Raw genomic sequence first — 144,179 nt, 5'->3', positions numbered from 1 at the left:
GTCGTAAGTATTTCGGTATATTCCAATCGAGATGTTTTCATATATTACGGTTTAGAAGCAAACACAAAAGCAAATTTATTTTGTTGTTTTATATCTACTGAGTTTTCGGCATGTGAAACCTACGATAACAGTGTTCCAATGTAAAAGTTTGGCAATTCATACGCGCCTTTGTTTATGTAAATTTACCTTTTAATTCAAAACTGTCTGTTTAGTTACTGAACACAAGAGAAAATTTTTGTTGCAAGTCATCTTGGATACAAAAACGTCTACAATCATTAGTCTTTGAAATTAGTAAATTGTCTAATTTGTATTTCCGAATGTTGTAAAAATTGTCGCATAAGAAAGTTATCGTAGGTTGGGATTCGAACCCAAGCCAACTAGATTCACTCAAATCTATAAAAGGCTAGTGTAGTCTTTGTACAGACTCAGCAACCCAGACTTTCCGGTACATCGGTGAAATCTTAAGCATTCGATGTATGCAAGATTGGTGCAGACAGTAAAGTAAGTGCTTAGAATTCAACAGGTTGTTGGTTCGAATCCAGGTACGTGATATGATATCCAACAAGGTAATACAATGTTTCTCTAATTGTAATGTAACACTAATAAAAGTATATGGCTTCCAAAGAGATTTATAGCGTGTGTAACTTGAAATAAATGTCTTTTCTAATAATTTTTCTATGATAATTTTCTCAGTTGAATAGCGTTAACGAAAAGGTTTATTGATAAAGCTGAACTATGATTTCCTTCAGGCTGTATACATCCTGAAGAATTGTTCCTTAATGTGTCTTAATCAGACAAGCTGAATAAATTCTCCAAATCCCGGATGTTTAAGGGTGGAATAAACGATATATGATTACACGTATACCTCCAATGTTCAGCTAGAGCTGAATAAAGCAATAATGTTAATACGAAATGCTCGGATAATTTTGCGAGGACACGTTTTAAGCTACCTGTGGACTTCTACGCCAAAGTCGACAGCAAGTGTCACGGTGGTTAATGGCTAAGTTGCTGCCACACAGACCAAGTAATCACTAAGCTGTGAAAATGGCATCAATTCGGTTCTATAGTCGCTTATAGATCAAGGATAGCAGAGCTTATAGGTTCAATATCGTACTTTAGTGCTGCTTAAAGGCCACTTTTGGTGAAATATTCGGCTGATATACTGCCTACTCCTACTTTTTCCACCGCGGAGATATGGAGATATGTCAAAACAATTTGTGGTGGTTGGAAAAAAAACGAAACAAAAACAGGGTATAAAAAGTTTTTTATCTCGTTCTTTCTTTCAAGGTCTTTCTGTCGCATGCGCCGTTTCATTTTCTTTTGCGGTACGGCATACGTTTCAGACTCGAAATTCTGCCTTTAGAAGATTTGGAAATAACTTTGCTTCAGCGCGCTTGACATTTGATCCATTTGGGAGTTGGCTAATCTAACTGATATTTGGCGTTCTTAAATTGAGAAATTTCTGTTGTGATTATATTTATAATTGGGTGCAAGGTTTTGATCATATTTTTTTAAACTATTTATTTATTTATTTATTTATTTATTTATTTATTCATATTTTTCATCTGACCTATGTTGGTCTACATGAAATGTAGTTGAATGGGAAAAGCCCATTTCAGGATATACTTCAGAAGCAATCCTCAAATGGGCGTAAAAACCCATTATCTTTTCATATATTCACACCTGATTACAATGGATTCACACTACAATAAAATATAATAACATAGTACACAGCATTACATAAATAAAAATACAAATATTACAAAAAATGAATCTTAAAATCTAAGTCAACCTTCTTAGTCTATTTTTGAAAACATCACAAGATACAGAAAAGTCAAAATGGCCATAAACACTATTAAAAACATTACACATCGCCCTAATGGGTTCGTTTTGACCGTACTCGGTGCGTTGAAACTCGAGTCTTAAAAAGTTATGCGATCTGAGACTTCTCGGGGGCACATTGACATTTATTTGTGAGAGAATATCTGGAGCATCTATTTGGCCAGTTAATATCTTCCCAACAAATACTGCTCTAAATGTGTTCCGCCTTTTGGCTAGGGTTTCCATATCGAGCAGACGACAGCGATCGATGTACGGTGGTAGCTCTGTTGGGTTACGCCACGGCAGAGTTCTAAGAGCAAAACGGAGGAATCTTGCCTGCACTGCTTCTATTCGGTTGATCCAAATGCTTGTGTAAGGACACCAAATGGGTGCTGAAGCTTCCAAGACAGATCGCACAAGTGAAAAGTAGAGTGCCCGCAAACAATATGGATCAGTGAACTCTTTGGCGATTCTTATAATGAAACCGAGATTTCTATTTGCCTGTGCTGTAACATGAGAGTAATGATTTCTGAATGTCAGTTGTGAGTCCAGAAGTACACCGAGGTCTCTGACAACTGTCATTCTCTCTAGCGATTCCCCGGAAATGGTGTAGTTCCACAGTATTGGATTTTTTCTACGTGTAAAAGATATTATGGAGCATTTGGACACGCTGAGAGCCAGCAAGTTGCGATTACACCAACAACAAAAAGCATCTAAGTGTTTCTGTAGTTCCTTGCAATCTTCTATTGACCGCACAATAAGAAATAGTTTGAGATCATCGGCATATATAAGTCTACACCCAGGAGGTATAACAAAACAAACGTCATTGAAAAACAACGAGAAAAGCAACGGTCCTAGATTGCTCCCTTGAGGCACTCCCGACAAGTTGATGAAACTGTATGACTCGTTATTTCCTAATTTTACACACAGAGAACGATTTACGAGATATGATTTAAGCCACCCTATAAAATAATCCGAAGCGCCCAGCCGCTTCATCTTTGCCAGTAGAAGAGAGTGATCTACACGATCGAATGCAGCCTTGAGATCCGTGTATACAGTATCGACCTGAGATCCAAGTTCAATATTTTTAATACAGAGCGAAGTGAATTGGGCTAGATTAGTAGTTGTCGATCTACCAGGAAAAAAGCCATGTTGGTCCTTCGATATATATGCTCTGGTCTCGCGAAACAGCACATTTCCTACTAATATTTCAAATAACTTTGAGCCAGCGCAGAGTGAAGTTATGCCACGATAGTTCGCAACATTTTGCTTATCACCTTTTTTAAAAACCGGAAACATAACTGATTTTTTCCAACAGACGGGGAACGTTGATTGCGACAGCGATTGGTTAAAAATTAGTCTTAAAGGCGTACATAATGCGCTTGCGCATCTTTTGATTATAATGGAAGGAATACCATCTGGTCCTGCCGATGTTGAAGACTTTAGCTTTCTCATAGCAGTTAGAATATCTTCGTCAGTAAATTGAATAGTGCCTAAATTAATTACATCATGAGGGACATCCTGAAGACTATATTCCATCTGAGAGGAGTTGGCCGAGACTTTTTTAAACACACTTGAGAAATGCTGCGCAAATAGGTCACAGGTGCCGCTTGGGGTACTTGATGTTTCATTTGCAAGGAACATACTGGAAGGAAGCCCATTTTCTTTACGTTTCCCGTTAACGAAAGACCAAAACTGCTTTGGATTTTGTTTCAGGTTCGATTGGGTTTGTGCGACGTGTCTTGAATAGAGAAAGCGATTATATGCCTTGTAACTGTTGCTGGCTTCGATAAACTCTCGTTTTGTGAGGGGATTTCGTCGGCTGGTGTAATGCCGAAGTGCAGCTGCTCGCAGTCTTTTCAGTTTACGTAATTGACGATTGGACCACGCTGGTTTTGGTCGGGGACGTGGTGCGGGAACATGTAGTTTGAAAAGTTGTTTTAGGACCAGTGAAAGTTTTTCTACGGCAACATCTACATCGATCGCGGAATTTAGCAAAGTCTCCCAATCGATTGTTAGATGTATACTAAATTGAAACAAATCATCGCAATGTACCATGTCATTTTATGGCTCGAAGGTTTTGTGTCCTTTAATTTGTTTACGACGACAGGCCCAAACCTGCTTACAATGTGTCTCATATCATATTTGTTTTGATTTGGAATTTTTTATTTAGAGTACAGTCGTGGTTCGCTGGTTGGACACTTTTTAACTGGACCGCTTTTTAGTTGGACCTCCGCTAGTTGGACCATTGTCCAACTAAAAAGCATCTTAACGTCAAAATCTCGTGTCAAATTTACTTTGACAATCAATCTGACAATATTTAGAGATGTGAATAGATGCATTTACACTGCTAACATCTCCTTTGGAGAGTTTTTGACATTTGTCAGTCGGTCCAACTAGCGAATCAAATTCGTTAGTTGGACAAGGCTGTGGCCCAACCAGCGAATCACGACTGTAATGGAAATGTCAACTATAACAGGCATTAAAATGGCATCGGTGATTACCGTATCCGGCTTATAGCTATAAGGTTTATAAGCTTTACATTAGAGCCTCATATACCCACATAGGACCTGTTTTAATTCTTAAAATTCGTAGTGCTTATAAGCATTGGCAAAGCTTGTATAAAGCTTATAGATATTTGCAAAGCTTATATAGAATCTATAAGCATCGAAAAGCTGTTATAAGGTAAATATAATGCTTGCTTTAGTGCTTAGTGGTTACTTGGGAATCTTGTGTGGCAAGCTACGGGCAGATCACTTGTGATGCATTTTTAAAAATCAGCGAAATTAAATGCATTTCTTACCATCAAAATAGAAATTCGTAATGCATTTTGAGTTGCGTGCAATGTATTTTGCGTTGCGTGTAAGACGTCAAAACTCTATAAAAAACAGCCCTACATTCAACAAAACATCGAACAAAGTGGATCGGCGTAGGACGATTGTTAAGTAATCTTTTCTGCGAGGGAGTGAAAAGTTGATGCAAAAATGGAAATTAAATGCATTTTTTCTAAGTTGATGCAAATTTGTTATACATTCCTAGAGTGATCTGCCCCTAGAACTGAACACTTTAGACCGCCATTATGGCACGTAAAAAGCTGGATAACAAATTTGCATCAAATTAATAAAAATGCATTTGATTTCCATATTTGCATCAACTTTGCACTCCCTCGCAGAAGTTTGTTTAACAAACGTCCCACGCTGATCCACTTTGCTCGGCGTTTTGTTGAATGTAGGGTTAGTTTTTTTGCTAAGGGTGAAACCAGAGTGGGCGCGATGCGTAACGCGACGCGATGCGATGCGAACTGCGCGCGATTTCCAACGCGAAATGATAGCCAGAGTGAACGCGACTGGAAGCGATGGCCATATGCGTTATACGTAAACAAAAGTTGTGACGTGTCAAACGGATTGCGAGTTGAAAAGTTTCTATGAAAATAGGCTCAGACGAAAAATATTTCATGTTCGAAGGCGTACGCGATTTCTTTTTAAAAATAAAGATTTTTAAATTCATCCGATCCATAGGAAAAGAGGAGGATACGGGGAGTATCACCATGTACCAATATGTGCTAAATGATCCATACAAATGTACCCGTATGAGCATTGAAACGTTCGATTACAATTTAAGTCATATTGAAGTTGTTCTTACTTAAGAGTGGGCCAACGTTATTATAACTCCAAAAGAACCACAAGATAAGCTTAGAATCACGCTAAAGTAATGCTATACCCCTACCTTCCCCGTCGTAGTATATCTTCACGAATTTCGGAACAATCTGCCCTCAAAAATGATGTTGAGTTTGTAGAATACCACAAATTAATTCTACAATCCCTACGTTCTATCGTGACAACATATTAGCAAAATGTCATAAACTGTTTTTGGATTGAATTATTAAATATTTTTATTTAAACATCAATACAGTGTAATATTTCTAGGTTTCAGGCGTTCAACGCACTATCCTACACGTTTCGCAGTGGAAGATCTACGGCCGCTGAAATCGTTAAGGCACTATGGATAAAGCTTTAGCCAATTCATATGCCATTGCCAACCCAACATTTATTTAACCAAAAAGCGCAAGATTTCTGGATTTTGTGGAATTTCCCCCATTGTTGTGGCAAGCATAGTCGAGTGCAATGTCCACCACACTCTGGGACAATGTTCCACAACTACAAAAAGGTTTTTTGTAGTACTTGATGGAACCGGGACAACTAGGTATTCCACCAGATAGTAATTTCCCCGGAACAAACATATTCATGCCATATGTTTTCCTAGCTGATGAAGCTTACCTGCTGTTAAAACATGTTTTGCGACCATTTGCTCGACGAGATATCACTGTTTCAGAAGAATATTTTAGCTCAAGACATTCAAGAGCAAAGAAATCGATCGAGTCTGCTTTCGGGGCAATAAATGCTAAATGGAGACTGCTATGAAACCAATCGAAAGGAATGACCGTAGATATTACCAAAGAATCAATGTTGCCCATTGTTATCATTGATAGGGAAGGATATAGAGGTGTTATTAGCGAGGGGGAAGATTTCTTACAAAACATTCCTACACATAATCCTGTCTATTGTAGCACAATTCGAAATCGAAGCTTCTCTGGGGTATCTAATTTCTTTACATGGGTAGCAGGCTATCAAAGAAAGCTTCATCTTCATCCCTGTCGCGAGATGAAGCTTTCTTCGAGCAGTTCTAGCTTCCTCTGCTCAAACTCTAGAAGATGTTCTGCTTGAGCGTTCTTTTCGTTGCTCTTTTTATATCGTTTGGTGGGAAGCGGGACAGGAGCACTTGATGATCGCCCAGTGGAGCTATCAGCTGCCTCGAATGCTTCTAGTTGACTAGTTGGGATTTCCAATGCCTCGACGTTCTCAAACACTTTGCTTTGCGGCTTGAGATTGCCGCTTGAGATTGCCACTTGTTTGCCGGGGCTTCATTTGTTGACGCAAAAGGTAGACTTTTGAAATGCGGTCAGCTAGAGGAAACGATTTAGTGGCCAGCATCCCCGGATCTCAACACCGGCAGCTTACGCAGTTCGTGACCAAAAGTGTCACGCAAGTTTGTACAGCTTTTCTTTGCAACATCACCTGAAATTTAAAAAAATATAGGCTTTAGAACCAGTATAACATTTCAGAAAAATCAACTCGGTCACTCACAGTACCCATTAAAAGCAATTTAAAAATTGTTCATGAATTTTACTTACCAAGTATTCCCAATTCATCCGAAGCATCTTTCCAACATTGGTCCACAAGTTTCCGGGAATGGTGGGATTGTTGGTCCCACAGCGCACACCTTTGGAAGACAGGTCCAATGAGTGCTGCGACATCGGCAAAAACATCCTCATCCGTCATAGTGAAATCAAATTTTGAAATTGATCGCCTCATTTCGCGCGAAAAACCTGTGCATGTACTGGTTGGTCGCGCATCGCGCAAAAAATCGCTTGGCGCATCGCATCGCGTCGCTTCCACTCTGGCATATACTGTATTATTTTGCAGGAATCAAATGAACGGAGCTCGTTCGCGCGTCGTCGCGCGATGTGTCAAAAATCGCTTCGCATCGCGTCGCATCGCGAATCGCGTTCACTCTGGCATCCCCCTAAGACAAGACGCGACAACTGGCTTTTTATTTTTGGTTTTCTTGCTATTTTCGTGCCCTGCTGAATAATTTATGACAGTTGACTGTATGCGGCTAGCGATGTTGGCAGTGCAGCCAATTTCTTTTTCATATTTGGATGTGTTCTAACGCACAATGTCCGTTTCATTAACAAACATTTCGTCATATCGAATACTATATGTTTCTAGCAAATCTGGCCAGCATAATATCATGAATGACCGCAAGAACAAAACTAACATTCATAAATATAATCGACTCATCCTTCCGCCATCTTGCCATGTGAACGACTCGTCAAAGAACAGTCTGCAGACTACACACTTTTTATTTAGTAGATTTGCATAAAAACGTAGAATCACTGGATAATGACTCGACATCTCTATATGTTGCTTTCTTTTTATACATAGGTCAGTGACATTCTAATCGAGAATAGTAAATTTAAAGATTATAAATACGCTAACACGCTAACGTCACAAATATACAAACAAATACAAATGTTCGAAAAGATTTTGCTTGATATGAATTCTATCGACAGGTATTCGTGAAATCGATCGGAAGGAAACACACACACACACACACACACATATATTATATATATATATATATATATATATATATATATATATATATATATATATATATATATATATATATATATATATATATATATATATATATATATATATATATATATATATATATATATATATATATATATATATATATATATATATATATATATATATATATATATATATATATATATATATATATATATATATATATATATATATATATATATATATATATATATATATATATATATATATATATATATATATATATATATATATATATATATATAAAAATGGTGAACAAATAATTGATATGTCACGTCTTTATTCAAATATTCAGCGTTATTTGATATCAATTCATAAAGGCGCAAATCATTTATTTAGAATTTGGGAAAATTGTCTCACAGCTATATCACGTCAATGCTATAATTTTTAGACGATTCAGGATGTTGTTCTAAAGCAACATTGCGCATTTAAGTGTTAAATATTTACGCTGCAAAATTAACGAATTCCAATTATTTTATTAGGCAACTTGCACTGATCATGATGCCAACACTGCGAAATGAGCCCTGTGGTAACGAAAACAGTATCCCATTAGTCAAATTCGAAGACGGCATTTTGGCTCCACGCTGGCTCCAGAAATCGCTTATTAGTTGTCTAACAGCGATACCACGTTTTTTTGAAATGTCTGTAGAAGAATAACTAAAATGTCTGTAAAAGTCTGTAGATGGTTGTGTAAATCCTAGTTACACTAAAATTTTACTTTAAAAATAGATTGAAAGTAGAATTCTATTGTGAATGAATCACTCGTATTCGAAAACAGTTATTCTAGTGCAATTTTACTAAACATTATTACCCTTTTAAAAGTCTGTAGATTTCTGGCTACGTCTGTAGAAGACATCAAAAGTCTGTAAAATACAGACATGTCTGTAAATCTGGCTGTCTTGTCTTAGGTTTTTTGTCGGGTTTTGACCAGCCTCCTGGCAACCCTATACCAACATATGGAGTTTGACAGCGACCTACATATATGGAGCGTTATAGCTATAAAGCCCCAAACAAAGAATTTTGTTCGGCGCTATGCACAATATTGAAGCATTCCACACGACGTTTTGCATCTTGCGGGATGATTGGATACCATATCATTCAGAAAATCGGCACTTAGTAACCAAATACAGCTTTTAGTGATTCGATCCAAAATTATTGTTTTGATTTTCATGGTAGTGATGCTGGCTGTACAGAGACGCCATCCTTGACAGTGGGCTGGTTTTGACGTCTTACACGCAGCGCAAAATACATTGCACGCAACGCAAAATACATTATGAATTGCTATTTTGATGGAAAGAAACGCAGTTTCGCTGATTTTCAAAAGCGCGTCACAAGTGACCTGCTCCTAGAGTTATATTGAACACAATAAATATCTTTCCAAATAACATTGTAAGATACTAACACGGACATGAAAAATGAAGCCTACTGTGAATCGCTATACTTATTCTGCTTGTTTGCATTGTATGACGTCATGTTCGTTTGTCTCCGGATTTTGACAGTACCGATAAAAGTACTTTCGCTGGTCTATTACTATAGAATTCTATGCAAATCATTTCACTCACACGAATGGGTGGTTTGTTTTCATCAGCTGTCCTATACAAAACTGTCATCTAATTTGTATATTTGAAATAGCTAGTCTAAAGTATTTATAATGGTGTTGAAATGCTCTATGTCGCTGTAAAACTTGTTCCGGAGTCGTACAATAGAGTACTTGACAATCTGTAACTGTATTAGTGTGTTCAACGATTTGTTTTCCTCCACCTGTCATAATTTCTGATAGGTGGAGGAAAACAAATTGAAAAAAGCTTTTCGGTCAGATTATTTTCATGGTGGGTCCAACCCAACCGGTATTGTAGTCTCCGAAATAAGTTTCGTAGTGACACAGAGGATTTAAAAACTACAAGGGGCAGCCCTATGGGGTTGCACGAGGTGTAGACGTAGGACTATACTACTTAAGGTTGGACAGAGAATGCGCAAAATTTGCAAACGAAAAAAGCAGTTTTTTTCCACACCGTACGTCAGATCTTCATAAAAATCAATCAGCGTATGTAGAATGTTGTTACAGTACTGCTGATTGATTTTTATGAAGATCTGACATACGGTGTGGAAAAAACTGCTTTTGTCGTTCGCGAATTTTACCCTTTCTCTGTCCAACCTTAATGTAAAATATTTATTTTCTTATTACATTGATAGTAATAATAACCCAACAAACATTAGGAGCTGAACTATAAGACTACGTGTTGATTTAAAGTAGATTAAAGGTTATGTAAGCTGAATAAAACTTTCGCTGAACTATTTGAACATTAACAGTTTATTCAGCCTATTTAAAATCCAGTATTCGCCAGTTCCAACTAGGCTGAACTATACTGCTAATAAATGTAATAGCGACAATATTAAAGCTTTTATTCAACCATCTTAATTAGACTGAATTGCGAGTTGAATAAACGATGCTGTTACCAATAGTATTACCTTTAATCATTAAGCTGCACTACATGTCTTCAAAAGGTTGTTTCTACCTTTACATTTGCCTTTATACCACCTTTGACTTTTAGCTGAATTATGTGTTTAACAAAGGTAATTGTAACTACTACCAAAATTGGCGCGATTAGCAAATCATGAGGAATGGCAACCGACCTGGGTTCGAGTCCCAATACACACACAATTTTTTTTTACTATTAAGTGAAGGATTTTTTTATTATTTCGGTATATTCCAATTGAGATGTTTTGCATATATTACAGTTAAGGAGCAATAGATCAATAAATGAATAAAGAAATAAAGAAAGTTTATTTAGTTTTTTTATATCTACTGAGTTCTCACCACGGGAAATACACGATTTACAGTTTTTCAATGTACAAGCTTACCAAATCATACGCGCCCTCGTTTATGTAAATTTACCTTTTAATTCGAAACGGCCTGTTTACTTGTGAAACATGAATATTCTCATATTGAACACAAGAGAAACTTTTTGTTCCAACGTCGCTATAAATTTTTGACACCAGCATTGTTACCATGATTTTTTTCTATCCATCGTCTTGCAAACAAAGGTACAATGAAATGATTATTCACGCTGGCGAACTTAGTTGATATAAATAAATAAACTATTGAATTCGAACAGCGACTTCCGCTTACAAAAAAAATCACAATGGAAAGAAAATCATTTGGCAGGGAGTGGTAAATAAATTGAGGAGATTGCCACCTTAGAATTATAAATGACTTCAATCCATCATTCAGTTACCATCACTTTCGTATAACACCCATTTTTACTTATCTAAATGTTTTGTGACAACCATAAATCCTCACCTTGGAAACAAAAACGACTATAATCAACATTTTTGAAATAAATAAATTATCTAATTTAAAGTTCCCGAATGTTCTAAAAATTATTAATTAAAAAAAATTAAATAAAAAAATTATCGTAGGTTGGGATTCAAACCCAAGCCGACTAGGTTCACTCAAATCTATAGAAGGCTACTGTAGCCTTTGTACAGACTCTATTCAGCAGCCTAGACTTGTCGGTACATCGGTGAAATCTTAAGCATTCGATGTATGCAAGATTGGTGCAGACAGTAAGGTAAGTGCTTAGTATTCAACAGGTTGCTGGTTCGGATCCAGGTACGTGATATGATATCCAACAAGGTAATACAATTTTTCTCTAACTGTAACGTAACACTAATAAAAAAATATAGCTTCCAAAGAGATTTATGGCGTGTGTAACTTGAAATAAATGTCTTTTTTAACAATTTTCCTATGATAATTCTCTCAGCTGAATAGCGGTAACGAAAAGGTTTATTGATAAAGCTGAACTGTGGTTTTCTTCAGGCTGTATACGTGCTGAAGAATTGTTCTTTCATGTGTCTTAATCAGACAAGCTGAATAAATTCTCCAAATCCCGGATGTTTAAGCGTGGAATAAACGATATATGATTACACGTATACTTCCAATGTTCAGCTAGAGCTGAATAAAGCAACTGTTAAAACGTTTATAAAACCGCGAAATGTTTGTTGGGAAATCAAACATATTTCTTACTTATGGTTTATCACAACCAATCAACATCGAATATTACATATTGAACCAAACCTTCTTGGTTATCAGGTCATTTCTTTTGTAGTAGGTGATCGAATCCGATTAAACTTATTTAAGAAGATCTCAGATATAATCACATTTCATGTATAGACCAAGCATTCTAGTTATATTTTGCCATTATTGTAACTTTCCTAGAGTACGCATACAAATATAGAGAAGGTCTTAATCATATATCGAAACTATACATATACAAGAATCGAAAACAATTTTGTATATGGACAAGATGCGTTTTTGCAACGGTTTTTCAAGTGGCAGTGTATTCATTCATAAATAGGCTTTGTAGTATGTACCTATTATACTACTATAGGCTGAGTGTAAATGAATCTATGAATTGATCGAACGTAAATAATAAACTTTCGTTGTGCAATTTATTAGATCTACCTACCTACGCATTCGCCTCAAACATTAGCACAAAGCAAAATGAATCAACGCTGATGATGATGGATAGAGCGAAAGAGACAACTAATACCACGATACTATGTTAACCGTGTTTGCAAATGGAGCTCGCATGTACAAACTATTTTGTGTACGAATAATTATACATAAAAGTGTGCTGGAAACGAGCACAACACAAAAGATAGCATATGGACAAGCTCATTCGCATTCACTGGGTAGCGTTCCTCCACAGGCAGTGTAACTGACTTCTAAATCAGCAACACTGGCTGTGGAAACACACAGCGCAGTGATCTGCTTCGCCTGCTGTTCAACAGGCAACTGAGCTGCTCTGGCGAAATCCGTCCGTTTAAATAGTCGATGATGATGTAATTCATAGAAGCGTAGCGCGCTAGGTACACAAATCTGTCGTGCTGGACTAGGGAAGCGCTATCTTCTGTGTGTAAATGCGCGATATTTTGACTAGTTTGTTCATTATTTAAATTTTTAATGCCATGATATCAAAAATCTTTGGGTTTATCTATTGGAATCTATTCTTAGAAGTATTTCGGGGCGATATGCGCAAAAAAATTGAAAATTTATCGTGAGATGGCTGAATTATATTCGTTTAAAATTGGACCACTTTTCGTTACATACCATTTTTGTAGAATTTGCAACGTGCACCCCTATATCGAAAACAAAGACGTAGTCCTACGTCAAAACACCATTACAAATACTTTGGGCAAGCGATTTCAAATATATCAATTGACTGACAGATTTACATGACAGCTGGAGGAAAACAAACCCCCAAGTAGTGTGAGTAAATTCATTTGCATAGAACTCTATACTGGTTGGTCAGGTTCCATCATGAAAATAATTCGACCGAAAAGCTATTTTCGATTTGTTGTCCTCCACCTATGACAGGTGGAGGAAAACAAATCGTTGAACACACTAATACAGTTACAAATTGTCGAATACTCTATGTTGCTCTATAATTTTACAAAAAACATTATAATTCTCGACAAACATATGATTACGGCTTAAAAGCCAACTGTCAAAATTCTCTTTGAAAGGAAATTCCAGACAAACCATTACTGGCTAAACACAGTTCATAGCAATGAGGTATATATATAGGTGTGGTAGAACACACGGTTTGCTAGTGTTGGCAACCAAAAATATGTAAACAATCCAGAAGCACAACGGGTCGACGTCATAGCGTTCACACGATTCAATGGGAGCGGAACGAACGGTATGACGAAAGCAAGTCGATTTATTCTGCGATCACTCACACCACTCATGTAAGATTCATCTTACGAATACCAAAGTGCCATCTTTGCCATACCTGTATATACTGCATTGAGTTCATAGCAGTTAAGGTTCAAGTTACCTTTTTTGAGCATGTGTTAGTTTTGAACGCTGGGTAGTATGGGTAGGAAAAATTGTGTTCAGCTTTGCCACCGGATTATACTTTTAAACCTTTCCAAAACTCTAAAAGAAGAATATCAGCCGATTTATCAGATCACAACGATTCAAATCATACAAAATAGCTGCTGGAAAAACTATCGGTTTCGCTAAATGGTGCTTTTGAAAAAGCGGCTGTGATTTTTTGTCACACTACCACACCGTGCTGGGGTACGCAACACAACAGCGCAAAGAAAAAACCACAGCCACATTTTCAAAAGCACCATTCAGCTAAGCTGATGGCTTTTCCGGCAGGTATTTTGCATGAATTGAATCGTGATGATCTAATAAATCGACTGATATTCTTCTTTTAGAGTTTTGAAAAGGTTTAAATGTATAATCCGGTGGCAAAGCTGAGCACAATTTTTCTTACGCACACTACCAAGCCTTGAGGTAACTTGAGCCTTAATGAAAGAGAAAACTTTTTTCTTTTGTTTACTACCAACATCTGTGATTGGCGAGTAACGGTTTGTCCAGAATTACCTTTCAAAGTGAATTTTGACACTTGGCTTTTAGGCCGTAATCGTATGTTTGTCTAGAATTGTATAATATTTTATAATTTTATAATTTATTGGAGTTGTCTTCAAATCTGGCATCTCTGGGCGGGTGTGCAGATAAATGTATCCCATCATTCATAGCGCAACCTTGCATCTGCATGATGGCAGATGAATAAAATGTCATTGTCAAAAAATCGCAAACTCAGAATCAGAAGCGTTTGTAGTCATTTTTTGCTGGCAAGAATTTTAATTCTTAATACTTCTTAATATCAGATTTTCTTTATGAGATCTGCTTTACTTGGATTTTTGTGTAATCGATCAAATTATCGTCTTCTGGAAAATTTTCACATTAACTAAATAGTGTTTCCCAATAAAAGAATATGGCAGACAGTGCTGGAGAATGGTGTTTAATTGAAAGTGATCCTGGTGTATTCAGTGAGCTGATCCGAGAATTCGGTAGGTTATGGAACGACCGGCGTAATTTATTTAACATAAATTTAATGAATTTTTTGTGTAGGCGTTGAAGGAGTTCAGGTGGAAGAATTGTGGAGTTTGGATGAAGAACATTTCAAGAACTTGGAACCCGTCCACGGATTGATCTTTCTTTTTAAGTGGGTCAAAGATGACGAGCCAGCGGGATCGATCGTTCAAGATAGTCGTCTGGAGAAAATTTTCTTTGCCAAACAGGTAATCAATAATGCTTGCGCGACTCAAGCGATTCTCAGCATTTTGCTAAACTCCAAGCACTCGGACATTCAACTCGGTTCGACGTTATCCGACTTCAAAGAATTTTGTATTTCGTTTGATGCGTACAGCAGAGGATTAGCCTTAAGCAATGCATCGCAGATTAGAACGGTGCATAATTCGTTTGCCCGTCAGACGTTATTTGAGATGGATAACAAGCATACTAACAAAGACGAAGACGTTTTTCATTTTGTCGGTTACGTACCGGTGGATGGACGGTTGTACGAATTGGATGGTCTTAAGGAAGGTCCGATTGATTTGGGAGCCGTTGGCGCTGGTGAAGACTGGATTAACGTAGTTCGCCCAATTATCGAAAAACGCATTCAGAAGTACAGTGAAGGCGAAATCCATTTCAATTTGATGGCGATTGTTTCTGATCGGCAGCAGATTTACCAGCGTCAAATTGATCAACTGCTGCAGTCCAGCGGAGATGATGAGATGGAAACCGACACTAAGCAGAACGAAATCACTAGACTGCGCCTCCTTATTGAAGACGAGATTGCAAAGCGTAAACGTTATAGGGTGGAAAACATTCGCCGAAAGCATAACTACTTGCCATTGATTGTCGAATTGCTTAAGATTTTGGCGCAGAACGGGCAACTGATGCCTCTGTATGAGAAAGCGAAACAACGGGCAACCGAGCGGGAGTCTGGCAAAGCGGGAACACAGAAATAAGTTAGCAGTGGAGAGAAACATGAATTCTGTTGAATACTACTGGAGACATGTATCCGTAGTTAGTTCTAAGGACGGTAATAAAGCAAACTTATTCTGTAGTACCGTGGTACACCAATTCTTTTTTTTCAATGTTCCAAATTTCAATATCAGAATAAATGTGGTACTAGATGTACAATAGTTGTAACTGACTATGACGAGTGCACTATTTCATTGTATTGCGCATTTAGTGAAGGCAGGAGACGTTGATGTTTTACACAGCCGCCTCTTTTAAGTCTATAGCTTTAGTCCGCAAATCCCGTGTGGATGACAAGACTATCGCTCATCTTGCTGCTATATAAACCGCGATTGTTACACAGGGGGTCCAACAAACATTTTTATTTGTGTTATAACTCCGTTTTTTTGTATTTTCCGATGCACGTGAATGAAAACTAGTTTAACGGCCAATTTCTTCACTGGATGAAAACCGGTTTTCACTAAAAACTAGTTTTCAGGTTGCTGGTGACCAATCAGCCAGTTTTCCTCCAAGTGAAGAAATTGCCCGTAAGAAATTCAGTTATCATGGGATACCTTCTCTTAAATCATCTTAACCGTAGTCATTTTGTAGCGGGTTAACTGTCAGAGATTCGGAATCCTGTGGCAGAATCCATTTTCAAGTAAGATCGATAGTGTCGAACAATGTTACATTTCCTTAAAAATTAATTATAATAGCTCTGATGTTTTATTGTGCACTTCACATCAAATTAGAGTTAGACTATCGTAAAAGTGTGCATTTTGCTCATGTGCCCGTTTGAAATGTTATCGTAGTTTTTAGGTTGATTGAGCGTAAACATAACTTTTTTATCCTCGTGTTGGAGCGTACTAGTTTTGTTAAAGGGAAAAAAGATAGAACCACGCGATGAAATATGCTCTGGAGAAGGTGACAAAATGTTCCGGTCGGATCGGTACCCTAAGTGGTATTGACAGGTTGCCAAATATCAACCTACGAACACCGGCACTGGTACTACATTCCAAGGTACGATGCTTTAATGATTGTCATTACATTTATTAATCTCCACATTGAAAAACAAATTCAGGGCGGCAGCATACCTCATCTTTCGAAAGAAGTCCTCCAATACATGAACTTGGAGCCCACAGTTATCCAATACTCTCTGGCAAACACAGAAAACATGGAGGAAGCAATCAGAGCTTCAGGAAACGGTATCTCTTATTTCGTTGCACAACCGGAAATGATTTCATTGCTAACCCTCCAGGATCCGGCAGAATTTTGTCAACCAAATTTTCACGAGAAGGACCTCGTACCAATCTACTGTAGAAGAGGAAGGAGAAATTTCACTGTCGAACAGTATATGGAACTTGTGGAAGCTTTCCAGCCGGACGTGTTCGTTCCACTTTTTGATGGATATACCGACGAGATCAGTTCTAAGAAACGTGTACAGAAATCGGTGGAAAGGACGGAAACCTTGGTGGAGCAGTTTTTGGAAGAACGTAAAAAATCGGGCAAACTTGGACAATCAACTATTCTAGCTCCACTAGTTGGTGGTTACAACATTAATCTAAGAGAAAAGTACAGCAAATTCATATCCCGATTCGAGCATGATTTTAGTGGGTACTTAATCGCTGGCCTTCATTCAAATGGTTCAACAGCTTCTAAAATAGAACAAAAATCTTTGTTGGAGATTGTCTCCAAAATATGCGAATTATTGCCATCGGGAAAACCCCGTTTCGCTTTCGGGGCTTTTAATCCTAATGCCATTCTAGAGATGATAAGTTGCGGAGTTGATGTTTTTGATACAAGCTATCCTTATCTCAAGACACAACAACATCGTGCGCTGGTTTTCAGTTTCAATGTGGACGAGAAGGAGGTAGATGATCGGGAAACCGAGCTAGACTTGACAGATTCTCGATGGGCGCAAGATTTCACTGGATTCGTAAGTTCGTGTGCATGTTTAGCGTGCACTAAACACACGCGGGCTTATTCACAACACCTTTTCAACACACGGGAGATGCTAGGACCAATTTTGCTTATGATGTAAAATTCTTATTTTGAATATTTTAGCGTTTACGTTTACCTTGTATCTTTATTCCAGACATAATCTACATCATTTCTTCGAGTTCTTCAAAGTTATCCAGAAACACGTTGTCAACGATACGTTACCAGATTTGCAGAATCATTTGAAAAAGCAAAAGTTAGTTCCCTATGAAGAGAAGGAAGCATCTAAAGATTCCAAAGCGGATGGTAAATTTGTTAAGTCAACAGAACTAAATCCTGATGAGTTACGACCGAAAAAGCTTAAAATATAATGAATGAAACAGTTTTCCTAGGATTTTGGTCTTGGGCATATTATATTTTCAGTTTGCAATTGCGAAAAAAAGACTTGTAGACACCCTTAGGCCTGCTTTGCAAGATTGGAAAATCGATTTTTTACCACATTATCGCGATCGGAGGATCGAACAATCCAAGTACTCCTAATCATGACCGGCAGGCATTCTCCAGTTTACTGGAACGCCCACCGAACTTGCGTCTTCCTCAATTGCACACAACCAGCGAGGACGGAGTATGTCCTGAAGTGGAAGACCTTTTCCCGACGTTTTATTGAGCATAATATTAGTAAGTCTCTTTTGGTATTCGTGCTACATGTTCCACTAGTTTGCCGTGTTCGATTAGCATTCCGATGTCAGCATGTTTATATGCTTGGTATCCAGAAACATGTGGTTTATGCATCTGTTCCATTCCCAATTTTCTATTGTTCCCAATTTTCTATTGTGTATTAAATGCAGAATTCTTTTCTCAAACACACCGAGCAGTCTGCAATAGGGAGTATCAGTGATTTGCATGCATTTTGAGCGCGTCTGTATGCTACGGAACTTTGGCGTTGTCTACGCAAATCATAGAAAGCCTTATTCATAGCCGAGACACGGCTCTAGTATTCCACGATATATGAATTCAACTACAACTTCTTGCTGCACGTCGGCGAATTCTCCCACGGAACCAATACCGATCAGACTGCCTCGCTCTCTATCAGTAGGCAGTTCGATTCTCACAAAATCTCTTATAAAAACACAATTGCCTGTTCTGCGATTAACGCGACCGATGTCGATGTTGGCCTCGAAGATCTCGTGATGATGGTTCCGTTCCGTTGCACATCAACTCTTCGCATGACACCTTCGAGCGCTGTCTTGAGCAATAAATTAAGAGTTTTTCAGTTCTCGGATAGCCTTTCGCACTTCGACTACAGTTTGTCCAACATCTCCAATTCTCATTCTTTTCAAGCCTCATCCACTCGTGGGTTCGTGCAATAGTAATTTAATGTACTCCTTCCACCTGGCCGCCACTCCTGTGCTATATGTCACCATCTTCCCGTCTCGGTCGTGAGTCATGCTCCAGTGCTTTTCCTCTTCATGTTGTTGATCGCCATGTAAAACTTTCGCAAGGCGTTCTTGGCAATGCTTTGATCTGGTTCAGCGAGTACTGCTATTGGAACTTTGGAACTGCAAGTCACTTGACTTCCAGGGAATCGATCGAATTCCGTCCTCATTCTATCAGAGCGGTAGCACAGCGGACGAGCTGGGCTTTACAGTGCTGGACAAGATTCGCCCAAGCTTGATCAAATAAAACTATCGTATCATCAACATTCACTGCCCACACAAAGCGAAACCATCCGCTTTATAGGCGCAGCTGGAGTGTGTCTATGACAGCTGCTTGCGGCGGGATGTTAACCTGATTTACGGTCAGTAGGCAATGTACAAATCGGTCATCGATCCGCACAGTGTGCACTTCGTTACGAATGACAACGGCTAACGATGCGTGAATTTCACAGTCTTCCGCGAAATGCTAGCTTCGTACATTCCTCCCCACACAATGGCCACCCAAAGATCACTATGTTCTAATCAACGGAAAACTCTTCTTCGACATCATAAGTGTTCGCGTCTACCGTAGTTTAAATATAGTTTGGGGCACCTAACGATCTGCACGCCCTCAAAACAGTCAATGGTATACAACACTCGTCGAGTATGGACTCCGAGGCTTGACATCTAGCAGTTACGATTACGATCGTGCTGTGGAAATACGCACAGCAGCTGGAGACGGCACTACCACGGATGAACCGCTTGGCGTGTCTACTCTTGAAGATGCGTTTATCAATCGTACGGTGACTCTCGAAGCGACCAGTCGTTCTTCTCAGTCCATGCAGTGTATAGGGATTAAGAATAGTGCTAATCCACTTTCAAGGTTATCTTGTGTATTCTTCGCCTCTTCGAGGTTTTGAACATTTTTCTTCTTTTGTGTGTAAACATTAACTGTTAGTCGACCGGCAAAGCAGTAGCAGTGTTTCGTTTTTCCTATGAGCTGCCTAGATACCGTTATCCAAGATAAGCATCGCTATTATTTTATTCCCCTTTCTAGTTTGTCGTGCATTGGGCAATGCCCGTGCAAAAACCCAACAAATAATTTCGTTGTATAATGGCCTAAACAGTTATTTTTTCGTTGCAACGACTTGTTCTGCTTCCGTTGTATTAAGGAATGACTTCCCTCGACAATGATTGGTCTCAAGGTGAGATTGATGTAGAAAAAAAATCGATTCCTCGGCTTAAGGTATGTTCAAGTTCGGTCACTGGGCCCTTCGTGATCTTCTTCTGGGCCAAAGACAAAAGGTTGTAAAGGTCAGAAGGTGTCTCTTCAAGGCCTTCAAAGACAAGGTACTCGAGGAAGTATTGGTGCAAAATCGAAACAAGTCCCACCCGGACCCAGCACTTCTTGCAACATCAGCGCTGGATTAATACGATTCTCTGATATTGCGGATCGTATTTCTACAACTTAAAATATTTGTGATCCTCTTAAAAGCATCTTGATAAAGTTTCTCCTCGCGGCAAAAGCATTCTTGATCTTTTTGGATCTTGACTGCAAAATGGCTCCTCCTTTCAGCGATCGTATCTTTCGATGACCAATTCATCGAACGAGGTCACGGATTTGATCACTTTTACAGTGGAATTGTAATTTTAATTAATGACTGGAAATACATTATGCGAAACATGGCTTACTACATAAATAGACCTCAACTTTCACGATTTAATTGTTTAATTTAATTCGCTTGGATCGAGAGTAGGGGACGGTGGGGAGTTGTGAACATAGTTTTGTGTTCGGGGCATAGATACCATAAATATTGGCCGATTTTCAATGTTAGACCTGGTATTTGCTAAGGACACCTTAATACATCCGCAGGCTGAAGAAATTCAAAAAAAAAAATCATTGTCTTGTTTGAGATATGACAGAATGCGTGAAATGCGTTGAATCGGCATTTTTAGTTTGGTAGGGAGTTGTGAACCATCGCAAAAAGTAGAAGAGATGGAATATTTTTGCGATTTATTTTTATTAGGGCTAGAGAAGATAAATTTTAAGATGCTTCTAAACTTAAGATGAGATGGAAAAGTGATCTGAGTCGGCGACAACATGATTCGCGACAAGCCACTTAAATTCGCGGTTGTGGCGCGGGGAAATTAAAATTGTGGCAGAATCCTGTTTTTCGCATAAAATTGAACATTTTTATATCATAATATGTATGAATCATCCCTGATTTTCGAATTATAATACTGTTCTACTTTAAAACAATACTATAATCCACTGAAATGTACGGTTCACAACTCTCCACTTTACATATCTTCGAAAAAAAAACGTATCTCCATCGACACACTAAAGGTTCTTCCATTTTTTTTTGTCGGTGAATTACCCAAGGAATGTTTTGCACTAGTTTACTTTGAAAACAGTTACATAATGGGACTCCACATACCACAAATACAACCGAGTGTTTGGTATATTTGGTCTCTAGTTACCTAAACATAAAGAACATGAGTTAATGCAATATTTGCTAATGAGAAAGTGACGTCATGACTGTAGAAACATTTAACAGTAGTTACCATATTTTTATCATCTATAGCTTTGCGGGAATCGACGGTGTTCACAACTCCCCATGGTTCACAACTCCCCACCGTGCCCCGCATTTGGAGATCAAAAAGTGCTATTCTTTCAATCGAATCGACCTCCCGTGGACACCAGGTATTGACGTTGTCAGTTGCCAAATCAGAATTAAAGGCAAAGACCAGTGCATTGCTTCCATTTACATCCTCCCTAGAGCTTCAGTTGACCACCGACGGCTTTGCTATATTGCGGAACTCCTCCCCGCACCGAGGCTAGTTTTAGGTGATTTTAACTCCCACGGTACGACAAGGGCTTGCCTCCATAACGATAATTGATCTACCACACTCCACGAGCTTTGCGACAACTTTAATTAGACCATTTTGAACACGGCTGAAACGGATCCTGGATTCCCCAGCGCGCTCGAGCGCCTTAGATTTGTCCCTCTGCTCGACAACGGCAGCGACCATCTGCTAATCGTAATTACTATTGGTAACGTTTCAGGGCTACCGAATACAATCAATGTTTCGTATGGCCCTAGGGGGAGATCACTTGTGATGTGATTGTGATTTTTCAATCAAAATAGAAATTCATAACGTATTTTATGTTTGTGATTTTTCCATCAAAATAGAAATTTATAATGTATTTTGTGCTGCGTGCAATGTATTTTGCGTTGCGTGTAAGACTTCAAAATCCTACAAAAAAGTAGCCCTTTAGGGCTCTTAGGCAGAGATGCAAATTTTCACCAGGTTGTTTTGAACTTGAAGGAAGAACAAATCTCAAATCATGCCCTACTATGTTCAATTCGCCTTTTTTCGTTTGCATCATTCATTCAAACAGCCGGGCTGCTCAATCATTTTCCATTCATTTTCGATTTCATTGACCCTGTGAATATCTCTGTTCTGGGATACTGACTAGATTTTTCAAGCAAAACTACTCTAGACATTCTTCTTACTGTTCATGTAAGCTTGAAAATACAAAATATGTCAACATTTAACCTAAACTGGCCTCTACAGAGCAGATGACAACTTTGGTTGGTGAATGAAAATGCATCAATTTGAAATGACGATGTACGGTTTGGTTATGAAAATCCCGCCAACTTGAAAGTGAATGATTAAGGGAGGCTTTGAATTGGAATCATGCTTGGGTTTGATTGAGCTGAAAGTTGGCATTTGAAAATGAAAATTTGCACCACTGCTCTTAGGAATGTATAACCAATTTGCATAAAATTAGAAAAAAGGCATGATCTGTCCCTAGGTATGGCCTCACACGAAATATTGATTGGAAGAGCAACGCGCTCGTGATAACCGGCAAAATCGAGTCCACACAAGAGCTTCCGCAGGTACGGGTTCCTGGCTAACTTCATTCTTGACAACGCGATTCAAGTTCATTAGTACCAGACGCGAACTCTCGTGGACGGTCTCCCAACCCATGGTGGGACAAAGAGTGCTCAGACGTGTACACAGAGAAGGCCGCCGTATATAATACCTTCCGAGACGACGATATCGTTATGTTAGATATCGACAGTACGTGACGTTAGAAACGCTAATGAAGAGTTCGATGAAAGCCAAGAAACGTAGTTATTGGCGCCGGTTTGTTGATGGCTCGGCGTATGCGAAACCGAAACAGTACTAATATTCGATTTCGCCAAAAGGTTTGTCCAGATTCTGCCACGGAATATCACCTTTTTCAATGGTGAGGTCCTTACTTGCTTTCTTATCATGTAACAATAAAGCCCCAGGGCCACACATAATCAAATTCAACTTGTTGAACAATCTGTCAGACTGCCAAAAGACGCTTGTTGAATTTATTTTATATGTTTCTTGGGGGAAACATTTTCCCTCATGACTAGAGGCAAGTGAACCATCCATAAACCAGAAAAACCAACCTCCGACGACAATTCGCATCGACCAATTGCAATGCTGTCCAGTATCCGAAAGGTGTTCGAGAAAATGATCCTCGACAATTGGGTCGAGGCAAATGGCTTACTGTCAGATACACAATTTGGTTTCCGCAAGGCCACGAAAAGACGAACGACTGTCTTGCGTTGCTCTCAATAGAAATTCAAATAGCATATACTAGCAAAGACCATCGATTTTGAGACCTATCATATCGAATACTCATACGATACGATATGTGGGACCCGATAGTGCAAATATCGAGAGGCTTGTCGAGCTCAATTCCCACACCCGATTTATCCCAAGCAACCAGAAGTTCGTATAATACTTAAAAAGCACACTTTAAAGTTCACGTAAAGTTCTTAGCGAACTTTCAAGCTGCTTAAGCTTTAATGGAACTTGAAAGCTGCTTAAGCCGCTATTAGAACATAAAACGTACTGAAAAATTACTTAAAACGAGAAGCTTGTGCAGCTCCCTTATACGAACTTTTGGTTGCATGGGATGTCCTTGTACTTCGATCACATAGCACAAAATAACAATTCTTCCTAATACTGTGTTAATCTCTCGCTTGCTTCTGATTCAACTGTGTTCTTTGACACATCCATGAAAGCTAAGATTCAACCCTCCCCCACATAAATATTTTATTGAAATGAAAAATCGAATATGTTCGACAAAAATGTGCTCAATATTTTAAATGGAAGTTTCTTTTGAAAAAGTTATCTTCTGAGAATATTTCCTTGTAAGGAAAATTGGCGATAGACCTCGGCATCTACCGGTTGGCTCGATGAGGAGGCTGGGTGTACTGCCGATGACTATATCGAGTTGATCGCGTTGAAGCGGAGAGATAAATGTCTCAGTTGCATCGTGACGGAACTGGCAGCAAATTGGTTCACGAAACTGACATCGGTACCAAGAAAAATTCCGCACCCGAGCAACTCTCAGTCGGAGTGGGGTAGTTTCATCACCCGGGAGCGAAATGCCTGAAGGAAACTGTTTCGAAAGAAATTTGCGACAAAGCTGAGAACAAAATGGCTCATGGAAACCGGAGCTAATTGGATCACTGAGACGAAAACTAAGTAGCTCACGAAAGCGGAAGCCTAACGGCTCACAGAAATGCCTTGCGGTAGCTCACCACTGGGTAATATCCGAATTGCGTTCGGGGCTAAATGGCGCAAGTACGTAGATGATCTATATTGCGTCATAGAATCTATCATCGACGTCACATTCTGTAGTCCTGCACTGATGGCGAACAGGGACTGGAGAGTGTGAGGAACCCTGCTGCAGCATGGAAAATGCGGCTGATCTCATAAGAAGGATTGTAATAGTTTGTGACATAACAATGCCGCGAAAACTGAAGCCACGCTGTAGACGGCATGCAGCCCCAGGTCCGGATGGAATACCAACCGTGGCGCTGAAAGGTATAATCCTAGTATATCCGGACATGTTCAGGATGGTGCTGCAGAAGTGTTTAGATGGTGGTAACTTCTCCGAAATGTGGAAGGTACAGAAGCTGGTGATACTACAAAAGCCAGGAAACTTACTGGGTGATCCCGATTTGTATATATCTGCAGGATACACCCAGAAAACTTGGAATCTCATCGACGATCGGTTGAGCTTCAACAACCACATTGATTACGCCTGTGGACGGCCGACGAAGGTAACGAACGGGAATACGAGGATTATGCCAAATGTCGGCTGTCGGAGAAGCAGCACGAGACATCTGCTAGCTACTTTTCGTCATCGATACTGTGATATTCGGGCTTGGGCTGCAACAGCGCTGAAAACCCTAGGTTCGAAACGATACGCATGGAGATGCTTGAAACGGTAGGGTCGGATAATGTTGTCCACAACATGAAAAGTGACATAATGACATGAAACGCGGAGTGGTGACGCAGATCATGTCTGCCTTACAGCGGATGAACAGCGGGCAATAGTTTCGGGAGAGTAAGCACCGCCGGGAAACTCTGTGCCGGAATAGGCTAGAAAAAGAAGGGTGGATTGCGATAGAGCACCGGGTATGGTTCGTCGGGACGCCAGCGAACTGGACGCTACTCTCCTGCCGCTATCGCCGGGCTGACCCCGACCCTACCGGTAGTCCCGAGAGTAGTATAGCGAAAACAGAAGGAGAATCGGTGTCGGGAGAACTTCTTCCGCCGGAAAACTCTCCGTCGGCGTAAGCACGATTCATCGTTGGGAACTAGACTGTGTTGATCGCAACAAGATACCACCAGTTGGGGGTCGTCGGGGTACTTGCGGCTTGATCCACTAGAATCACCTGACCGACCTTGGAGCCTGGCTAGTTGGCTCGGTTTCGGGAGAAGATCTCTCGCCGGGGAATTCTCCGTCAGAGTAAGCTTGGTCCATCGTTGGGGATTAGACCGAGTAGTTTGCGAACAAGTTAGGAGCTTAACGAGGAATTGGTACTAAATGGCACAAGAAGGTAAAAAATCGCAACAAGGTCAACCGATCATCGTAATATTTGAGAGATTAATACAGAATAGATGGAAGCATAAATTTTCTTCTTTGGATTGTTTATACCATTTATATAATGGCGCTTGTAATAAGATAGCACAACAGCGACGATTTGTTGATGAATAAAAAAATATCGATTTGAAATGCAGACGTTCGCTTTTGCATGAAAATCTCGCTAACTTCAAAGTGAATGAATTTTGGATGCGGTGAATTCAACTGGAATTTGACATATTCTGAAAATGAAATTTTGCATCGCTGCTTATTACTCTAGTGCCCCTAACGGGTTGCTATCCACTAGTTTTTAAAAATTGATCGCAGACACGCAAGCGTGCGTTTCTAGATTTCGAATGCAGTTGTAGTTAGTATTTAGAATTCAATTGTAGTTTTCATAATGTTTTATTGTTTTTATTAAATTTTATAACATTTAATATTAGCTTTTTCCACCAATGCTTACACTATTTTCCATTCACTCCAACAAATCGTATGTCACCGCTTGAAATGAATAGTGTGTCTTAAATATTTTGATAACTGTGTATAAAAAGCTGCATGGACTATTTCTCTTTCCGTTTCGCTTCACTATCTTCTTATTTTTCTGTTTTTATTTATTTAATAATATTTATTTATTACAAAGAATTATAATATACAAAAGTAATATGATTTTAAACTTTTTCCAAAGCTTTTCCTTTTGATTCAATTTCAGGAAATATAGGCGGTTTACTTATTGTTTCGCGATTTCAAGGCACTCCCTTCGTATATTGATTTCCACCATTTAGTAAGAGTATTCGCAATCAAAATTATCGGCTGTTTATTACCATTTCTTTTTTGTTGTTACAAGAGATTCACATTTCTTCGTACCGTGACCTTGGCACTGTTGTTTATTGGGTTCACTGTGTTACTAATGACACCTGCTTATGTATGATGGCTTATATTGCTATAAAGAGATTATCGTTGCTTCGACAATGGTTTTGGGTGAAACAAATTACACGTGGAACTAATAATAACAAATAAAACGACGGACAAAAATCAGAGGATTTAACTAAAGACAAACGGAAATTATAACGAAAATGAAAGATCATTCTGTTCGCATTGCCCACATCTTCCGGATGTTATTGGATCACATGACATAGATGCCTTACGGCACTTCTTCCTCCACAAATTTAGGACGATGTCGTCTCGTTGATGGTCCTGGTGGTTTCTTGAACAAGATACACCTGCGATCCGGGCACAGTCGAGGTGGTGACGAATGTGCGGTGTTTGGCACGGACCAGATTCAGGTTGCTCTCAGCTACATCGGCGCGATCTTCGGCAGCTTCCAGTTCGCGTTGGAAACGACGCACCTTGGTGACGGACTGCTGCGATGTTTGTTCCTGAAAATAATTGCCAAGAGTTACCGGCGAGTGGCGCGCTAAAGTTTCTGAAAACCTACCTGTTCTACCAGTTGACGTTTATAGGCAGCAATCTTCTGGTTGGCCTTCTCCAGGGCATCTTGCAATATCTGGATATTTTTCTGATCTTCTTCGATCTGAATATACACTTCCTTGACAGAGCGTTCCTTTTTGCGCAGAATCTTGATGGTTTCGGAGTGTTTCATTCTTTCGCCTTCAAGCTCTGATTCGATGTCTCGTAGACGGGCCTCCAGTTTGCTGATGATGCGACGGCTTCCGGCGACTGCATTAACCTCAACCTCTTCAAGACGAATTGAAAGTTGCTGTTGGAGAACGTCTAGGGTTAAAAATTTGGACAAATAACAACATGTACACAAACCATACCTTAACTTCGACTTCCAAGGACTTCTTGATAGTTTCAATCTTGACAATTCTTTCCTGTTCTTCGTGGAGTAGTTCAACGGTATGCTTAAGCTCAACCTAAGAGATAAAGTGTCATGATTGAAGGGATTTGTTGTGGGAAATAAATGCTAATTTCATACCTGAACCTTCTGGTAGCGCTCATCACTGACACGCAGCTCACGGGAAACTTCCTCGTAGTCGCTAGCGAGAGTTTGTAGTTCCTGTTCAAGCTTAGCTCTGAGTGAAGAATAGTTAGCATTGCTGACGGCGAGTTCGTTGATGCGCGACATAGATTCTTCCAGCTGAACCTCAACCTGGCGTTTCGAGCGAAGGGAAGCATCGTAGTTGATGCGAATCTCCTCCAGCTCCCCGGACAACGATTGGATGCGGCGCTGAGCGATACCGTATTGATCAACAGTAGACTGCAACTGACGTTGGATCTCTTCGTAGTGGGCCGTAATTTCGGTCAACTGAGCCGACTGTCTCTTGATCGTTTTCTGTAGCTCAATGTTGGTGTGGTTGGCAACATCCAATGACATCTCCAGCTCGGTGATCTGGATCTGCAGCTTCTTCTTGATGCGCATCACCTCGCTCTTCAGCTTCGTTTCGGCCTCGACGACACGAGCATTCAGCTGTTCGATTTCAATGCTGGTTTGCTTGCTACGCGAGGGGAAGAAACAATGGGAAACTCACGATTAGTCACCGTAAAAATGCGTCTGTCCTGGGGCCTTTGGCTAAAAATAAAGGAAGCATCAACACTAGCCGCTTGCAGCTAGGTTAAAGGGCGCTTGACCGAGCGTTCGATCGAACGACACTAGATTCGTGCACAGATTTTGCAAATTCTAGAGCAATTGTTTCAACATTGTGATCGTGACATCAGTGCGGTAGTGAGTCATGTACTTCTGGGAGTGCTGTAGATCGTGGTTTCGATGTTCAATCTATCTTTGAGTCATGCGGGATGTATTAATTCGCAAATAACATTGACCATGAATTTAAAAAAAAAAATAACGTTTTAACATTTGATATCAATTCACTGCATGCCTGCCAGTATACACCAACAAGAAACATGTTGACGAACTCAAGAAATGTAGGTGGACATTGACGAATGACTTCGAGTAATAACTTTCAAATGCGCTGATAGGTTAGCAGTTGGGAGAGGTACGAAAAGAAAGGAAAATAATTGAGTTTGAAACGAAAAATAAACATTTCAAGGTATGGTGGGAAACTCGAAAAAGAAAACGAAAGAAACGTCCTGGGAAACAAATTCAACACCCTAGCTTTGTATAAATTTTGAAACCTGTCACCAACAGGATCATTCGTTAGTTAAGTCACTGATGTTGTGTTGTCACATCAAATCGTGTGCATTTATGGAAAGGTTTGATTTTACATCTGTTTCCATACTGAAAATATGTGTATGAAAAAATGCTAGATTGCAAAATAATTTCACTGCAAACGGTTAAAAAATGTTTTTTTTGCTTATTATCCAATTACTCGAATCTATAAACAGGCTCGACGTTATACATACGAGTGCCAGTTCTCTGTAAAACTTGTTTGGTGTGTGTCACCGACTACTGGGGTCTTTACTTTTGTCGTTTGTCAGTGTGTACCCTGATATTCTTAGCTTTGAGCTAACGTCCATTGTGCAGTTCCAAAACACGACATAATGTAGGCTGGACTATTCCCTGCTTCTTACTAACAGTTCGGTAAGAGAAATCCGGATCTTCTATGTACGCGGGAACAGAATTGATTTATGCCACGGATGTGTTTCTGACTTCATGTTTGCAACCGTTGCACAATGGCTAGTCAAACTTACAAAATGTAAACAACACCAATTGAACTAAATTAACCCAAAATTTCTATAAAAAATACTTAATGAATGAAAAGTTACAGCTATTTGAAAGTAATGCAATTTGATTCCGTACACCTTTCATTACCGATTTTGTCCAGGCTGGCCAGTGGGAATCGGTACCGAATGTTTATACAACCGTTATCACAAATCACAGATTTATTGACAGAATACTAATATTAAACACAAATAAAACAAAAATGAGCATGTACCTATAAATTTTGTACACGGTACGATCGATCATAGAGGTTCAGGATTCCGATTCCGATTCCAGCAGTACAATACTCATAATACTGAACAAGCAACAGTATGGTCAAGCAATGGAACTGATCCCAACATTTTGTATGGCTTTAAACAAATATTCTCATGGTAAAGAGGAACAAGTCTGTCTTTGCCGGGAGACATGTTGGTAGACTCGAGCGATTCGTAGTAATGCTGCCTAAGCTCAACTTCTGCCAGCAGAACACAAAAGATTAGTCCTTAAGATTTTAAACCTGTTTCTAATGACCCCGCCACTTCTAGTTTTTCGATCTGTATATTTCACATCCTTCCTCTCACTTGAGTATTGTTCCTCTAAATTTTCAAAACTCCTACTCAGTAATCTCTAGCTAATTGAATGTTGTTAGGAATTTAAAAAAAGGAAAATGTGACTACATATTAGTCGAAATAAAAAAGGAAAAAATGCAAGAACATAGTTTACAGGAATAAACAAACAGTAGGGTAAGGTGGGGCAAATCCGACCTAGTAAATGGTTTTGGCTGTAAAATGCTTATTTTACATCGGATAAAGTCGTTTTATATACCAAATTAAAGGCAACTTTATATGTATCGCATTTTGAGGATATTTTAGACTTCTGGGCAACTTTATATGTATCGCATTTTGAGGATATTTTGAAATACAAGCGTTTTACGAAAAAGTTCATTTTTGCTGCTTTCAAAAATGGTGGGGTAAACCCGACTGCCTATGTTTTTGGTTGATTTAGTACAGATATCACCCAAATTTTATGGTTTTTCAACGATAAATCAATGTATGTTATGTTATTGAATTGTAACACGAAAAAAATTGAATTCAATGTCAATCTTGGAATGTCAAACCCACGAGCAGTAGAACGTAAAGATATTCTTATTTGCATCGGAGCAATTGCACGACAAATACTATATTCATAACGTTTTTGTGTCTTTCGGTTGTAATTATCACCATTGTGCAAAAAAGTAATAAAAGCACTTTACCATTGCACTAAAAAATAATAAAATATATTTAAATTAGATAAATAAACATTTTCTTAGCAAAAAAGCGGTCGGATTTACCCCACTATTTAGAGGTCGGATTTGCCCAACCGCGTCATTTTTCATTACGATGCATTTAGAAAAATATATGAAAAAAGTTGGAGTAAATTCATCTATGCACTTTGTAGGACTTTGATCAAAGAATTTAAATCCACCTACATTTTTATGCATTCACTTTAACAATCAGAAATATCCTGTAGTCAATGATGCACAAAAATCAAATCAAAAGTTGTAAAAGCACACTTATTGTCGTTTGAACATCTCAACGTAGTCTAATAAAATGCTGTCATGCCACTATTATGATTATTTTCGATGCTCTAAACGACGACATTGCTATTAGTTCGCGTAGTGCTTCCGATTTTCGATAATAGAGGGGGTTTGGGTTTACCTAACGGTCGAATTTGCCCCCCTTACCCTATATTATTTCACGAACGAAATGGAAGTGATTGCTGAGGTTTTGAACAGCAAACCGTTCGGTAATCAATTCAGTAAAACAATTCGGTTACCGAACTCTCCGCTATCCGTTCTATCCAAACGTCAAAAAATACTGGTCAGTCAACAGTTTCTTCTGAAAATGGCGACTCGACAGATGATTTGCTGTACCTGTTTTGTAAGTTTTTGACGGGGTTCGGTAATGTTGGTACAATTTTGCCGAACAATCAGTCAGTATTTTACTGGATATTGTGCTTTTCACCGAAGATTAGCAGGCGACGGAATCAATTCAAAATAGCGAAAGAATTGAAAATATACCCTGTTAGCTCCATCTGCCCAGTTTAACACAAACATCTAGCAATATATACGCCCTGTTGGTCAGGTATCGGACGGTCATGAATTGACAGTTCATGGATTTATTCACCCCTTCACTATCTGTTGAGCGAAAATCGGAAATTATTTGTTACTATTTTTTGGTACCCATTTAATTTATTGTTTAGTATGCCTTTTTGATGCCTAACTCGATTCTTTTGCATCCAAGTTTTTTCTTGGTTCAAGAGCAATAGTCGCTCGAACACTTCATATAAAAATCGATTCAAATTACATTTTTGTAGCTTTGCGGAATTGAAAAGGTTAAATCTTAAAAATGGCGGTTTCGCAATCTTGTCGCGATCTTGTCGCTATCTTGTTTTTTCGCTATTTTTGCTAATTTCCAGTGATAACCACAATAATGTTAATGTACCGAAAAGAACAGAAGTGCTGATAAAATCAGGTATCTGCTACGCCGCCATGATTTCAAAGCCAACATCTAAAACGTCGCGTTAGGGTCGATCCACAATAAACAGAATCGATTTCATTCGACACAATTTTGTAATAGTCGAGTACATTTAATTTGTTGGTGCCCCATGGTGTAAAGTTTTTATTATTCACCGACATCTCCAAAACAACTCATTTCTTCAATTGGCTGGCCAATATTTTCGCTTTTTAACAAATGTCAAAAGGTTGAGTCATGCCGTACGGTATCTGACTAGTGAAAATCGATCTTCGAGCAAAACGAGCAGAACAATTTGAACTGTCAGTGGGGCCCATAATTTGTGTGCCCGCTAAGATGTTGACTTATGTCAGTTCAATACAAATGGGATAGGGGTGCCATATACGTGGATAAATTCAGTTAAAAATATTGCGGGTTTGGGATCATCCATAAATGACGTAGCATTTTTTGAGTGATTTTTAACACCCCCCTCTCCCATCGTAGCATTTCGTCACAAACCCCTAAATACCTCCCCTGGTAATTACGTAGCTTGACGGTAAACCTCCCCCCCCCCCCTTGACCCGTAGAAAATTTAAAAAAATGAAAAAACGATGTTAGTTAGATGAAACGGGTAAAGCTACGTAGCATGACATGACCCCCTACCCCCTTTGTCGTCACACATCATCACAAAATACAAAACTCCCCCCTCCCCCATATAATGCTACGTCATTTATGGATGATCCCTTTCAGCAAATTATTCGCAAAATTACTGAAAACCCCTAAAAAATGAAAAATTTATTGCATTTTTTTAAACAATTTGCTGACAGCTCCGTAAAAATTTCACTTTACTGTGCGACTTACTGAAATTACTGAAAAAACTTTTGGCTGGCTCAGTGTGTTCGCTTACGTGCATTTGGAATAAATTTCCTAATAAAGTTGGAGAAGCTTGTGCTAGTTTGAAGTAAAAATCCTGTGAATGATGCAGAAACAAATTACACCGATCAACTCCCGAGATATTCTCCACGGTAAACACTGAGCTCAAAATGTGATTTTGTTTAACTATGGATTCTTACGTCCGTCGGCACATTTATGTATCGAGCGTTTGGTTTCTAAAACGTCGCGTTAGGGTCGATCCACAATAAACAGAATCGATTTCATTCGACACAATTTTGTAATAGTCGAGTACATTTAATTTGTTGGTGCCCCATGGTGTAAAGTTTTTATTATTCACCGACATCTCCAAAACAACTCATTTCTTCAATTGGCTGGCCAATATTTTCGCTTTTTAACAAATGTCAAAAGGTTGAGTCATGCCGTACGGTATCTGACTAGTGAAAATCGATCTTCGAGCAAAACGAGCAGAACAATTTGAACTGTCAGTGGGGCCCATAATTTGTGTGCCCGCTAAGATGTTGACTTATGTCAGTTCAATACAAATGGGATAGGGGTGCCATATACGTGGATAAATTCAGTTAAAAATATTGCGGGTTTGGGATCATCCATAAATGACGTAGCATTTTTTGAGTGATTTTTAACACCCCCCTCTCCCATCGTAGCATTTCGTCACAAACCCCTAAATACCTCCCCTGGTAATTACGTAGCTTGACGGTAAACCTCCCCCCCCCCCCTTGACCCGTAGAAAATTTAAAAAAATGAAAAAACGATGTTAGTTAGATGAAACGGGTAAAGCTACGTAGCATGACATGACCCCCTACCCCCTTTGTCGTCACACATCATCACAAAATACAAAACTCCCCCCTCCCCCATATAATGCTACGTCATTTATGGATGATCCCTTTCAGCAAATTATTCGCAAAATTACTGAAAACCCCTAAAAAATGAAAAATTTATTGCATTTTTTTAAACAATTTGCTGACAGCTCCGTAAAAATTTCACTTTACTGTGCGACTTACTGAAATTACTGAAAAAACTTTTGGCTGGCTCAGTGTGTTCGCTTACGTGCATTTGGAATAAATTTCCTAATAAAGTTGGAGAAGCTTGTGCTAGTTTGAAGTAAAAATCCTGTGAATGATGCAGAAACAAATTACACCGATCAACTCCCGAGATATTCTCCACGGTAAACACTGAGCTCAAAATGTGATTTTGTTTAACTATGGATTCTTACGTCCGTCGGCACATTTATGTATCGAGCGTTTGGTTTCCTCACATTTTGAGAATTAACACATCCATAATATACCTAAGCTCCATTCACGCCTGGGAAGCACTCCTTTCGAGTCACTGGAAGCTTGACGATATCGAGAAACATTTCCCAGTTTATGGAAATCGAAGGTTCCTGTCGACAGAAACCAAGTTGAGGAAAATTTTGCTTTTTTACCGCCGGTTCTATCCCGAAGCAAAGAAGTTCGTTATTAGGGGACACTTTGTGTCGGCCGGATACAGGCTAGCGCCCACATACATGATCCAGACGTTCCTGGAGAAAGGTGAGAGCCACGAGCGCAAATAAGGTTCCGGTCATCCGACGGTTTATGCTGGTGCAGGAAGGCCGGCGCGACAGGTTGGACAGTGAAAAAGTATTTGGACATGTATTGGGAAGGAGTGGAGGTCGACATCGCCCATGTCGCGAGCGCAATCGGCCACTCATATCTAGTTATAAGTTAGCTATTATAAGATGCCTTTTCTGTAAAACGTAGTTGTGATCATGGACGACGAAGACGATGTTGTGACATAAAGAACACCTCCCACACAAAATTACCCAGTTCTCCAAGTGGCTGACAATCAGTGAGAAGGGGATGTCAAAGCCGATCGTTTTTTCGTCGTAACTTGCGATCAATGGAAGGTGCATAGCACGAAGTGCTTACCGGAAGTTGCGACCTTCATTAAAAAAAACCTCCCGAGGAACGATGCCGTGTTATGGTCGAATCTGGCTTCGGCACATTATTCGAAGCTGGAGGAGACTTGAACAATTTGTTGGCGAAAGGAACTGATCACTTGGGCGACCAGAGAGTTGAAGAATATGCCAACATCTTGCTTTTCGACAGTTATGACCAAAGTTCTTGTCACCTGCCGCAAGACGGAGTCATTTTCGTCAACTCATGAATTGATGCAGGAATCAATGGTTTTTTTATTCTGATGTCTGTTATCGATTTATTTTTCTATCCATCGGAAAATGTGGTAATATGCGGTGAAGGCGGTATTCAACTATCGCGTAGTGTTCTGGATGCTTTTGGATTTATTACTGATAGAAGTAGAAATAACGCACGCGAACGCCACACAGGATGGTAGCGGCATGAGACACATGTTAAAAATATATTTTAGGGTATATTTTACGACTTTCTTTGCAGGTCCGACGGCGTCGGTTGAGGTCGACTCGAGTGGCTGGAGTAAAGATGAATCACATTGACATAACTCAATTTTATCAGTAGTTACAAAAAATCCAAATACAGTGCCCGAAAAGACTTATTCGTGCCATGAAAGGGATTTCATTAGTATCTACGGCTCAATGAGGTTACTGGCATGATGAAGCATAGTAAGCCACGAAGTAATACGAAAATGGTTCAGTCTACAGAGATAAGCTCGTGACAAAAAGCGAAGGGGAAGATGATGAACCATACTTGGGAGTTAGTTACTCTGTCTCCACTGCACTGACTGCAGCCTCTAGCTGACGATAACTTAGTGTACAGTTCGAATCGAAGTTACTTTGTTATAAAACAAGCAACATAAGTCTTAAATAAGACGACCGATCAAGGGGTGAGTCGCTTAACACAAATCGAATTGTGCTCACAAACATACAGCGTGATAGCTTGTGCCGCAATGTGCCATGGTGTTCAGTAAACCAAAGCAATGGTTGCTATGATTATTTAACTACACTTTGTTGACAATGTTTGAGTTGTCAGAAGTGTGCCACACATTGTGGTAACGAGTGAAATGATCGTGTAATACTGTGAATCGTAATCTTATATCGAGTTATCGTAAGTAATACTGTGTGAATGGCACATTGTTCTAAGCGACTCATCCCTTGCGATCGATGGAATCTTCGAATCAAATGAAGACTCGGTTCCAGCCCCCAGACACAGATTCGAGGTTTTATGTCCGGAATAAAGGAAATATTCTGCATCTCGGAGAATGTGTATATCAACATTCGGTCTGTATTAGAGAAACACATCAAAGTGTCCATTTTTCCATTTTCGACAATTTCTGGGGAGAGTAGAAAACTCTTACACCCTATCAATCGCTGGTTGGAAGTTTTTTTTGTCATCTATTGAAGCACAGTTCGTGGTCCTATAGGCGTGTTGTCTTTGGACAGTTTGACACCATTGAAAGATGATTTAGGATTCAAAGCTTTCAAGATAAAAGGTGAATCCGAAATAATTGTACTAGTTGTAACTATTACCTAACTGGACAGAATCCAAATATGTTTTTTTGCTACAAAGACGGAAGGGAGTCAATTGGAGATAAAATACTAAAAAGGTTAGGGGGTTGGTTGAAATTGATTCATCAGCAGGGGTTGGTTAGGAACAGGAGGCTTCATGTAAAAAGATGGAGGGAATGATTGGAGGTAAATCGACCACAAATACCAAAATTACGATATGATATGCATTGCCAATCGATTGGTGTTTCTCAAAGTTATGTATAGAAGGTCAAGATCAGAGTTGACTTCCCAAACCAGCGATTAAGCAGAGTGTCGTCAAGACTCGTATTCGAGAGAAACATGGATAAAATATGAAATCGAAAATAATAGATTAATATAATCAAGACATATCAAATAAACAAAGGATTTTTTTTTATCAATGTTCCTGAAAGATTTAATTTTGCATGTCACATTATTATGGCACATGCAATACAATCAAAGATATCACTGATAATAAGAACAGACAGTTTCAAAAACATAGTACATTTAACATATATTGCTAATCGCCCTTAAAATCTGTTTTGCAGTTGCACTTGCAGATAGATAATTGGATACCTTATCCAGTTAAGATGAATCAACGCTACACAGTGCCGTTATTCCTAGCGATGAGGTGAATGATTAAATCAGCCATGAAAAATAACATGCAACCAGATACAGTGCGTTGCGGTAGTGTTCTTAGTGGTAGGTTTGCTTAATGTCATGTAGACATTTACGATATTTATAAAATGTGGTCTAAGATCGCGCTCATCACAATCGCATTCGCATAGACAGACACATATTCAACAATTCGAACAATGTGGTAACAATAAAGCACAAACGAAATAATGAGCTTCCTTGAGCAATTACATTTGATCGTGCTGGTAATAGGAATACGACAGTTTACGGTTGACCTCAATTTAGGATGAAAATATTTAGAACATACACACAGTAGATACAGAAATCAGTGGTCTCGTCGTTGGCTATAGTTCACCACACGATGAGTTTAATTACCTATGTCAGCGATTTCAATGCCACTTCAGGAGTTGATTGAGCGCACCATTGCTCCCTTGCTCTAGCGTTGGGAGAGGTCTGTATTGATAGGAAGTTTGACGAACAAGAGAGGAAGACTACGATGGATCTGACGGGCTAGCAAGTGGTTACGGACAAGCGCACAACCATCATTGCGCACCGATCTCTCCCGTGGGCACAAAAATAGATTATTTTTCCTCAAAATCGGTGTAGTTTTTTTGTGGCTTCTTTTTCACTTGAAATTTTTGCTTTGACGTAATAGATCGAATTCACGGACGGAGACAAGTTCACGGATCGCAAAACAATATGTTGAACGACAGGAAGAAGGACAGATTGCGAGCGGAACAAAAGTTGGTATTGCTTGCCTTATTTAGAATCGAATATTATCATCACTACCAACAGGGAATATACTGTACATTTGAACACACACATCACTCACTCATAATCCTTAGGCACTAGGAATTTTAATGATAGGCTGAAAGCATCACCTTGTATCGTGCAAGAATTCCTCGGTCTTGGTGGCAAAGTTTTTAATTTCACGTCGCACATTGTCGACCGAGGTATGAACGGCTTTGTACTGCCGGGAGGACTCCTCGGATGTATCGTTCAGGTTCACACTGGACGACTTGATGATGTAGCGGACTTCGCTGTTTGCGCGACCTCCATATTGACGAGCTACCGACGAACTCCGGGTGGTCTTGCTCGAGGAACGCTCCTCGGAGGCACGGTTCTTGGCACTCTCGGCAAGCAAAATATTGGAGATTTGGTAGGCCGATTTACCCCGGACAGCTTTCTTCAGTTCCGGTGACAGCACATCCTCTTTGAGGTCCTTAAAGAATTGAGTTCTTTTGCACAAGGCCATCCTCTCTTTAGTTTCCTGCTGGTTTTCCTGGGACGTACGCTGAGCGAGTTTACTTCGGTAACGGTCAAGTACACTATCCGGTGTAACGTGTTTCTTCAACCTGGCTGCGTCGGCGGTCGCGGTTACACTGAGTACTGAACGTTTTATATCGAAACGGTAATCAGGCAGATAGCTTTCCGCTTTATCGACTGCTTCTTCGGACAGGACCGCGATCTCCTCGGCAGTATAGGGCCGAAAGGCGAATCGACTCGTGTGAAATCGCTCTAGTCCGCGCTCCTCGGTATACGGGAGATAAGGAATCCGCTCCGGTGTCCTGCCACGACGTTTTTCATCGAGATAATCGATCATGGGCTGGTAGTAGTGCATTGCGTTGGCATAGTTCGCATCCCAAATCTGGGTGGGGATGAGCCTCTCGCGCCGCTCGCAGCGATTACTCAGTACTTGCAACGGTGCCATTGAAAATTATTTTTAAATTGCTTCCCCTCCTTTGCAGCTACACACAAATGTCAAGCAGATCTCTCTTGGCTGTTTTCTATGTTTTTGGTACTGGGAAAAATTTGAGTGTCTTTCTTTACTTTAACCAGTCCCACGAGCTCGTCTGTGAATTTAGTAGCTAAATGAGTGACTTGCTGCTGCAAACAAATGCAATTATAATTAAATTGGTAGTGGTTTTGTGTGGTACCTGGAAACGAATGCTTTTCGGTAAAAAAATCATTTTTTAACCTTTTGTGTCAAACTTACGATTAGGTCAAGTATAGTTATTCAAAAAGCATCTTCGAGAGTTAATTAGAGTCTGGTGTTAAAAAACTAGTTTTGGTTTACATCGATGATGTCAAAGTGCTCGAAACTATTCAATTAAGAGGCTACACACTAGAGTGAAATAAACAGTTTTGTGTGCGACAATGCCTCAACCGAATTTTGAAAATGTGAACAAAAACAAGAAATTTGGACTGTTTCTTTCATTAAAATTCCAACTGACGCACACTTTCACCGAATTAACAATATTCCATTTCGGTAAAATATAAGACACTCTATATTTAGCACAAAAACATTTAATTTCACCCCATGAATCTATGTATCATCAACGTTCATATTAGAATTAACTTAATAACTTCCTTAATAATGGATTATTAATACATCCCAAAAGTAGTTATTTTCAGCCATTTTTTAACGTTATATTTTCACTGTTGGTAGTTTATAAACATAATTAAGCGAAAAGCATGAAATTACTCGATTTGAAGCCAAATAAATTTTCATAGGTACATTTCATATGGAGAAATTGACCAATTATTTTTATTTGGCTTTAAATTGAGCAATTTCATTTTTTAGCTTGAAAAATGCTTAACTCTACTATATGGGGCTGGGACTGGGTGTAAAACTAAAATCTGATTTCGAACAGCGTCACGAAAATGTGGCATAATTTTAAAGGACTGTAGCGTTGTTAATTGTTGATGGATCTGCGTCATTTATACACTAATCGATTCAGAGAATTGTGTATTATTGTGAAAACCTTGGGAAAATGTAAGAAAATAGACAAAGTTTTTTCTTCCGTTTTGTTAATTGTTGTCGATTCCAAAAATTGCCAGGAAAAAATTGTTATCAAATTTATCTGTGTATTTTATTAGCACATTATTGAAAAATCCGTAATTATGGAATAAATAGGGATGGACGTATATAATTTTCACAAATTTGCGCAAGAATTTTTCCCTAACACGGACCTTATCTCGACATTCATAAGCATTCTATACATTTCATCGCTTGCGTGACAAATGAAAAAAAATTAAAGTCACGTTAATAAAAATAAAAAAAAATCCATCACTTGATATAAAATTTTTTTTGGACCGAATTCCTTCATTGCCATGCCTGCAGAACTAATTAGATTATCGCTACTGTTAACTGTTAGATCTTTTATTTGACACGAGCTACAGAAGGGGAACGTTTATCTGTCCGCTGCACAGAGGAGTAATTGGGGTCGAATCCTGGACAAAACTATTTGCTGCTGTAATTGTTGTTATTATGCCTTAATATGAACTAAAAATAGACAATTACTAGTTTTTGGAACAATTTGGCTTCTACTCACCTACCAGTGCAGAGGCCAATTTTCTATATCCTTTCGAATACTAGTAATTTCTATGTGATCTTTGTGATTACTTTTGTTTTTCCAGTTGCATAAACATTTGATCAGTGGGAAAGGGAGAAGAAAAGGGACGTCTGTGCATATTTTCATAGAGATACATTTTGGCAAACATAATATTTGGCCCTACAGCATTTTGGTGTACCTCAAATTAGTAAAAATTTCAATATTTTCAAATCGCTTGGGATTGGTGGATCGGACAAGATCGGAAGAGTTCGAATAATTTTTGTATAGCTGAAATCTTGTTTTGTAATACTGTTTCTGCAACTTTGCCGGATCTAGCCGTATAATGTAACTTTTTTATCATTCTAATTTGGAATAAAATGTTTAAAAAAGGTATATTTAAAAGTTGGTGCAATATACAGCAAGTCTAGTCTTTTTTAGTTAGTTTTAAGCTGAAGTTAAACAAACGGTTGTGTTGAATTAGGTTTGTAATAATATTGTCTTATTTAATACAGTCATCATCACTAGAAAGCGATTTTGCTGAATATATAACGAAAATGATTAAAATATGCCTTAAAATATCACCATTAGGCATACATGCAAAAATTCTTTAACAATTTTTGATATACATCCTAATTTTGCCACGGAATACAGTAGGTTCTTAGGTATGTAAAAAAATATAACGAAACAAAAAAATCGAAAAAAGATATTTTGGTTTTTGGCCAAGGATTTGTTCTAGTTACTCCTTTGTGCGCAGGAAGGATTTTGTTTGCAGTTCTAAATGGCGATGGCGGAACAGAAGCGAGATGGCGAATTGCTGGTTCATACCGTTAATATTAGTCGTGCAGGCAAGGCTCAAATCGTTCCATAGGATTTTCGTCCGTAACCCAAAACATGGTTATTAGCAAACCGTCCTTATTAGGACGAATATATAAACGAATATATATCGTCCTATGCTGATTTGTGCGATTCTCTGAGTCCTGCCACTATCCCATGTAGTATGCGTTATCAAAAACATCACGAAGCATCAAGTTCTAAATGTTCTCAATCGATATAATACCCGAAGAAAGCGATAAGAGTTATAAGAAATGTATCATCACACTGTTAGGTGGATTAAAAGCGTTTTTATGCAAAGCTGTTTTAAATAGGTTTTTTTTTGCCAAAATCCTAAAGTGTGAAAAATTATTATTTGGTTATTGTGCTGATTATTACAAACGAAGTCAGCATGAAAAATGTTCAATGAAATAATACTCAATGCAACAAAAAACATTTGTAATCGCAATATTTTCAAGTAATTTGTGCCAGTGGTTCCGGTTGGAATTTTAATGAAAGAAGCAGCTTGTTTTTTTGTATATTATATTATTCAGTTTAAGGGGCTACATACCTTTTTGTGCGGAAAATTTCAAGAAAGTTTGAATTTATGTAAACGCATAAAGCAATGATTTTATTAGATCAAAGTTATAGTATTTTGGTAGCACATTTTTCAGTGAAATAAACAAGCACAATTTTATGAAAATATATTGATAGTTTACGGAGTTATGACTTTTTCCTCCGAAACCCTATTTTTATTTAAGAGGTTTGCGGTGATCACAATTGAAGACCAATAGAGCAACCAAAATCCCAAACTCAAAAAATGCCATTAGTACATGAGTATTCCTCGTAGCTTAACGATTAGTTGAATAAATAATATTTTTTCCTGAATTCGGAAACGTTTTTCCTAAAAAATCGCTGCTTTTAGATCTAAAAATTGTATTAAAAAATTCTCATCTACTAAACAAAAAATTATGCATAAAAAAGGAATTGTTAAGGCTCGAAAAAAATCTAATTACGATCAAATAAAAAAAAAATTAAAGAAAATCCGTTGAATGGTTTTTCGGCAATCGTGATTACGGAAAACCCATTTTTGGACAAACGACATTTCGAGAAAATCGAGTTTAAGTGGGGCGTCTGGTGTAAAATGATCAAACCGAAAGTTATTTTGTTTTAAAATTTTGAAGGCAATGCAACAATGGATCTTTTGTGTAATGTTAAGATTTATTTATGTATTCATTGTGTACGAAAAAAAATATTTTCGGTCACGCAGAGCCACACATACGAGCGTTCCAAGAGTAGACGTCCAACCATTTCCACGTCGAGGAGCGCCGCAGCGAACACGATAACTCTTGCTAAAATTGCCATTCGGAAAATGTCGTCATGAAAACCGAAAAAATTCATATTTTACTGTAAAATTCGCTCACTTTTCTACAAAATAATATAGGGAGAAATTTTTTTTTATTCAGTTTTTTGTGATTCATCGACAGACTACACATATTGTGCATTCTCATAAAAAATGAACTCAATTCGTTGATTAGTTTTAGTGTTATCGTGTTCGCCTATTTGACAAACGCGTTTTTGAGAAAACGCATCACGGAAAAAACGCTGTAGAAAATAACCCATTGGATATTTTCACTTGGCAATTTGGGTAGAGGTAGTTTTTTTTGTTGGGTACATATTGCACTGCGACCAGTGTTTTGATCTATTGTGGCAGGCCCCTTTTTATTGTATGCCACATCAGGGTGTTGTATCACTATTAATCTGGGTGATTCTTACTTGCTGACTATGGGCATGGTCCCAGTAAGGTATTATAGAACGTATAAAGTTTTTTGCCTTACTGGGTGTAGTCGTCCATACACCTAATGGTTATATTATTCCCTTATCGAAGAATTTGCTCCTTTTGTGGAAAAGTGCTACACAATTACACAATAAATGTTCTCAGTTCTCCCTATCTAGGTTGCAGAAGCGACAGGTATCATCTTCTATTTTGCCTAACAGCTTGAGGCAATATTTACTCGGGCAGTGCCCTGTTACTAAACCACTGAAAGTACTTAATTTTTTTTCAGACATATTAAGCAGCCGTTAAGTTATTATTTTATTCAGTGAGATAAATCTTTTAGATTGTCAGGCAGTAGTATTATTTTTCCAAATGTCATCTATAATTGAATTTTTCCAGTTCTTCAATTCCTTTTTATGGTGCATTCTGAGACCCCACAAAATGGTTCAGGCCCTAGGAATAATTTTGATGATCCATTTCTTGCTAGCAAATCTCCCTTTTCATGGCTAGAGGTAGTTTAGTGTACACTGTATTTTTATCGCTGTCAGTTTTTCGAAAATTGTTGCCGATAGATTGAAGTCTGCGTGTGTTACAGTAAATACGCGCGCATTGCTGTTTGAAAGAAAGCATTGCTGTTTGAAAGAAAAAAAGTTCAGTGTGTCCACTAGACTGCCCAGAAAAATAATGAAATTTTGAAAACTCAATCAGTCCACCCCTGAGTCGATTCCTAGTCCCACCAGGAGTACTTGCACCAAATTTGAAGCAAATCGGACAAGTCTAGCTACCGGACCAACGTGCCTGAAGTTTGTATGGGATTTTTCAACAATTTACATGGAGAAACCCCACTAGCTCGAATTTTCGCCGCTAGGTGGCACTGAATGCATCGTATTATCACTATAAGTGAAAATAAGATAGAGAATTTAATTGTCTACAACTTTGTCGAAGTGCTAATCAATTCGGTTTTGTTAAAAGAAGTTATTAAACTTTCAACGAGGTGATGTCTGAGTCAGTTTTGCATGGGGCCTAACAGTGCATGGTTGTGTATCAGTACTCGATTTCCACGAACTATACAGTAGTACATAATGAGAGTTATGTTTCGGTTAGAAAATTTTAGTTACACCTTCGACCGCATAGAGGGTGCCAACACTAACTTTTCATAGAAAAGAGATAGAATATCAAAATGTTCTGATGAATTATTAAAAAATGCTTGTTCTACAACTTTGTAGAAGACACCTAATTTCTATCTCTCTCCATTAAAAAGTTAGTGTTAACTAAAGCAAAACTTGTATTATCGACTACAATTATTATACCAGTTTAAATACTGGTTGTTTTACTACGTAAGTAGCAATTAGTATTATATATTCGTTTTTAATAATTTATTCAATTAATTTAATTTAATTTTGAAATAGAAAAAAATCGTTCTCATTTTTGCTGATTTTTATTGTTTTATTGTTTATTTTTAATAGTTTTTCAAAATAATGATTCGAAGCATAATTTGCGCACAATATCTGCTGTAACAGTAACGTTGCTTGTTACAAATGGATTACTGATCAGAAATATTTTTTTCATTTCAATTTCAACCCCATTTAGCGGCATTTTCCAAAACCGGATTTTTGAACTTTCACTTTTCCAAATAATTGCACTTTTTCAAAAAATTCAAAATTCCATTTTATACCGTTTCTTGACCATTCTTTCAACTTTTAGAATCATTTTTTTTCAAATCGGTTGAAAATTCGCAAAGTTATAGTAATTTTTGCGGAAAAAGTCAAAACCACGATATTTTCAATTTTTTTTGTTCAAATTAATTTATGTATCATCGTTTGAATAAATTCCGTACTTTCACTCATACATCTGTTTTTGCAATCAAAAAACCTATTTTAATCCACCTAGCGGTGCAATTGTGCCTTTCTCAATCATGAATCACGAGAATGTGTGCGTTGTTTATACTCATTAAAAACTTTTAAATGCATATATTACATTTTATTATCATACATCACATGACAACTATATACAGGAAAATAAATCATTATTCGAGTTCTAAAATTTTGAAAAAGAAAAAACAGCCACGGTAATATTGAACTGAAAAAAGGTGCGAAATCGACAAAGTCCCAAAAAGTCGATTTTTATAAAAAAAAAATTTTCGAGATAACATTAAATCTCGACGTTTCATGCATTTTAAAGATATTTGGCATCAAAAATACGAATTCGATTTCTGAAATTTCATGGGGTCCCCCCTTTGAAAAAAAATTTTGAGTTCCGGCTTATATGGGAATTTCATGTGTGACCGGACCGTTCAGTCTATATTTCCGGAACCATACAAGCGATCCGTGCGAAATTTGACAGACATCTGTGGGGATAATATAGCTATCATTTGGGACTAAGTTTGTGAAAATCGGCCCAACCATTTTCGAGAAACTGATATGAGTTTGCTAGTTATGAAAGATGGCCGCTTTTCCCGGGCACTTCTGGAACCGTCTATGGTGGTCAATGTAGTCAACGAAAGTTTGTTTGGCCGTCGGTGACCTAGAACTGCAAAGTTAAGTTATTTGAGAGACATTTTAGCGAAATTTTTACCTTTTTTGCTTCCATCGGGGTATCGGTTTGAATCACAATTTGCTATGTGATCGCACGCCACAACCCGTAACTCCGGAACCGGAAGTCGGTTGGGGATAAAATTTAATAGCCACTTACGGGGACGCAATACCTTTCATTTGAGGTCAAGTTTAGTCGAATCGGTCTAGCCATCTCCGAGAAACCGATGTGACTGTAACTCTGAATTTGGATACTTCCGCCGGGGCTTCCGGAACCGATGATGGTGGCCAATGTGACCAAAGAGACTTTGAATGGCTGTTAATGACCTAGTACTACAAATCGAAGCAGTTGTGGTCACATTTTGGAAAAATTTTCACCATTATACATTCATTGCAGAATTTCTTAAAATCGACGTTTTCTGCGTGATCGTACTCATCACCCTGTAATTCCGGAACCGGAAGTCGGATCCATTAGAAATTCAATAGCAGCCTATGGGAACGTTGCACCTTTCATTTGGGACTAAGTTTGTAAAATTCGGTTCATCCATCTCTGAGAAAAGTGAGTGAGATTGTGTTCGCGTACACACACACAGACGCACATACACACACACATACATACACACACACATACATACACACACACAGACATTTGCCGAACTCGACGAACTGAATCGAATGGTATATGTCACTCGGCCCTCCGGGCCTCCGTTAAAAAGTCGGTTTTCAGAGCAATTGCAATACCTTTCTATTGAGAAAGGCAAAAAGGTGCAAAATCGGCAGTCCCAAAAAGTCGATTTCCAAAAAAAAAAAAAAATTCGTGATAACATAAAATCTCGACGTTTCATGCATTTTAAAGATGTTTGGCATCAAAAATGCGAATTCGATTTTTGAAATTTCATGGGGTCCCCCCTTTGAAAAAAATTTTGAGTTCCGGCTTATATGGGAATTTCATGTGTGACCGGACCGTTCAGTCTATATTTCCGGAACCATACAAGCGATCCGTGCGAAATTTAACAGACATCTGTGGGGATAATAGAGCTATCATTTGGGACTAAGTTTGTGAAAATCGGCCCAACCATTTCCGAGAAACTGATATGAGTTTGCTAGTTATGAAAGATGGCCGCTTTTCCCGGGCACTTCCGGAACCGTCTATAGTGGTCAATGTAGTCAATGAAAGTTTGTTTGGCCGTCGGTGACCTAGAACTGCAAAGTTAAGTTATTTGAGAGACATTTTAGCGAAATTTTTACCTTTTTTGCTTCCATCGGGGTATCGGTTTGAATCACAATTTGCTATGTGATCGCACGCCACAACCCGTAACTCCGGAACCGGAAGTCGGTTGGGGATAAAATTTAATAGCCATTTACGGGGACGCAACATCTTTCATTTGAGACTAAGTTTGGTTGATTCGGTCTAGCCACCTCCGAGAAACCGATGTGACTGTTAGTCTGAATTTGGATACTTCCGCCGGGGCTTCCGGAACCGATGATGGTGGCCAATGTGACCAAAGAGACTTTGAATGGCTGTTAATGACCTAGTACTACAAATCGAAGCAGTTGTGGTCACATTTTGGAAAATTTTTCACCATTATACATTCATTGCAGAATTTCTTAAAATCGACGTTTTCTGCGTGATCGTACTCATCACCCTGTAATTCCGGAACCGGAAGTCGGATCCATTAGAAATTCAATAGCAGCCTATGGGAACGTTGCACCTTTCATTTGGGACTAAGTTTGTAAAAATCGGTTCATCCATCTCTGAGAAAAGTGAGTGAGATTGTGTTCGCGTACACACACACAGACGCACATACACACACACACACATACACACACACATACATACACACACACAGACATTTGCCGAACTCGACGAACTGAATCGAATGGTATATGTCACTCGGCCCTCCGGGCCTCCGTTAAAAAGTCGGTTTTCAGAGCAATTGCAATACCTTTCTATTGAGAAAGGCAAAAAGGTGCGAAATCGGCAAAGTCCCAAAAAGTCGATTTTTATAAAAAAAATTTTTTTCGAGATAACATAAAATCTCGACGTTTCATGCATTTTAAAGATGTTTGGCATCAAAAATACGAATTCGATTTCTGAAATTTCATGAGGTCCCCCCTTTGAAAAAAAATTTGAGTTCCGGCTTATATGGGAATTTCATATGTGACCGGACGGTTTAGTCTATATTTCCGGAACCATATAAGCGATCCGTACGAAATTTTATAGACATCTATGGGGATATTATAGCTATCATTTGGGACTAAGTTTGTGAAAATTGGCCCAACCATTTCCGGGAAACTGATGTGAGTTCGTAAATTTTGAAAGATGGCCGCTTTTCCCGGGCACTTCCGGAACCGTCTATGGTGGTTAATGTAGTCAACGAAAGTTTGGTTGGCCGTCGGTGACCTAGAACAGCAAATTTAAGTTGTTTGAGAGACATTTTAGCGAAATTTTTACCTTTTTTGCTTTCATCGGAGTATCGGTTTGAATCACAATTTGCTATGTGATCGCACGCCACAACCTGTAACTCCGGAACCGGAAGTCGGATCGATGTGAAATTAAATAGCCATTTACGGGGACGCAATACCTTTCATTTGAGGCCAAGTTTAGTCGAATCGGTCTAGCCATCTCCGAGAAACCGATGTGACTGTTATTCTGAATTTAGATACTTCCGCCGGGGCTTCCGGAACCGAGGATGGTGGCCAATGTGGCCAAATAGACTTTGAATGGATGTTAGTGACCTAATACTACAAATCGAAGCAGTTGTGGTCATATTTTGGAAAATTTTTCACCTTTATACATTCATTGCAGAATTTATTAAAATCGACATTTTCTGCGTGTTCGTACTTATCACCCTGTAATTCCGGAACCGGAAGTCGGATCCATTAGAAATTCAATAGCAGCCTATGAGAACGTTGCACCTTTCATTTGAGACTAAGTTTGTCAAAATCGGTTCAGCCATCTCTGAGAAAAATGAGTGACATTTTTGGTCACATACACACACACATACACACACATACATACATACACACATACATACACACACACAGACATTTGCCGAACTCGACGAACTGAATCGAATGGTATATGTCACTCGGCCCTCCGGGCCTCCGTTAAAAAGTCGGTTTTCAGAGCAATTGCAATACCTTTCTATTGAGAAAGGCAAAAAGGTGCGAAATCGGCAGTCCCAAAAAGTCGATTTTTATAAAAAAAATTTTTTCGAGATAACATTAAATCTCGACGTTTCATGCATTTTAAAGATGTTTGGCATCAAAAATACGAATTCGATTTCTGAAATTTCATGGGGTCCCCCCTTTGAAAAAAAATTTTGAGTTCCGGCTTATATGGGAATTTCATGTGTGACCGGACCGTTCAGTCTATATTTCCGGAACCATACAAGCGATCCGTGCGAAATTTTACAGACATCTGTGGGGATAATATAGCTATCATTTGGGACTAAGTTTGTGAAAATCGGCCCAACCATTTTCGAGAAACTGATATGAGTTTGCTAGTTATGGAAGATGGCCGCTTTTCCCGGGCACTTCTGGAACCGTCTATGGTGGTCAATGTAGTCAACGAAAGTTTGTTTGGCCGTCGGTGACCTAGAACTGCAAAGTTAAGTTATTTGAGAGACATTTTAGCGAAATTTTTACCTTTTTTGCTTCCATCGGGGTATCGGTTTGAATCACAATTTGCTATGTGATCGCACGCCACAACCCGTAACTCCGGAACCGGAAGTCGGTTGGGGATAAAATTTAATAGCCACTTACGGGGACGCAATACCTTTCATTTGAGGTCAAGTTTAGTCGAATCGGTCTAGCCATCTCCGAGAAACCGATGTGACTGTTAGTCTGAATTTGGATACTTCCGCCGGGGCTTCCGGAACCGATGATGGTGGCCAATGTGACCAAAGAGACTTTGAATGGCTGTTAATGACCTAGTACTACAAATCGAAGCAGTTGTGGTCACATTTTGGAAAAATTTTCACCATTATACATTCATTGCAGAATTTCTTAAAATCGACGTTTTCTGCGTGATCGTACTCATCACCCTGTAATTCCGGAACCGGAAGTCGGATCCATTAGAAATTCAATAGCAGCCTATGGGAACGTTGCACCTTTCATTTGGGACTAAGTTTGTAAAATTCGGTTCATCCATCTCTGAGAAAAGTGAGTGAGATTGTGTTCGCGTACACACACACAGACGCACATACACACACACATACATACACACACACATACATACACACACACAGACATTTGCCGAACTCGACGAACTGAATCGAATGGTATATGTCACTCGGCCCTCCGGGCCTCCGTTAAAAAGTCGGTTTTCAGAGCAATTGCAATACCTTTCTATTGAGAAAGGCAAAACGAAGAAATGTATAATACATATTCTTTTGTTTGCATTTTTACCTGTTAATATTGTGATCAAACGCGTGGGGTACCCCAGTGCAAGGTTGTAGGGTGGAAAACGCAAGTGCAACGTTCTATGGTTAATGAAGCGGATCGATGCGCTAGCTTACAGGAGCCGTGTGTCTTTTAGATATTAACATAAAAAAGTAACAGAAACCTTGTTTGATATCGGCTCATAAATTTTCAATTTTATTTCCATCGAAGTATTTTCTCTTGATTACGCTTCAATTTTTCAGAAAGTCTTTGTTCGAGTGTTCAAATATAAAGTCAAGAACAAACAAAGTTTTGAACAAGCTAACATAACCGCAGTTATGTTAAATTCATGAAATCTTATTTCTTATGCTTATTTTAAACAGTGAACTTAATCTTTTTACCCGTAAACCATCATTCCGACATTTGAATATATTTTCAAAACTTCTTTATAATGTTATGCAAAAACTTTATCTCTTGATTTTGGCATGTTAATATTGTTATCTAACCTTCTCTCTGTTATTTAATGTAGTAAATCATTTTTCTGATTCAAAAAAATGCTTCACTCGTACTACATCTATTAAATATTATAAAATGTTCGCCAGAAGTTTTTAGAAGTTTACTGTGACGTGGGAAGAAGATGCATGATCATTATACTCAGTTTAATGGGTGCAATAATATTATCCCTTTTATACAACACACAAACCACACAACTGCTCGTTACAGAGGTTAAAATTAATCCGAAAAGCCGCTTCGATTCATCCACAACCATTCGCTAGTTCACTCTATTGTATTTTGTCTGCCTTCTCACGAAATGTAATATACATATTTTTCCGTGATCCACCGTAATCTTCTCTCGAATCTTTGCTACTTCACGAAAATTGTTATTGTAGTCTTGCTATGAACTGCACTTCACCTTGATCAACCAACGACTAATTTTGGGTTAGATAAGATTACATCAGGTACTTAAATGCAACTGTAGACGGCTTCCTTACGTTATGGGGACTTCCACAGATCAGGTAATGCATGACCGGATTTTGATAGATTAAAGTCCAAATCGTCTTCGCGGGTTAGTAAATTTGTAAGGGTTTTGTGATACCGCTGCGAAGCTGTTTCGTAAGTTGTGGTATTCTTTTAAGATGAAACTACGTTATGCGATCGATTGTCATTAAACCGAATGGTTGCCAAAGTACGTTTGATTCTATTTTTAATGATTGCGATGGGAATTCGTTGCGAAAGTATTTTGCTTGGAGCATTGTACACATAACAACATTGACTGCTCTGCACATATTTCATTATTATTCAATTATTCAGAACGCAATCGTTTGCAATTAGTGGCTGCATTTTGCATTGTTTGCAGTACATGATTTCGAAAACATGAAATAGTAACCGCATGATATTGAATTTATTTTAAAACTGTTCTTCCCGTACAACATGGCGTCGGAGGTGAAAACAAAACAAAACAATCGGAGCTGACCTTGGGACCATTAGGATAAATAATATTAAGTGGGACTACACAGAAACAGATCAAGATTTCGAAATTTGAATGTGGAAAAATATGCCACACGCCGTATGAAAATGAAATAATGCGTCAAAAACATCATGGTCTGAAAAATTTAACATATTTTAATCTATCTTCCATTGCTACATATAGCAACATGAAACTCTCCGAAAAAAATTACTTCTTTATGTGATACATTATATCGTCTGAAGTATGCTTTGTTGAACATGCTTGCTTATGATGAAGCGCTCGAAAATTGGAGTTTTATATATTTCAACCTGTACAGTTTTATTTAAATCGATTGGAAATACTATAGAAAATATCATGAATTAGGTTTTAAATAAAGTATAATTATAGTTTTCCGACATTGAATCGGACTACAAATAAGCATGCTAGAGACTACCAGTTTCCGCTATTCACTCATAGAGGGACTTTTTGGTAGCATTTTGTCATGAAGAAAATCTAAATTCAGGGGTTATAAATATCATGCTGGAAAAACTAATTTGCTTATGAGACCTTTTGATAAAATATATATTTCTTCGAGATTTGAACATTAAAACCTAATAAAAGCTAATGAATTTACAAATGTGTTTCTTACCCTTTTGGGATACCAATAATTCTTTTAATTTTTTAGATCCATTCAAGATAAGCACATGCTCAATTTTCTTCGGTCAGTAAAACTGTTATTCTGGTTTCAATCACAGCAAAATATAAATTCCAATCCATAAATTATCATAAGTATTTGTTTTACCTCTTGTCTAATACGTGCCTCATGACATATTTTCCTAATTTTATGCCAAAATTGAGGTATGTGTCGACGATACTGCAGAAAAAAACAACAAATATCCCCCTTCAAGAGCATTTACCCTATATGGTGAGACGAGTCAACTTTATAGATGAATCATATTTTTATTGTTTTCATGCAGCTTTGAAATGGTTCACAATATCACCTTGATGTCAAAAGAAAATTTTATGCGCATTCTAAAAAATCTATGGTTCTTACTGGAGAAACGCAAATAACTCACCTGTGAAAATGTGGCGTAATCAAACGAAATACCGTGCAGGCACATATTTCCGCTGAATTATACAAAATTTTCAAAAATGGAAGATGTGAAGACTTTTTTTCATTAGGTACAATCTGCAAATGAGAGCCCTCTTTTTTCGCTTTCTCTTTCGATTATTACTACAAAACCACAAAACTTTTCGAATATTTATGAGTATGTTTCGAAAGACCACTAGACTTTTACTAGCTTGTTACGCAAACAGTTGAAGGGAAATCAGAATGGTGACCGAGTAATTGGCGGAAGAGAAAGTAAACAAAGAGAGGCTCTCTTTTGTAGATTGGATCTATTGAAAAAAAGTCTTCATGTATTGTACCAAATTCCACGCATCATATATATGAAAATCCGCGCACTGGTGCTTAAAATGTGGAAAATCATCTACTTCTATTGGATTTTTTATGGACAACGTACCGTTCAAGAGTTCGAAAAACTACCTGGCGTTTGATTTTTACTCTATTTTAGGGAAACGTTTGAATAAGATAAATTTTGGTAACCGCGGTGAAGATAATTTCCATTTAACCGACGGTAAAGAACCTATTCTTTGGTTTGTTCTTTTTACTAGAGTAGAATGGGGTCAAATAGGTATAGGGCATTATCTTTGCTATGTTATTGCAGAGGTCGCTCATGTTGCGTGAATTAGATACAGGGTAGAGAACATTGTTGACGTCTGTTGTTTTGGCTGTTACAGTGGATCAACTTTATTAATTACAGCGTCGTTTATTTTTTCGCGTGTTGTGCTGCTAAAACGCATTGTCTTTCGTCCTCAGTACAGTTCATTCAATCAATGTAAAAAAGTCAATTGAGTTTTTTCTTACGTAAAAATTAATGCTGAACACGAGTATTGTGTTGGTTTTTTCGATATTTTTATAAAAAAAATATGAACATGAATCACACGCTTGGGGGCACGATGGGTTAGTCGTTTGAGGCTACTATAGAACACTAGTATAATGTAAATTTGAATTCTTTCGACAGGGAAATTGTGCGTAATTACGTGCAAAAAACGCCAAAAACGAAGTGAAGATGATATAAAGAACGCGATTGCCTCTGTGCAAGATGGTGCCAGTATTCGACCAGCATCTAAACAATTCAAGGTTCTGCTCGTGTAAAAGGAAAGTGCTCGTCATCAATGAAAGCGCGTCAGATATTTCGTGTGAGTTAACAATTTAATAATTTTGAAGTAGATAATCGAAACACGGTTAAAAAAGATCGTCGCATAGCTAAGCACGTTAGCCGGAATGCACAACTTCAATTCCACACTCTGGCGATGACGAGGATACTAAAGAAGTCATTTGCAAGTGCAAGACTAGACGCAACTGCTGAAAAAATAGTTCCATCCGCGGTTTCATGATATTTCACCTCATTAGCCACTTCCTCTTTTTGTTACCTGAATGACGTCAACGGATTGCATTTATTATTTGCGTTATTAATTTTTAAATGATCTGTAGTATTCATACTCCTCAAATAAAAGTTGAACAGCTGATTTTGTATGTATGTACATTGTTTTATTTATCCTCGAATATATTTACCTATCGTACCTCCAGATTTTAAAAACATCGAAAAAAGTATATTCGCCTTATTGGATTGTGATTGAAAAATATTTAGCCAGGCAGAAAATCATTATTGTGTGTTTGTCAAAATGAGTGCAAAAATACCATCGCAGGAGCTCACCAAAGAAAACTGACCTACTTGATCCCACTGTACTCTATGTGTACGCATTGTGGATTAATTCATTACATTTACATATTTTTTATTCAATCTAACTTCTCTTATTCAATCTAACTTCTCGTCTTTTTTGTAAATTTATTTCAATATTTTGGGTAAATGGTTTTTTTCAGTGCCATGCATTCATTGTATGTAACCTCATCGAAATATTACTGATGAGCTTTATTAGTCGCAACATACGATGTTGTCGATTCAGCAGGTTCTGTAATTAAATCATATTAAGTTGATATGAAGTGAGAATGGAACATCCAGAACGGCTGTTTCGGTTTACATTTTCTCCATAAAATAAAAAAGTTTGCAACCATGAATTTATTTGACCACGTAATAAAATGTTGCTTTTAAACCGCAGATTATCAACGACAGAAGAACAACCTCTTTCCTTGAAAAATGAACGAATTGCTGTCTCATCTGTATTGTTAACTCCAGAAGGCTCATAAATTGCTTCCAGTGACCATTTTTTTTGTTGGGATTTGGAACCACCGCGACCATTGAGTTGATCTATTGTGGTATACCCCTGCTTAATATCACACCGGTCCAGGCCGACGAGTTACCATTGAGGGTAACTGTGGTTGTCTGATGGTGCGAAGTACCCCTGTCTGGCATAATTCTTAGACTGAATTTAAGTACTACGTGGGGATTTTATAACCAGATTTCACAAGGACTTAGTATGACCTTGTTGAAATATTGTTTTCTATGCACTAATAGTGCTGAACAGTCGCAAAGCAAATGTTGAGAGGTCGCTATACCACAGTCACAAAACCGACAGACTTCTGATTGACTTCGATTTATCTTTTCCAAATGATATGTGACCGGGCAGTGCCCCGTAAGTACTTAGTAGGTACCCAGTACAGATAAACCTGATTTTTATCAGCCAATTGTAGTGTCATACATTCCCACACCAGTTTGGATTGGCAATCGTAGGATTTTAGTGCATTCAGAGCTGCCTGACTTTCAGAAAATATGCAAATTCGTGCGTGTCTATAGTTCCTTTTTAAACATATAGATGCATACTCTAAGATGGCATATATTTCTGCAAGGAAAACAGTTGTCCATCTTCCCATTGGTGCTGCTATCGTTCATTTTTGATCCATCTGTGTAGAAATTAGTCGATCCTGGTAGAATATTTGGGCTTCCTATCTCCCAAGTTCGACGGTCCATTTCGACCACTTGGTACGGTATGTCTAGGTTTGGGCTTTTTCCCATCCAGTCTTCATTCATTGCTACTAGTGGATTCATGAAGAAATCTTTCAGTATACTCAGATGCCCCAAAAGATTGCCTTCAAGAAAATTATTGTTTCTTCGCAGCCATAGTACACTCTTTTTGGCTTCCATTTGTACGTATTGATGCAGTGGAAGCTTATTAAGAGCTGCCTATATGGCCTTTGTTGGTGTACTATACATTGCTCCTGTTATGGCCATGCAGGCCAAGCGTTGTAATTTGTCTATTTTTTCCGGGCCGTACATTGCTTCGTTTTCGGCCACCGTACTAGTGCAGTATACACTAGCTTGGGTCTTACTATAACCGTGTAGATCCAATGAATCATTGTAGGTTAAAGCCCCCATTTTTCCAAAAGCTTTCTTACTTACCCAGAGAGTATTTGTGGCTTTGTCTATTACCTGCTCTAAGTGCAAGTTCCAGTTGAGTTTGTCCATTAATTGTCAGACTTTTGAGCGTCACTTTTCTTCTGCGAGTAAACGGAACCAAAACTGCTTTAGAGGGGTTTATGTTTAACGCTTTTCCTTGGCACCGCTGGAAAGTGCAGTTCAAGGCAGATGGCATTCGATCTGTGATGATGTCGTCGAACTTTCAACGAACTATTATGACCACGTCGTCAGCAAACCCAATAACTTCAAAGCCCTTTTCCGCAAGTTTATTGAGTAGATCATCTTCTATAAGCGACCATAGCAAGGGCGACAATACACCTCCTTGAGGACATCCCTTAGTGGTCGTTATTGTTATGGACGATTCCCTCAATTCAGCAGATACTTTTCTGTTATTCAGCATTTCCATGATCCAGACATTAATGCAAGGATCAAAGTTTCTTTGCTCCTTTGTTTTTTTATCGATTTGTAAGATGCGTATCGAAAGTACCCTCTATATCAAGAAATGCTACTGGAGCAATTTCCTTTTTCTTGAGAGTGCTCTCTATTTTGGTTACTAATTTAAGTAGAGCTGTGACAGTAGATTTATTTGATTGGTATGCAAATTGAGATTTACTAATGGGATTTAGTTGTAAATATTTTGATTTTATGTGCTCGTCAATTATCTTTTCCTTGACTTTTTTGCTAGAAGACAATGCGAAGTTGGTTCCATATTTTTGGTACGTGACCAAGTTTTAAACTTGCTTCAAAAATTGTTGTTAAGGAATCAAGCAATGCGTCTCCACCCTACTGTAGAATTGCACGAAAAATACCATCCCTTGTAGGAGATTTGAGCAGTTCAAAGGAATTAACGGCCCATTCAACTTTAGATTGTGTGAATATGGTGATAGGTAGGGATGAGTTGTTGCTAGTAGCCCTAGCTGGCATCCTACTCTCTTCAGCTTCTACACCTATTCCCTCGTCTCTCGGTACAAAATATGACCCTGGAAAGTGTGTTTCCATCATTATTTCAAGAGTTTCTTTTGTATTTATCATCTGGTTTCTTTTAATTTCCTAGGCCATTTGAATGGTACTTTTTGTAGCCAGCCTATTTCTGGGGTTTTTTCAATGTTCTCACAATAGGACCTCCAGCTTATTCTTCGTGATTTTCTTAACTCTTTATTATAGGTTGTCAGGGCCTTTTTATTATCCAGTAACCATTGGAAGCCGGAGTTTTGGAGGATTCGAACTATGCCAACGAGATAAAAGAGTACGTGATAAGAACACGTACTCTTATCTCTTTAGTTTAGTTTGAATCTTCCAAAACTCCGGCTCGATGTTTGAAGTCAAGTTTGGTACACTCCTAGATGTGTTTGCATGGCACTGAAAAAAACCTTTACCTTCCCAGAATTTTCGCAACTGTTTAAGTGGAATGTCCTTGCCGGGCCATAAGCAATGTTTTTGATGTTATGATGAATTATTTGTTTTTCTTGTGTGATTACAATATGAATTAAGTTCACCCAAATACAGTGTACCTTTTTCCGCGCACTGTAATTTCAGCGATAATATGAATTGGTGTTTACAAAGTTGAAAGTATGCCTCATATCTAAGGGGTAATTTTTATCATGTTAAACAAAGGATAGTCACTGTAGGAAAGCGTACGTTATCGTAAAACATAGAGTTAGCATTTTTTGAGGCTATACACTAATATTGGAGTTGTGCTAATCATGAGGGCATACCATCTAGAACAGTGTTTTTCAACCGGGGTGAATTTAGCCCAGGGGTATGGCAGATGGTGAATTAACCCGGAAAAAATTCAACTTGCTATCCTAATATTTCCATCGAATTATTGTCTCTATATTATAGAGTCAGTAATTCGAAGAAAATATTAGGATAACAAATTGAAATTTACACGTCATAATTCACCATCTGCCGTACCCCTGGGGGTGAATTCACCCCCGGTTAAAAAATATGATCAATACGGTAATGGGGTGTTTTCTTCTGAAATGAGTTGTTGTGAAAGCATTGATTATTATAAAAGCAGGAGCTTTTATATTACTATTAGCACTGAGAACTGACCAGGATGGCCAGATAGAATTCCTTAATATCGGTAGGGTCACTAAAAGTTTATCGGTAGTTATCTGTAGGCCGGGTTGTTGTCCCAAAAACGTAGTATTGACATAGAATTGTAAAATACTGACAACACAGATCTCTGACCAAATCCAATCCAAAAAATGAATGTTGAGTAGGATGTGTCCAAAATCAATAAAAATCGGTAGTTTTCGGTAGGAATAACAAAATATCGGTAGTTTTGCCTTGGTCGTCTGGGAATCGGTAGGGAAGACCAACATCGGTAGGACTACCGATAAATCGGTAGGTCTGGCCACCCTGGAACTGACATACAAGTAAAGTTTTCAACTTGTGTAAGAAATAAAACTGTCGCTTTGAAATGACAACAGCAAGTAGCAACTTGCCACTTGGCGGCGCTTCGATCGGCCAGCAATCGCTGCACTGGACTTGTGCGCAAGCTTGGATACAATGATGACTCATGCATGCGAACCTGTATGCGATGATGATTTTCAACGTATTTTCATTTAAATCTATACACAGGTTTTTCGGGAATGTTTGTTCCAGCTTATATGTCTGTTCTCTGTGCTATTAGTAGCTTACAGAAATATGGTGGAAACTCAAATGTAAAGGTCTGTTTTGCAACTTTTGTATATATTTTTGCATAATATTGACATGCCGAACTAGCTTCGTTCATTGGTTTTTCGTCAAGGTACTAGGTTGTCATGGCAAACAGGTTCGAATGCATGAATCACTATTGTATCCAAGTTTGCACGCAACGCCCATATAGCGTTTGCTGGCTGCTCGTAGCGCCAGCTAGTGGTTAGTTGCTACTTGCTGTTGACATTTCAAAATCACAGTTTTATTTCTTACACACATTGAAAACTTTACTTGTATGTCAGTTCTCAGTGGTTTTACCTCGTTGAGGGCGAATAATACCCTCTTACACTACGAGTCGCAATATTTGATGCTGTATCTACGAGATGAGATGAATAAAAGAGCTTTCTGTACCTACTACGTGTGTGCAGGAAGTAAAAGTTTTTTTTTCCATCGTACGATGAAAAGCGCTCGGTCAAGCCCCAAGGAGCTGAAAATAAATTAGTAAACAACTTACCGGATGACCTCGATTTCTTCATCCTTCTCTAGCAAACGACGTTCGGTGTCGTGACGGAACTGGCCATACTCACCAGCTAAAGCCTGCGCACGTTTCTCTTCCGCTTTACGGCCCTGAAACAGAACGGCTCGTTAGTGTCATTCAGCTGTTTTTAGTCAAACATCAAAAACAAAACTCACAGCTTCTGCTTCCTTGTAGGCGGCAGTGAGCTCCTCGCGTTCATTCTCCAGACGACGGAGCTCGACTTCATAGTCATGAAGACGGCGTGTCAGTTCGGTGACGGAGCTGCGGGTTTCGTGCAAATCCTTCTGCAGTTTGTTGTTGTCCCGAGTCAGCTGATCTTTCTGTTCACGGGTAGCGTCTAGCTCGTGGCTCAATCGCTGGTAGTCTTGGGTCCTCTGTCTCAAATCGCGCTGAGATTGGTCGTACAGGGTAATGGTTTCTTCCAGGCGGGTTTTAATTTCGATATTGGTTTTCTCGAGAATTTCGATACGTTTGCTATATTCTCGAATGCCATTATTGGCCTTCTCAAGATCGATGATAAGGATTTCGATTTCGCTGGACAGGCGACTCTTTTCCTTCTCCAGTTTATTCAGCCTGAGCTGGAGAGATTCAATGTGCTCTTCCGATTCCTGAATGCGAATGGTGTACTTCCGGCGGATTTCTTCGATTTCTTCGTTACGAGCCATAACTTCGGCTTCGTACTTCGATTTGTAGGTACCTGCTTCCCCATTTGCCTTCACCAGTTGTCGTTCCAAATCCATACGAGCCTCGGACTCCTCTTCCAGCTGTAGCCGAACGGATTCAAGCTCGGTTTCAATCTGATGCAGTGTTGACTCCAGCATTGAACGGCGGCGATCATCCTCTTCCAGGCGACGTCTGGCCTCCTCGAGTTGAGAGTTGAGCTGGGTTTTCGAAAAGCTGATGCTTTCGATGTTGATCTTCAGATCCTGAACAGTTTTCACCAGATCAATATTCTCCTGGGACAGACGGGTTTTGTGGGAGGTGATGTCAACAATAGTGTGATTCAGCTCCTCGATGCGAATGTTCAGTTCTGTCACTTGCACTTCTAGCTTTTCGATCGTTTTAATACTGACGGACCTATCTTTGGAAACGCTTTCAATCTGAGACAACAGTTCGTAGATTTCGGTTTGGAGTTTGGATTTCTCCTTCTCAATTCTGTTGGATAAATGAAAACAAAAAAAAATCAATGTAGTACAAGTAAGGAGTTATAGTATGCCGAAGCTCATAGAAACTTCAAATTGACCTTCGACTGAGGTTGGTAGATTGACATTCGTGAAATCGTTTGCTCTAAAACGAACATTTTATCAACAATGCAAATCTCCGTGTAGGAGGCAACCGAGCACTTTGAACGATCGGCTAAATTTAGACGAATTTTTCCACAAAATACCACTCGCTGTGATGTGTTTACATGAATGTTGCTGCGATGATCATGATGACAGTGATCATTATCAAATCTAGGAATCTTTTTAACCTGTACGTGTGGAAGTGAAATGAAATAATTGTGTTATATGTATACGTTTATTTGAGTAAAAAATAGATGCCGGGATTTTTTTATATCACGCATAGAATATTTTCACGCTGATCAATCTTAGTTCGTGAAACACGTTAGTGACGTGCGCAACGGAGTTTTCCAATAATTTCGCACTGCAATGAGTCTTTCGACCGTTGATTGAAGCGAGAGAAAAGGGGAGTTTAGTTGGATGTGGTTCAAATATTTCCACCTACACGGTAACCGCAGTCAGGTCTTAGTGAAGATTTGTGCGTGGGTTAAGAGCTTGCGTTTCATGTGGTAAATCTAGGTTGTGATGATGAATGACATGATTAAAAGACTTTCCATTATGGCGGGTGCCGTATGTTAGAGTTTGTACCTTTGTTTCGCCTTGGTCACTGATTCGATTTGCTCGTTGAAATCATTTACGATTTCCTGGTGTTTCTTTTTTAGAATGTGAGCAGTTTCCTCCGATTCCAGGTGCACATCTTCGAGCAGCTTGCGCAGTTTGTTCAGTTCGGCGTCCCGTTTGCGATTGATTTCCAACTGAAGGAAAAATGGATAGTAAAAAAAATAGCACTTTTAATTGTCGAGTGTTTGTTGTAGCGCCAGCAGTGCCTATAACTAACCTGACCTTCAGCTCCACCCTCGGCCTCTTCGAGGCGCTCTGACATCTGGATGACTTGTACACTGAGGTCAGCCCTTTCGCGCTCGATCTGCAATTTAAAAATGAGAAAGATAGCTGTCACGATAGATTCTTTTTGCATATCAATTATTTGTATGACGTAAGTCTATATGGTATTTGTATTACATTCTGCGTTTGATATTTGTGAATCCAACAATTTGGTCTATGTTAAGCTTATATTATTCTGATATATATCATGTTAAATTTTGGAATGTTATCGGCTAAATCTATATATATATATATATATATATATATATATATATATATATATATATATATATATATATATATATATATATATATATATATATATATATATATATATATATATATATATATATATATATATATATATATATATATATATATATATATATATATATATATATATATATATATATATATATATATATATATATATATATATATATATATATATATATATATATATATATAAAAGTCAATGTTTGTATGTATATGATTTATAGACTCCCAAACGGCTTAACCGATTTCCGTAAAAATTTGCACACAGTAGGTATTTGGTATGGGGCGTGTTTGTGTGCTATTAGTTGGAGACTATATGCCCGCCCGATTGCGCTTTGGAATAAATTGTGTTTTCCTCCTATTTTGCAGAGTGTCGCAGCAACGCGCGATGGGTATTGGCTAGTCAGTCATAAAAATAATCGACGTGTTGTCTCTTTATCCGACAGTTTCGGTGACTTTATTTCAGCTTTATCAAGGAATAGTCACCGAAACTTTTTATGACTGATCTAGCCGACAACATCTCAAAATTAAAGTTCTACAGTCATCAAATAGCTTAATATCATGTTAAAGTTTTTTAGTCGAATACTTAAATATAATCATCAAGAACAAAAAAATTAAAGGGTTGTGTACAGGACACGACCACGGTGACATTAAAAATATAGCTTTTTTCAAGAGCGTCCAAATGAATTTTATCCATCACACATATCGACACACGTTCTTGTTCACTCGCCTGTTTTCATATGTTACAATTTGCTATATAACCTCCCAATTAAAACATAATTTATTGAAGGTCTTTTAACGGTAATCTATTAATTAATCAAGTATCTCACTAGGTGATTGGCATTATTTGGCTGATCCATCTAGTAAAAATAGGCTGGTCTGTCCAGAAAATATATTCAAAAGAAAAGTTCCATATTGAGAGCTGTGATGAGGAAACCCACGCCCGCCAACGGAAATATTCAGATTCTCCATAAAATATGAAATTTCATTTTCCATTTAATTTTCAATAATGTACTAATGAACTTAAGTAAACACTCTTAAAGTTAAGTATTTCTTGATCGATTAGTGGTGGAAAAAATGAAATTATTTGATAAATTACATTGTTATGCAACGTTCGCACTACCAGTTAAAACGGGTTTTTATGCTATCTTGGTGACATTTTTCTTGTTGCTAATTATTATAACGTGTTATAACTCTGTAGTGTAAACATTGTATTATTAAACCAATTCTGCAGCGTTTTATGTTATATAGGTGCAGAGATGGGAATTATCATTCATTCGCATGATTCTTGGCGAATCTGTTCATTGCTTTGATAGCAGCCAGTCGTTCATTCACGATCCGACTAAAACTCTCCAAATAACACAACTGAACGTAGGTAGAGATGAGCTTCCGAAAAAGTGATCCAGGTAAAAGAATGACACATACTATGTTGAATGAAGAAGACTGTGGTTCTTTATTCGCGGATTGAATCGGAAGATTGAATTGTAAACATTCACAAGTGAATCAACTTTTAGTTCACAACTGAATGTGAGATTGTATTCTCCAGTTGGGTTAGGTCAACTTTATACTGCAAATGTACACTATAATCAATATTGGAAAGTATATAGCACTAGAATCCACTTGGAATTGATATTGTTATATGCACGGAATCGTTTTATGGTTATTTATGGGCAAATGCGTGCTTGTACATGACATACATGAAAATTGTATAATTAACAATTTCGTATTTTTCAAACAATCCATGTTACGGCTCCGCGGTTAGGTTTTCTCGTTTGACGGTGCTGGTAAATTCATTACTGCCTAGACAGCAGGATACATTTTAAAAATGTTCTTTTTGAAATTTTCGAGAATTAGCGATGCTTGCTTATATTTGCAATTCTCATCTGCTTTGCAGTGGAATTTTCTGCACTCCTCCTGGATAATTTGCAACAGGATCTTTTTCTGGGTACAGCGTCGTTTCATTCTAAAAATTGTTGTAATGAAACCCGCGTAAATTTCAAAATCCGCGTAAAAAACCTGAATGTACTCTCCTATATAAAATACTACGCTGCTGAACAGTGCAATAACTACAGAAGCACGTTGTCAGATGCCTTACTGATAAAAAACATATAACCGAAATATGAAACATGAAAACCAATAGGCTCTTTACCCTACGCAGCTACAAAGCGCCGTAAACATGGTTTAACAAGTTACAACGCACACGCATGCATAAAAATAAATATATTTTTTTCAAACGCAACACTCTTAAGCAGCACACACCGTACTGAATTAAATCCAAACCACCCCACCCACCCACTTTGCAAATCATTCTGTGACACCGTGCTGGTAACCGAAAAATCCGCACACGGCCACCGCTGCCGAAAATGCATAGCGTATACCGCTTATTGTAGTGCCCAGACGCTGCAGCCATGATCTTACCCGTTCGACATAAGAACAAAAACTGATTCAAACGGGTACGCGTCACCTCTATTTATAAACTAACCGTATATGGTTTAGTCACTTAGGTGCGAGTGTGTGCAAATGCCAACGTTACCGAAAATCGATAGCGCTTATTGCATCGCCCGGAGACGACGTTGCTCGTGTGGGATAAGAGCAACGACTGATGTAAACGGACATGCGTTGCTTCTATTTATGACTTTTCGTGTTTCATTGAGCAACTAAGCTGCCCTCTTTTGACGGCTGTGTCTGAGAAATCTGCGTCACGAATGGTATTTTTCCCGTTTTTCGTGAACTTTTTAATTTTACCAATTTCCAAAAGTCTACTTTTATTGGGGAGATATTAAATTATTACCAATATTTAAGTTAGGTGTTTCTGAATCGGTTGGTGTATGAATGATTAAAATCCATCTAGTAATATCGGAGTTATAAGCGTGCAAACCTTACATAGTTTCGTTACATGGGAGATAGTTTAGATTTTAGAATGACACCTAGCCCCAGATAGTGGAGTAAGACATTTTTAATGTCAAAAAAATGTTACGGTGCCTTATTCTATCAGCTTTTCAATTATTTTTAATGAATTATTTTTTACAGATTTATTTATAGTATATGAAAAAATTTCATCGCCAGTTGAAAATCATTTCGCAGCCATTCTGTCATTGTAATGAATCAGAAGAAATTTTATGTACCTGGAATCATTTTTGCTTATCGAAGAATGTCACAAACACGTGTATTGTGAGAACCTGCGGACATGATTTCAATGCAATCAACGAATTTCGAGTTACAATGATTTGAAAAACATTTGTCAAAAATACATAAGCCCTTTTCAAAGGTTATTGTTGGGTCAAGTGGGCCGTGCCATTTAAGCCAATATATTCTGATTCCTGATTCTGGGTCAAGTGGGCCTACAGACGTTAAAAAATACAGCATCTTTCCTTTCCAAACATGCAACATTTTTTAACAAAATCGAATAGAGTCGTGCTTGCTTGTTATACAGATTTCCCATGGAAATGTGGATGACGATTTAGTGGCGTGGCTCGAATATTTTGCCAGCCTAAAATATATTAAAGGGTTGATTCAACGGGGCTTTCTTGTACTTCTAAAAAGTTATGCGCAATATACAAAAATAAAACATTCAATAAGTTGAATGAGTTACTTCGTTAATTTCCACTTTGCCTTTTAGGAAGGGGTTAGAAGTAGGTAGGTCGTCTATCTCATGCCTCACGCCATAGTAGAAAAATGATTTGAAGAATAAGACACATTTTCCTTGGTTTGTACCATTTCGCGCTATCATAGCTGTTTGTCTATATCAAGTGTTTTCATTCGGTGGTTTTTAACCAAATAAGTAATTGTAGAGAAGAACTAACAAATACTAAATACTGTTAGTGATCAGGTTAATTACGTAGATACGATCAGCTTTTCCCGGCAACACTGACACGGCTGGATGCTTGGAGTTCAAATTGCTATTTTAGAAAACATAGGGTACTCTCGGTAGCCGGCTACTCAGAGATAAAAAACTTTCAAAAGTGAACAAATTTTTTTCTTTTTCGAGTGATTGTGTACTCGTAGACTAACGTAATAACTACATAATAAGTTTTGCTTTACAGGCCGCATCGCTTGCTTGGAGCGAATCCTAGACCTTATACCCTTCTAAACTGCGAATTCCGAAGAGTCTCATGAGTCGTCATTCTTCCGTTAAGTAGGTGAAACATCACACTTTGCTTCTACCTTATCCTTGGTGGCGGACGGCAATGGTAGCTATCATGCTTTTAACGTAGGTAAATTATTACTTACCATGTCCTAAGCAACCCTTAACAGGTGTTCAATAAAAATGAGAATGATTTCAATACCCTTCTTTAATTAAAATAAAGAGTTTCTTTTCTTTTCAAGAAAATCGCTCTCTGGACTCCTTAGAAATGGTTGGCATGTTTCTATTCGCTCGGGTGCTGTCAGTTCAATCAACGATGGCGTCAAAACAGCAAGCACTCAGCGAGCGTGCTGTACCGTTTTACGAAACGCATGGTCATCGCGGAAAAAAGTTAACGGTAGACCACTTTCGAGACGGAAACGTGCCCGTGAGTACAGTTTACCAGATCCTGGCATGCCCGAGCGTGGAGCGGAAGGCCGGTAGCGGCCATCCGGCGTAGATAAAAAGCTTTTCGACAACAAGGACGGGACGAGTTTACGTAACGCTGGCCGAAAATATCACAAAATCTCACAAATATCACGCCGGCCGAAAATATCGAAAATATTTACAATGACGTAATAGCGACGCCCATACCTTGATTCACCACACCACAAGATGGAGGACATCATCTATCGGAAGAAGACTCGGTCCCTTCGGGTACACGGACGAGCAGATATCGATCGTGAAATCGCAGTGCCGGTGGATGACGAAAAACTACGCCGGAACGTCGTTTGTGCTGGACGCAGGCATGTCCAAACACGCCACGGCACCGTGTGCTGCATTTTAACACCGCAACCGAGTGTATTGAAATGAGCATCCCAAGCCAGTGCTCGATGCGAAGCACCGAAGCATGATAAACGAAGCACCTGTGTCGGTGGCGGTGTTAAATTTTCGATCCGGTGCTTGGATGCTTCGGAAAACACTCGGGCCGGGTGCTTTAAAATTTCTGAAGCACCGGAGCCGAGCGCTTTCAACTTCGGATAACACCTCGGAAACTCTTTGACTTTGCACCCGTATCAAAGCGAGAATGTTTAAGCCCGCTAGCATATGCACAAAAAGAAAGAAAAAAAAGTCGGTGCGACGGAATAAAAGAGAACAGCAAATATACTTCTTTTATCACAGCAGTTTGATTTTTAGTTGGATATGTAGTTATAAAATATCCAAAGTCGATGCAAGTATAGATCGCGGATAGTGGATTTTTTTACTTTTGCGTCTTGGAAATACTAATCAACGAAAATTCGATTTCTTTATCTTCTTGCAAATGTATATCTAATTGAAAGCAAAAGATATGAACTTTGCCATCGATAAACATCTTTTTATTTTATTTATGATCCCAATGGTGCTTAGCTCAATTTGAATCTATTCCTATTGCCGCCATTTAGTTGGTATTTCTATACAACTTAATCTTATTATGGCGTTAGAATTGGGCACACGTTTCGAATTTTCGATCAATCAATCACAAGTATTTCACTGTATTTGGATAATTTTTATTATACGAAACTTTGGCACCAATTTTTAGACATTCTATCTATTGCTGGTCGTAATAATAAAGTATTGAGTCATTTCATGTCGCAAACTCTATTACCGTGCAGAGCCCATCCACCGATAGGCCTCCATTTACCCATCAATTTGACGGCGAAATTATTTTGACTCGAATATTGCACGGAATTTAGAAATCATAAATAAATTGAAATATGGAAATAGTACGTAGACAATCAATATAATATACACTTTCATTATTCATCTTTTCATATTTTTCCAAATAATTATATTCGAATGCTGTATTCAATCCGTTGCCATTTTACCGCTTTCTTTCTCTTAACTCAAAGCCAACTGTTAATAAAACTGTGTAAGGACAATATTTCTAAGTGAATTATACACAAACCGAATGAACAAAGTCTGCAACACATGTTTGGACCTAATTTGTCGGTAATAAAAAATTATAAACCTAGTATTTTCGGCAAATGGATATCTATTACTTGTATTATATTATTACGGTGAATGGCACTCTAGAATTGTTGGGCTTTTCGGATATTTTGCACTGTCTGCCAATTCATTTACAAAATTGCGTATTTTTTCTTGATAGTTGATTAAATATTCTAGTTGAAAACGAAGATCGAATTGAAATGCCTTTTATCATTGTTTTTTAAAGAGCGTTGGAAGTAGAAATCGCCGTTAATTGATCGGTAGATGGGTCTTGCACGGTACAATATTTAGCTAAAATAGTGATGAACTGCCTCATAGTGCTTTTTAGGCTGACAAAATGGAAACACTGAAAAAATCAGTTTATCCGGTTACCAGGTTGTTTTGAAAAAAGAATTAATTTCAATTAGAATGTCAAATTACAGTACTAATTTTATCATTGCGGTCAATAAAACGTATTTTCAGAGGAGCTAATCTAATATAAAATACCTTCGCTAAAACAAGGTCATGTATAAGGTGATCATGTTTCTCAAATATTTTATATTCATTCCAAGCACCCCGGCCTGGTGAGTTAAAAGGGAGAGAGGCTTTGCTTTACTCTAATGGAACTGGAATTGTTCATATCATTTGTAGCAAGTTACCTACTGCAGAGAATTTCAATTTTCAAAATTACTTGAAACACGTTATCGTATGTAAAGGCGTTAGGGCACAATCGAGGTGCGCCCATACGATTTATTTCCGCATTATACGTCATTACCAGTGCCATTACAAAACTTCTATCACAGCACAATGCATAGAAATGAATTTTGGCCGGACTTCATTACAATTTCTGGCACATCCAACGACGTTCGTGTGTTGACGTGCCGTTTGGTTCGCTGTACTATAGACTTATAGAGCATTAATTTAGAAAAAAATCTACGTTATCATAAATATCGCTAGCTAGTGTCCTAGTCCTTATCAGTTCTTCGATAGTTATACTATATAAGCTATATTCATTATTCCGCATGTAAACTCAATAAAACAAAGACAAATTTAGTTGACAAGATGGCAAGTGATCAACCAAACCACATTCTGAAGTGATGCAGTTTGAAATCTGAAGACTAGATTTTTGCCTTGCTATATTCTGCATTTTTAATAATTGATCCGATACCTTGTCCTTTTTATATCTATTCTGCTTTAAGGTATAAAAAGCCATCTTCAAATGGGTTTTTTACAATTTGATCGGCAAAATTTAATTTCTGCATGCATTTTTGATACATACAATTTCATTTGACTGTCTAAGGAGATTTCAATTCTTGCACAGTATAGTGGGTAAGTAGACTTACCAGTCATAGAGAGTATAACTGTACTGGAAACAGTGATCGATGTAAGGGTATGCGATGATTTTTGCTGATACGGTCGGGCATCTACCATCGACATAACTTTTTATAGTCCGCCGGAGATGCAGATGGCAAACATGAGTTGGAAAGTTTGTGAAAACTAAAAGCATATTGACCACCAGACCATCCAGTACAATATTAGTCAATGAAGTTATGCTTTGTGTAAGCACTACGCACAGGAAGAGACTCCTCTCACTTGAACATCGAGAAGTTAGCTAAAGCATGTAACACCACAACACCAACGAACAGCTCATTAATTTACTTTATTTTTTAGCAGTTGAAAAAATAATTGACTTACACCAGAAAATCGAATAACAGATAAATGATTTCCTGGATAATGCGACCTGTAATGCATTAAATACACCTTAAGTTTGTTTGAGAATTCATGCACAAATAGCTATACAAAACTGAAATATATCACGAACCCGTTAACAATATATTAAACTAGCTAATACCCATCACGCGTTGCTGCGACTTTCAACGAAATAAGAGAAAAACACAATTTGCTTCGAAGCGCCATCTGGCAGATAATCCCCAACTAATAGCACACAAACACAAATTGGTTAAGCCGTTTGGGAGTCTATAAATCATATACATACAAACTTTGACTTTTATATATATATATATATATATATATATATATATATATATATATATATATATATATATATATATATATATATATATATATATATATATATATATATATATATATATATATATATATATATATATATATATATATATATATATATATATATATATATATATATATATATATATATATATATATATATATATATATATATATATATATATATATATATATATAGATAGATAGATAGATAGATAGATAAATGAAAAGCAACTGAAAAGACAAATCACACCTTGGAATTTTCCAAATTGAATAGAGCCAAATTGATACATTTACATTTAACATATTTTATTTTAGATTCGATTACCCGGGGTAAGATTTTTTAAATCCCCGGATATTCGAATCTGACCTATTTATTATTTGGAATAAATTTCCCTTATTCCATAGCAAAATAAAAAAAAATATGTGTGCATACTTTGCATCTATAAGATGTGAACAACATTCTTAAGAAATGATACTTGAATTTGGCTTGGTTCGTCAATAGACCATCGGTATAATTTGTGTTGGGTTTGTGTAAGTCATAGAAATTTAAACGCGTATGTAAATGATATGTTCCCACGCGAATTGACTTTATTCGCTTGCGTATTATCATATGATAACTTGTTTCTTTTTACTTTTACTGTAAATTTTGACAAATGAACAGTATATTTGATTGAATTTCTTAGAATGACAAAATAGGATGATTTGTATTGAACAAAAACCAAGATCTAAAAATTGCAATACAAACTAGTTGGACCCACTCACATTTGCCCGAAAGGTAGACTGAAAATATTGGTCCTAAAGTTTTTGTTTAAATCATACACGGCACTCATGAAGTCATTTGATGGTAGCTGAAGCCGCCAGTTTAGAAATTTTACTAAAATACTACAATTTCATGTTTGATTTTACCTATGCGGAAACCAAAGAGAATTTCCACAGGTTTTAAATATTGATCTTTCTACCTAGAGTTAAAAACTAAAATGTTTTCTCAATCAGTGACATATTCACTTTCCAGACTGACAGCTGGAAACATAATTTCTTTTCGAAGTTATGACTAAAGCTGAATACTTTACAGGATACTTAGCGACCTTGACTTATACTACTTTTTCAGAAATCATATTTTTATTAATTTTATAATGACGGGACATTATTTTGAGCATTTCACGACAAATGAAAAATACAACCGTCAAACTGGGAACTTGCAACACTTCTGACTTCCTCTGTTAATGTAAATTTGGCAAGAGTAATAATAATTTTTACAATTTGGAGTCAAAAGTCTTAAAATTATTCAAAACATATGAAAGGTGTTGATTGAATAAAAATATTTAAAATCAACATTTTTTTTTCTATCACGCATTCCTATTTGCTTTTCAATTTAATTTGGGCGCATATGTATTTCCATACCTGAATAAAATTTTCAAACTGAGCTATCTAGTACTAAGTAGCGGAAAACTTTGACACTTTAGTCTTTCAATGATACTTTTAGTAATACAAATGTGGAGGTTACAATCCAATCGCTATTAATCGTTAAATAGTTAGTCTCAATATTTTTTTTTTAGTTTTTAGAAGAGAATTTTCTCTTATTTTTAAAGAATACAAATGACCGAACGATATTTAAATTTCGAAGTGCAGAAAAATCTTTTTAATTTTGATACTGAATAAAGGTCAGTTATGGTCTTCAAACGTAATACTCGGCCTGAGGTTGTTTGATGTAAGAGTTGGCTAAGATGTACAATTCGACTACAGTACCAACGCCAAATTAAATCCATTCATTCATCCATTTATAATTCCTCCTTGCATACCTACTTAATCCTTCCTTGCTGTAAAGTGCATTACAGATTCTTCTAAGTACCAAGCTCGTTCATGCATATGAACGCACCAAATTGCTTTGAGCCACTTACCAAGCGACAGCAATAGCGCGGCGATAATCGCTACCGAAATATAAGCTGCCGTGTTTTACGAATTTAAAAACACTCGGTACGGTGCCTGCCGATGCCAGAAACACCTCGGTTGCGGTGCCTGCCGATGTGAGATGCACCTCGGTTACGGTGCCTACCGAAGTCAGAAACACTCGGGTCGGTGCTTTGCCCAAGCATCGAGCACGGTGGTTAAATATCATGCGCTGGCACCGACACCCGTGCCTTGGTATCGGCGACCGGTGTCTGCTGTTGAGCACCGGTACGGCGTGCCAACTTCAATGCTCTTGGTGGCGTGTTTATTGGTAGAAGTGGCCACCGTGCAGCACCGTTCGGTGCTTTTGCCTGGCTGGACGACAAAAGTTACTTTCCGCTCTCGAATACTCGCATTCCAAGAAATGACAGCTACTATTCCAGCGTCAAGTCGGCCAAACCCCCCGAAGTAAAATATAAGTTTAAGTTTAAATTTAAAGTAAAAGTTATGCTGTTCATCGCCATATCGGACAGAGGGATTTCAATCAACAAGTGTACCAGGAGGAGTATCTTGAGAAAAAATTTCTGCCGTTCTTAAAGGAGCATCATGCGGATGGGAAGTACGTCTTTTGGCCGGACAAGACGTCTTCCCATTTCGCCAAGACGACGCTGGAGTATCTTGAGCAGAAAAAGATACCGTGCGTAACGAAAGAAAGGAACCCGACCAACTTGCCCCAGTGCCTTCCCATTAAGGATTTTTTAAGCTTCCTCATTGCCCTAGTGTGCAAAAATAATTGGCGGGTCAAGGATACGAAACCGTTGACCACCAGGATCCGCAATTGTATCCGGAAGATCGCGACTAAGTTGCGTTGTACAGCTGACCAGGGCCCCATCTCTGTTTTTTGAAGAATAAACATTATGTTTTTTTTATAAAAATACTGAATTCGTTGAAATTTATTTTTAATCACATGACTGAAAAAAATCTCATTTTTTATTGAACACCCGTTATTAGTTAATCATTATCCGAGCCCTGCGTCAAGAAGTCGTGAGAGGGTCTTCCGAACTCCCTTCTCAGGCGAGTATTTTGCTGCATCCGCTTCCTGGAAACCTTGTGGTTTCTAGCTTGCCATCGAGTACATTTCGTTTGGACAACATGTCGGGATACCTGACTGGCGTTGATGGCTTGCGGTTGTACTACCAAAACGTCTCAGGGCTAAGGAAGAAAATCGAGGACGTGTACTTGGCTGCAGATGACGGCGACTACGATATTTACATTCTGACAGAAACTTGGCTTGCTGATCTAATTACATATGTGCAGTTCTTCGGGGTTACATGGTTTATCGCGCGGATCGATGCGATAACAACAGCATTCATGATCGCGGTGGAGGAGTTTTAATAGCTGTTTCTTCCGCACTTGTCTCCTAAGAATTTGGTGTGGATAGTTCATCATGCATCGAAGCTGTTTAGATGAAGATTACCACGTCGATAAAGTGATAGTATTTGGTGATTTCAACCAAACAGGACTTATGTGGGTAGCTTCTGGGCGTGGATACGCTTACCCTAGCCCGTCATCCTCGGCAGCTAATGCTGCCAACCGCTTGCAACTGGAGGGGATGGCTTTCGACGGACTAAATCAAGTAAGCACGATCTCCAATCTCGTTTTCTGGACCTTCTCTTCGTAAATGGGAGTGCTCTGTCTGAGTGTTATGTGAGTGAACCTTCTAGTGTGATCGTTCCTTTGGATAACTATAATCCCGCTTTAGAAATACCAATTTCTACCGGCACACTGCACTATGAGGAAGCTTTAGTTGTGGATCGTCGTAATTTTCGCAAAACGGATCTAGCTACATTGCACCGCTCCCTGCTGCTGAATGACTGGGGTGTACTACATGATCATGTGGATGTAGATGCTGCACTTGACTGTGTTGAAACATCCGTGCCTAAATATCAGCCTCCTATGAAGCTTCCTTGGGCTAACGCAATGCTTCAGAATCTGAAACGTACTCGTGCCAAAGATCTTCGTGCGCACACAAATCGACGAAGTTCTTTTCTTTGCAATAGCCAGTAATGAGTACTGCTATACAAAGGATATGTGAACCGTATCCAAAAAAACTCGCGAATAAATCCGAGAAGCTTCTGGTCTTTCGTTAATAGGAAAATAAAAGAAGCTGGCCTTCCATCTAAGATGGTTTACAATGACGAAAAAGCGACTACGACTTCCTGAGTGTTTTGACAACTGATGTGCCATCTGCTATCGAGCTCGAAAATGCGATTCGTTATGTTTCCGTTGATGCTGTGGACATGGATGTATTCACAATGTCACAACAATAGGCTCTTTCTGCTAACGTACACCCATCACTTCTCAGCGATCATTGGCAAAGCAAATCGTCTACTAGGTTTTATGTTCAAAATATCCAACGAATTCTGGGATCCTTCATGTTTCAAAGCGTTATTTTGTTCACTGGTGCGCTCACACTTGGAATTCGCAATCGTCGTCTGGTGCCTCTGTCATGCATCTTGAATTGAAGCCGTCTTGCCTTGGAATGATCCACTGAACTTGCCACCATACGAAGACCGTTGACGATTATTAGGACTACACACCTTCAAAGTTCGTAGGCACGCCTCGCAAGTTACCTTCGTATCTAAGCTTCTTCTGGCTGTATATGAGTCCTTCGTCCTCGAACACTGTTACAGACTGAAATGTGCAACACTAGCTACGCTGCCAACAGCCCAATATTAGCAATGATCTGTCGCTTCAACGATTTTACCGACATCTTCGACTTCGTCATTAGTTCTGCACAGTTTCGAAACCGTTTGTTGCCTCTTTAGGTTAATTATGTATTGTTTAGTTATAGTTCAGTAAGACTCAGTGTCAGTTGGACTTAAATTGTTTCAATACAAATACAAATCAGCAGTCAAACACAATGAAGCCAGTGTGCGATGAGCCAAAGTCATCGTCACAATGCAACTTAACGCAATGCAATGAAGGAGGTCGAACATGTAGTGAACCAAAACAAATTCATTGTAACACCAAAAAGAAATAGGTCAAGGTCAAGCTCACCGTCAGTTATTAAAGGTTAACCATGAAAATGGCATTTTAAATTTTTGGGAAATTTAGAATGTTTCGAATTGTTACGTTTTGTTACATCATGAAATATCCGTAAGAAAGTACTTCATACTAATACTCGGTGGGATGTCAAAAAAGGATGAAACACTGATTTTTTTTTTAGTATATCGAAGAAGTCATATGGTTTGCTATTTACCGATAAGTTAAATAATATTGATAATCGATTGGTCGTCAGATTTTTTTGTTGAACTGTAGTTATCAATATTAGTATTTTTATCAGACAACGTTACTATTAGTTGTGCATTGAACAAAAATTATCGAGTTCTGATGAATATGGAGTGCAGAACAATGGGTATGTTTATATATGTATTCGAATAATTTAACTAAAAATATTGAACTTGGCTTTAACTATCTTTTTTCTCTCGATATCTCTCGCGATTTTTACTTTAAAATGGTTTTCAGATATTCAGTTCCACTTAAACTAGGCTTCGGTTGCGCAAGTCTGCGTCCAGAGTACCTAGAGAATCTAAGATATTGTATATTTTGACGAGGTAATACAAGACGACAAAATTTATTTCACATTTTAAAATTATATTATTTTATTTTAACTTCAAATCTTGAAATTTAATGGCCTAATTATTATTTTCCCCAAATTTCTTTTCAATTGGATCATTACAACTTGAGTTATATCAATTTATTGGACGCTACTTTTTGAAACACAAGTAGGTACGGAATATTCGATGTACGAGGCAAACGGCTCCCTCCACTTCATACCACTACGATGTTCTCGAATACTGATTTTTTTTCAGACAACCCCTTACGATTCATATAGGATAGGATATAGTTCCAATTTACAAATAAATTTAAAATCATGAACTGTTGCTCCTTTTTGAAATAATTAGTACCCTAACGAGGGTATTTTTTATTCATGCGGACATTTTTATTTTACGGTCGGAAAACTCTTTGTATTCATGAAAACTACTTTTGGGGAAAAATTAACTATTTCAAATCTTGTCGTGAACTTTTTGAATAAACACGCACAACATTCCAAAATTAAAGATTGGTCTGTGAGTTGAGTATCGAGAAATCATGCTCACTGAAAACAATATAAAAAAAATATTGGCGTTCAAGCACAAAAACTGCAGTCGATAATTTTCAATGAAAAATAATTCTTATTACAACCATATCAAAACATGTACTATTTGATACTTCAAAATTGTTAGAGCAAAAATAGTAAAAATTAAATGTGAATGATTAGTGTAATAAGAAACGCTGTGTCACACTGTTTGGTGGATATAATCAATTTTTTAATATGAAATTCGGATTCAGTGACCCAAAATTTACTAAAGAAATATAGTTTGGTATCGACATTGGCATTGCATATATTTATGACCGCCTCTCTTAAGGAATGGGACCACTGTGGGGCAGCGCTAATAAAATAATTAATAAAAATAATAAAACGAGATAGAAAGGTGGTGTCTACGATAAAGTTGTATCTCAGGTATTGTAAGTATATCTTCTGAAGATATTAACTCGAACTCGAAACATACAGGACCTACAAAGTTTCCGCCTTCAGAAGATATATTTAAAATGATAGAACCAACAACTTTCTCGAAGACACTACTTTTCTATCTAGCTTTATTAAAAAGTTGATAACAGCGCAGCCTTAGTGACTGAATTCCCATTTAGAATGTTTTAACGAAGTAAAGCGCTATGTGCCATATAGCGACTTTTCCGAACACCATAACTATATCATGAAAGCCCTTTTGGACGCCAGCCAGTATTGGGGTTACCTCCATGGTCAATTTTGAATGCTAATAGCAAAAAAATCTAAATTATTCTCAAATTTCTCATCCGACAGTCTATGTGAATCACTTAGAACTATTAAAAAATGCAAAAATATCCATTTCGGAAAAAAAATGTGAGTTTGCCCCTTTTGGATGCCAGCCATTCATTTGTGAATGGTACCTTGCTGTTACGCTCCCTTTCATGAGTTAGGAGGCGTCTTGCACTGTTCCGAAGCCGATACTAATTATGTCGAAAAGAGCAAAAATTAGCTATTTTTTCAGAACGAAAGGATGTTACATTTGTTCTAATTAACAAACTTTCTGGGGCTTCAACGGAATTATTATTCAGGAAATATTAACGTTGAAAATATGAAGTTTCACAATTTAAAATGAGTATTTATATACTGTCCATTACTGAAATGCTTGTATTTTACGACTTGTGCAAAACCAGGTTGAAATATTCCCTCGCAGACTCACTGCTGGGCGTGTTTATATTTTCGAATCCAACTCAGGTGAGAAATTATTTTCGAGCTGTGCTTCAGAAAAGCCGCTGCTGATGGTTATATTTAGCACAATTATTTCGCGAGTTTGTGCTGCCACTGCGTTAAACCGTGGAAAATTTCAGCTGGGCATCTATTCGCTTGCAACTGGTAATAATTAGTAAACCCACTTATTGTTTGAGTTGGATGCAGCAAGATGCAAACCATTGAAGTTGATGATTATTGTCAGCTTTTGCATTTGCCGTTGGATCTTTTCGCGAACAGCTTATTGTTGTTATTGAAGCGTGAAAATAATCATTTGCCCGGCTTACATATATCGTTCGCCGACTTTGAAGCTAAACAAAACAGATATTAAAGGTCCATACTGTCGTGAATTGGTCAAAATTGGTTATTAAAAATTAGAAAAAGCTCTGAAGATCTTTTGTGGTTTCATTGTAATCGACAGCTGAATAGAGGGAGAATCTTTAAATAAACTGATTTTAGACAATATCTAAGAACCTAATGAATTGTCGTGGTGAATGACGCAGTGTCTTTCAACGGAGCACTTCAGATTCTCCGGCAATGCGCGACGCGAGGTGCAAATATCATGATATGCAGGCATACCTTATCGAACAACCACGCCGTCGATCTTAACGTTGTTAGCAGGCATGCTTAACGACAGTAATGTCATTTACGTGCTTTAGAGAGGATTGCACAATTCTGAAGTTTCGGGATATCTGTTAACGCTGAAAATTTCTGCGTTAGTTTTTTCGAAACTTTTAGACCGAAAAAATTAGATATGATTTGACTGAGTTTAAAGTGTGTGATATTTTACGAAAACTTGGAGTCTTTAGTAAAGAATCTTGTTCAGGAATTTATGAAGAAGAGTCAAGGGATAGCAGAAGAAAAATAGGGTCACCTATTTTTAATCCTTGTACGGCTGGATGCTACCGATTTTCGTAGAAAGTGGCAAAATAATGTGTAAAAACAAACAGATCATAAAAGCACCTCGTTTGTGCAAAATAATGGATGGATAATGTATGGGACATAACTGGAATGTTGTGACGACTCTGAGATAGGTAAATCGCATCTAATGACCGTAACCAACAATCCACCAACCAGATCACAGTTTCCAAAAATTGTCTTGATATGCAGTATCCTGAACAGTGTCATCGACCGTTGTCTACAAACATGAAGTCTACTGTTCATGATTTGCGATTGTAATTTATACGAAATGAGTGACAGTCAAATACGAACGAGTGTCGATCAAACCTTTGGGAAATCTGCTTTAGCGGTGTCATTTTACAAATTTTCAACCTTCAGAAATAACAATTGATGGAGGAACAAATATTGCAATAAATTCATCGGAATTTTGTAGGATCAGGGCGGGTTAAAATTCTTCAATAAATCGTCTTCTCAGTAAGCGTCAACTGATTTCACAAAGTTTTCCAAGAAAATGTTCTGTAGTGAGCTTACTTTTAAGATTTTTCAAAAAAATATCGAAAATATCGGCAATTTCATTTTTGATAATTTAAAATATTTCCTCAAATCTTTTATTACTATTAGCATGATTTTTTAAGTGCTTGCCGTGATTTTATAAACTATTAATGTGTATTTAAAACAAAATTATTGGTGCCTAAATTCATTCTCAACCCAATTACAAACTGTGGGGCTTTTTTGAAATCGGAAAATATTTCAATAACGCAACGTACCATAAACCAATCCACGCAACACGCGAAGAGTCGGCAAATGCTCAAAATATGATTTTGAGGAAATAATTATGTAATCATAACTATCCTTGTTTGCGAATTGACATGCTCTATAAAAGCGTCGTCTTTTGGCATTTTAACTTTTAAAATAAATTGATCGTAGTGGAAAAATCTATCTTTTGAATGGAAAGAGATAACACATGAGTGTCTTCGAGAAAGTTGTAGAGAAGAGCATTTCCATAAATTTTGATGAAGATATCTATTCTCTGTCATTTAGGTTATCGATTTACAGGACGTTTTATATGGCGAAAGCGTCTTTGAATACCAGCGCCTATTCAGTGAACCATTCACGCAACTTCTGGAGAGCCCGAAACAAAGGTTTCAACAGTGTATAACTTCTGAACAAGCGCTTACGGAACAAATATATTTGAAGACTTTTTTCAAAAGGTCCAATCTACAAAAGAGAGACTCTTTGTTTACTTTTTCTTCCGCGATTTACTCGGTCACCTTTCTGATTTTCCTTCAACTTTTTGCGTAATAAGCTGACCAGTAAAAACACTGGTCTTTCGAAACATGCTGATGAAAGTTTAAAAAGTTTTATGGTTTCGCAGTAATAATCTAAAGGGACCGTTCATGAATCACGTAGAACGATATTTAAGAATTTTTGACACTCCCCCCCCCCCCCCCAGTAGACCTTAGTAGACTTTTACCAACCCCCCCCCCCCCCCACCCCAACGTCAAAAGTCTACGTAGACTTTTATTTTTTTTTATTCGCGGGAAATATAAAATTAGCAAGAAGCACATTATAATGTTCAATTAAAAATTAGCATTCATGTTTACTTCAAGCTTTTTAAATATTAAAGAAACGTTTTTAACATTGGTTTTTTGTCTATGACTGATCAAATCAATTAATACCAATTCAAGGTGCTTTCCAACGTTTGTGTAGCGGAATACTTCTTTTCAAGGTTAGTCACTCAAGTATATGTAAAAAGATATATTGCTATAACTAGGTCAAATTTTGCGACCTACACCAACAATGCAGAATTGCTAAACACTTTTTGAGCCTTACTGGTGCATTCAAAATTGTTAAATTATAAGAAACAATTACAAAATAATACTGTCGATGTGTATTATCATCTAGACTAAAATAATAAACCAAACATGCACACAAATTTCCCTTTTCGTGAACAAATTTCAATATTTCTAAGATAATAAGATAATCTAAATTGCCTTATTTGATTAAGGGAACGGAACTATTTAAATCTTCCCAAAAATGTTTATTTTTCATATGTAATTAATAGCCATCTGAGAGTATTGTCGCAAAGTATCAAAGTTTAACTCCGAATATTTTCGAAGATAAATATAGTAGAACCGGTTTGCACTGAGTTACGTAGGGTCAAGACGTAAAATTTAACGGGTGATTAAATTGAGTAAACACTTTGTTGTTGAAGTTTAACTACACTACTGCTTTAACCACCGAAATCATTAAATAAAAATAAAAAAATTAATCCATTTATTGTTAAAATTGTTGGTGTTTTGTTGCTACAATGGTGGTTTAATGCTTAACTTTGACCTTTTTTTAACTTGTTACAGTTCATGCATTTAATGGTCCATGCATGTCTGCTAAATAGTGGTGTCTCAGATGATTTCACAGTCAAAATCTTCCGTCGAGAGGAATTTTGGGCGACCATCTTTAGAGCTGCCATTTTGTATTATTCCTAGATCAAAACTATATCAAAATATACGCAAGAAACAACAACGTGTGAAGTTGTCCAAAAAAATCGTGGGTTCTGGGTTGAGTGGTCGCTTAACGAGTAGTTACCTCAATAGTATACTAGCTTTGAAGTGTCTGCATAAATACACCTAGCTGAATAGACCGATATTTTGAATACAACTCTCTTTAAATCCCATTTATAATAAGTAATACGAGAATAACAAAAAATAAAAGTCTACCTAGACTTTTTCAAAGGCCCCCTCGTAGACAAACGTAGACTTTTACCAGACCCCCCCGTCCCCCCTATGAGTCTACGTGGTTTATGAACGGCCCCAAAGGGAAAGCGAAAAAAGTGCAGATTGAGCCTAATGATAAAAAAGTCTTCATTTTTCATCGTCTTGGAGGAAAAATCCAGCACTTTCAGAATAAAGAGATTCCAACATCAAATTGCATCACGGAAAAACGCTGTAAAAATAATCCATTGGGTATCTTCTTTTGAAAATTTCGGTGGAAGTAGTTTAGAGTGTTTTGTTTACACTGTATTTTTATCGCCGTCAGTTTTTTAAAAATTGGAAAAAAGTGCGTTGCGTAACGTCGCGAGTTGATTTTGGGCAAGCACCAGAAAAATCCTCAAATCTCTCATCGGGACATCTGAAAACAACTCGGAATCGTGCAGTCAACGGTTAGTCGTCTGATTAAACGTTACTACCAAAGTCTGAGTATCGAACGAAAGGAAAAATGCAGTCAGAATGGATGTTTATTAGTGATTAAGATCACAAGCGTGTAGTGAAAGAGTTTAAGCGGAATCCTAGTACTTCGATCAGGGATGTGGACAAAAAGTTGAATCTGTCCAAGTCTTTTGTTTAGAGAGTCAAGGACCGGAAGGGACTGCATACATACAAAGTGCAGAAGGCTCCACATCGTGACGAACGGCAAAATACGGGGGAAAGTCGATGACCCGGAAACTGTACACCAATATGCTGACGAAGTCTTATTACCTTACTTACGTCAAGGCGGACTTCCGGGGGTTACTGTTCTTCATCGCAAACTTGTGCTAAGTTTGATGTTCCGGAGGAAGTAAGGAAGCAAAAACTTTTAAAGTTTGCCAATAAGTACATGATTTGGCAAGTGATTTACTCAAGTGGCAAACGGAGTGCGTCGTTCGTGACTACCGGGATTGTAAACATCTACCTCTATGAGTGAATACAGAGGCGTCTGCTTTCTCTGTTAAAACAACACGAGAGACCTCCGATTTTCTGGCCGGATATAGTTTCTTCCCATATTTCTGAATATTGCAATCGTGAGTAATCAGAAATAAAAATATTAGGTGTAATTTTTTTTATTTAAGTAGTTCGCTATAGAAAACGTCCTATAAATGGATAGTTATAAGCAACAGAGAAAATATGTTTACAGAAAAATTTATGGAAATATTCGCTTCTACAACTTTCTCGAAGAAAATCATGAGCTATCTCTTTTTGTTTGAAAGTTAGATTTTCAATAGCCTGCTATGGTCAATTTCTTATAAAAGGAATATTGAGCCATTGTGATCGTAACAGCCTGTTTCCACAGGGTGAAATTTTGAAATCTTGTCTCATTTAAAAGTTATTCAAAAATAGTGCGGACCGTTGCCTAATAGGGTAAAAATAAGCTTTTTCGTGGCTACTCATACAATTAATTACATGCGTTAAAAGCCCCCGCTAAATATAACAGTTAAAACATGACCGTTTCGAGCGCTTGAGTAATATATAAACTAATGGTCTACAATGATTATATAGTTATTTTAAAATGGCTGATAGTTCACCCTCCAATTTGTGATATACTGGCATGACAGCGCTAGCATTTTCACAAGTATTTTATCAAAAATGATATAGTACAAGATAACCCACTGCAAAACTCCACGAACAAGTTCATTTTGGAGGTTCCAACAGCATCTTCCGAGTTTTCTTTGAACTAGCAGCACACACTCATACACATTTCTGCCAGCCTGTAATTATATTTATATTTGACTTATGAAGTTTGTGAGAAACGCTGTGTCCATAGGTGCCTACTTTCCCCTATATTTCGTTGCGAAATTCGATTTGCAGTGTTTGTAGATTTCGTAAGCGAATTCTGGCGTGCATACCCTTTTCGTTTTTATGCAAATGTTCTACTGATATTAGAATAATTACAGATAGGGTTCTAACAAACACGGGTGGGAATTTTGCCCAGTGCCTTACTAACATTCTAGTGACGTCAAACCTGGAACCTGGCAGCATGTGCCATTCATAACATTCTCGGTTATGTGGTTATTGAGAGTAGCTCTCGATCTGGGTTACGCAGAGGGAAACTTCGTCGAACGTGAAGACTTTTGACAAACTAATCTATTAATAGATCATGTCTCATAAGCCGAGATTGGTACACTGTGTCAATCAGAAACGTCGTCTCGGTGGTCGCGAACCACGGTAATGGTAGTGGGAACCCAACCCACCCGTAAATTTACACCCATTCAGCGGCTGATGATGGGATTTAAAAATAGGCACTTTTTCAAAATAATATTATTTTTCGCACTTAAGTCTGTAGGTAAGCTCTTTACAGTTCGCTCTTCGTTCGGGTATGGATCCTAGTCAAACCAATACCCAGACTAGGATCAAACGTACCATAAATCAACAGGAAGCCGCTCTCACGAGATAAATGGCGAAAATTTTGCTTACTCAGAAATATGCAGGCCCAAATATGATTCAGCTAGATTTTAATAGCTTCAGTGATTCATTTGGTATGTCCGCTGTTTCTGCCACCCACACATGCACACATCGCTCACCGGCTGCCGGCGCGGGAATTGGAATTTCGAAAGAGTGCAGCGAATTCCTTTCTGCACGCGACACTTTTTCCTGGCGGTTCGTTTTATTTTTCGTATGAGAACCACCAAAATCAAACACCTCGCGATCGGGGGGTACGTACTAGTGTTGGGCATAAAAGATCGATTCAAGGCACACCGGCTCGATCCCTGCAATCACTGGGTACGAGCTGTGAAAAGAGGAAGTTCAAATTGAAAATCCATTTGCACTTAAGTTTTACGACCTCTTCTTTGGGAAATTCGTCTCAACCAACCACCGTTGGATCTCCGGCATCGATGCAAGACAGTTATTTTTAGCCTCTGTGGGGAGATCTCACGTACGGGTGTGCTATTTCACTCGGTACAAGTGAATAGTCTGATGGGGTTCCCGATGAGCACCGTTTGTTTGAATTTTTCTGGTCTTGGAAGTGTGGCATTTGCCAGAATATGATGTAATCCAGGTTGTGCTCGCTGCTTGTTTCTTGCAGGCAATATATTATATTTAAGTAATGTTCATAAACATTACCCTGAGGTCAATCTAGTTGCGCCATTTCGTGTATTGCATACCTGTTCCAAACGGATTCTGATTCTGCTACCTTAATTCGATGCGCTTAAGACGTGTTGACTCGCTTCAATCAGTAAAAGATTAATCGCTCGTCGTTCACTTCTACTCAAAGCTATTCAGTTAATCAATTCTGGATTTAAAAGCATTTTTTCAGAATAGAACGAAAGTTATTTGCTGTTTCAAAATGTTAATTGTGAATTTATGTCGTTGGCAAAGCTATCGTGCAACATGAGGATACCTACGGGTATCCCGAATCAATATTTGGTAACCAACCAATTGTAGAATCTTCGGTCGTCTGCTGACAGGTGACAAAGAAGTGGGATCTCGAATAGCAGCTGTTCTCCATGTCAAGAGGGGTTCGAAACGGCGGCTGTCCCGGAACTGGCGGTTGATGTAGAATTTTGGTACATCGTCTGCTAAATTGAAAAGTCTCAGTATAAGGATCGGTATCGCAGTCCTGGTAAGGCGACAAACTAAATCTTCAACCAATTATTACTGCAAAATGTGATGGAAGATATAGGATGGAGCAATCTGCACAGGACATGGTAATGCTTATTGAAAATAGATTGGAAACTAGGTACTTGGAATATCAGAGCTATGATGGAACCTGCGAAAACCGGTCTACTTTCAATACCGTATATGCCACAGGTGCAGCGACAAGGCAAAGCATGGAGTGAGCTTTCTAGTGCTTGGTAAGCAGCAGCGACGAGTCAGAGGTCGAAGAGCGACCGTATCTGCATGATGAGGATACAGGACAACTAGAAATTATTATACTTTAGCTGAAAAAATACTTTATTGCTGTTTTAACCAGTGGCGGGGCTTGCGGATAGATATTTTTCTTTTCTTTTTTCTGTTCATTTTATCTTTCATCTCGCATTGCTTCTCATTCTACCTCACATATTTTAAAGGTACACTGGCTGCATTGAACAATCCTCCCTGAACAGTTATGTGCATCTTGCGAGATGTAAATATTTTTAAGCATGTAGTTTTAACAATTTTCAACCGATTTCAACCAAACCACTGGCAAATGATTGAGAACATATTCAAGCTTCATATCCTGTATTTGTTAGTCGTGTCCGATAACCGATTCCGGATTCATACGGATATTCCCTGGGGCCTGTCCGAGTGCCATTAACGCCATTTTCATTAATTTCAACTTGGTACATTTTTTCATCGTTGCATCTGTGTCAGAGTCGAAAAATGTTTTTTTCGTTTACCAAAATCAGGCGAAAATGACGAGAGAGCGATGCTACTCTCCAAAGCACCAGAACTTTGCGAAAGCGAAAATGAGACAACGGTCAGGACAAAGAATACGTGATAATTCAATATCATTATTAATCTCAATTTCGAAGCGAAAACGAGTGTGCGGAAGAAATTTTCTTCCGCACACTCGTTTTCGCTTCGAAATTAAGAGCGACATTGGTCCCTTCGATACTGGACCTAATGCTGGGCGCACGAAAATACACTATTGACGATATTTGCTTGTCATTGTTCGATTTCGTAGAATTAGGAGCTAGGCGATGATATTGAGCGACTGAAGCACTATTGGTGTGTATATTTTCCGTTGTTGCTGCGTTCTAATTGCAGTGCTATGATGTACATTGCCATAATTTCATTTATTGAAAATTAAAATGAGTATCAAAATTGCTGATTTAAAATTAAAAAGAGATTGAATTTTCGTATTGTCATAGGAAAACGAAAGTCGCTACTTCTGCCACTCACTTTCATAGAATCTAAAGAAGAAGCCGGTTTTGTCTTTTTTATTTGGCTTTGTATGTATATAGTAATGAAAGAGGCAGCAAAAAGACGAAGGTGAATCCAGTGGGTTTCATCGTTCATTGAAAGTATATGAGAATTTTAAGCCCTGATCTGTGTATTTTAAAGATGAATGTGTATGCCTACTGTTTGATGTTGACATTTTGCTCGCACATCGCGAAAATCCGAACTACGCCAAGTTGATAAAATTGTTGAATGTGGTCAAATAAAGTTGTCGAAAAACGTTTTTTGACTGCCCGGGAGACTGGATCGGAGGGAGGCCGCAAAAGCGACGAAAAAAATGGTCAGTTGTTTCAAGAGGAACCCTAAACTCTCCGGCCGAGATGTCGCAAGTAAGGTTGGGGTATTGTTTACAACCTATATCAAGTTAAAAAACTAGGTGGACTGTCGACTTACAAGATAGTTAGTGGTGAGTCTAGATCGTGATGATAAGCAAAACTAGTCGGTCAGAGAGCGATCGGGGAAACTGTACGTGAAGATACTGACGAAGCTTGATTGCGTGGTGCAGGATGACGAAATCTACCTAAAAGGCTGATTTTAAACAGCTTCCTGGACAGGAATATTATACGTCGACTGGAAGGGGAAATGTGGCAGAAATTTTCAAACACATCAACCTGTCGAAGTTGGCAAAGGAATATCTCGTGTGGTCTGTTCTTTTAGCTTGAATAGCGACACTCACATTGCAAGCGCGACCATCAACCAGGAAATTTACGTAGCATGTAGCCTTTCCTCAGGTTTAGTTTTATTTTTTGCAATATTTGGTATCTTGCCATTAAGGAAAAAGCCATGGAGTGGTATATCGCGAGCAACGATTCGATTGTAACACCCTTTATTATAGCATAGACATAAACAAATCTTGTATGCGAATCTTTCGATCTCATTTTGGGGCCATTTTGTCTATACTCGGGAACCCTGAAACCGGATCTAGGGGACCTAGTTAATCCGAAATGCGCAATATATACCGTACGGCATATCAAACTTTACAGATTCTCGTGATTAATAAATGAAGATGCAAATTGAGTGTCCAAAGACTATTCTTGGACATCTGGGGGCACTTTATGACCGGTTATTGCGGAATCCGGTTATTCGGACGAATGTTTGCATAAAATTACAACAATTTGGTGATCTATGAACGATGTAATCACATTTGAGAACCTCCAGATACGCGGGGACACTTTATAACCGAATCCGATTACTCCGGCATCCGGAGCATTTTTTGAGTATATTTCCATCATGCGGCACTTCAAATGACGTGATTTATGAGCAATGGCATCGCATATCAGGTCATTCAGGCGCACGGGTACACTGCTGGTTTTGGTTGTTTCGGAATTCGACTCATACGACAATTAGGCTTAATGATATAGAAGCAATGCTATCCGGTGATCCGAAGAACCGCTATCCGGAAGAACCGGAGCTGGCAGTAACAGGAGCGGATCGAGTTTCGGGAGCGGTTGGAAATTTCAATATTAAAATGAACATTGTACAATTCGAATTACGAAAAAACATTATTTAATGAATATATGTTTTGTTGGTTTAATTTGGATTGGAATGATTTTGAGTTTTTTTTAGTCAGGGCCCCCAGGATCCTCCCCCTGGATCCACCACTGGGCAGTAGAGTAACCCCTTGTGTCGGATGACTTTTGCATGGATCACCAAGTATTTATGCATTCTTATATATTATCTATGAAAATCTTCAAGGATATGCAGTTTAGTATGGATTGCACATTCCGGATTTATCAGGTCTCCTAGAACCGGTTACTAGGTGCCCGAAAATGGCCATTATGGCCTTAAAAAGAATTCGAACGATTCTCATGCAAGATTTGTAATGTATATGCTTAAATACATAATATCAAAGTTGAAATATTAATGAAAATGGCTTTAATGTTTCTTGGACATCTCTCATTATCGATTTAATTTCTACACTCAAAAAAAAGTAAACGTTATGCCTATTGATTTTACACATAGATTTTTGCAATTAACGGAGGCATATAGACACTATTTGCTGGCACATAAACCTAATGTGTGTATTTACAAGAAATATTAATCTTACATTCACCTTTCATAACTATTTGGCACATAAAACCCCATTCTATAACAATATGCACATATAACTTATGTGTGTTCATACATAGTTTATACAGTTGACACATAGAAGATATGTGTGCGCGAGATAACAATAGCATTTCTTCTTCATATGAATTTTAAGCGGTTTGAAGCAAATAGAATTAACGTTTGGATTTTTTTCAGTGTATACTTCTCCTAAAGCAGAATTATGGCTACGGATCTCTTTATAACTCATGTGCAGGACTGTCAAAATTTTTCATTTTTGATAAATTTGAGAAAATATGCCTTGAACTTTCAAAATTCGTGTGCAAACACTTCTATAATTTAAAAATCAGAGAGGGCAGAATGAGAGGTTTATCTTTTTTGTCTGGAAGCAGCAAAAAACTCTAGACGAAAACCAAAAAGTATACTCAGAAGCGACAGAATAAATTTGGATGATGTAAAGCAGTGGTTCTCAACCTTTTTCAATGCATGCAACGCGTTCGGAATGTTCTGTCCCGTAGATAGGAGATAAACAGGATAGCAGAAGAAATAAAGATTTCTTGAAAGTTCTCCACAAGATCTCTTGTTTGAGTGCAATTCGACATCTTACTTGTATGGGAAAATTCGCGCCATTTTAGCATTTTTGTGTATTGTCGCGCTGAAAATGTATTGCGTACGTCTGAAAGGCGCATCAAATATAGACGCAACCCGATTTCAGTGGAACCACTAGTCAATGGGACAGTCGAATATAAGCGAACTGTAGAAGTGATGAGCAGTCTCTATTGTAAATTGTCTCTATTGTAAATGTAATCGCAATTTGTTTTCTTTATTTTCTGCCTGTTGTGTGCTTTTCGCAAGCCTCAAGGAATAAGCTTCCTGTTAATTTATATAAGCGGCAGTCACGCGCCTATCTGAGTTGAGTTTTCATACAATCGCATTTTGAGCGATAATCCTGCAAGGCACAATATTAGGTTTTTTTTAGTATGGCGTTTTTTCAACGAGGGCCGAACTTCTTCGAACAAAGTAGTTGAATTCTGCATATCAATCTCTCAGGACAATTCAGAAAGTGGTACTGTTATTTTCAATTCAAATAAGAGTTGGATACGCTTGCCAAAACGCTTGTTGCTGTTTTTGATGAAACACAGTTGTTCCTGATCAGACCTTGCTTCCTACTAGGGTTCGCAGTACCGACCCTTTTTGGCGAGAACCGGTACTACGGTACTGAAGCCCTCAGTACCGGTACAAAACCGGTACTCGAATATTTTTTTTTAAAAAATTCGAAAAAAGCTTCAAAGTGAAATTGAATGCTCAAACTGATGACCTTATTCTCAGATGATTGATTTGTGCTGATCAAAAAACATGTTTATTGTTTTTAATTGCTTTGGAACGGCATGGCTCATTTCAGCAGAAGATATTTTTCGTATGCGGCACCTTATTTTTTTTCGAAATCTAGGCCAGTTTGAAATCAATAACTGCTAAGCGTTGCAACTTTTGTCGACTTTAACAGATGGTAAGTGTAAGAAACGCTTTTAACAACAGTAAATCAAAGCACGAATGGCAGTATTTACTCTCTTGTTTTTAGCTAAATTGGTTTCGACCTTTTCTCTAGTGCATACCAAGGCTCCTTGCTTTCCTGTAAACTATGGAGTTTTGCTGAATTTTCCGATCACCAATAATTACAAATCGCCCCATTTGAAGCAGTTCACCAAGTCTAAAATTGTTAGCTACTAAATCGATGTTCGTTCTTTTATTGATAAAGGTTTAAGAGCAAACCAAATACAGACATGACTTAGACCATAGTCTTATTACGCGCCACCCAGTGAATAATGGAAAGCAAACAGTATGTCGCTAATAAAAAAATCCAATACAAATTTTTACATCTCTTACGCTAGATGTGAATATTTTGAAATTTTAGTACAAGATCGTTAAAATTTAATTTCGACAAAATAGTGCAGGAATTTAAACACCGTTCAGTTAAACGGGAGCTAGTAATTTAAACTTCTAGAATTATGATGATGTTGGCCCCACCTGATTCCCCCACAAAGGTGTTAACTCAACGATTAATCTAGAAGGTAATTAATATAATGAAACGTCATCTTGCAGACCGATATTTTGAAACAGGTCCTCCTAGAGAGTCTACATATTTTTCATAAAAAAATTGCATAGTACCGAAAATACCGGTACTGTCTTTTGTTCAGTACCGGTATTACGGTATCAAAAATTGGTTGGTATTCCCGGGATTTTCGGTACCGGTGTTAGCGGTATCACAACCCTACTTCCTACCTCGTCGAGACAATGGCTCAGAGATGGTATACTTCGAACAACGTGTCGTACGCAAAGGACAAAAATCTTCCAAACTCACCCACGCCCAAATGAAAAATATCGGTAGTCATTAGGCGGAACCTCAAGAAAACACTGAAATTAGTGCAAAATGAGAAACAATTCAATGTAGATTGGCGTTCGGCATCGACACAACAAAAAAAAAAATCGAGCCGGTTTGTCAATATACAAGGTTACAATGACAAGCAAAACACCATGCTAAGTAAGAATGTGTAAGTTGTACACAACATTGTTGACCAAGTTAGATTGCGTCGTAATTTAATTATTTATTTATTTATTCTCGCATATTTCATCTAACCCGTGTTAGTCTACTTGAAAAGTTGTTGTTGGTGGATGGGAAAAGCCTATTTCAAGATCTCGAAGGCGGGTAAAAACCCATAATTTTTTCGTACGTTTTTCACACTTCATTGAAATACATACACGTATATATGGATATTTGGAACATTTTAACGACATTCAATTAGCTAGAGATTACTGGGTAGGGAAAGTTATGAAAATTAGAGCCATAGTACTCAAGTGAGAGCATGGATGTGAAGTAAACAGATCGGCAAACAAGAAGTGACAGGGTCTTTAGAACAGGCTTAATATCTCACGGGATTAACTTTTGTCTTTTGCTGATGAGGGTCGAGCTTAGGCAGCATAACTACGAATCACTCGAGTTCACCAGCATGTCCCTTGGCATAGACAGACTTGTCCATCTTTACCGTGGGAACCGACAAAAGAAAAGCCACGTAAGATCACCACTGAAAACCTGTCGACGATTAGCATCAATCAATGATGATTTCTGCTGTTCATCTCTGTTTGAATGCCGGGATAGATTTTTATTAGACTATTTTACTGTCACTGCGCTTACAGTCGTAGCGGGTTTGCTACATTGTGTAAGGTGCGGCTGTAAGGTGGATATGTAAGGCTATATATGGATCAGTAAACTCTTTGGCGATTCTAATAATGAAACATAGCATTCTATTTGCCTGTGCTATAATGTGAGAGTAATCTTTTCTGAACGTTAGTGTTAGTCCAGGAGTAGCAACGTAAAGGAATGTCACCATACTACAGAGAAAGGAAAGGTTTAGAAAAAGTTTAAACAGAAAAGGGTTGCAAATTTCCAAAAAAACTTGGCTAGGCAGGCGATTTGCACATGTAGGCTTCAAAGCGAAACTTTCGTGACGTGCTGTTTTGGTCCTACGTTCCTGTCTCGCTGGGAAAATTGCATTAAATGGTATTACTTTCAGCAATATGCAAGTGGTACGTAAAGAACAAAAACCTTCCAAAGTCGCCACAGTTACACCCAATTGCAAAATATTTGGCAATCGTTAAGCGAAACCTCAAGGAAACTCTGAAATTATTTGAAAATGAGAAGCGATTCAATGCAAATTGCCTTCGCTGGGTGATCCCAGTCAAGCTGACATTTCTTTGGGCTGAGCAAACTAATTTCTTGGTTTGTTTAGTGACCAACTAGGGAACTAATCCCTTGGGCGTTTAGTGTGCCTAGGAAATACGCATGGTCTTGTCTGAGTCGAAAGTCGGCCTGTTTAATCATGCATGAGGATTGATAATTAACAATTAGCGAGAAGACTCGAAAACCAGTTAGCAATTTGCGACAGTCAAATCAGCACGAAGAACGATTGTATTATTGTCATTTTCACTTCAAGTTCATTTTAGTCCATTAAATCATCACCAATTATAATTGTTTTATTACTTTGAGCACTTGTACACTGTTTGGAGTAGTGCATGCATTAGATCATTGTCATGTTAAACATATTTCTTCATGAGTATAAACATATTATAACTTGATTATTGCCGTGAAAGTGGAAACCAGGAGTCCCTTCTTTATTTCATCGGGTGTATATTCGATTTACAAAGCTAGTCGTTTGAAATATTTCGTTAGTGCCTATTTTATACCGGTTGCAATGCGCTTCAGTTAGCATAACGACGCGCACGAATAATCATAATATAATGACATCTTATTCAAACTTTAGCGGACAAAGAAACCAATACATAATTGTCGTTTGATTTCTTACAACAAGAATAGCAAGGTTATTACACGATAAATAATATTTGTATTACGAAATTTTTAGTATATCTATTTCGACAAATGTCTCGGAATAGTAGGCGGAGTGTAATTCGAAACAGCTCGTGTTTTTCTCGCGCTATTTTTTTCCTGCGTCATTTCGTTGCTATTTTAGAAGTTTTTCATAATAAAAACCAGTTACATAAATAAAATTCTGAAAACGTTAAGGTGCAAGTGTTGATTCGCGAAAAAAGTGGAAGTGTCTTTCGGGAAGAACTGAAGAACAATTCGGTAGGCGATCAGCTTCAGAAACGGAAGATCTCAGGATGGTGGGATGAATCCCAGTATGAAACGGTGTAATTTGAAGAATTTCGAACCCCACATTTGTTGCTGGAACAATATTGTCTCAAGCGACGGATCATGAAGATTCGACAACGTTCATCCCTAAGAAGTGGCATCAAAAGCCTTTAAGCAAGGACGAATTACACATTTTGGATACCGGTGAGATCGTTTCTAATCGTTTGTTTTTTGCGTTTTCTTATTAAATAACCCTACTAAGTATACTAAATGTATGCAGAATTATATAATCCCCAGCTCCCCTTTTTCGCCTTTTTATATCTCCGTCATCTATGAAAACTGTTTCAGTTCCGAGCGTTTTCCATAAGTAGATGATAGGACTATTATGAAATAAAAACGCTTGTAAGGACGTGGCCAGGTGTGTGGAGTTGACCGGGTCTACGTCATTGTAGATCGTTGCGAAGTCTGATATGACAATGGATATGCTCAATTCTGCAACTCCATCTACGATTTGTGCAGGTGTTCGTGCTATGCTATGCTATCTATTTCGAAAAATGTCTCGAAACAGTAAAAATAATCGGAACAAAGAAACAAGGAATAATAAAATCGTTCACATTCATTTCAATTAAACGTAGGCAACACCTCCGACTGTCAGATGCTTAAGTGAAGTTGCTCTTGTTACAAGCCAATCATTTCCAAATTAATTCAACAAATGATAATTCTATCATAAATTCTCGGCAGTCGACTGCCCGGAGCAATAAACAGTAAACACTTCTGAGAGTTGCATAGATCGTATTACTTATCAAGGTGAAGCCAGATTTGTGTAACTCTTTATCCCATCCTACTAATAAAAACTCCTTCCCATGGTGAACGTGAAGATGCAGAGGGATACACGGTCTCCATAACAATGATTATTACACTGACATTCCTGTCCTTCCTCGATGACTATAATGACGTGGCCGGCGCCGTTATAGGCATTTCGAAATATAGAACTCTCGAAACGTGCACATTGAGAACAGATAGCTACGCTCACGCCCCTTTCGTTAGTTCTCTGTGCAATTTCGATTGTTCTGGCCAATCACGGAGTAGCCACGCACTACGAATTGTACGATCATCATACTCATGTTCATGCTCATGTTTCGAAATTTCGTAAGTTTGGCGTATTGCAGTCTTTGGGCGCAAAATGGATTTTAATCATTGTAACTCCAAAACTAATTTCGCAAAAAACACTGCAGAATCACAGTCTTGTCCAAGAAGTGGTAGTTGACGTTTTTGAAGGCACTTTTTGTGGTATCATGGTTCACAATTTTGGTTATGACTTAAATCTGGCTTCGTTTGCCAGATTGCTTGCCAGACCTAACTAGTCCATGCCAATTTTGAATAAATGCTTGTTTGTATATTTCTGTGACATTAGATTTGATTCAGTCCCTTTCGAAACCGTGGCATGCATTTACCCGAGTCGTTTCCATATTCTCGATATTAGTTTTCCTATATTTGCTTGGCTGAATTTTCTTGTGATCTTCAAATGTGTACAAAGAATTTTCACCAAATTTACAGCAATGTGTTTGTTAAATCTTGACGAAGATTTAACGCTAATATTTGTTTCGTGCTAATAAGAAGCGAAAAGACTTTATATCATCGCAAATATTACTTTATATCATCGTAAAGACTTATTCATTAGATAAATGTGCTTGAGATCACAACAGTATCTGAAGGAAGGTTCAAAAGCACAAATTAAAAATAATATTATGTAAGTATTAGATCGAATGAAGGTAGACAGAAATGCAGATATTTGACCGATTTTGTTTAAAATGATGAACGTAGGTGTAAAATAATTGTCTGATCCAAATTAGAAAGACAACCCGAATAAGAGTAAACATATAAGAGTTGTACCACCAAAATTGCGGTACAAGAGGAAAGGCTTAGGTCTTATAAGTGATTCATCTTATGTTTGATCCCTAAAGAGCTAGGTTTAGGGTTATAGCATTAGCATTGATAACCGACTTCAATGTCTCTCCTTTATAAAGGACAGGCATTGCGACTTCTGGTGCTAGTTGTCGCGTAATGTGTTGTGATTTCGTAGTTGAAAGTTAAGGTAATATTCTGGGTGCATAACTTAATAGGAACGAAGATAATTTACTTCAATTTTCAAAATTATAAAAACCACGCGTTTCTTCGAAGAATGAATATCGATTGCGATGCGAAAGGGTCGTTACAATATGGTTGTGAAGGTACAAGATAACTAACAAACTTACCCTTTGGCGGAGACCACGCTCCGACTCCAGATCTTCCTGCAGCAGACGGATCTTGTCCTGTAAGGAAGCAGAGACGAGACGAAAATCTTAGAAGCGCCATTCATTAGGATGATGAAATTAGATTGTTTGTCACTAAACCCGGCATTCCCCCACTTCGAAATCCATATACAATTAAACACTATTTTTCGCAGTCCATCATTCCACTAGTGGCAAATAACGCGGTCACTTATTCTGTCAACGGTTCGTGGATTTTGTTTTTTTTTCTCGCTGAACGATGGCACAACCATTTTATCACACCAGTCACAATTTGTCGTTTTGTGCATCGCTTTTCTCGAAACCGCATGATTTTCGTTCACTGCTCATACTGTTCTCGCAGTTTCACCGTAGTTTTTCAATCAAACACACGTTTCCACGCCATGACGGTAGTCTGTTTTTGCACACGCACAGATCACTGCTGAAACACCAAAGAGGCACTCGGCAAGCAGCAGCAATGAGGAGGGCATTTTTGCTCGGGATTGCACCGTTTTGGTTGTCAACGGTTCTGGGTATTTCAAAGGCGGCCTTTCCTAGCTTCGTACACTGCGCTGCGGTTAGAGTGTTTTCTGGCGTGTAGCGTGGGGTTAGTTGGGTGGGATTTTTTTTTTCAAAATGAGTAGCAGATCATGGGAGGGTTCCCCGCGGTAAGCATGCTCATGTGTGCTAGAGTGTCAATGCTATTTCAGGTGCGTTCAACGTTGGTCGTTGCCATTGATAATGGCGATTTGAAGAAGATTGGTGACTCTCGAAAAGAATTTGCACTTTTGCCCATCGTCGGCCGGGGAAGTCTAAAGTTAGCGCATGCAATTCAACGATGGGCGGCAGCTGAAATGTCATCTTCTAGGAAGACTCAACATTGGTAGAAATTTATTGTGAATGACTTCAGGTGATGAGTTATTTTCAAGATAGTTATGTAACTGTCAGGTGTTGAGAGCATAAGCAAGGAATTTTTGAGTAAGTGTTGAAAAGTCTGTAACTGAAAACTCACCTCCAGCCTGGATAAAGCGCTCAGGTCAGCACTGTACTCAATGCTGACATCAGCGGAACCACCACCGGAGGATTTATACGTATATTTCGACGTTTTGGTCGTGACAGCAGACGATGCCATTTTGACGGATTTTTCTCTGCAATTTTCACTTGATTCAAATGTATCTTTTCAGCACAATGCAGCCACAGATGTTAGTGTCTAAACAACCCCTTTTCTGAACACAGGTTGATTGAGGAAGACACAAGGAAAACCTTCAGTGAATCCTTTTCCAGAAGAAACTCAAATTCACTTTCCACCGGCAGAGCTTGGGATCAATCCGTTCTGAACACCGAATGAACCGACTGTTGGGAGCACACTATATGACTGTGGGTTCATAAATGTCGGAGCAAGGTTGGCGATCAACTAACTTAGGAACGACCACCGGTGAGTTGGTGTTGAGCTCCCGAGAATGAGAGGCGAACATAGAATATCGCGTAACCACTACACGCATGTATGTTTACTCGAAAAAAACATCGAAATGTGCGAAGTTTAGCCGAGAAATTTTTTGGTTGATTTTCATTGAAAATTTCACTAAATATTTCGAGTTTGCGCATTCTAACCAAAGCATGCCAGAGAGTTGCTAAGGCACACATGGCACATAAACAACCAAAGCTGTTAAATTCCCAGTTGCTGTGCTTTGCCGGCGCGCCGTCGTTTTTAGTGTGGGGTGATTGGAAAGTCTACAGTGATCCGCATTGCGCACGCATCGCAAAAAGGACTAAGAACAGACACAGAAACGTAAGTGAGTGTCAGACAAGTCAGGTGAGCTAAAATTAGCTCAGTACGGATTGTTTTATTGTTTTATAAATATTCTTGGTTTAATCATCTGCCGCGTTTCCCGCCTGTGCTATGGCAAACCAAGGATCGTCAAGGCGTTGGAAATTTACAGTACATGCAGCGTGGGCTTTTGGAAAAAAACACCATACGCATGATTCAACGAAAGTCTTTGAAGATTCAAAGAAAATTAAAATTTGTATTTATACTTCATGCATATTTTTTTGGCGGATGTATTATAGAAAAAAATCGGCAAATATTAATGCAGTCATGATTATTGCGGAAAAAGCAGCTTTGGCTATTAAACAGGAACTGTTCTTATAATTCAGTTATTAGGCTTCGATCAGAATGAATTCATAGTGTTAATTAAATAGATCACTTGAACTAAAGCTGTCGAGATTCAACTAAGCGTGTGTGTGTTTATTTATATTCAAAATAAACCATTGCCTCCTGATTTTTGGTAGTGTCAGTTTCTTACCGATCAAACCTACTCCTCGTTTTTCTCCGTACCTTTACCCGATCAGAAACACATAACAGAAATATTTCAAGAATTTATCTCACGTTGTTACTTGTTATAAATTTCTGTTATTTTAACTACTAACGAGACCAAATTTATAACACAATATGTTACACAAATTGTGTTCTGTTATAATCTTGTTATTTCATTTTGATCGGGTACCCACCCGGAACTTCCGTTAGATGTTACATCGGGTTGGTGTACTGCTTTTCTATTTCTTCTGGGCTTCTATCGAAGCCCGTCGCAACGCGATGCGACTCATTTTACTAACATCCTTTCACAACCATCATCGTAGGATTTCTTTTTCGAATTTGTGTTACTCGCCCATTTTCTCAGACGTTACTATCTCGCTTCCAAACTCCGCAGGTATAATTGTTCCCATTCTATTGGATTCGGTGTCTTCAACTAAAACTTTACCGCCTCGTTTACGTCACAAAAATAGCTGTTATTTAGTAAGCCCACAGACCACTACTTTATCGTGACGAGCAGCCTCAGTCCGAATAAAGGCCTTCATTCGATGACCCGTAGAAAGCACTTCCCGTATACGGGACCACTAAAATTATATCAGATTACCTCGAGTTTTTATTCGGGCGATGTCCTGACTCATGTTCAATCTTTACTTATTTTATGCACTCCTTTTCGGGCTCGAAAAAGATCATCTTGTTGTGATCTTTGTTCACAATTTGAGAATACACATTGTGATTTCTTATCAAGTTACCCAGAATGAAATTTTCGTAACACATTATGTTATAAATTAGGTCTCGTTAGTAGTTAAAATAGCAGAAAAATATAACAAGTAACAACGCGAGATATAGTTTTGAAATATTTTTGTTTTGTGTTTCTGATCGGGTACAGTGATATTTCATTCATGAGTTTGCTATCGGATTTTTCTGTCAGAGTAGCGTGATTTTTGTTCATGATTGCAGGATTTATCTTTCTATTTCGTGGTATTTTAGTCGTGAGTGGAATGATTCATTCTCATGCTTTCAAAATACTAGTCTCGATTTTTGTATGAGTAATATGATTTATATACATGATTTCAGGATCCTTGTCACGATTTTCATCATTTCTATTCACATTATCGTGATATTTTAGTTACGATTAGTGTAATTTATGTTCATGAATCCAGGATCTTAGTCACGATTTTTGATATTTTAATCACGAGTAATGTGTTTTATATTCATGATTTCAGGATATTAGTCACGATTTTCGTAATTTTTATTCGCGTTATCTGGATATTTCGTCACGAGTAGAGTGATTCAAGTTTTTGATTTTAGGATCCTAGTCACGATTTCTGTTATATGTTTGCACGTTATCATAATATTTTATTCTTGGGCTTACTTTCGAATTTGACACGTGGAGTGATGTAACTGATGTTCATGGCATCAGCAGTTTTAGTATGATATTCGTAATTTCTCTTCGCTTTATAGCGATCTGTTATTTTTTGGTTATTATCGGTTTTTGTACTCGCAGTATCGCGACAATATAATGTATGACTAATAAGAGGGATCTTGTTCCATGAACTTTATCAAGAACACGATTTGTGGCTCTAGATTGTATTTTTGGTGCTCAACGTAGTTTTTTTTTCTGTGGAGACACCACACTGAATCAAATCAAATGAATAATGATGTTTTCGGGCCTACTGCTCGTGTCTCTAGCTGGTCGCTAGCAACTGGATGTATATTAAGATTGATTTTTTGTGTTTGGAATTTATCTCGTCAGTAACTAGCACCATCTGGGTGTCTAGTTAGACGATGTATCTAAACTAGTACCCAAATTAGCACTAGTTAGACACAAAAAATTCAAACACTTCACACGACATATGTGAACGTCTAAGCAACTAACTTATCCTGGGTGATGTACCGGGAAGCAAAACAGAAGCTCTGGTTTGTTGACGAGAAAGCGAAAAAGAACTCTTGTCTTATGGCTAGGGAGCCAAACGCCTGGCATTATCATGGATATATATGACATTTCGTGGAATAGCGCATGGAACAAAAATGATTCTACCAATAATACTCTAGATTTTGTAAAATAGTTCGCGTGAAAATTTCATGACCATGTTGCATGAAATTGAAAATGATTATAGGGGATATATTCTAAATATCACAAGCATGAAAGATAGATCCTGGGTCAAGTACTAGGAATCGTTAACTAGTTCACGAACCCATGAATATTATTTCATGATTTTGTGCAATATTTTACGTGCACGAATAGTCAGCCGTGAATAATGTACTAGGAATCATTAACCAGTTCACGAATACATGAAAAATATTTGATGATATCGTGAACTGTTTCACGACCACGAATGGTATATCGTGACTATTATACTAGGAATCATGAACCAGTTCACAAAAACATGAAAAATATTTTATGATTTCGCGAACTATTTCACGAGCGTGAATGGTGAGTCGAGATTTTCAGTTCATGAATACATGTATTATATTCTATGATTTCGTGAATTATTTCACGACCACGAATGGTAAATCGTGGCTATTACATATATTAGGAATCATAGGAAGTTTACGAATACATGAATAATACTGAATGATTTCGTGAAATATTTCTCGAATCCGGAATGGTAAGTCGGGACTATTATGCTAGGAATCATGAACCAGTTCACGAATACATGAAAATTATTTGATGATTTTGTTAACTATTTCTCGAGTACGGAAATTGGATCGTGACTAATATATTAAGAATATGTCATAATGCAAATGGATTGTATGAATTCATGAAAAAAATCTGGAATTTCGTCAAACCGCTGTTTTCTGGTTTTAATGGTTAAATTTTTCGATTTGGCCTTTTATCTTTTACAAAATTTTAGAACTCATATAATGATTTCTTTTCTTGTATATAGTTGTCATGTCACGTATAATAGAAATGTTACATATACATTTGAAAGCTTTTTATGAATATTAACAACAAAAAATTCTCGTGTTCATGCTTGAGGAAAGCACAGTTGTACCGATAGGTGGATTAAAAGAGGTATTTGATAACACATACTACATAGGATAGCAACAGGATTTGGAGAAACGAACATATTAGCATACGAAAAATCTCGATAGTCAAATCCTTTCAATGGTAAAGTGAAAGAAATTAGCCTTTAAAATAGGTTGACAATTATTACTACAATTATTATTACTAATGGTTTGTAAATAAATTATTTAAGTTCTTCAAATAAAGCATTATTTATGGAAAAACTGAATTCCCCTGAGACTATATATTATACCGGCAACAACTTTAACTTTTTTTTGGAAGACTGCTAATTCAAAAGGCAATTGGATGCACAGTTTATATGCTAAATATGAGCTTTTTTCGATGGCTCTAGTTCACCCACAAGAGATTTCAAGTTTCTATAGTAATATTTATATGGAAACTTGGAAATAAAAACATAAAATCCAATAAAAAATTCCACAGTAACTCTGCTTACCTCAAAATTTATGGTCGCGTAGCTTATTTTATAACGAACAGCTTTGTTGAAGATTGCATATTGCTTGAAGGTCCCCGACAAAGTTATCTATCATTGAAGACCAACCGATTTTTTTTTTGAAAATTCCTACTCTAAGCATGTGCGAGAAACACAACACAACAGGCAACACATAACTTTATATGAGAATATCTTTTTACTGTAAAATCAGATCATTTTGCAGTCTTCGGCGATGTTGATTCTTACACCTTAAGCTATACATCTGTAGGTTTTGGGATGCACAAGATGACACTGGCATTTTATACTGAATTTATTGTTTCTATTGCTTATTTTGCATATATTTTGACGTATAAACTTGAAAACTCTTGTGAGTAAACTGGATTTTTTAGAAAAAGCTCATATTTGATAAATGACATGGTCGGTGTTAAGTCAGACCGGACTAAGTGACAAAATATTGATTTCGAGAAAAACGAGTTCAAAGTTTGAATCGCAGCATCCTTTACATTATAATTGGAAAATTATTTTTGCCATAATTCCTGTTTATTGTTACATATTTAAAATCTGGCAAAAGTTCAATATAGCTGACGAAATTCTTTATCCAGTGCTATCATTATCTCATTTTTCGATGTTTTGCGATTTAGTCCGGTCTGACTTAACACCGACCACATGTGAAACCAATTACCGTTTGATTTAACAGTGTTTCGAAAATAAGTCAAAATTGTTGCCGGTCTACTATATATGTTGCGTTTGGCCAAAAATTCGAGAAAAAAAATCTGTTGCATAAATTTGAAGTACATGCATTCAATAGCGTTGAATCAAGTTTTCATGACGATCTATGAACTAGAACTGAAATTGCAACTGTTGATAACACACTACCCCTGAAGGGCATGCGTGCATACTTCACATGATTATTAAATATCGACTTTTTCGAAAAGTGAGCTTCATGTTTCGAATACCGTTGATCCAATCGATCTGAAACTTTCCAGCATTATTTATACTCACAGTAACTAGTGATTGAGTAAAGGAATTTTGATTCGAACTATTATAACTAGTTCTAATAATTCTAAATGAAACAAATTAAAATACTTTAAAGGTCCGATTTTTGTGGAGAAAATCAAAATAGATTTGTGAAAAAGTAATTGTTATCAGTACACTCAAGGTATATTTGAAAAAAAAAACGGAATCCTAGAACGAATGAGGTTCACAAATCTCTCAGAACTGCAAAAATCAACCTAATTATGCCCAAATCTTATCAAAATTAAACAGAAATCTTATTTAGTGATCACAAAATTTAGGAAATATGCTAGTCAATACCGAAGGAGCTTATGAAAAATATCTAATATCGAAAATCAAAATATAACTTTTTGGTATATTTGGTGTGTTTTTGGCGACATACAGGTTACGTTGACATGACGAAAATACCTAATAGTGGTTAAAAAATTTCGGAATACCTGTTGTGACTTCATAGATTATGAGTAAATAATTGAAAATAACTCGAATTATGTTCAATTCGAATAATCCCTGACTCGACCGCCTTATTTTGCTAAAAAATGAAAAGGTGAAAAACTCAGTATTAATTTCTACTCATCCGAATGGGTGTTTTCGAAAAAAAATAATCGTAAAGGACTATTTTTATCTCGTGCACGTATTCACCAAAACAAATACCAAATGGAATTTTCGTAATAAACATCGCCAACGTTTTCCACCGATCACTCAGTTCAGTTGGTGTTCGTATGCACTTAGAATAAGTCGAAGTGAGTGTAGCGATGAGCGATCGTTGCTGAACGGTCCGCACATTCACTCACACACGAGATCGCATGCCAAAGTGAAGAATCAGCGCACATCGTCTACTAACGATTCGGTGTTGTGACATGCGACGAAGCCATTTCAGTCCAGCGTGTTCTAACAAAGTACCATGCGCTTCCATCGTTTTCACTTCGCTCAAGTTCCTACTGTTGAAAAGTATCTGAAATGGAATTAACATCGCAGCGAATTTGCCACCTTTCCATACTGGTTAGAAGCGCGAGAGACATCACTGCGATCAGGTCGTTTGGCGGGATATTATTTAATGGGAGAACGGAGAGTTCAGCTTCCTATTTTTAGATATTTTTCACTTTGTAACACTAACTTGAAATCTGCAGGAGTCCCGAGAAGGTGGTCGCCATACGCTTGGGCCAGCTTCAGTATGTGTGAATGTGCAAATAACCTCGACCACTTCCCAGCGATTTGGACGACGTTGCGTTCGGATGAGGTGGATTCAAGCGAACGAAATAAATTGGAACAGCTACTTTCTTGGATCGCGATATGGCAAAATCGACTGACACCGAGATCGCATTCCAGTTGTGTGGGGAGGGATCAGTTTTTGGGTAATTAATGAAGCTCGTTTTTTTGCCGAAATATAACGTGCGCACGACTCCCGTGGTGATGGTGACTATTAATGTGCAGGTTTTCTTATATATTTAGAGAACGGAATGATTTTTGTATCATTAGTGAACGGTACTTGGAAAGAGTACATGGAAAATTGAAATGTTAGAAATCTGTCTTGGTGTTGCGCACCTTAGTATTCGTTCTCAATCTAAGTAAGGGTACGCTGCAATTAAATTTACTTAGATTTTTATAGTTTCTCATTTATAATATCTGGGACATTACATCAAATCTAAGCGTTATATGAATGTTAAAAATCACTTCTTTTTCACGTGTATAGCCTAGCTTTTATTTGAATCTGGAACCATTCCGAGAAGCAAAGCTTTCTATCAAACTGCACTCTCAAGTCACGAATAGAGTTCACTCTTTCGATGACGCGATCTTGGAGCAAGTACTTAGTGGAGTTGACGATCGGCTCAAACTTGTCAGCTTGCATTTGTCAACGTTTACCTTGTTCAATATTAAGTACGTCTTCTTGAACTGAAGTAGAGTCAAGTCCAGAATCAATGGAACGAAAAATCTCTAAATCGTCGGCTAAGAATAGTTTTCCAGATTTGATACGAGTGAAAAGGTCGGTTGGTGACTTCCTTGAGGGACTCCTGTTGGCATATCAATTCCAATGAAAGCACTCCGACTAGACAGATAAGATCGCAACCATCCAGCTAACTACGGAGGTAATCCTAGTCTTTGCAGTTTTAGAAGAGTAATGTTGTGAGGTTCTTTTCGAGATCTTTATTGCATCTGTTTGTTGACGCTTCTCAGCAGAGGGGACTAATATGCTAGTGGACATCATTAAATTTGACGTTGTAGATAAATCCGTGCTGACATTCGTCGATGATGTGAGAAGCAGCAGCATTTTTCAAGAACTTTAGCCAAACAGTTCAAAAGCGAGATTCCTATGTAATTTTTAACATTATGAATGTGATTTGGAATTATAGCTGTTTCTTTCTATGCACACGGGAAGACGTTTTCAGTGATTGAGCGGTTGAAAATAATTCTCTAAGCGGCAATGACAACGATCGTGCGGATCCTTTTATGAATATCGGAGGCAAGCAATCCAGGCCTGGTTCTTTCAATAGGTCGACACTGGATAAAGCTTTCAACACGTCTGCTTCACTCATTTTCCAGCAAGGAAAACTGATACCGTAAAATGGGGGAACATTGATAATTTTTTCAACAGTTTTTCGAATAACTATATTCAATTCACGTAGATGTTACTGTTTGCATTTTTAAATCAAGTACTGGTACTCATAGATTGAAAATGTTCAAATTGTTGGGTATTTTATTTCGTTTTATTATAAAAATAAAATTATTTTGTTGTAAATTTTCATTCGTGTGTTTCGGGGTAACTTTGATCAGCATAATATGCGTATCGAAATGAGAAATAACGCTCGAAATGTCGTGTGAATTGCATACCGGTAGGTAATTTAATGGCCCGATATTGTGTCGTATCGTAAGAAAACAAAATTCCCTAGAAGGCCGACTTTTATCGAACTTTTTCGGGAAGATAGTCAAAACTAAATAGTTAACAACTAAAATCTCGGATTTTTAAAATGAGTTATTGGACAAAAATATTAACGGTTTCCAGAAAAGTGATCAATTCAGCTGAAGTTGTTTGATTTCATTAATATACGAGGAATTGTTTAAACAGATTGAAACGATGCACGAGAGTTGCATCATTTTCAATTTGAATTTGTGTTCATAAAATGGTACATTAAATGACGAAATAATCGTAGCCGATAGATGCTTAACATGTTTAGAATAAGGTTTTTATTTTCTTTCGATGATTTTGTTAGAGGGATTAATCTTATCGTACGCTCCTGAAAAAAGTTTCATTTGATCAAATTTACCCCGGTGATCAAAGACACCCCGTTTTACGGTATTGGATGATGGTAATGTGTCTATATACTCTTATAACGGAGTGATAGCTGGGTTAGTGAATACCCCGCGAAAAGCAAAAAGGTCTACGGACTACGCGCTTGTATCCCCGAGTTAAACATTTACGGGAATACCACCATCGCGTTATCTGTTGTTCACAAACTTCCAGAACGTCGAGGGATTGCTCCGAAGGTTGCTTTGGGCGTGACTTATATACTCACCGCATGTACTATTCCGGGCAGATTAGTATTGAAGTTCGGTTTGGCGAAGAACAACTTTGTTTTCGTTGGTCTTGTGATGGAAGTATCGCTTGCGTTGCTTTCGGAAAATGTTGCGTAGACGACGCAACTTGAAATTCCACCACGGATTCTTGTAGTCTGTCTTGACACGTTTCCTAGGAACTATGCGGCGAGTACCGCGAGTACAGTTCCGTAAAACACCGCGTCAGCATGATCCAGATCGTTTCCACTTAAAAGATCAAACCAGTTGACTGGTATCAAAAAAACTGCAAAATATGTATGATTTGTAGCATAGAGCAGAATGGTTATTAAGAATAAGAGTTTTAAGTCCGTATTTTTCGAGAAACGGAAATATTTCTATTGATTTTTTTTTTAATTTTGATTATAGAGGTTTTAACCTTAGGGTCATTCGCCTCTTTTCAGGTTAGAGAAATCTCTTTTGGAAAATTCTCTAACGCTATGTGCGGGGTTGGGAATCGAACCGAGGTGAGCAGCGTACAACGCAATCTATCCTAACTACGCTATGCCCGCCCCCTAATGGACATTTCTATTGAAATGCTAAAAGATTTTCTTCAAGAAAAAAAAATAATCTGAAATTTTCCAAATGCTACTTTAAAAGTTATAGCATTTAATATATCTTTTCCTCATATTTTCCCCTAGTACCAATGTCAAAAACGTCAAGCGATGTGGACAGGGGTCTAAAATTGTCCAAATGATGTGAAAATTGGCCTCTGAGCTTACTTTGACATTTATAATAATATGAAGGGGGGGGGGGGGGGGAAGAACCCGTTGAATTAAAATACTTCAATAATGTGGGGAAATAATTGCTATAATATAAACCATTAATTGTTTTTCTTGCACTTGGTTTATCAAGAGGTTCGAAGCCGCGATATTATCGCGCTTCCATACTGCATTGCCAACAACTTTTTGCGATTTATTGAAAGGTGAAAAGTTCGGTCTTTGCCTACTGAGGATGAAAACAATGTGCGATAAACTGCTCAACGAGGAAATGAGACCATATTTCAACCTCTAGTTAAAACCAAGAAGCTTTTATTCTCAGGTGATACGAATTTGGGCAAAAATGCCGACCAGCCATGTTGGTTTTAAAAACGACAGCTAACAACATTGTTTGCTAGTTACTAGCTAGGATAGGATCCGCCAGCTCTGTCCCCTGTTTTTGAACCAATTCTGAACCAGCTCGTGATTGGATGAAAGTGACATAGGCAAACCTTCGGCTTGGAAACTAAAAGTACTAAAGGGATGCTTGGAAGTGTTGTCATATTGTGATATCAAACATAAAACGACGATTGTTAACTGTGTTGATTTTTTTGTTTTCTCGAGATACCGCTTTATGAAGTGCAGGCATTATTTGGCAGACGAAATCAAACATATTATCCAGAACTGAAGTTCCCGAGAGATCCGGTAGCGCGGTTATCGTGGATTCTGTTCTGTGTGCGGAATAATGCAAAAATGCCGCTTTTCGAAATCAACAGGCTGTGTAGCGTAAGTATGACAATATTTTGAACTTCATGTAAAAATTGTCTTTGTTCCAGTACCGAGTAAATTGGAAGTACTGAGCAACCAGGGAGAAAGTTATCCCGGAAGTCGCTTCTTGTTCTTCCTTTGCTATTATCGATACAGTTGAATTTTACCGTTTTCAACTGAATCGATCATCGGTGTAAATAGGAGCGTGTATTTTCTACTGCTGTTTTCTCCGAAACGATCACATGTAGTACTGGAACAAACCTATACATTGCTCCAAAACAAAAATTAAACCTTGCAGAAAAGTAGTTTTAGAATATTTAAAATAAATCCGAACAGAGAAGATTATTCTTGTGACAGAGGTTGCTTGACTCAGAAAGCAACTTATAAAAATGAAGAGGCATGAAGATATTTTTCGTAATGTCCAACAACGAATATATATATTATTTTGTTTTTCTGTATTCCGATGGAAAAAAACGTTATGATCGTTTAAATGCGGATATAAAGACTAAATCTTTGATTTTTCCAGAAGCATGAAATTGGTACATAATATAGAATATTTTAATCAGAACAAATATACGACCGAAACAAAACAAATATTTTGGCAACATTGGTCGAGTGGGGTATGTCGTTTTCAACAGGGATTAGTAAAATATAAGAAGAAGCCAGCTGGCGGATCCTATCCTAGGTTACTAGTGATGATTGCTTGGATTTCAGTTTGCACACAAAGTTATTTGCTGTCATTTTTTCTCCCGCAACCAGGTGAAGGCTTACCTCACTTCTCACCCAGTCACGAACGAATCACCTTAGAACTCTAAACACCTTGGTAAAAAACCATTCGGAAAGTACCCATATTGATTGAGTTATAGAGAATTTCACTAAACCCTTAGTCGCCATCTTGGATTTCAGCATGTAACTATTACTTACTTTTACCCGGCTTGCGTGATTTGCTCTGCAGGAACTGCGCGAACTGACTTCCCTAATTGGTAGCAGAACCAAATGATAGCATCTAGTGGAAAAGCTCTTGCAATTAAAATCAAATAGATAGTTTTAAACACGATAAGTAAAGGCCATTTTATTCAAGCTTGGGTTATTTTTTTTTATTGGGAGGGAAAGGTATAAAATGACATGCGGTTACGATGTCCCTCTGGTTGTCACGACTGCGTGCTTAACGATCGCCCTCTAGCAATGGTTGAAACTTCAGCAGCAATCGTTCGACGCCGCGCCGGCTTGGTTGAGATGTGCCCTCAAGCGGTCAAAACAGTTGACGGATGGTTTTTCCGTTGGCACGTTCGAAAACCGCCTTCACGCGGTCGCAGCAACAACAGCAGTCGATTTTCGGTTAAATCTTCGGTTTAATCGAATCCGATGATTTCGCCGTCGATGAACCCAATCTGCTCGATTCAGCCCAACGGTGGATTCGTTCAACAATGTGGCGATGCTATACTGGGGGACTTCGCTCCGCTCAGTACGAATAAGATCGCCAGGGGCAGGATTGTCTGATCCTCATCTTCCACTTTAGATGGGAAGAGGCGCGTGTTGGTCACTTTTGTTACTACAAAAAACTTTCGTTAGTCCAACACTTTATATTATAAAACTTTTGTTACCTAAGAGAGCGGTCCATCGTCACATGCCCTTTTTTCCCATTGATGTCCTGACTGAGAAGCTCGGTCCGGCGATAGACAGTCGAATATACGTGGCATTGTCAAACTCAGAGTAATGTCAAAGGATTATGGCGTTAAGGGGTATGATTTATAGCAAATTCAAATAAAAAAGGGCAACCGAACTAGGAGGTTACAAGTATGGCATCAAACATAAATGTCTGGCACTTACCCGTCAAGACCATACCGAAAATACCAATATTGATAGGGTCATAGCGAATTTCGCTAAACCCGAAGTCACCATCTTGGATTTCAATATGGCGTCAAACTTAAATTTCTGACACCTACTCGTCAAGACCATTCCGAAAATACGCTTATTGTTAAGTTGCGGGTCAGGAGTCTTCCAGACCTGTCTCTTCCATCTTTCCGAATGTTTTCTAAGTCTTTTGCATTAAAAAGGACTTAGAATATTTTTTTGCAAAATCCGTGCGAAAAACCTACCAAAATTCTTCTAAGTTCTTTGCATTTAAAATTAAATATTTTTTCAGCAAAAAGTCCAAGTCTTTTGTATTCAAAAGGACTTGGACTTTTTGCAAAAACCGCGTTAATTGGAAAATCCTCGTAAAATCCGCATGAGAAAACCTGAGTGTAATACAGTCGTGATTCGCTGGTTGGTCACTCTTTAACTGGACCGCTTTTTAGTTGGACCTCCGCTAGTTGGACCGTTGTCCAACTAAAAAGCATCTAAGCACCAAAACATGTTTTTATAGGAGAAAAAAAAATGTATTTTGGCAAATTTTTAACGTAATAGGGAAGGGGGAATGTCGATAAAGAAATTTTGACAATTTGTTACATGGAGGAAGGAGGTAATTTATATGGTATTCCCGAATAAACCGAAATACGTTCGGCTCAGATTTCCGCATTTTCATAAAAATATCTCCTTGAAGTCATTTTAAACCTACCCCAAAGTGATTTCGTGAGATACAGTTTTTTCTTTTGTCGACTTGTCGAACCCCTTAACCCTTTCATGCCCAACTTTTTTCTAGTGCATGTAGGGTTTTAAAACTATTTTTCCTTGTAAACGGTGGGATCAAGAAACACGAAAAGCCTTTTTTTCATAAAGATAGGTGCTTCCCTTGCAGTGCTAGAAGCTGCTCAATTTTTACCTTTTTATGCTCAATACAATTCTCCTAGAATATTTACAATAGTCCAATTGCGTGAAAAACATAGCCAAAGACAGTCCAAATTGATAAGCTTTATCAGTTTTCAATAATATGGCACCATACCGAAGATATATGAAAAATTCATTTTCCATCATCAACGTAAACGGTCCCTGGCAGCACTGCTCCATAGGAATCCAATCAGACTAATTGCAATAACTTCGGTTCTAGAGCTGATCCTGGTAACTGTTAATGCTCAAATGAAAGGCAACAGTCTTACTTGTTTTTGTGAGCAAATGTAGCCCCCAATGAAAAGTTATAGATGTTAAAAAACGTTGTTGTCCACAAACAACATGGGCATGAATGGGTTAACAACGCCGAGCGACCGGAACCAACGTGTTTTAATCGATAATAATGTCTTAAAGATATGTGATCGGCTGCAATCCGACGAAATATAGTTTTACACTACAACGTATTTCTTCACTTCGGTATACAAATCGTAAACCGAACAAATAATCGCGCGCAGTGTTTCCACAGTTTGATAACTTCACCAATACAACTCGTATCATCTATAAAATCGGATTGTAAATACTGTCACTATTTGAGATGACATTTTCGGTTTTAACGCTGGGTGGCAGGATCATCGCTAAAAAATTGACGGCAAATGTTTTTTATTATTACCGCATACATTACGTGTGAATCACACTGAGAAAGTTTAAATAAACCGCACATGTCTTGAAATGTTTATGGTCCTCTCCACGACCGTGTTACCATTGGTTCGCGTAGTGAATCATTTTATATTTCGCAAGCCATTCGTGTAGAATAGGTATGCACAAAATACACATTCCCTAAATTTAATTATGGAATAGCATTTTTAGTATGGAACTATATTTCTCCACAATAGACCATTTTGTCAGTTTTTCTTAAATTTTTTTCTTGGCATAGTGGAGTAACATTATCATACTTAGTAGTTATTTCAAACATCCCTGGGTTGATACCGAAGAGATAACAGCTCAATATTTCAGCGCAGATCTCAGCTTACCATTTCCAGTCTTGAAATAATGTACCGGTGCAAGAATTGTTATGAATCCGCCTCGAATTAGCGGACGTCATACCCGACCTTTCGAAATAATCATACTTTCGATCGTTCCGTTCGCCACTCATCCGCCTACGTGTGCAGGAGTTTTCCTGAACGCAACACACGTATGGTTATATTTTCCTCAGCGCATTGACGATGACAGAAAAAAAGTCTTCATCCCACGTACATTCTCATATCGTATCGCATGTTTCGAACAACATGTTGCCCAAACGACACACACAGTGCAGAATGAGTCCACCACCGGTTAAACTTGCTGCCGAGAGGCGCAAAACAGCAGAAATGAAAAATGTGTGACATACCTTTGCGACGAAAAGTTGATCTAAAAATAATGGGAAGATTTATGAAAATAAATATTAAGAAGAGCAGTTTGCTGCAGCGACTACAAATTCTATAGTGCCAATAAACATGGTCAGCGATGTTTATTTTACTGCGTGTCCCATTATTGGGCGACTGGCATTGATTAGCGGAACGTAAGTTGTTACCATTATGTAAAGTAACGTTTCCAAACAGACTGATATGGGATATGATAAAATTTATTACAACGGACTGTAGATGGAATGTCAACGAAAGTTGGTGAAATCATAATTACTGCTTGCTATTTGTTATATTTACCTTCGAAAGGCTATTATAATAATTGTTTGCATTATATTCATTTTTTCTGGTATTAAATCCTTTCAGACGGGAATGTCTTTTTACTTGTCTTAAAATTACGTGATATTTGTGAGAGTTTCTGAAAGATACGTAATATCGATTCCATTTTCTCTCTCTCTTCCTCTTTTTCACGCTTTTTATGGAATTTAATGTAATATAATTATTTTGGTTACTCGAATTTTACAGTACATTGAAATACTTTGTATAATACCAATTAACATCTATTTAACAATGAGTACCTTTCCAGAATTAGTTTAAACAAACATTGACATCAATAACTTAATGTGAGTGAACATACAGGTTATAATGTGTTGTGTCTAAAATTGTGTAATGATTACTTCGAAAAGTGATCAATGTCACCCCGGTTTACGGTACATTTGGAACAACATCAGATGTTGTTTCAAACTGTTCTCAACTCCTATTCGACAGCTCTCACAACGCCACATATGTTACGGCTTTGTAAGACCAAACTGGTGTCGAGGGGGGTCAATTAAGGTTATCTGACGTATTCTTGATGGTCACATTATTAGTTTCTGCATTATGATCGTTAGACAGCCTTAGTTGATTATAGAATTAGTGATTTTTTTATAAAATTATTTATATTATATATTATTTTTGCTTCATGTAGTTGATATTCGAGCTTGTAGAATCCCTTGAGCGTCTCACATACGAGTTCCGACGGAAATTGAGGATACGTTGAAAGAAATCTCTTCTATGAGACGGTCGACCGAGGGCGTCGAAATGCCGAAAGAGATGAGCAGCGGTAAGCGAGTTTTACAAGAGGGAATGAGAGATTTTCTACACAATATTCGATTCAACAAAGCTGAGAAATAAGTTTCTGAAGGTGTACCACTAATGCCATACAATTCAGCGCAAGTATGGAAGATCTTTTGAGTAAGTGAATTTTATCATATTACATTACATATTTATTTATATTTAAATACACTAAATACTCGTCGATTTCTTCCTTCCGGAAAGGAATCGAAAGTTTTACTGTAATGTTAAAATCCAATTGATACAAACATTACATTAAGGTGGGGCTGGTTGATGGAACGATGATGTCGGAACATGTCTGGCGCTGTACACAAAATGGGTCATCGGAAAGTCAATTGAGCTAACACCTACCCAAATACATGAACCAAGTTACTGAGATATAATTTCCTCAAATCATTATTCCTTAGGATTGGCTCAAGTTATATTGAAGCTTTAGATGTTTTCTATGTTCTGTGAAATCTATGAGGAACACAATGGCATAATCATTTTCAAAATAAAAATATGTTTATTGGGAGAAAAATGCAGTTTTACTACTGTTACACTGAAAATACTTGGCAACACTGTATCCAAAATAGGGCATTGCAAAAAATTTTTTTTTTAATTCTCAAAGGCCACCCCTCTCATATTGTGACAAATGTCAAAGTAAGCTCTAATGCCAAATTTCACATCATTTGGACAATTTTAGACTCACGCCCACTTCGCTTGAAATTTTTGAAATCGGTTATATGGGAAAATATGGAGGAAAAATATATTAAATGCAGTAACTTTTGAAGTAGCAATCAGAAAATTACAATTTATACCTCTTTTTAAAGTAAATAACCTTAGTATTCCACAGTATTAGTATTAGACATTCCTGTTTCTAGACAAAAGGGGAAAGTGGGGTACTGGGTCATTTTGGCCCCAAAATCCCCTATTTTTAATATTTTTTCCGCTCCGTGATGCAAATCGTACATATTTTGGAGTTTTTGTAATGTGAAAAAATCTCAGAAATTGGACAGAACCTTTTTGACCTTTGTCCGAATATGGGAAGTTGGGGTTATTGGGCCTTTTGTCATTAATATTAAATTCTATCATTTTCTCATGAATATATCTCTATTATTCTTCAATCAATTCTCATAAAATGTACCTTGTTAAACGTGAAAAATCCTTAGGAACACAATAAAAATAAATTCGTTATCGGTAAAATTCAGAAACATCAAATTATCTGATATATAGTCTCGATTTCACATTTTTATCATAAAATTGCACATATTAACTCCATTTAACAACAAAATTCTTATTAAATTTACTACTTTTAGTGTAAAATACGCTCGAGGATCGCATGAGAAAAGTTTTCCGCGTTCAACAAGCTACATTTCATAAAACTTGATTGAAGAATAATAGAGATATATGCACGAGAAAATTATAAAATTTAATATTAATGACAAAAGGCCCTATAACCCCAACTTCCCGTATTCGGACCTTTGTCCGTTCCGTTCGATTTCTGAAATTTGTTCACATTAGAAAAACTCCAAAATATGTATGATTTGCATCACAAAGCAGAAAAATTACGAAAAAATAGGGGATTTTGGGGCCAAAATGACCCAGTACCTTACTTTTCCCTTTTTTATAGAAAGAGGAATATCTCCTTTCAAAGACTTAGGTTATTTCCTTTAAAAAGGGGTATAAATTGTGATTTTCTGATCGCTATTTCAAAAATTATTGCATTTAGTATATTTTCCTCTATATTTTCCCATAGCACCAGTTTCAAAAATTTCAAGCGAGGTGGATGGGAGTCTAAAATTGTCCAAATGATGTGAAATTTGTCACAATATGGGAAGGGGGCCTTTGAGAATTAAAAAAAAAGTTTGCAATGCCCTAATCCAAAAATTACTATTTTTCTGGATTCCTTATCTAATTTCTTTTTAAAAGCATCTCAATGATTGCTTCTAGACCAAATTAAACAGAAGATATGAATGAAAGTTAAATATTCATGCTTTATTTGTATAGAAAATTTCCCAATCACAGTTATGACACGACATACAAATTTTGTCATCAATACACATTTATCACATGTGTGAGTGCGACTTTTGTTTACATTTTTAGCAACCAAATTTCCTAATATTTGAGAGAAGCATCAATTGTTTTTAGCATTTATATGTTTCAAGATGTCCAAACTCAAATTTCAAAAATTGTTTTTTCTCAAAATGTCCTAAATGATGCTTGTCATAGCACAACAGTGACGATCTGTTTAATTAAACATATGAAAGGAAGCGATTTTTCGAAACCGATACACGTAAATACAATCGCAATAGTGAGAACGGTTTGCTCACGAAAATTAACAAATGCTTGTTTATATCCATGGCACCTATCTGTGGAGCACGTGTTCCATAGCTACCATGAATGAAACGAACAAATAAAATGTGACGTGTGATAAAGATTGATTGGTTGTACTGCTGTTCTTTGTTGTGCTTGCGTCGTTTCCCCTATCGAAAACAACGATCTTAAACAGTCGCACTTTCAGCAGTCGTAAAAACCGGTTTTGGTATTTGATTATCTACACGTGTATTCTCTGTTACTCATTGCAACCCAAAGTACTTATACAGTAATGACCCGTTTTTATCAACTAACTGAAAAAAATTGGTTGATAAAAAGGGGAAGTTCATAAGATCGGGAATTCTTTTTTTTCTTCATTTCTCTATCCAAAATGATTAGAAGCCTCCTGAGAACTATCTCAAGTTGTCTCCAAGAGAATATTAACTTGTTCCAACCTAATTTAACACATAAACTATGAAATTACAGTCTGCATACAATTTAAGAACAGAGGAGATTTGAAACAGAAGAGAGTTGAAACAGTACCCATTACTATCGAAACAATACCGTTAGGGATTCAACAATAATGCATTTATTTTATATATTTCGTGCCCACAAATGCTCCAGTACACGTCAACGACGTTAAATGAGTGGTTGAGTATTTACGGTAAACACACAACAAAAAATGAGCAAAAGTACGTTTTCGTTACTTACTTCAAATTGGTATAAATAGGATATTAAGTGAAGTTCAATTATGAAAATATCACTATTATGTAGTCTAAGAGTTAACATTAATGAATTGTATGCGTTTCTTTCTATCTTTGCGATGCTCAAATTGTAAATTGTGGATCAAGCCTTACTTCTCGACCTAGGAGAGTTGAAACATCTTGTTTCAACTCTCCTCGATGATGAACTTCTAGTCTTACGGCAATGTTATAATCAAATTAACGTTCCTGAACTAATAATAATAATGATGATGTTTCTTTCCTGAATTAAAAAAAAGTGATCAACATTCTCAGTTTTTTATTCCAAGTTCACATATGGCCGCGGATATGCATTTGTTCTAATTTTTTACTCCTATCAGTTTCTGAAGCTTGAAGCGAAGCGACCATAATTCAAAATTAACCAAATACTACCGATACCCGATCAGAAACACATAACAAGAATATTACAAAACTATATCTCCCGTTGTTACTTGTTATAATTTTCTGTTATTTTAACTACTAACGAGACCAAATTCATAACACAATATGTTACGAAAATTGCATTCTGTTATAATCTTGTTATTTCATTCTGATCGGGTATGGATACCAAACAACCTGCTTGCATAAACCCATGTCACTTGTAGTCATAAATAGTATCACTCGTCATATCAACCATTTTAATCAATGCAGAATGTCCTAGGGGAAGTGGTTGAAAAATAATATATAACTAAATATATGAAGAATGGGTATAAAATTTCTTTATGTTACAGTTATAGTTGAATAGTGGTTAGGTAAAGAATCTTGCTATTATTACTGTTGGGTTAAGTGCAGAAATCCCTGCACTTGTAACCAAAAACTAACATTAATTTTCAAAACAAGTGTCAGTTTATACCTATATCTACACTGTGAAAAATAAAGAATGCATGTCATTTTAAAGAATTCAATAGTAATTCTTCAAAAGGGCGAATGAGACTTTTGTAAACAAACTTATTTTGCTCATTATTCCGCCACCGAGTTGAATTTCATGAAAAATACACATGAATCAACATCTCTACCCTTGGTAGAATCATTTTCAAATGTTTTCTGTGTTGAAATGATAACAAATTAGGAGAAATCAGCAAAACAAAAGTTTGTTTACAAATCTTATTAGCCCTATTCAAATGTTGATATGGAATTATCTAAGTGTGAGCGAATGAAAATGAAACAGTTGTATCATTCGATGCTTTAGAAAACGTTTTGATAATATTTGAAATAATTGGTTACTTGTCACAAATCATATTGATTGCTGTTTCAACTTACCTCGGTAAGAGGTAAGAACAGTGTTACAAAAATCAATATATTGATGCTCTGTTATTGATTTGTGCAATTTATTCTGACGTAATATCATGAGGCATGCACAAAAGTAGGAAATTTAAATGATAGTTTTTGTCGATTTATCTAATAAAAACAAAAAAAAATTCAACCCTCCTCGGTCTTCCCTACAACTTAATCGTGCATGTTGTTGTTTGCATTGTTGAGATATACATTTATTTACTTCTAAGTCGATTGAAATTTCATGCAGAATCGAATACTTTCGGTTCAGTGAGAATATACATTCACTCAGAACGAATATAAAACGAAAATTCAGTTTTAAAATGAAGATGCATTTGCTCCTAAAACAATTGAGTGACTGCGCTCCGCTAAGCGAATTGATATCGAAGCATCAAACATACATTGAAATTCGTTGTTCTTTCAAACTCACGTTAGAATATCAATATTTCGGGGCTCTGATAATAAGCCTATTAGTTTGACAATTATTGCCTCGGGTAGGAGAGAAAGGGGGACGGAAGAACAGCAGGAATATATAGCTATATATAGCAAATTTTATACTGAACAATTGCGGCGAAAAAAGTGTTTTGGTAACTTGTCATGGTTCTGGGTAGTTTCACAAATATCATAAATGGACCCATAGGATAACTGTGAAGCGATGACGTATGACGAACAGGTTTTTTTGTTTTTGTGATCTATCTTAAAATGTGAATGGGTTCCGATTTTTCACAGTAAATACTGCTCATTTAATATAAAATTTGTCCATTTATCTCTTCTTTCAGGATTGCAGATTATATGCATATATTGTGGCTTAATGTTACGCGATGATATAGTGATTTCTTTCGCATTAATATTACTTAAATTAGAATCGTTAGGATCTTTGCTCGTAACGTTCGAAGAATTCAATTTACAAGTAGAATATTCCACTATTGCTGACGGTGTTTTTCATAATTCCTACTCATGGAGCTGCACTGGTATTAACAGATCATAATCATAGACAGGGGCGGATTAAGAATACGGGAGCCCGATGCCGGGGTACAATTCGATAGAAACAAGTTATGATTTTATTTTATCACTAATTCTAATTATATCATCAAACAGATTATATTACATTACATTTCTTACATCTTTAGAGTAATAACATATGAAATGCTACCACTGAAATGAATCTTTCTAAAATTTTTGTGCTGCAAATATTTCAACATTACCATCGTAGGTTCATAAGAACCAAATGTAGCCTATTTTCACTAATCCAATAATTTTTCGGCCTACAATCAATGAAATGCATGAAAATTGACCTCAACTGCTTTGCTTCGTTGTTAAGCTCCAAATGCGCTGAAAACAGTGAAATTCTCGTGTCTGAGCGCAACGAAAACTCGAATCGAGTGACCCTATTGTTGCGCTACCATTTGGCTCAATGTGTTGAATAAAGATGGCAGACGCCGCTCTAACCAACGGCTTCAAATGGATAGGGCGATAATAGAAACATAGCAAAAAATGGGCCCATCACACTATCAGTCACTCCTTCTCCTTATATGTATGAAGTATATTTATATTAGTTGCATCTTGTTGGATCTTTCACTAGTACATGTCGTTACCATTATCAACAGATATAAACGTAAAATGGTTTCAGAATTAACAAACGTAGACTGTAGATTGTTTTCATTGACGGTAGGGGAGACTGAGGAGACTTGATCCCCGGGGAGACTTGATCCCATCATTGTAACTCAAAGGCGGATCAGAATACATTAATCGAATATACTATAAAGTTGCGTAGTTTTATCTAAACATAAATTTCATTAACACAGAAAAAAGAAATTGGACTTTTGTGTAACCGAATTTTTACCGATTTAAAAAAAAAGTCTCAGAAGAACTGAAGAAGATTTATTTTTCAAATTTTCAAACTTTTATAAAATTGATAAAATCACCCACTACATACTCTACTTTTGCATACAGAATTACAGGAGAATGTCAATTATATGAATACGTTATGATTGAGCTGATTCTTTTGTTCAACTATATTTTTACTAAAGTTTGCTGAAATAGATGCTATGGGTTCACTTGATCCCTTCACATTCGTGGAGATTTGATCCCCTTCGCCATACTTCATACACACCACTGAAAATAACCAAATTCACACCAGAACAATTGAAGTTATTGTTGTCATAAAAAAATGTCAAAAATGAACGCTTCATCGTAAAGAAACATAACTGTAATTGTTTACTACAGTATACGTAGCAACCATTCATCCCACATTTGACGTTCCTCAACCATAATAAAGACAGCTTACAAATAATTGCACGGAGATTTGGGGAATTCGTAAAAAAATCAGGTGAGAGATGCGTAATATGTAGTAACAAAAATAACAATATCTAATCATAACAATTTAATCAACACTACAATCCATTTATAAAATTGAATGGGGTAATGTACCCGTTTTTGCCCTATTAAGAAGGGTACCACATTATTACTTCAATAATTTTATTATTTCAGCTTCTTTGATTTGTTATTAAGGTCCATTTTTTATTTCGATTATAGAGGTTTTAACGTTAAGGTCATTCGCCTCTTATTGAGAGCCAATATAATAACAAAATTGTCTTGAGAATGGTGAAAATCTTCTGTTTGAGCGCAGCAAAATCTTTAATCGAGTACCCCCATTATCGCAATACCATTTGAGTCAATGCGTTGAGCAAAGATGGCAGACGCTGCTCTAACCAAAGGCTTCAGATGGGTAGGATGATAGTAGAAACAGGGCAAAAATAGGCTTATTACCCTTCATGCTCTTTTAAACACGTTTTCATAAAGGAATCAAGTGTCCCCAAATTAGGGATCGAGTCTCCACTAATCTAAGAATTTTCCATTTTTTTGTTGTTTTCCAGAAATGCTCATAGCTCATAGTATAATATTTCCATGTAATTTTTTTATGATTATTAGTCATCCCTAGAAACAATATAAAACTACAAAAAAAATACATAGTTTTTTATCATTCCACGGAGTTGGACTGAAAAATAAAAAAGTGGACTGAAAAATAAAAAAGTCTCCTCAGTCTCCCCTATAAAAACGTATCAGTTGATAAATTTTCTCTTTGTTTATACTGCCAATGATCGCAAATCAGTCCCATAAAGATAGGAAATCCTATAGAAGAGCTCGATAAGGTTGGAATGGGGGTCTTAGGTATTTATTTATTTTGTTTAATTTCGGAGCAGGGTAAAGCTTCCTGGAGCTGAACTTCTTTCAAATTCGCTCCCCAGAAGACACAAATTTTCATCATCTTTTGTACCAGCAGATGACAAATATTCAAATGTTACATTTTATTAAGGGGTTTCATATGTTGAGGTCAGTCAAAAAATGGAAAAAAAATATTCGTCTACCTTAAAGCTTAGGTTCTTAAGAATGATATCCCAAATATTATAGAGATCGGAGCACTAGACGCAAAGTTATAGCGTTTTTCAATTGCTCCCTTACGAAGTCGTAGCTTATACTTGAAACTTTAAACGCGATTATCTCGAATCATATTTTCCAAAAACGTCTTGGCGGTGACGATTGCGAAAAAAGTTTTCAACCGATCCCAAAACTTTTTTTTAATTATTCGTAATTTAACTGCCGTGTCCTTGAACGATTCCATTTTTTCGTCAAAATTTTCATATCAATGCTATGATTTTTTAAATATTTTTTTGACGTAGGACTACGTCTTTGTTTTCGATATAGGGGTGCACGTTGCAAATTCTACAAAAATGGTATGTAACGAAAAGTGGTCCAGGGGTGAGCGTAGCGTAGTTAGTAAATCGATTGCCTTGTACGCAGCGCATCTGGGTTCGAGTCCCGACTCCGCACATAGGGTTAGAAATGTTTCATAAGAGAATTTTTATCCCGAAGAGGCGAATGACCTTAAGGTTAAAACCTCTATAATAAAAAAAAGAAAAGTGGTCCAATTTTAAACGCATTTAATTCAGCCATCTCACCATAAATTTTCAATTTTTTGCGCATATCGCCCCGAAATACTTCTGAGAATACATTCCAATAGATAAACGCAAAGATTTTTGATATCATGGCACTGAAAATTTAAATAATGAACAACCTAGTCAAAATATCGCGCATTTACACACAGAAGATAGCGCTTCCCTAGTCCAGCACGACAGATTTGTGTACCAAGCGCGCTACGCTTCTATGAATGACGTCATCATCGACTATTTAAACGGACGGATTTCGCCAGAGCAGCTCAGTTGCCTGTTGAACAGCAGGCGAAGCAGATCACTGCGCTGTGTGTTTCCACAGCCAGTGTAGCTGAGTTAGAAGTCCGTTCCACTGCCTGTGGTGGTACGCTACCCAGCGAATGTGAACACTGTGCTATCTTTTGTGTTGTGCTCGTTTCCAGCACATTTTTATGTATAATTATTCGTACACAAAATAGTTTGTAAATGCGAGCTTCATTTGCAAACACGGTTAACATAGTGTCGTGGTATTAGTTGTCTTTTTCGCTCTACCCATCATCATCAGCGTTGATTCATTTTGCTTTGTGCGCTTGGGTTTAATGTTTGAGGCGAATGTGTAGGTAGGTAGATCTTATTTGTTACTAAATTGCACAAAGAAAGTTTATTATTTACGTTCAATCAATTCATTTCCCCTTCACGTGATTCATTTCCACTCAGCCTATAGTATTTTGATTCTACTAGTAGGTACATACTACAAATCCTATTTATGAATGAATATACTGGCACTTGAAAACCGTTGCAAAAACGCATCTTGTCCATATATATTTTTTTTTTCGATTCTTGTATATTTATAGTTACGATATATGATTAAGACCACTGCATTCGCTATATTTGTATGCGTACTTTAGGAAAGTTATAATAATGGCAAAATATAACTAGAATGCTTGGTCTATACATGAAATGTGATTATATTGTCTAAAATTTGATTTTTCTTCACTGGTCCGGGTTTTTTTACCACACACAATCGAAAAGTTTTTACAAGCTAATCTTATTCTATAAATATTTAGTTCCAGATATTAGTTCGGTCACAGTTTTCTGTCTTCTTTCTTCTTAAATATACCTAATATTTTCGTTGTTGTCTGTTGTTGTTTCGGGAAGCACATCGACGCTCCGATTTTTTGCCTTTTCTGAGGTGATAAACTACGTTGTTGTTTTCGGACCCGCGAAATATTTAGTTGCTGACATCCGGATCATACGAGGCACCAGTTAGTTTGGAATGATCCTGGTGAAAACGTCCGCAATTATAATTCAAAAGTGAACTGAAAACAGATTGCATCTATCACTCATTACTGGCCGGCTTTGTGTTGTTGTATACCAACGAATACGTATTGTGATGAGCTGCCACAAGTGTTCTTTACCTATTGTTGGTGGTGAACTGTACGCGATGTGTGAGGGCCGATGTAAGCAAGGTTTTCACGCCCAGTGTGTTGGACTTGGTGAAATGAATATTTCCAGCCTCAGCAAGAATTTAATATGGCTTTGTGACGAATGTCTGTGTTTTTTCCACAAGACGCGGTATGTGGTTGAGCCTTCCAGTCCACCAAAGCAGATGGAGGAGCAAATAAAATGCATGAACGATAAAATTACCCTAATATACAACGCTCTCTCGTTGAACGAACAACCAAACTCTCATGCTGAACGTAACTCTACACCAGTTTCGACTACGCGGAAAGCAATGGAATAAAAAGTAAGCAGTATTCACCGATCTGTTGTTCCAGATCTGACCGACTCGCTGCAGGAAGGAAAAAAGTTCGCTCTATTCCTTACGAACATTGATGGGTGTGCAACTGAAAGTGATGTTAGCTGTATGGTATCTGAGTCGCTAAGCCTTACTGAGGTCGATGAGGTGGAAGTTAAAAAGTTAGTACCCAAATGGAAGAACTGCGAAACTCTTGACTTTGCATCATTTAAAGTCGTCGTATGCGAGAAATGGAAATCGGTAGCAATGAAAAATTCTTCTTGGCCTCCGGGAGTGAAACACCGAGAATTCATCAGTTTACGCAACTCAACATGGAAACCTGCCTATTGGGAATCAACTCGCTTATAATTCCAGGCAACAAGTGAAATGTTTTTCTTATTATGCTGAGTTGTTTTAAATGAATTGTTACGTCATTAATGTTGTTAATGTTTACAATATGTTGCAGAGTATTATTAAATTTGTTCATTGTTTGTCTGTTGAATATGATACCAACTGGAGCTCTCCAAGCATAGATATAAGTTACTCATAAGAAATATATAGTTTTTAAAATCGTCTGTACGGTGTATACCGAAGATATGAAAATAAAAAAAAATAAATAAATAAGTTTAATTGGATTGGATCACTTACTACAAATGAAATGACCTGATAACCAAGAAGGTTTGGTTCAATATGTAATATTCGATGTTGATTGGTTGTGATTAAACCATACGTAAGAATAATATATTTGATTTATTATTTCTATATTATTTCTATAAATGTACAATAAATATTTTACATTAAGTAGTATAGTCCTACGTCTACAGCTCGTGCAACCCCATAGGGCTGCCCCTTGTAGTTTTTCAGGTGAAAATAGTGGATTTTTTGGAAAAATCGTTCCCGTTTCCAACAAAAAATTTTTTTTTCAACGAATCGTGCAAGGACACTACTTGTATCTATACTAATGATTTTTTTTTTAGTTTTATGCTTTCACTTGAGCTGTTGGACTGGAATCGTAGTCACGGCAAACCTCTTTGAAAGAAAAACGTTTTGTGGAAATTGCTATAACTTGTGGAGTGCATTTTGCAAATTTTGCAAATTGGACATTGTATTACGCTAGACGTATAACAAATATTTCATAAAAATATAGCTACATAAATTTACAAATTTCAAACTTTTCCCTTTTTTCGCGCATCTCAACATATATAACCCCTTAAATATAATTTATAACTAATCAAATTATCATTAACATAAATTTAATAAGTCACTAGAAACTAATGCTCAAACTGAAGCTATTAAGAAAAGAATTATCGAGTCAATCCTTTTAAAATGTCGGAACACGACACCTACTAGAAAATGGTTCATTGCATTGTACGCGTAATTGGTTCCGGTACGAGAGATCCGCAAAAAAAATGAAATCGAAGACTACGACTGCGGATGTCAAAATCTATCAACTGAAGGAAATCTGGGCATGATTCAAGTAGATCAGCAATGAAGTAGACATAAGTAGACAGCAGTCCTGATAGCTTGGGAGGTTTAGCGGGCAAAGGCAAAGCGAACAAAATTTACGCTGAATAGCTTAAATGCGCTGGATATCAAGTTGGTAATGAGGTAACCAAACAATAGCAGCATATTCGAGAGTAGAGCGAACTAAGGCACAATACAGCGCCTTTAAGCAATAACCCTCGACGACATTTTTAGTAACGCGATAAATGAATCCTAAAAGCTGTGAGGCCTTCAAAATAACATATTCTATATGATCCTTAAATTAAAGCTAAGTTTAGGATCTAAAATAACTCCTAAGTCCTTCACAAAAATTTTTCGATTAAGAACAGTTTGCGAAATGTTGTAGTCATACGTAATTAATGAGCGATTGCGGGTGAAAGAGATGACAAAACATTTTGAAGCATTTAATACCATCCGATTTATCTTACACCAGTTTGAAAACAAATCCAACTGTTTCTGTAGGAATTCTGCATCTTCAAAGTTTTTAACTATGTAGTATAGTTATCGTTAAAAGATTGTTGCAAACAGTCTATTGTAAAGTTTAAATCGTTAAGATAGAGCAGAAATAATAAAAACAAAATTCCTTGATGAAAATAGTGCAAATTTAAATGAAAAATAGTCTTAGAAGTCAAAATTTTGATTTTACGTTATTAGTTCCTTTGACAAAAGGTTGTATTTTAGTGATACCTGCAAGTTTGAAGAACATTTTTTTTATTTCGATTATAGAGGTATTAACCTTAAGGTCATTCGCCTCTTCGGGTTAGAAAAATCTCTTATGAAAAATTTCTAACCCTATTTGCGGGGTCGGGACTCGAACCCAGGTGCGCTGCGTACAAGGCAATCGATTTACCATCTACGCTACGCCCACCCCATTTGAAGAAATTAAATTAATCAATGAAGGTTTTAGCATAGAAAAGTCGAAAAACTGATTTTAGGTCATATTTAAAACAAAACAACAATTGCGCCTCCAAGATGAGGTCTAATGTCTGTGGTATCTTAGACGAAGTTATTCAAAACACATTATTCTACAACTTTGCCGAAGACATCAACCCTCTAAAAAAATTTTTCGATTTTTTTTGCTCGAGTACTCTACTTTAGTCTAACCAAAAATATTTTATGTAAAAAGTTGCAGGATAATATTATGGACATATCCTACAAAGAAATGCTGGCTCTAAATTGACATCTAAGGCCTCAAATAGGTTTTATTCCATCTTTCTTGAATTGGTCCCACTATGCGACATAGGTATGCAGAGTGGAGTGTTCTGTTCAGACGTTTATAGCGGCTGTTGAAGTGTAAATAATGCACTCTTGATTGGAGAGAGGGCCGCTTCGTAATTTTTTTAGAGCGGTCCGTTTGGAACGTTTATATCCTTTCAAGGTTGCATTAGACCTTGTTGGATGGATAGCCTCACGTCTGGTTTTCTTTAGTACGAACTGATCAATTGCCCACAATAATATGTGCGTCCATAACATAGCAGCCGACTTATAATCGCAATTGGATAATAGAAATTCCCAACCTAAGGGAGACAAAAATTGATTCATCAAATTGTATTTTCCATTTTTAAAATTGTTTATTTCAGAAATGCTCTCGGCAGGCGTACATTCATAAATGGTAACTTGAAGCGGAGGGTAATGACGACATATTTGGACGAGCGAAGACGGTGCAAGAGTTGCTGAACACGGGTTTGTAAGTTCTTGATTAGCAAAGTACAGATCAAGCAGGCGATTGTTGCTGTTACAATTATCGTTTAGTTGAACAAAACCTGCGAGGTTATAATCGTTCAGAAGCCGCGAGGTTGATGAAGTTAATGAAAAACATTTCGAACCCTAGTAGTGGTTAGCCCCTACTTACACTGTGTTTTAATCACTTTTCGAAAAATGATATTCGGGGAAATGGTTTTCCGGGAAATGATGTATACCCTTGCTTTTTTACAATCGATCATGTAAGTCTCATTACCGTATTTAAAATTAGCGTACAATTATTGAATGATATTAGCAACTAAAATATTGTTTTTAGACTTTACGTACGATCTCTAAAGTCTCTAAACATGAATAATAAGAAGCTAGCGTTTTATAATTCTTTAATAACACATCTTCACTTGAAATTTTAAGTCGAAATTTAACTCAGCTATACCAAGCGTTAATCAGGTTATCTTCCATGTTTTAATAAGCTTGTTTGGATGGTTTTCATGCTTATCACAGGACAATGTATTTCTCACTGGTTTGATAATTTCACTATTAAAAATCATTACCTGCAGTCGAATGTGGTTACAGAGAGGGAGTGCTATTGGCTCGGATATTCTGGTGGCGTGCATACGGAAGACTCAGACCATCGCTACCGCAGTCATGTAATGTACCCTTTATTGTTCGTTTCGAATCCATGGCATCAGTGGTTTGTTCCGCAAGAGGGCAGATCTTGTAATTCGTATGATAGAAAAGTGGTGCCTAAGCAATCGCGATTTAACAAATAAACGTTTGGTTTCATCATATCACGGGTATCTAGTTTATGGAGAACGGAGGTACAAAAATGAAAATCATAAAACACTTCAAACAAGAAAATGTTTTTTTTTCTGAGAAAAAAACTTTTTTTGTCATTTTTTGGGCGCCCTCCAAATATGGGGGCCCAGGCCGGCGCCCTCTCGGCCCTGTCTCTAATCTGGCCCTGATAATGGGTAACAATATGCTAGAGCGACACAATATTGTTTAATCAGTGAATGCATGGAGACAGTAACGCTAGTAGATATAATCACTTTTCATCCAACACTTATCCTCAAAAATGTTCAAGTATCTAAGACCGCATTCCATCGTTTTTATTCACTGGTCTTGAACTTTTAACCGGTAGTGCAGAGCTTCATCAGTTTCTATTTTGGCAATGATGACAAGAGCAAAAATTGTTTCACAAAAAACGAAAACCAAATTACAATGCAAAGTCTAAGCCAAATCTTTATCAAAACGTTTGCAGACAACCAAATCTTATCTATCTGATCGAAGATAGTTTGGCACCTATTCACTGTTTTTCTTCTGAAGCAGGAAACAGTAATAATATTCACAATATTCAAACTCCAATAAGATTTGAGATTTTTTACCAATATTCTATCAGGTGATAGTGATCGAAATTTCTATGGCTGGTTTCTTAAAAAAGTATCTTTGGCCGCATATAATATTATCTATCATATTGTGTTCTATCACATGAATTAGCATTACATTGCAGAAGGAATACCAAAACATTTTTAGTCGATCATAATCATGTGTGATAGGCATGAGCACACTATTAGGTGAATTAAGATATTTTTTTTCAAATGCCTCAACATTTTGGTATCAGCTTTCACATTTTTTTTAAAAAAAATCTAGGAATTGCCCTAAAATCACGTTTTGACCACTCCATGCTACTTCATGCTTATCTCAGCACATATAAATCACAAGGGGGTAAATTATCACGGCAGCCGATAATTGGGCATTTTGGTATCAATTTATTGAACGCAAAAATGCAAAAACGGACCAATTCGAATCACGATTGCCGACTGATAAAAACGCTCTCGGAAAACAATTGTGTGCTCAGACGGTTCGACTGTTTTGGTTCGAGATGAGTACCAGGTGCTTGTTGGCTGCGATTGTTCTTCTGGGGTTGGCCTGTGTAGTAGCTTCCCAGAGTAAGTATTTTCATTTGAAGTTAGTATTTGAATTAGGGTTTTGAAGCAAGTGGTTGCACTCTAATACCATTCCAGAGCCTTTACTTTGTTACTATGGAAGTTGGGCCTATTACCGTTCCGGGCGAGGCCAATTCAACGTCGAAGATATTAATCCATGGTTGTGTAGTCATGTTATATACTCGTTCCTTGGAATAAACGAAGATGGAAGTATTGCTGTACGAGATCCTTGGCTGGATTTAGATTTGGGAAATTTCCGGAGGTTCAATGAATTGAAACATTCGAATCCAAATTTGAAAACTCTGGCCGCAATTGGTGGGTACAGCGAAGGCTCGGAAACGTTTTCCAGAGTTGCTGCTAATCCGGACCTGAGATGGCGGTTTGCCGAGTCTGCGAGAGATTTTTGTTTCCAACACGGATTTGATGGTGTAGATATCGATTGGGAATATCCTGGACAGCGTGGCGGAGATCCGTACAACGATAGGGCCAATTTTGTGCATATGCTTTCCAATCTCCGGCAGGTACTTTCCGCTAGCGGATTGATGTTGACTGCTGCTGTTGGTGCACCCCAACATCTTGCGGAAATATCCTACGATATTCCTGCGATTTCACAGCATCTAGATTTTATCAATTTGATGACTTACGACTATAATGGTGCATGGAATGATTTTACTGGGCACAACGCACCGCTTTTTGATGGTCCTTCGGATGCCAACGACTTTCAAAGAACATTGAATGTGCATCACAGTGTCATGTATTGGCTTCAGCAGGGAGCACCACACAATAAACTGATTGTGGGGATTCCAATCTATGGCAGGACATTTACTTTGCAGAATTCCGGTAACTATTGGCTCCGCGCTGCTTCCAGTGGGCCAGGCCATGCTGGATCGTATACCAATGAAGCTGGATCACTGGCGTATTTTGAAGTAAGAAGGATTTGACATAATAGCAAGACATAATAATTTTAAACTTTGAATTCTTGTACATAGATATGTCCATTCTTCACTCGAAAATGGGTACGCCATTGGGAGGATAACCAGAAAATTCCTTTTGGAGTCACTGGAGATCAGTGGATTGGATACGATGATGTGGATACTTCATATATTAAGGTATGTCATTTTTAAGCTTCTTGTTTGGAATTGGTTTGTAACCAGAGTTTCTATTTCAGTGCGGTTATATACATCAACACGGTTTGGCTGGCGGTATGGTGTGGTCAATTGAGCAGGATGATTTCCATGGTTATTGTGGGTCGCGATATCCGATTATGACTGTTCTTCGCAACTGTTTGTAATGGTCTTGGCGGGAAATTGAATGAATAAATTGAATGTGACATCATATCTTCTGTGGCAAATTATTAAAAGAATCTGGTTTAGATTGAATGCTGATTGGTTGTTTAGGGCTTCTCAATCATCAAAATGCTTTTGAAATCCATGAATGACATGAGCTTTGCAGGATTCATGTTGGTATCATGATTAGTTTAGGTTCTTCATGCGTAATGGCAAATAATTAAACCATATCTCTGGAACTGGAATTCCGATCCTAAATAGAATAATTTAGCGGCAAATGGGATGATTAATTCATCCATTTGAACATTTATTATAAACTATAAAAAATAATCATTTGAACATTTATTATAAACTATAAAAAATAATCAAAATTCTTCAACTAATTACCCAAAGACCAATATAGTTTTCATTTGGTTGGTCGTATGAATATCATTTTTTGACTTTCAACTAAAATCAATCCTCCATGTAAACATCAATCTCTCGCCAAATTCGACCAGACTCAAAGTCCGTAACAACTTCATTTGCGCAATTCAATACAAGACAGCCAACAACTCGCATTGGACGGGGGTATCGAGAAGGTGTGAACATAAACAGCGGCAAGATTCGATCCTGATCTGTGCCCGACATAAAATACGAACGGACCGCCATGTCGATGCCTAGTGCAAACTATTGGTCAAAATATAAAAATAAAACGAGAGAGGAGCGCCAGGTGTTTGAGAAGGAAAATTGCAAAACGGAGCATTTTTTTCTACCAAACACAAAAACACCGACCCGATGATTGCCCACGGTCTGTCTGAGTCCGGTACACACGCCTGATGACGACCGAGGAAATATGAATATGAAATATTTGCTTAATTTTCTGGAAATTTCTACCTCTGCTCCCACATACATATATTAGCGGGAGAAGCCATATGCGACTCATGACACCGATATGCAAATAATTATTGCTGACGGTAACTTGATTGCATTCAGATGGTTGGCTTTCGTTTACTCTTAAAGATAGACTACGTAATGATTCAAGAACCCGACTTTTCAAACGAGGCGCGGTGTTTTTTCAATAAAACTTGGAAAGTTCTAATAGACTAGTTCGACATACCTGTTGTGAAGTTAAGCTATTCGTATTTCGGAGTTTGGGCAAAGTATAAGTAACGTACCTGCTTCTCATCTTGTTCCGCTGTCTTCCTTCCCCATGGGACTTTGATGATTCAAAGTATTATTATGTTCGGAAGGTGTTGGTGTTTTTCGCACCTCATCGTTTGGTCTCGAAATTGCCTCAATTAACTTGGAACATCGTACTTTGAACCATTTAGGTCTCGGCCTTACTCTTGTAAGTCATTAAGATACACGTTAACCATTGAGGCTTACTTCCTAACTTAGTTTCCAAAAATTACTGCCAATAAAATGAATAAAATGAATAAAATGAATAAAATGAATAAAATGAATAAAATTAATGTAATGAATAAAATGAATATAATGAATAAAATGAATACAATTAACAAAATGAATCAAATGAATAAAATAAATAAAATGAGTAAAATTTATAAAACGAATGAAATGTACAAAATGAATAGAAAATAATAAAATAAACGAAGTGAATAGAATTGAAAAAATGAATACGAAGTAGAAAAAATAAGCAGAATAAAAGGAATTAAACGATTAAAATGACAAATTATTCAGCGCTACAAAAGTTAGTTTATAGCATAAACTAAAATTTCCGTTCAATCAATACACAGCTCACTAGTCCACTATGGCAAGCTTCGTAACGTAGAATGTTACTGAACTGATGTGGGGTTTACAGTTCATCGTTCACCATCGCTTTCAATTGATTTGCAGTTAATCGTCAGTCTTCCTCGTATGACTCAGTTAAATGAAAAGATACCCTTTCAATAGATCCAGTAAAAACCAGTGAAATGAGTTTCTGGTAAACAGCCCAAGGTCCAAGGTGATAGATAACGGAAATGGATAAATTAAAGCCATTTACCGAACATTGATGATTAAAGTCATTTTGAAATCCAAGATGGCGGCTTCCGGTTACCATACAACTTTCGAAAGCTTTATGAAACAAGGGGATAGGAATGATAGGATAGTTTTATTTGTGGAGACTTTAACTTTGTTGTCATTCGTCCCTGCAGAAACAAGGGGGTTCTTTTGAAAAGGAGAAGCGAATAGATGATGGAAAGCGATATTTGAAGTGTTTTTTAATGTCAAGAAGATGGTTTCGGTTGTCATCCAACGAATATGATGTAGGCGCTTTGAGTATGTTCAAATGAGTATATAGGGGAGCATGGGGCCAGTAGGCGGAGGCCCTTTTTATCTGTGTCTATTACACTGAAAAAAAAATCCAAACGTTAATTCTATTTGCTTCAAACCACTTAAAATCCATATGAAGAAGAAATGCTAATGTTATTACGTGCACACATACCTTCTATGTGTCAACTTTATAAACTATGTATGCGTACACATAAGTTATATGTGCGTATTGTTATAGAATTGGGTTTTATGTGCTTTATTGTTATGAAATGTGAACGTAAGATGAATAAGTCTTATAAATACACACATTAGGTTTATTTGCCAGCAAATAGTGTCTATCTGCCTCCGCCAATTGCAAAAATCTATGTGTAAAATCAATAGGTATAACGCTTAAATTTTTTTGAGTGTAGGTATACGGCGCTCTTTCTCTCTCGTTCTGTACCTCAAGTAATGTGAAGTACATTCACAAATGTGTGTATGTTACATTACATTTTGTTTTGTGGAAGTTGTGTGCGATTTTACTTTTTCTTTTTTCTTAATTTTACACATTTTGTGATTTGTGGTTTTAATAAGTTTTAATCTATTCCACGAATGATTGATTTTTGATAGTCCAGATTGACGGTCAACTATGAATCACTCAAATTAAGACGGCAGCAGAAATCAAATGATAACTGTATGTCTCGCATGTTTGCTTTCAACGTGTACTTTCATTTGAAATTTTACCGCCCTGATAAGGCAATTTCATCGATGATTGCCATTGTATTCGGGTTGCAATCCACCAACTTTGACTATTAATTCAAAGTTGGTGGATTATTTCACAATGAATCGATTTCAGTTCTTTTTCTTCCGATCGACGAAAACGATTAAACACAGACAGCTGAATATCGCTCGAGACCATGGTATACTGATCCGATCGTATTTAGAACTGTGACTTTGGATTGTCAATAATATTATATTTTTGCAAGTTCTTTTTCGTTGTTATACGATATAGATATTCACAAATTGTAGATATTTAGAAGGAAGTGATCATTTAACACCATTTACAAGTAAGAAACCTTCCTCCAATGAGAGAAAGATATATTTAGACCTTAGCAGGTGAATCTGTTTATAATTAAAAGCGAGACAAAAATCTCGAACTGATCTCATCCTCGCGCTGTGGAATATTTGTATGGAAAAGTTGGACGATAAAAATATTCTCGCGATTAGCTATTTGAAACATGTTCTGCCATACACGTAAAACAACAACAACAAAGGAGCTATGAGCATGAAAACAACTTGATTCCGCCAACTGTGTGCCACGTTCTGTGGATAATGTTTTGCTTTCTGGTGCGTTGAAGCTTTTACTCTACTGTATAATGCTTTGAATGAATGCTTTAGAATGGTGAGGACATCTGGTAGCGAGCACCAAACATCCCACACTGCTATGCTTTGGTGTGGATTTTATAGCAACTGAGCACCTTTGCTTAAGCTTAGCCTCCTAGCATATGGTTCGTTTTTCATGTGGGCGCACGATATTTATTTAAAGCCCTAGTGGGGAATCGTAGTACTTTTCATCACCCAATAATGTTTGTTGTTTTGCAAAGGATTTATGAAAAGTGTGCTGAACGACATGAAGAAAAAGCGATGTATTGATTAGGTAGGATTTGGAATTACCAGAAGATAGCACATAGCCGAGTCTGAGTCTAACTTGATAAAAGTAGAGTACAATAGGGCAAAAGAAATGTGTTGGATTTTTAGAAACTTGCGAGTAGTAAAAATATCAATACAATATGCGCTCGGCACGTAATTACATAGGTCCATCGAATACAATTATAACCACAAATGATTTCGTCGTAGTTAAAAAAAAACGCTTTTAATCCACCTAACAGTGTGATGAGACATTTCTTATAACTTTTATCACTCTCTTCGGATATTATATCGTTTGAGAACATTTAGAACTTGATGTTTCGCGACGTTTTTGATAACACATACTACATGGGATAGTGACGGGACTCAGAGAATCGCTCAAATCAGCATAGGACTAGAAATCTCAAACCATGGGAAAGCGAATAAATGGCCCATAAAATAGACATACAAACGAATTATTGCCAATGCTCTGTTAATAAAATATCTAAATTCCTCAATCAATGCATTGTGGTGGGAAAACTGAATTTTCCTAAACGGTTTATATATTGTGCTGAGCCAAAAAAATCAAAAGTTTTTTTTGAATCGATTTGAAGTTTATGCTTTACTCAAATTTCCAACGCTACTGAGAACTAAGAAATGAAATCTCAGCTCCTGGTATCACGCTACCTCTGAAGTGCTTGTGTGCATAGTTCAAACTTCACTTCGACATCGACTTTTTCCAAATGCACTGGGTGCACAATACTCTGAAAATCTAGCGAAATCGTCTTAGAGCACCACGGTGGCTCATTCGGAGCCATTTGCGCGGCGAGTTAAATCTGTAAGGAATACTAACAATTAACTTCTTTTCCATTATTTTCAGTTCAGCAATTCGAGAGATCGTGCTCACTGCAAGTCATGAAAAATAAACTGCGTTGTGAAGCGATGAATTTATTAAAAAATCACGGTTTAATAAAAAATAAAACTATTAAAAAATTTCAAATAGTTAATTATTTTCGCAAATTTATTAGGGTAAAATGTTCAATAAGCTTTTGTAATATTGTGTATGAAAAAAGCGGAAAATTTCAGTATTTTCTCTATCTGTAACATAAAAACTCTTAAGTATACCAATTAATTGGTATACGGGAAAGTGAGGATTCCCTGGCCATATCTCATAATCTATACATCAAAAGTTACCACAATATCAAAAGAAAATCGAATATTTGGTAGTTGATGATGTTTTAAAAACAAATCTAATGTATAACATTTGGTTTGGAAAAGTTGTACAATATTTTAGAAAATATGTGTTGATATCCATCTCGAAGATCTTTTTACAAATTTTTTTAACGGTTATATGAGATCGGTGAGCTCATTATATATGAATATTTTCAAGTACGATTACTTTCTAAGAGCTTTTGTGTAGAAAAAAACGTTTTTTGAATAAAAAGTTTCACAACACATACAAAAAAAATAAATTTTGTTCACCTCATACAGTACGTATATTTGATCCCTGTAACACTGGGTACACTTGATCCCTATCATTAGCTCTCTAAAACACTTTCGAAATGTATAGAAATAGAAAAACATTATTTTCATAGAGTGCCTGGCACTATTAATTGATCTAAAATGTTTTTTTTTCGTGAACAAATTATGGTATAAGTTACTGAAGGTTGGAAAAGCCAATTAAACAGCATTGATTTACCGCAAATACTTGTCTTGACTTTCTATTGCGATTAAAGTTTGTCGTGCATCTAAAAAGGTAGTCCAATTAATGAATTTGTCAGGACAGGTAATTAGCGCAACATTCGTGTATATTAATCATAGTGTGCTTTGTTTCTTTAGCCCTAGTAGGCAGGGGATCAAGTTACCACACGTTTTTACAAAAACCTCGTTTTAATATGATTTTCAAAATTGTTCATATTACTGATAGGGCATAGTATTTGGATTTACATATTATTAATAGCTCTTACATTTCAAATTGACTACAAAATGGCGAATTTCGCAAATTAAATTTATGTTTCATTGAAAAGTTATGAGAAAAAAATAAAAGTGGGATCAAGTATACCCACTCTCCCCTACGAATTGGAATAGGTTCGCCAAATTTTGGAAGAAGTCGATAGAATAACCCCTTGAAAACTACACAAAAATGGTTGTAGTGTGATGTAATAAAAAATTCCTCAAAAATGGAATGTACCTATTAATGTGGAACACAGTGAATAATACATACAATAAATACCCATTTTTATCAGTCTCATGGTGTATTTTAGACTGACATTGACTAAATCGGGCAATTTTCTTTTTCTTTGTAATAAACTGAAGCTGTTACAATATTCTTCCCGTCCCTTGATGTAAATTTAAAAATTTAAAAAAGATGAACTTTTATTTTTGCATATTTCCATTTTCATGATAAGAAAAATATGCTCAAGAAAGGATTTACTCGAATTCAATCTTGTTCGTCTGCTAGAGCCCATCAAACATATGTTCATATTTGGCTGATAAAATCGGGTTTTCAATGTATTATAATAGATATTCAGTATTCGAAGAAGTTTCCTGTGCACGACTGTAGAACGACTTTGTTTCTACTTACTTGAAGTCAGCGGTGTAGCCAGAAATTCGGTTTGGTGGGGGTTTGGTGAAAATCGATCTCACTGTCCAAACGGCATAATTCCGAAACCGCAATTTTTGAAGTTTTAAAACTATGCAGAATTAATTTTTCAGAAAATAGTAACAGAGTTCGTGTCTTTAGCGAATTATTTGAGACTTTATTGTAGATATGAATGTTAATCTGAGTAAATTCGCCATAAATTCTTCTTGAACGATATAACGTCAAAATTATTTTATCAAATGATGTGCTGTTTAACGTTTGTAAAACTCATCGAAGATACTAAACCTCCAAAATTGGCGGTTTCAAAATGATGCTATCTTGACCTTAAATTACTGTTTTGAACATTTATTTGACCTATTCGATCAGGACCTGCTAGAGTCGAATGGAAAACGCCATTTTTCATAAATTTCTCTCTACATTCGGAAAGTCTTATTCTCGCTATAAATCGTATTACGTTTTCGTCTCAACTCGACGCATTCCCAAAATTAAAACCTGTTTTAATCCACCTAGTGGTACAATTGTGCCTTTCTCATTTATCCAGACTACGATTCCATGGCTGGTTATATTCAATGCAATGGTGGAACTGTATATTACATATTCAACGACTTGCACATACATACAATGGATCGACAGCCACGATTTTGAGATACTATGTGTCGATACTGAAACATCGCTTGAAACCAGCGGCTGATCATGGAGAAAGATCCGGGAGGTTCGGGCCCTTGCGAAAATTTTCAACTTGTTAAGAAATTTTAAACTAGTTTTAATTTTAAAGTAGCAACCCCTCACTTCATACTCCCTCCGGGTCCGGGATGATTGACGATTTTTAGAGTGATTGCATAACCTTTCTATATGAGAAAGGCAAAAATGTGCCAAAGTCCAAAAAAGTCAATTTTTGTCAAAAATTTTTTTCGAGTTTACATCAAATCTGAATGTTTCATGCATTTTAAAGTCATTTGGCATCAAAAATACAAATTTGATTTTGAAATTTTCCCTTACTCCCCTTTTTGAGAATTTTTCATTTCAGAGTGATTGGCTGTGTGATCGCACTCTTTAACCCATAACTCCGGAACCGGAAGTCCAATCATTAAAAAAATTCAATAGGAGCCGATGGGAAGGTTGTATCTTTCATTTGAGACTAAGTTTGTGCAAATCGGTCCAGCCAGTCTCTGAGAAACAGAGGTGACATTTTTCCACATACACACATACATACATACACACACAGACATTTTCCGATCTCGACGAACTGAGTCGAATGGCACGTGACACTCGGGATTAGATTATGATTGATTTCAGATTCTGGAATTTTCAATTGGAATGTTTTTACGCAGGTATTTGATATTGATGCTATTAGACATCTGTGAAATCAAGACCAATAGATCAGTTACATATCAGGACCCTATTCCGACAATTTATCAAAAATCTTCATGATGTTTACAACAACAGGTTATCTATGTACAGATAAGATAATTCTTATTGTAATATTGAATTAAATCAGTCAGCATAAATAAATTTTTAACTTCAATCCAATTTTTTTTTGGTGGGGGGGTATATGGTATTAAACCCCAAAGCCTTCTCTTGGCTACGCCGTTGCTTGGAGTTATTTATTTCGATTTTCATTTTAGAGATATGTTTCAGATCGATCCGATGGTTATAGATTAGAAAAATCACAGTCAGAAGGTTCGCGCAAATGAACATTTTTGCACTGATAAGTTATCAATTTCCTTCCAGTTAACTTGGAATTGTTCGGTGATTATTTCTAGCGGTTATAGATAGAAAAATGAAATACAAAATTTGTTTTATCAAAATAATGTTTGGCTTATTTTAATGGATTATTACTATATTGAACAATAAATAGGCGACAAATGGTAACCAACAAACAACAAGCCACAACTGTTAAAGTATTCAAGATAGATATTTCATGTCTTTAGTAAAGTTATTCGCAAAAGTAAGAGCTACAAATTTGCATCAAATGAAGGCATCATTTCAATACAATCACTTCCAAGAAAATTTATGAAAATATCTCACTCGTAGAGGGGATTAATCAACAAGAGCACAATATCAAAAGAAAGGGCATATTACCTCCATAAAATTCTTCGAAGATACTATTGACCTAAAATTAGCTGTTTTGGTGCTAATAATAGATTACATGTTTTTGGTCATATTTCTGGCAATGGGAAATGATAAAAATCTTTCGTCTGTATTTAATGTTAAATATCTCTTTTGATAATAGTCCAATTTCAACAATTTTTCGAAAGGTATTCGTATAAGCTGTCTAAAAATATATAAAATGTTAAACTATGTTGTTAATTTCAGCAGATAATTTAAAAAAAACTGCAAAAAACATTTTTGCACATTCAAAAATTCATATCTTGGAAACTAAACATCAGAATCAAAAATAGAAAATTAATAGCGTTCTGTCTGGCTGATAGGTCTTTCTTTTAAAATTGGTTTGGATAAGATCGGTTCAGCCATTGCTGAGAAACACGAATGAGAGTTTGTCCGTTACATACACATACAGACACACACACACACAGATATTGTCCCAAATCGTCGAGCTGAGTCGATTGGTATATAAGACTCGGCCCTCCGGGCCTCGGAAAAAACCTTGAAAGTTTGAGCGAATTCTATACATTTCTTTTATAAGAATTGTAAACCAATTATATAATACTGATTGTTACTTATGCAGTAAACATATGTTTAAATATGTCATTGGAAAACTAAGAATACCTGTTTTGGGATGATAGCATTGAAAATGCATATTCATTGTATTGGAATGAACTTTTATGAAAAATAACGGATCAAAGTCCAAAATTAGATCCGGGAAAAGTCGATCAAAGACCCCCTGAACTCTTTATGGGGTATACCGTATAATACAAGTATAATAATTCTTCTATCTTATAGTGAAGGTCTCAATTGCTCATATTTACCCTCTGCTGAGAACGAAGTTTCAACGCCACAATTAGAAGAGGCGTTTGAGTGCTCCGTATTGTACGCGTAAATTTGCGAGAATTACAATCAGAGTTTATGCATTGGACAGATAGTTGATCTGACTACATTTTTGTAATCGACTGAATGCTTCGCTTTTGTGCTATCGCCACTCCTTTCTATCTACTTCAATGCAAACCCGAGCAAATTCTCATGGGTTCAAACACCATACAATCCCATAAAACTATCATGAACATGGTCCGTGCCAAAATTTACAACCATCAAAACTCATCATCTTAAAAACCCATAAATACACCAGAAGACGGTTTTTATTTTTGAATTCTATTTACAGGTATTACTAAACATGAATCGTATTCACTCTGTCGCTTTCTGTTACCTTATCGCAGTTTACTATTTCCAATTACGCGTTAAAATGCTGGACCTGGATAATTCTTTACTTACTACGCAATCTTTTTTTTTTTCAGAAATCTGTGACCAAAAACCATCTTTGAACTACAAAACGAATTTGGTTTTCTAGTTTCCTGATGATTATTTAAGGCCTATCGATCAAGTAAAACACCAGAAAATATTAACCCTAGAACGTTGCACTTGCATTTTCCATCTTAGAACGTTGCACTGGGGTAAAAATGTTTTTGGGCAATTTTTGCAGGTAAAATTGCAAACAAAGGAAATGTATAATACATCATTTTCTTCGTTTTTTAATTGCGAAAACAGCTGTGTAAGTGAAAGTAAGGAATTTATTGAATCAATGATGCATAAATTGGGATGAACAAAATAAAAATCGAAAAAATCGTGGTTTTGACTTTTTCATAAACATTACCATGACTTTGCGAATTTTCAACCCATATGAAAAAAATCAAATTATTCTGAAAGTTGAAAGAATGGCCATAAAACGCTATATAATGGAATTTCGATATTTTTAAAAAAAAGTGCAATTATTTGGAAGAGTAAAAGTTTAAAAATTGGGTTTTGGAAAATACCACGGAATTGGGTGGAAATTGAAATGAAAAAAAATATTTCTGGCCAGTAATACATTGGTAACACACAACGTTACTGTTACAGCAGTAATTATGCGCAAATTATACTTGCATTGAACAACTATAAAAAATAAACAATATAACAATAAAAATAAGCAAAAATGAGAACGATTTTTTGTTCCGCTTCAAAATTAATTGAATAAATGATTAAAAACGATTATATAATACTAATTGTTACTTATGCAGTAAAACAATCAGTATTTAAACTGGTATTGTCACGAATCACATTTCCACTGACAGTACGAAACACTAACGGCAACTGTACACTGAGGTACAAATGTACCCCACGCCAACTTTGACACCTGCTTCTACTAAGGCTATAAGCAAACTAGCTATACCACCTTTTCCTACCCTTACTAGGAACTCTAAATTGAATTATGGTTATGGTCCCAGATCGGAAAATGCCGAATTCTCGTCTTTACATGGTTCCAAAGAAGGCGTGGGGTACATTTGTACCCCAGTGCAACGTTCTATGGTTAAACGATGCCATCAACAACAAAAAAAACGAAAACGATTAGGTGGAAACAAGAAACAATGGAAACACTAGAAAGTGCATTGTACAATAATTTGCATTCTTTTTATTGATTTTGTGCATTTGAGCTTATATTATGTATTTTATTCGTTCCATTCTTTAGATTCATTCTGATCAGATATTTTATTTACTTTGTTCATGTTATGCATTTTATTATTTTTTTCCAGTGCATGCATTTTATTCACATTCTTCATTTTAATATTTTGACTAATTTTTTTCGATCATTTATATTATTTATTTCATACTGAATATTAATTGGACGCAATTTAGTGTATTCTATCAATTTTATAACTTTTTAATGTCGTTTACTTCTGTTTATTTTTGTCTTTTTATTCATTAAATCATTTTTCCATTTTGTTTAGTTTAGGTTTTCTCTTCGTTTTATTGATTTTATTAATCCCTACATGCCCATGTTGTATATAAACAACAACGTTTTCAAACAGCTATAACTTTGGGTTGGACAAGATTTTCTTACAAAGACGAATAAGGCTAATTACTGGGACTATTACCTTTATTTTGACCGCTTATAAGTCACATGAATTACACTAGTTTACAAAATAAAAATAAAAATCTGAACGTCAATATTCGAACACCATTTCTAATGCAAAATTGCGTGCTGAATCCGAAAATGAGGTCCAAAAAATTTACGGTAGAACAGTTTTCGAGTTACAGTGACAAAATGAATTTTACATTTAAATTAAAAGTACGTTCAGTAATATCCAAATATCTTCGGTTGTAGTCGATATGAAATATTATTATGTTGAATTAAAGGTAATTGAATGCACTTTCGATCGTTAGAACATTTTGTTTTAAAGCGACTACTGGTTCTGACGTTATTTACGAATCTATTGAACTTTTCTTAATTTTTCGTCATTTTTTAAAGAAAAGATAGTGTGTGATCAATGTTTTCGGCAAGATAAAGCAATCCTTAAAATTATATTTTTGTGGGAAATTAAAGCCTGCTAATAACCAATGAAAATAAGCACTTGTTAGTTTGAATCCGATGAAAATTGCGAAAGTCATTCAACTTTTTGTAAAATGGCAATTTTTGTGTTTCTCTGGGTCAACTTATTGAACCGTCTCGATTCCATTTTTTTTTCTAGGGCTTGTTTAACAATATATAAGGGACTTTCTGTCAGAATTCTGTTAAGCAAGCAAATGGAAGAATTTTGAAAGAATTCAATGTGGGGTAATATTCGAACTCGTTTATCCAAATGATTAAAGACTTAGTTTGCAGCTAATCGGAAAAACAACGGAAATTTTTGGAGCACTGTTAACTTTTGGGTACAATGGAAAAAAATTCCATTGTACCCAAAAGTTAACAGTGCTTCAAAAATTTCCGTTGTTTTTCCGATTAGCTGCAAACTAATGAAGCAAATGCGCAATATACTCTCAGCGCTAAAACATTGGAAGCAAATATTTCCGACGATAGATCGCTTGTATGAAGCGAAGAACAAAAACGCTACCTATAATTTCCACTGAAGAAGATCGAAACCAACGGTCGAAACGTCTGGGCATTATAATAAAGTAGTGTTCGCTATTATTTATTGACTGAAAAGCTGAATATACCCCTCTGTACCAACGACAGTCGTAACATCACCTATTGCTTCGTAAATAACGTCAGAATCAGTAGTCGCACTAAAACAAAATGTTCTAACGATCAAAATTGCATTCAATTACCTTTAATTCAACACAATAATACTTCATATCGATGCACTACAACCGAAGATATTTGGATTTTTCTGAACGTACTTTTAATTTTAAAGGTAAAATTCATTTTTTCACTCTAACTCGAAAACTATTCTACTGTAGATTTTTTGTACCTCATTTTCGGATTTAGCACACGATTTTACATTGAAAATGACCACTAGCTTATTTAGTTCAGAAATGCTGTAAACTAGTGTTATCCGTAGAACTGAAGTTATTGCAATTATTCTGATTGGATTCCGCTGGGGCAGTGCTGCCAGAAACATTTTCAGTTATTGTTGAATAATTATATTTTGATGATTCTTCGTAATCTAGAAATATTTTTGAAAACTAATAAATCTTATCAGTCTTCGACTACCTGTTCCATCCAATTGAACAATTGAAAACTTTGTAGGCTATGTGTATTGAGGATTGGAAGGTTAAAAATAAACAGCTTCTGCTAGAGAAGTACCTATCTTAATCAGGTGCTTCTCTCAGATTTTCCTGTTTCTTTACTCCAACACTGCTATGGATAAATGGTTTTGGAATCCCATATCCGATAGAAAAAAAAATGGGCATGACAGCATTAATTTCATCCATATTATTAATTTTGTTCATTTCGTTTATTTTATTCATTTTATTATTTTATAGATTTTGTTACTTCTGTTCAGTCATTCTTTTTATTCTTTTCGTCAAATTTGCTAGTTTGAAACAATTTAATTTATTCCATTAATTTTATAACATTTTTATATTGTTTTTTTTTTTCATTTGAGCTGAATTAACTTGTTTTATTTATTTTATTATTTTAAATTATGTTGATCATTCTACCCATTTCATGAATTGGATAACTATTGCTTTAAATATTTTTCAATTTTATCTATTTTATTGTTTTTTTTTAATATTTATTTCAGTTTCCTCGAGGCTTCATGCGTGCCAGACTCGAAACTGTGTTCATCTCACCTTTAGTTGGGTGCCAACTGTGCGTGAGTTCTGCAAACTAATGAATGATCCAACAGTAATATGTATAAGAAAAGTCTCATCTCACTGTTAGGTTGATTAAATTGGTTTCTAAAAAAATCTTTGTATTTGTTTGGAAATTAGTTTGTCTCTTGAAAAGTACGGGAAATTGGGGTGGTGAGAAATTTGGTACCCAAAACCTCCCATTTATATAATTTTTGGGGCAGTTTTTTAATTAGAAAAAATCTCAAGAATTTAGCGGAACCTTTGTGACTATATTCAAAATACGAAAAGTTGGGGTTCTAAGGTATTTTGTCATTCATATCAATTTCTTTATTATTCTTCAATTAGTTTTTATCAAATGAACCTTGTTGAACGTGGGAGATCCTCATGAACTAAATCGAACAAGAATTGTTATTGGTGAACTTGAGGAATGTTAGATAAAACAACAAATTTTCCGTACAACAACATGAAACATATTTTTAAAATTTATACTTTTTGCAGTCAAAAATATAATTTTACATTTCAAATCAAAATGTAGGTGACAACTTTTTTAAAACTTAAGGCGTGTTTACGATTTTTTAAATTTAGTTTCAACGAAAGTAACAATTTTGTCAAATTACGATCTTTTCATGAGTCGGATGAACCTTCCTAGTTTTCCGTTTTAAGTTTAGGGGAACTGTGGGTAAAATGAACAGGGAGGGGGGGTGTTATATGAACAGGTAGCCAAATCAAGTCAATGTTTGTTAACTTTAGAACAAACTTCACAGAAACCTGACCTGTCAAGAATTCAAAGGATATTGAAACATTTCACATAAATATGATAAAAACCAAAATCGGCATTCATGTCTGTCGCTGATGTTAAATTCGGCGTGTAGAATAAAAGATCTTTTGAGGTGAAATTTTAACTTTATTTTGAAAATGGTGTTACATCATAGTAATTGAACCACTTGCAGATATTTCACCACAATAAGTAAGGATCAGGACAAAATGGCTCAATCGGAATGGCTGTTTGAAAATAAAATGTCTTGGGGGTGAAATGAACAGGTTATAGTCGGTGCAATATGAACCATCTTGTCACTCTAAGTACCAAGCCTCAAAATTAGTCGGACCACTAATCTCAAGTTGCTATATCTTCTACGCCGTTTTTTACATGCAAATTACCCTGTGTGTATGCAATGCTCATGATCCGCTGGAACATCAGCATTGCTCGGAAAATGCTTTCCAATGCTTAGCATTGCATACATACAGGACATTTTGCAGATCACTAGAAGGTGTTCATTTTACCACCACAACATGTTCATTTTACCAACACGCTATAAACTTGTCTCATTTTTAGACATGTTTTGAAATCAAGAATAATGTTTGAAAAAATGTGTTAATGTCGGAGTATTTTCACCATCACACTTAGAAAAAATGAAAATTACATTTGACGTAAGCAACACTGCGACGTATTTTGCTGTCTAATAAAGGAATTTTACATGTGAACAGAATAGAATATTGTGTTTCTTTTGATGTAGAACTCGGTTGAATAGAGCTGGAGAATTGTAAACAAAGCTTATTTTGTTCTTGAACGTAAATTCAAGTGAATTGAGACGCTCCTTTTATGTGCATCTTGTGAAATGTAAATATTTTTAAGAGTGTATATATTAGGCGTTTGTACTATCTCAATCATTTATTAGTTGGAAAATAATGACTTTGCTTAACTTATTCATTTTACCACCAGTTCCCCTATATCTGATTCGCTCTAGAATATTTATCCATCTTTCAATTTCATTCCTTTCGTTTCTATTTTTTTTTAATTTGCCGAAAAAAGCCAACAAAATCGATACAGTGGAACCTTGCAGCAATTGAAACATAGTAACCGAATTATTTATTAGTATTCAATTTATGACAAATAAAATCACATTCATTACATTATGCATTTATAGTCCCTGGCCATATTATTATATTTAAGAGACTCGTTTTCAACATTTTATCAATTTTATTTTTTGGTCTTATTGATGTTCTCCAATTTTGATGAAAATTTCAACGTTTGTTTGTGCATATCTGGATGGACTTCGGTGAAATATTCCTAGATTCTTATTTTGACGGGAAGTGGGGTGAAACGGGCATTGAACGGGCAAACGGGTTCGAAGAAATAGGTCGTAATAGCGAAATTCTTTAGAATAAAATTGAGTAAACCTGTGAGCAGATTACAAGGTAACCGATTCTCCAACACACTATACCCCAATCATGAATTAACTCGTGTTGAATTGAAATCATTTATCAAGTTTTTAAGTTTAATCCTTAAAAACACCTTAGCTATATAGAGTACTCTAAACGAACTGGAATTTCAAAACCATATTAACATCTTTTTAGAAAACTTCCATCACCCTACATGTTGATACACGCCGGTTTGCGTTTTGGTTTTTAGTTTCGAAAATTCACCCAATGACCATATCGATTTGCGTGGTTCATTTTCAACGAGAAGGTAAAAGTAAAACTCTCAGAGGAAATTTCGTTCTACGTTTTACGAATTTTCCGCCCGCTCGAAAAGTTAGTTCGGACTCCTCGGACCGGCGTAAACGTGTGTTACAAGATTTGACGATACGGCATTTTATGACCACTGTCAGCCACTTTCTTTGGACCGTGGATCAATTGGTTGCAATAAGAAAAACCAAAAGCAGAGCAGA

At 37.1% G+C, this 144,179-nt stretch overlaps 5 protein-coding genes across 6 annotated transcripts in view; 4 read left to right on the top strand and 1 right to left on the bottom strand.

Moving 5' to 3' along the window:
- Nucleotides 1-14,615: 14,615 nt before the first annotated feature.
- Nucleotides 14,616-15,981, top strand: LOC131691629 (ubiquitin carboxyl-terminal hydrolase isozyme L5). Its single transcript, XM_058978167.1, has 2 exons — nt 14,616-14,909; nt 14,971-15,981. Exons 1-2 carry the CDS (start codon nt 14,834-14,836, stop codon nt 15,870-15,872), a joined length of 978 nt encoding a protein of 325 aa, XP_058834150.1. The 5' UTR covers nt 14,616-14,833; the 3' UTR covers nt 15,873-15,981.
- Nucleotides 15,982-16,676: 695 nt separating this feature from the next.
- LOC131692393 (queuine tRNA-ribosyltransferase accessory subunit 2) lies at nt 16,677-18,184 on the top strand. Its single transcript, XM_058979410.1, has 3 exons — nt 16,677-16,884; nt 16,946-17,901; nt 17,960-18,184. The coding sequence occupies exons 1-3, from the start codon at nt 16,768-16,770 to the stop codon at nt 18,171-18,173; spliced, it is 1,287 nt and encodes a 428-aa protein (XP_058835393.1). The 5' UTR covers nt 16,677-16,767; the 3' UTR covers nt 18,174-18,184.
- An 8,344-nt stretch (nt 18,185-26,528) lies between these two features.
- LOC131694302 (paramyosin, long form) lies at nt 26,529-95,804 on the bottom strand. Its single transcript, XM_058982926.1, has 10 exons — nt 95,412-95,804; nt 94,388-94,444; nt 61,262-61,348; nt 61,012-61,178; nt 59,299-60,298; nt 59,120-59,232; nt 28,079-28,598; nt 27,921-28,016; nt 27,578-27,859; nt 26,529-27,518 (listed from the first exon to the last, which is right to left on the bottom strand). The coding sequence occupies exons 1-10, from the start codon at nt 95,529-95,531 to the stop codon at nt 27,309-27,311; spliced, it is 2,652 nt and encodes an 883-aa protein (XP_058838909.1). The 5' UTR covers nt 95,532-95,804; the 3' UTR covers nt 26,529-27,308.
- A 30,652-nt stretch (nt 95,805-126,456) lies between these two features.
- On the top strand, nt 126,457-128,156 carry LOC131692962 (chitinase-3-like protein 1). The gene is made up of 4 exons (XM_058980400.1): nt 126,457-126,603; nt 126,679-127,526; nt 127,590-127,709; nt 127,769-128,156. Exons 1-4 carry the CDS (start codon nt 126,537-126,539, stop codon nt 127,889-127,891), a joined length of 1,158 nt encoding a protein of 385 aa, XP_058836383.1. The 5' UTR covers nt 126,457-126,536; the 3' UTR covers nt 127,892-128,156.
- Nucleotides 128,157-144,062: 15,906 nt separating this feature from the next.
- The window catches only part of LOC131692285 (FH1/FH2 domain-containing protein 3), a 428,161-nt gene continuing 428,044 nt past the window's right edge, over nt 144,063-144,179 (top strand). For both annotated transcript variants that reach the window (XM_058979247.1, XM_058979246.1), the window contains exon 1: nt 144,063-144,179. This exon is cut by the window's right edge. The gene's annotated coding sequence lies outside the window, so the exon portion shown is untranslated.

Source organism: Topomyia yanbarensis, chromosome 3 (assembly GCF_030247195.1).
Source record: "Topomyia yanbarensis strain Yona2022 chromosome 3, ASM3024719v1, whole genome shotgun sequence".
NCBI lineage: Eukaryota > Metazoa > Arthropoda > Insecta > Diptera > Culicidae > Topomyia > Topomyia yanbarensis.
The sequence above is the reverse complement of the archived record's forward strand: the minus strand, read 5'-3'. Positions and strand labels throughout refer to the sequence as shown.

Bases quoted from the DNA above. Each gene is read 5' to 3' on its own strand.
- LOC131691629 (XM_058978167.1), top strand. From the start codon at position 14,834: ATGGCAGACAGTGCTGGAGAATGGTGTTTAATTGAAAGTGATCCTGGT. The intron at 14,910-14,970 runs GTAGGTTATGGA...TTTTTTGTGTAG, and splicing joins TGAGCTGATCCGAGAATTCG to GCGTTGAAGGAGTTCAGGTG.
- LOC131692393 (XM_058979410.1), top strand. From the start codon at position 16,768: ATGAAATATGCTCTGGAGAAGGTGACAAAATGTTCCGGTCGGATCGGT. The intron at 16,885-16,945 runs GTACGATGCTTT...AAACAAATTCAG, and splicing joins CACTGGTACTACATTCCAAG to GGCGGCAGCATACCTCATCT. The intron at 17,902-17,959 runs GTAAAATTCTTA...TCTTTATTCCAG, and splicing joins GGACCAATTTTGCTTATGAT to ACATAATCTACATCATTTCT.
- LOC131694302 (XM_058982926.1), bottom strand. From the start codon at position 95,531: ATGGCATCGTCTGCTGTCACGACCAAAACGTCGAAATATACGTATAAA. The intron at 61,179-61,261 runs GTTAGTTATAGG...TTTTTCCTTCAG, and splicing joins AGGGTGGAGCTGAAGGTCAG to TTGGAAATCAATCGCAAACG. The intron at 60,299-61,011 runs GTACAAACTCTA...TTTATCCAACAG, and splicing joins GTGACCAAGGCGAAACAAAG to AATTGAGAAGGAGAAATCCA.
- LOC131692962 (XM_058980400.1), top strand. From the start codon at position 126,537: ATGAGTACCAGGTGCTTGTTGGCTGCGATTGTTCTTCTGGGGTTGGCC. The intron at 126,604-126,678 runs GTAAGTATTTTC...ATACCATTCCAG, and splicing joins CTGTGTAGTAGCTTCCCAGA to AGCCTTTACTTTGTTACTAT. The intron at 127,710-127,768 runs GTATGTCATTTT...TTTCTATTTCAG, and splicing joins TGGATACTTCATATATTAAG to TGCGGTTATATACATCAACA.